The 138,134-nt window shown below is 35.4% G+C and overlaps 6 protein-coding genes across 14 annotated transcripts in view; 3 read left to right on the forward strand and 3 right to left on the reverse strand.

Annotated features, from left to right (window-relative positions):
- The first annotated feature begins 9,725 nt into the window (after positions 1-9,725).
- Positions 9,726-17,313, forward strand: LOC121372159 (mitochondrial chaperone BCS1-like). Its single transcript, XM_041498433.1, has 5 exons — positions 9,726-9,828; positions 11,765-12,593; positions 15,008-15,163; positions 15,771-15,888; positions 17,002-17,313. The coding sequence occupies exons 2-5, from the start codon at positions 11,855-11,857 to the stop codon at positions 17,255-17,257; spliced, it is 1,269 nt and encodes a 422-aa protein (XP_041354367.1). The 5' UTR covers positions 9,726-9,828; positions 11,765-11,854; the 3' UTR covers positions 17,258-17,313.
- Positions 17,314-18,854: 1,541 nt separating this feature from the next.
- Positions 18,855-40,685, reverse strand: LOC121370868 (serine/threonine-protein kinase VRK1-like). 5 transcript variants are annotated; one of them, XM_041496380.1, is made up of 13 exons: positions 40,635-40,685; positions 35,276-35,334; positions 34,064-34,201; positions 33,082-33,137; positions 32,684-32,753; positions 31,559-31,752; positions 29,853-29,957; positions 29,191-29,323; positions 27,828-27,948; positions 25,947-26,005; positions 24,601-24,776; positions 23,334-23,487; positions 18,855-21,604 (listed from the first exon to the last, which is right to left on the reverse strand). In XM_041496380.1, the coding sequence occupies exons 2-13, from the start codon at positions 35,328-35,330 to the stop codon at positions 21,504-21,506; spliced, it is 1,362 nt and encodes a 453-aa protein (XP_041352314.1). In that variant the 5' UTR covers positions 35,331-35,334; positions 40,635-40,685; the 3' UTR covers positions 18,855-21,503. The 5 variants fall into 5 exon arrangements, with proteins under 5 accessions (XP_041352314.1, XP_041352310.1, XP_041352311.1 ...); XM_041496376.1 differs by having other exon boundaries at positions 23,223-23,487; XM_041496377.1 differs by having other exon boundaries at positions 23,223-23,487; positions 40,608-40,665.
- Positions 40,686-40,775: 90 nt separating this feature from the next.
- LOC121370870 (protein phosphatase 1 regulatory subunit 37-like) lies at positions 40,776-73,323 on the forward strand. Of its 3 annotated transcripts, XR_005957739.1 has the most exons (14): positions 40,776-41,178; positions 42,912-43,009; positions 51,507-51,552; positions 52,945-53,045; positions 55,362-55,481; positions 55,922-56,072; positions 56,608-56,753; positions 58,048-58,173; positions 58,624-58,765; positions 59,361-59,527; positions 61,962-63,444; positions 64,421-64,510; positions 67,361-67,493; positions 71,623-73,323. XR_005957739.1 is itself a non-coding variant. In XM_041496381.1 (13 exons), the coding sequence occupies exons 1-13, from the start codon at positions 40,881-40,883 to the stop codon at positions 67,414-67,416; spliced, it is 3,024 nt and encodes a 1,007-aa protein (XP_041352315.1). In that variant the 5' UTR covers positions 40,776-40,880; the 3' UTR covers positions 67,417-69,537. The 3 variants fall into 3 exon arrangements, 2 of the variants coding, with proteins under 2 accessions (XP_041352315.1, XP_041352316.1); XM_041496381.1 differs by lacking the exon at positions 71,623-73,323 and having other exon boundaries at positions 67,361-69,537; XM_041496382.1 differs by lacking the exons at positions 64,421-64,510; positions 71,623-73,323 and having other exon boundaries at positions 67,361-69,537.
- Positions 73,324-75,479: 2,156 nt separating this feature from the next.
- Positions 75,480-96,580, reverse strand: LOC121370871 (GRIP and coiled-coil domain-containing protein 1-like). 2 transcript variants are annotated; one of them, XM_041496384.1, is made up of 11 exons: positions 96,452-96,546; positions 91,218-91,250; positions 85,915-86,022; positions 85,270-85,442; positions 84,774-84,908; positions 84,366-84,455; positions 83,308-83,436; positions 82,072-82,263; positions 81,125-81,497; positions 78,685-78,830; positions 75,480-77,492 (listed from the first exon to the last, which is right to left on the reverse strand). In XM_041496384.1, exons 3-11 carry the CDS (start codon positions 85,997-85,999, stop codon positions 76,689-76,691), a joined length of 2,127 nt encoding a protein of 708 aa, XP_041352318.1. In that variant the 5' UTR covers positions 86,000-86,022; positions 91,218-91,250; positions 96,452-96,546; the 3' UTR covers positions 75,480-76,688. The 2 variants fall into 2 exon arrangements, with proteins under 2 accessions (XP_041352318.1, XP_041352317.1); XM_041496383.1 differs by lacking the exon at positions 91,218-91,250 and having other exon boundaries at positions 96,452-96,580.
- A 188-nt stretch (positions 96,581-96,768) lies between these two features.
- On the forward strand, positions 96,769-120,561 carry LOC121370872 (ESF1 homolog). Of its 2 annotated transcripts, none has more exons than XM_041496387.1 (15): positions 96,769-96,862; positions 100,160-100,751; positions 101,299-101,421; positions 102,272-102,355; positions 102,720-102,892; positions 104,369-104,480; positions 104,782-104,941; positions 109,171-109,285; positions 109,878-110,001; positions 111,825-111,986; positions 112,794-112,942; positions 117,062-117,185; positions 118,523-118,590; positions 119,212-119,355; positions 120,130-120,561. In XM_041496387.1, the coding sequence occupies exons 2-15, from the start codon at positions 100,175-100,177 to the stop codon at positions 120,460-120,462; spliced, it is 2,448 nt and encodes an 815-aa protein (XP_041352321.1). In that variant the 5' UTR covers positions 96,769-96,862; positions 100,160-100,174; the 3' UTR covers positions 120,463-120,561. The 2 variants fall into 2 exon arrangements, with proteins under 2 accessions (XP_041352321.1, XP_041352319.1); XM_041496385.1 differs by lacking the exon at positions 96,769-96,862 and adding an exon at positions 96,897-97,851.
- A 15,776-nt stretch (positions 120,562-136,337) lies between these two features.
- The window catches only part of LOC121370278 (glutamate receptor ionotropic, kainate 4-like), an 11,398-nt gene continuing 9,601 nt past the window's right edge, over positions 136,338-138,134 (reverse strand). Inside the window, exon 4 of the mRNA XM_041495412.1 lies at positions 136,338-137,220. Coding sequence (XP_041351346.1) covers positions 136,971-137,220 — 250 coding nt within the window. The 3' untranslated portion in view covers positions 136,338-136,970. The remainder of the gene's footprint in view (positions 137,221-138,134) is intronic.

Consider the following 138,134-nt stretch of genomic DNA (forward strand, 5'->3'; position numbering starts at 1 on the left):
CCCAGATAACTGAGGTTTGTGCCCGGGACAGCGTGCTTGAACCTTAATTGGATATAAGCATGAAATAAGTTGAAATGAAATGGAAAATGACTTTTCAACAGAAAATGTGAATTGTCAAATTTTAAAAACTTTTGTAATTTGCTTGTATTCATTAACTTTAAATCAATGCACCATGAAAAGAGTACACATTCCAACTTTGTAATTAATGTATGATTTTAATGCTTTATCCTTTTTCTATTTCAGGAAAGCCATTCAGGCCGTTTATCATGGTTGAGAAGCGATCTCAAAGTACACGTGATAACTCGTTGGTTAATATGTGATTTGTGTAGTTGAGTTACCAAGAATATTTTACAACTTCTCTAGCTGCACACTGTGATAGTGATCTGAAATTAGAAATCGTGCTATACAAATAACGTATGCATCACTGTGACATGAAAAACGTGGGCATGCATTCAGGAAATGCATTGCAGCAGATTACCGTTAAATATGAAGAATGCAGTTTAATGGTGAAACCTTAGTGTGTAATGATTACCTGCAGTATTCCTTTCTGAAGACAAGTTTACAAACATGATGGTCAAAAGTTGATATATACATGTATGTATATAACAACCATGGATGTTTTAGTTATAATTTGTGCAAGCCAAGGACAAAATGAATTGTATTCGGAATGCAATTAAATAGGGATCTAACGTTCTTCCATAAATACATGTTATTTGTTAATGAAAACTCTTTGTTGCCTTATTGTGTGACGATCTTGCTTACAAATAATTGAGGTTGGAAAATACTAATGGTGATATGATATATTAAATTTTATTATTTAATTTTCTTTGAAAAGATGGTGGGATGGTGCATATAAAAGATCCCTTTCTACTAATAAAAAAAATGTAAAAAATGTAACAGGTTTCCTCTCTACACTATATGTCAAAATTACCAAATGTTTGACATCTAACGAATAGTCGTTGATTAATCAATCAATATGGTCTAGTGGTGTTGTTAAACAAAACAAATTAAAAATATACATATTACACCCATTAATGATCAGGTGTGTATGCAAGGGACATCACTTTCAACTCTTTCCACCACCCCAACCCCCCCATCCCCTTAATTGTCTTTCTCACAAGAGGCCGTATTCCTTTTGATGTGTTTGGCCAAAAGTACCACGCAAGCAACATCCAGTACTTAGTGCAGTAAACATTACACTTCCCCCTTTTACTAAGAAACTCCTGTACCCTGAACATGGTTCAACTTTGGACTTTTCTTTGCTATAGATGTAATTTCATTAGTGGACAATATAAATTTTCTCTCAAGTTTAAACATTTAAGTAATCTCTGTTCATCATCTGATGGTAGATAAATGTGACAAACATTTGGGTAAGATCAAGCAAAGTGCTACATTTGAAAAAATAAATTATTTGTGAATTCAGTAACTTGTGTGGTATGATCAAAAAGCTATTTATGTCAAGTTTCCAAAACTATTTACAGTTCTTAGATACACCTAGCCATTCAAAAGTTGTGCCTTTTTAGCAAATCGCATTTTAGATAAGAGTAACCTTTTGTAAAAACAATTATACCTTTTTTAAACAGTGCTAGACAGTAAAAGCTCATCCAGAAGACATATTAAACAACTTTAACTTGTAAAACATACTTTTACATATTTAGCTAAATGTTTTCATTTTTAAATATAAGTAAATAGTATTAATTAATTAAAATATACTTGTTGTGTCCCTCCGTTACCGAAAAACATTATTTTTCTAAATAAAATTATGTCAAAGCTGATTTTTTAGTATTTTTAATCCATATAATCAACTAATAGCTTGGAAGTATTAATAAGTGATATATATCTTCAAATTTTAATTATATAATTTTAGTTATTGTGACCAATTAAAAACCTGTCCCTCTGTTAACAGTGTTCTACAGTCAAACTACCTATTGTTTGTTCAGAAAAATAAAGATGCTACAGAGAACACCAAAAGAAAAAACTATGGTCATATTTTTTTGCAAAATATACTTGTAAATAAAATGGATGTAGTATTGGTAGTTCATGATACTGAACAAATCAGTGCAACTGATGTGTTTAATCATAATTCAGGTTAATCATTCAGCTTTAATATCCACAACATGCACATACAAATATGTGGAACTTTGCCATTTGTATTATGGAAACATAATCAGTCGAATCCTAAAAAATTATTAACAGTTACATATACTAGCATGATTTTGTCACTAGACCCCTAAAAAGTGACACACTGTTACTGGTGTATGTGATCCAGTAAATACTAAACCAGAACATTAAAAATAATATATATTATAGGTGTTCAAAATATTTTTGCATATGTCCACTTTATTATATTTAAACATACATACTGTGTTAAAACTTCATTACAGGCAGTTGACAATTTTGTTATGTACAAATTTGGATATAATGTGTTCAAGTTCCAAAACAATATAACAATGAACAGTAAATTTACTTTTATTAAAAATCTAATTAATGAGTGATGTATTTCAGATTTATTTTATTGTTTTATACATACGTTAGCTTGATATCTGTTATACTAGTTCCAATATTGGATGCTTAGCACAGCATACTAAAAAAACAAAAACAACCAGCAATTCATTTTATGTTTTGTATTTTATGTCCCTCCATTACCAAATATTAAAAACCCCATTTATGACTTTTAAAATAGAGTTACATTAAATATTTTTATTCAGCAGTGTAACATAATCAATCCAAAAGTAACTTGTGCTAAAACTTAATTTAGGATAAACAATTTTATGTGTAAAAGTAATTAAAATATCCCTCTGTTACTGCTTGATCTTGCCGATTTTTAAATAAAAAAAACAAAAACATTTACGATCTGTAATCTAATTTTGCACACACCAAATATCTTCATGAGTTTATAATGTAATTAGTAAAACCCCATGGGATATTTCTTATAGAATATGGAAAAAAAGCAGGATAGGCTTGGTAGTTCTGTTAAGAGAGTGAAAAGCCATTGTTAATGGAGAAAAAATATTACTGGCCTGGGTAATGCTAAAAATGTGTGTGTTTTTGGGAACATGCTAACATTTTTTAGGTAGAATAGGTTGGCTGAGTGAAACCATGGGATACTTTACCTACCTAACTTTATAGAGAGGGGAGATGATGTCCAATGTTTCCAATTGTGTCATATTAAATTTTATTCATAAATTAAAGATAACGGGATGCATTCGTCAACTTTTCACATTTTCAACTTAAGCTGAATTTCCACTGGGCAGGTTTCAGCCAAAATTGGTCCAAAATGATCCTCGTATGGCCCTAGCCACTGATTGACGGAGGTATTTTCAACTTTTTCTCAAGTTTTATATTGTAGAGTTCAACTAAAGCTGATACAAATAATCCTCTGATAAATCGGACCATCACCAATTTGCATTTTAATTTTTCCCAGTTCCAACCAAATTGTGTGGGAAGCTTCCCTGGCATATATGAGAAACGAATTTGTTAATTTGGTCATTCTGACCCACCCATAGCAAGGGGTGTGGCCAATTATTATTATTATTTCAAACTGACCATTTCCAACCACATTTTGTTTGATAATTCTCTGGCACATGAAGAAACACATTTGTGAATGTAGTCATTCTGACACACACACACCCCACTCCCAATCACCTGTAGCAAGAAGAGGAAAATTATGCCAATTTAAATTGATATGTTCTCTACTTGCATAAATGGTATGATCTAAAATTCTTCATGTTAGCTACTTGACAAATTTTGTGGGAACCTTCCTTGGTACATGGAGAAACAAATTGTGAATTTGGTCATTCTGGCCACAAGGGGTTTGAGGAGTGGAGTCCAAAAGGGGAAAATAAATCGGTGAAAAAAATCATCTTGAACTACTTTACCAATTCCAATCAAATTGTCTTGTGCAGCAGATTGAATCAGTGTTTGGTGATATTGTAAGCAGGATTAACGACTACATGCAGTAGTATTATTATTATTGTGTGTGTGCGTGTCCAAAATATTGGATTCGAGTACTCAGGGGTCAAACTTTTACACGAGATCATAATGAGACTAAGGAATAAAGTAAAATAGCACTATGCATCTTAATTCAAGTGCTGAACATGGATGCCAAATCATGCCAAATGTTTTATTGAATTCCACACATTCGACATCTGATTTCCCTATAATGTAACCGGCGGCAAGCATATTGCAAAATGACATAATATATATATATATGAGTGCTGTTCCTTTCATGGGTACTCTTAGTCCTGTGAACGGACTCGAGTCTTGCTACTCATCCAATGAATTTTTTTTTTTTTTAATTCAAAATTGATCTTTGACTTTGGATTAGCTTGAAACTGATTAGTCTGTGACACGTAAGTTAGTTACAAGCGCAATAGCTGTAAATAAGTTTCAGTTGGAACGCCTATAAATAATTAACAACAAAAACAAAACCCACCTCAATCAATCAGAATGGGCCCAATGACATGGTTCGATCCTACGACGCAAGCACCTCGGGCGAGTAGGCTGTAATATTTGAGGTTTTCATAAAAGATAAGTGCAGTTCACCACCCATAGTTAAAATTACCATGTCGTGTGCCTGGGGGTGGGGAGCAGGCGCAGATACCCCTTCCCTTCCCTTCCTTTTAAAAAGGGCACTTTAAACTAGCGTGGGTGGAGGGTCAATTAACTGCTATGCATCCGCCAATGCGCCCGAGGACAACGTATATTTGTTGTCCTACTGTGTATAAATGCAGATTTAAAACGTGACTTGTACACACACGCGAGACTGCACCCTCCACTAAAAGTTGTGCCCAACCCCCACACTCCAGATTGTTCCTATACGGGCCTGAAATTTGCTAAACACTGGATGTTTTGGGGTGCTTAATAAATCGGGGTGGGGGTGGGCGGATCTGTTACAAGGGCTGAAAAACAGGCGCTGGGGCTGTGATACTTTGAGGAAATAACAGTGTGTTTTGTTTAACGACCCCCACTGGATAACATGATTTATTAACCGTCGACTATTGAATGTCAAACATTAAATTTTGGTAACCCAATACAATGTTCCATTACCAGCAAGGCTTTGTTATAAGCACTTTCAACAGAAAAAGAGTCAAAAGACCGCATGTATACCATTACCTTTTAAACTCTCTGATGCACGCCATATCACATTTAATTTATCGTTGAAATATCTAGTTCCGAATGACAACCTTTAACGTTGGGTTCTGTCAGCCTGTAATAAAGAATGTGTGAATGGCCGACAGTGGGGGCGGCGGAGGTGGTGTGTGTCTGAAACAAATCTTCATTAATTTTTAACCTGACGTGCGCAAGTTCTAATCAAAAGTATTCTAAATAAACACGGCATACGCACATGATCAAAGTAATGTTTACAGCCATATAGTTTACGTTTCCTACATTTCATTTCCCTTCAGATATGTATTAATGATCAAGTTTTGCACGATATACATGAATATTTATGTATTATTATTAGTTGGGGGGGATTTTTATTAGGCTAGTTTAGTTGGGGGGGGGGGGGGGGTAAAACAAACTGACGGAAATGAAAATTCTTTTTTATTTTAATAATAAAAAAGGAGTTAAAATTTGTTTTGTCCAACACCAGTACAGCACGTTGATTTATTAATCATCAAACATTTTGTAATTTTCAGAATTAGTCTTAGAGAGGAAACCCGTTACAGTTTTTATATGCATCATCCCACAGACAGGATAGCACACACCACGGCCTTTTATATACCAGTCGTGGTACATTGGCTGGAACAAGAAATAGTTCAATGGGCATACCGACGGGGATAGATCCCAGACAGACCACGTATCAAGCGAGGGCTGGACCACTGAGCTACATCCCGCCCTTCATTTTAACTAAAACACGTAATAATTATTATATGGTTAAGTGGTATGACATAAGAAATGGCCTACTTGGTTATAAATTTTAAACATTCTTACAGCTATGTAGATAATCTTGCATCCAGTATATTAGACTGCAAGATGGTTACATACTTTTCATACTGGTACATTTCATAAACGGATACTTGCAATGATCAACTGTACGATCCAGTCAAATAATTCGTTACAGTTACAGTCGCAAATATTGAGAATAACAAACAGTCGAATTACTATGAAGGACCTTGTGTTAAAATGTAGCGTTGATAGCACGAGGCGGGATGTGGCCCAGTGGTAACGCGCTCGCCGATGCGCGGTTGTTCTAGCATCGATCCTCGTCGGTTGACCCATTGGGCTATTTCTCGTTCCAGCCAGTGCACCACAACTGATCTAACAAAGGCCGTGCTATTTACTGTCTTATCTGTAGGGTGCATACAGAAGAGCTCTTGCTGCTTTTCCAGTAGTAGCAAGGGATCTTTTATATGCACCATTCCACATGCAGGATAGCACATATGACGGTCTTTGGTCTACCAGTCGTGGTGCACTGGCTGGAACGAGAAATAGCCCAATGGAGATCGATCCCAAACCGACCTCGCATCATGCGAGCGCTTTACCACTGGGCTACGTCCCGCTCCAATTCATAATGGCAAATGTTGATAAATGCTAAATATTTTAAATACATAAAGCTAGCATATAGTTTAACTGACGAATAGAAGTAAACAAAATCAGGTCTAAATCTAGGAAGGGTCAAGTGTCACCTCCACCTCTGCGGCCGCCCTTGATGGGGGTAGGTGAGTGGTGCGGGTGATCATATACATGTGTGTATATGGGAACATTTAGGGATATGCGGATGAACATGAGCGAGATGGGGAGGACGGATGGTGTGTAAAAACAAAAACGAAACAAAAAAATTTGGAATAGTTTGCAGCCCCCTAAAATTTGGCGCCATAGGGATGGGCCTTGTCGAACTGTACACGAATACAGAACACTATAGTGAAACCTTTCTGAACGGACACACACGGGACCAATGAATGAATTAATGAATGAATGTTTAACGACACCCCAGCACGAAAAATACATCGGCTATTGGGTGTCAAACTATGGTAATGCAAATAAATAAAGTGATGATCAACATCAACATAAAAATTCAAAGTTTAAACAAAAACAGTGTAAAGAACTGTGCAAAAATACAAATACAAATATCACAGAATTTTACGGACACCGAATTTTACTTCAATTTGTGCTGTATTGGCCATTCTCAAAGAGAATGTTACACCCCTGCACCACGGTGAGGTTACAGCACACGCAGGGGCACACGGGACCAAGTAAAATGTCCGGTTCTAAGAATTATCCGGTTTAGAGAAGTTCTGTTTTGTACTGATGTTATAAACGGACCTTTAAAAACGTCCAGTTTTGATGGAATTCTGGTGTATATATGATCTCACATTTAATAACTGCCCCCCCCCCCCCCCCCCCCCCCCCCCCCAGGTTGCCACAACGTCACCCCAGTTGCAAGCATGTACTTCCAATATTTTAACAAATAGTTCCAACTTGTTGTACGCCACTAATAGCTTAATTCTAAGAGTGCTACATGAGTGGCCGTTAGATACCATTTATCTTACAACGAGGTTTTTTTAAAACGTATCTAAATATATAACGCAAGGGTTGTAACTAAGTTTACGGTAGTTAGAAAAGACGTTTAAATTGTGTTTAAAACGAGGGGGGAGGGGAGATTATCCATTACTAAAATGTAATACACGTGGAGTTTTCATTATATATACGGCATGCATATATTATGTTTATTTTGTTTGAAAGCTAGTTAATTTATATTTGGGAGGGTAAAAGTTTGAATTTTGATTTCAAACAAAATAGTAATAATATGTGCTACATCTAAAATGTATTTGTCTTTATATGTATTTTGTAAACTGCTAGATACTTTGAATCACGTTCAATGTTGGCATAAAATGTTTGGTTATTTTCTTGCTTTATTGCGTTATTTTAGTCAGTAATATGATACGAGAGGACGTGCGTGTATATATGAATGCAATTGTTCATGAAACCATTTTACTCTTTTTGTTTGTTTATTTGTTTGTTTGATTGTTGTTAATGATATCAGATTCTGTTAGCGATTGAGATAAATTTCTTTGTATGCATATTATGCTTTCTTGTGTATATTAGTAAATAAATTGTTTCGGGATATGAAATCGTGGTGTTTTCGTTTTGCTTGGTTAAACAGGTACTCACAACAACATACACGTACAGTTGTGTGTGTGCGTGTCCGTACGCGCGCGTGCGTTTATGTGTTTTATCCCACTGCATTCTTAATTTACTTTCTCACCATTGGTTTCCATCTCATTTCTCCTCCTGATCTGACAGCTCCTATGTTTCAATCTCTATTGCTATTCACATCCACATCCCAGTACTTGTCTCTCCAACCGCGACAGGTGGCTGTCGCGACCAACCGTGTTACACTGTACATGTGCTGGCTTGTCTGTGGGGAAAATGCCTATATAATTAAAGAACCTCTATCAGTCCTTGCTGCTAATGGAAAAACAAAATGTAGCAATTTTCCTCTAAATTTAAAGTGCGTTTTGTATAACGACATCACTAGAGCACTATTAGATGTCAAACATATAGCAATTCTGACATACAGTCTTGAGATTCCCTCTACATTTTCCATTGGTAGCAAGAGATCTTTTATATGCACAATGCTATAGACAGAATATCACATATTTTATATGCCAGTCGTGGTGCAGTCGCTTGAAAAAGAAATAGCCAAATGGACCTTTTGGTGGGGATCGATCCTAGACCGACAGCGCATCACGCGAACACTTTACCACTGGGCTACGTCCCGCTCCTTGGGTTTTCTCTAAGACTATATTGTTTATTATGTCAGAATTACCAAATGTTTGACATCCGTGGACAATAGCTGATGATAATTAATGTGTTCTAGTCCAGTAACTATAATGTCTCAGTGGCATAGTGGTTAAACCATCGGACACAAGACTGGTAAGTACCGATTCGCACCCAATTTTTTGGTAGGGTTAAGGACACTATACGAATTTCTCTCTCATTCAACACTACCCCACTGTCCTGGACAGACAGGGGCGGGACGTTGCCCAGTGGTACAGCGCTCTCTCGATGCGCGGTCGGTGTGGAATCGATCCCCGTTAGTGGACCCATTGTGCTATTTCTCGTTCCAGCCAGTGCACCACGACTGGTATATCAAAGGCCGTGGCATGTATTACCTTGTCTGTGGGATGGTGCATCTAAAAGATCCCTTGCTGCTATTCGAAAAGAGTAGCCCATGAAGTGGCGACAGCGGGTTTCCTCTCTCAATATCTGTGTGGTCCATAACCATATGTCTGACGCCATATAACTGTAAATAAAATGTGTTGAGTGCGTCGTTAAATAAAACATTTCGTTCTTTCTTTGGACAGACAGCCCTGAGTAACTGTTGTGTGCCTAGGACTGCAGGCTTGAGCCGTAACTGGATATAAACTCGAAACTAGGTACATAAACGAAGTTTCATTAAACAGAACAAACATTAACAGCAGATGAAGTTAAGACGGGTAGTATAAACACAGAGATAGAGAGAGGGGGAAGAGACACAGAGATAAAGAGAGCCCAAGACAGACAAAAATTATACGAGGCAATCTCAAGTACCGGTATATTTTTATTTATTACAGGCGGCCCAAAGTAACCTTTAGTATAGATCGAATATTTCCATCGTTGTATGTATCTTCAATAATTTAATTTAACTTTCGTATTTTGTATACCCTTTCGGGCCTTTGCTATCAAAAATACGTACTGGTATTACGTGACGTTAATCAATGGACAAAAACACGTAAAGAAGATAAAGAATGGCTGCGCCCATGGACCATTTCATGCTGTCAATGTCGAGTTAAATATTTTGTTGATCCAGTGACTGACCAGTATGAAATGAAATACTAAGTATAAAATGATATTAGATATATTCGTTATATTTTGGGAAGGTTGTCTTTATAGTTGCTAAGTTTTATTTGGAGACACTGGAAATGTGACGCAACCAAAACTCGTGGTAGTTCTCCAACAAATATACGCCATAATACGGTGTCTAGACTGACGAGTGACGTTACTAATGGTTTTCGAGTCGTGATCCCCCGAAAAATATTTTTTAAAAGAAAAAATGTACTTTGAGCAAGAAGGGCAGGCACATATTCAGAGGTCGAAACCATCTCCCAGGTCAAGTACCTTTTTAAAAAACATAGATATATTTTACAGGGTAGCATTACTCAACCCTGACACCATAAACTTTGCTCGGCAGTCTACCCCTCCACTAAAATTCCAGCATATATGCGTCTCTTAAAAGGGGTTTTGATCCCAAAAAGAAATGACCCCGTGGGACTGCGCTGTCTGAAGGTTCAATGGTCTGAAACACTGCATGTACTCTGTAAACATACATGTAGGCTAATCTTTTACTACATGTAATATTTGTATGGTATAAATAGGGTGTTGTATGTATTATACTACTGGCCTATCCAGGTGTTGCTTGTCTTAAATGAGGCATTCTTTTTGTTATATTATTTATTTAATTATAGATTAATAGCATCACCAAGCGTTTAAATCGTGACCACTGTAGAATGTTCAAAGATAAACAGAGAATACTACATGAATGATTGTTACATACCTTTTAGCTTCCGAGTTGCTTCAAATCATACCTAAGGAGCCAACATTGACGTTGCCTGGGGAAGGGGGACTATGCTGTCCCCAAGCACACCTCTTTTTTTTTCCTAACCACATTGTTTATGTTTGTCTGTCGCTCTATTAATATGGGGCCGGATCATAGCTCAGTGATACAGCACTCGCCCGATGCATTATTTTTCATTCCAGCCAGTGCTCCACAACTGGTGTAACAAAGGCTGTGGTATGTAATATCCGGTCTGTGGGATGGTGCATATAAAAATGAGTAGCCCATAAAGTTGCGTCAGCAGTTTTCCTGTCTCAGTATCTGTGTGGTCCTTATAACCATATGCTCAATATCATATAACCGTAAATAAAATGTGTTGAGTGCATCGTTAAATTAACAGTCTCAAAAATAATTTGGTTGACCCTGTATGATATTGTGGTTCCCCACCAATATAGCGAATGTGAGGCGAATACAATTTTAAAGAACTGCAAGATAAAGGTTTAAGAGAAATTAAAACATATTTTGATACGGCGCTCACGTTTTCGTAATAATCTACTAATATATACTGTTGACTTGTACGTCATCTGACAGTAGAAATCGATGTGTGTAGCCTTAATATCAGTGGTTGGTTGGATTGATATTTAAGAAGCCTATCAGATGTCTTTAAATTGATATACAACAAGTATCATATCATCGTGTGATAACATATATTATCTTACTCTGTTGCCTAAAACGTTTTACACAGAGGTACGCTTAGTGATTACTGTAAAGAATTTACATTTGTTTAGTGCATTTGACACTGTACTTTTGCCATTTTTGATTACAAACCTTTGGACTATTGAACCTTCAGGCTATTGAACTTTCGGACCATTGAACCTTCGGACTATATAGCAGTAACCCACCTTGCATATTCACAGGTCTGCATTATGGTTAAAAATCAATGAGGGTGAACTAGCAAAACTTTTCTTGAAACTCTGCGGACAATTTAGACAAATGCAAAGTCACACCTACTCACAAGGTCACCTCCATTAAAACAACAACTTTTTTTTAATAAAACCATATACGGTAAAGAGCTCATATTCACCATTGGTGAAGTAGCTGCTTAACAGATTTAAATGTATAATCTGTTGTCGATTATTTAATTAAAATTATAAAATATTAAGTCTACCACACATAATTATATGAAATATTTAAAAAGTTTTCTTTTTTCTTTTTTTTTAGTGACAAATTTACAGAATTATATGAATGCAGTGGAGAATGAAAAACATGTTTTGTTGTTTTTATGAGTAAAACTTACAGAAGCATACAAAAATGCCAATTTCCGACATTTTGACAACCCTGAACTTGAAGGATAACCCTTATTTTGGTGCTGGGTTTGGTTTGTTTGGACTTGGTGCAGCAGCGGCCATTATGCGTAAAGGTGTTCAGGTTGGAATGGTATTCTTTCGCCGACACTGCATGATAACAATGGAGGTTTCGAGTCGAGACAAGAGCTACTATTGGTTACTGCAGTGGATTTCCACACATGGGACTAGAACCCAGCACCTGAGTGTTCAAACAACCTTTAGTCAGTCTGAAACTGGCAGAATAACCACACAGTTTGACTTTGTGCCAAGTCCTGGCAGTCATTTCTTCAGTTACGGGGGGTCTTGGATACGTGTGGAAAGAAATCGTGAACAATCAATGATGGACCTGCAGACAGGCACACCTTTTGAAACTGTGACACTGACGGCTCTCGGGAGAAATCGGGATATGTTTTTCAAGATACTTGATAAATCTCGAAGCTTGGCTTTGCAACGACAGGAAGGAAAGACGGTCATGTACACAGCAATGGGAGCCGAATGGCGTCCATTTGGTTATCCTCGGAGAAAGAGACCAATCAATTCAGTGGTTCTAGACAGGGGCATTTCAGAAAGGGTTTTAGCAGACATTAAGGAGTTTATCAATAATCCTCAGTGGTACATGAAGCGGGGCATTCCATACCGCCGAGGTTATCTCCTCCATGGTCCACCAGGTTGTGGAAAGAGCAGCTATATTGTGTCATTGGCAGGTAAAGTTTTATATTCCTTATGAAATAATGTTTTTATTGTCGTTAATCTCGAGACAGTCGAAAATTATTTATTTCACTTAAGACACAAATATATGAAATGGAAGCTCGTTTGATAATAATAATAATCTACAAACATGTAACACATCAGGATAAACTTAAAGTAGTGTGAAACGAAAGTCTGTGATGTTGAAACAGGTAAATACCTTCTAAAAATAGTCTCCATAATGGTTACTTGTCAAAGGTATGTGCGTTTTTAGAATTATTATAAATGCAATTTGTGGTATTACATGAGTACTTAGGCACGGGCCGAGTCTAGCAAGACTCAAGTCCATTCACAGGACTCTAGAACCTGTGCAAGTGAGACAATGTATGGCATTAATTTCAGCAGTAACTAATCAGTAATACAAGTTACACAATAGTTATATGATCATGTACTAGTTTCTCTTTTTAAAGGGACATTTAATTCCCGAGTTTGCTGCAATGGTTAAGATGCTATCGACTAACAGAGACTTTTTAATGACTGTAACTACATATGAAATATATTTTTCTGCATAAAATATTACTGGCATGTTTCTGATCGTTCTAGTATTTGTACTAAGTTAAATTTTATTTTATTTCCTAAAAAAAGATTTTTTCATACATACAAAATTATTTGAAAACATAATCCAGTTTGGGCTTCTTATAAATATTAAGACAACCAGAAACACATTGAATATACAGACACTGATATTATAAACAAGAAAATATATTTAATATGTAAGTTTGATCGTAGAAATATTTTATTAGTAGGAAACATCTTACAATGCAGCAAACTCGGAAATGTCCCTTTAATCTGGCCATCCATCCATCACAATACTGAATGTATCAACCGGTTTCTAAATGCAATACAATGACATAATTTGGCATCTATATTCAATGTTGCAATTAAGATGCATGATGCTATTTTACTTTATTTCTTAGTCTCATTGTCATCTAGTCTGGGTCGAGTTTGACCCGCGAGCTAGTACTCAAGTCCAATATTTTGGACTCGTGGAGGCCCTACCAGAAACACTTCTAGATGTAAAAAAATTTGATTTCAATTATCGAACACAGCAGCTATAATTTAGTATAAAGTTAGAAATATGCGGTAGTGTTTAAAAACTAGGGTCTGACACTGAAACCAGTTAAATCATTAGGCCTACTACTACACAGGCATAATTCTGACAGTAATCATAATGCATTTGGAACGACTGTTCTTACAGGCATCTGAAGGTCATCTGCTGGATACCAGATTGTGTTGGCACATGTCAAATCTAAATTCTAATAATAGACTAGAATGGAATGGTAGTAATTAATTCAGGGCTTCTAGATTATGGTAGCCCCATTCACGTGGCTAGTGATACTCAGTGTTGGGCCAGTAAATAACTACTATTACCATGCCCGACAGCTGGTAAAAAAAAGTAGTTGTGAAATGCTGCATTTAAGTCTATTTTGTAAATATGAATATTCTGGCCCCACTCCTACTTTCCCAATGTTATTGTTTTTAAACTCTATCTCCCTCTTTGACATATCTGAATATAACTATTAATAAAATTGTATTTACTTTAAAGTAAAGTGGGGCTAGTGGATTTTTAATTGTGGCTAGTAATTTTTTTTAAATTACTGATCCCATGGCTAGTAGATTTTATACAAAATTCCAGAAGCCCTGTAATCTGAATAAGTTTTATATATGTATGAACTGTTTGGACATAATTTTCACAGCACAAATGTATATACCACATATTCATTCAATTCTTTATCTTGCATTCAGTTTAAAATTCATTTTGTGGAGTAGGAAGCAATCTTGTTTCTCAGATTTCAGTATGGAATCAAATGTTAGAAATTGAGAATCAGTTGTTGAAATTAGTCTCAAATTTAGAGTAAGTCTTGTAATATAAGTTCTTAACAGCAGTGTGGAAGACTTTAGACAAACAAGAATAAAATATAAGATTTACAATTAATGATCATCAAAATCAAGAATTCTAGATGTTTTTGAAATACTGTTGAAAAGAAGATGGAAAGCAAAAGCTTCTTGTGAAGTTGATCCTCAAAAAGGATAATGTTCGTTATTGGCAGCATTTTCCATCTGCCCCATTTATTTTTAGTTTTGTATCAGTATACTCATGCATCTATAAACATATATGTGCATTTATCTACTTTTTTTTTTATCAAAGGCCATGGTATGTACTACATTGTCTGTGGGATAGTGCATGTATATAAAAGATCCCTTGCTGCTAATCGAAAAAGAGTAGCCCGTGAAGTGGCGACAGCAGGTTTTCTCTCTCAATATCTGTGTGGTCCTTGAGCATATGTCTGACGCCATTTAACCGTAAATAAAATGTGTTGAGTGCGTCGTTAAATAAAATATTTCTTTCTTTATATACTTTTTTCTACAGGTGAGCTCGATTACAGCATCTGTGTGCTGAATCTGAGTGAACGAGGGCTTTCCGATGATCGACTGAACCACCTTTTGACGGTTGCTCCAGAACAAAGCATCATTCTCTTAGAAGATGTGGATGCTGCTTTCGTTAGTAGAGATTTGGCTAAGGAGAGTAAGTAATTTTCTAAATGAGGGAGCAGGATTTGGCTCAGTCGGTTGAGTGCTCATTTGAGGTTCTTGCGTCACAGGATCGAACCACCTCGGTGGATCCATTCAAGTGATTGTTTTTTTCCTCGTTCTAACCAATGCACCACAATTGGTCAAAGGCAGTGGCGTGTCCTTTCCTGTCTGTGGGAAAGTGCATATAAAAGATCCCTTGCTGCTAATGGGAAAATGTAGCAGGTTTCCTCTGATGACTAAGTGTCAGAATTACCAAATGTTTGACATGATTAATCAGTCAATGTGCTCTAATGGTGTCATTAAACAAAACAAACTTTTAACTTTTTTCAAATAAAAAGGTTACAATCACTAAGTGTTATTTGGATTTATGCTTACAAAATTTTTACAGCTGGTTTGGGACATGAAACTTAAATTGTACAGCATTTAATTTCTGTAGCATCATAAAATGAAGGAATTTTAAATAGAATACATTTCTGATTACTTGTTCTTAGAGTTATGACATTGTTTTAGGTAAAATTATTGATGTAATGAAGTATATTATGTACGACACAGTGAAATAGTTGGGTACTATAACTTTTGGTGGGGGTTTTCTCCACCAGGTCCATCTGCATACCAGGGAATTGGGAGACTAACATTCAGTGGACTATTGAATGCCCTTGATGGAGTAGCATCAGCAGAGGCCAGGATCATTTTCATGACAACAAATTATCTAGATCGGTATGTATATATAGATGAATACGAGATATAGCAATGCTTCCTTACTGTATCAGGGCTTCTAGATTATGGTAGCCCCACTCCCATGGCTAGTGATATTCAATGTTGGCCTAGTAAATAATTACTATTGCCATGCCCGATGGCTAGTGAATGTTTTTGTCAAATGTTGCAGATAAGTCTATTTTGTAAATATGAATATCCTGTCCCCGCACCAACCCACCAATGTTAGTGTATTTAAGCTCCATCTCCATGTTTAGGTGACATATCTGATTATTAGTATTATTTAGTAAAATTTTATTAACTTAAAGTAAAGTAGGGTTAATGAATTTTTAATCGTGGCTAGTAAATTTTTTAAATCACTGATCCCATGGCTAGTGGGTTTTATAAAAATTCTAGAAGCCCTGTGTATACCATCAACATGATGATTCAGTCTTTTGGCAACAGTTCAGATGTAAGCTGCAATCTCAGCCTTCCATCTTAAGCATAATTTCATGAAGCAAAATACAAATTAACAAATTTTAGTTTTTGAATTATCGACCATTGCCATAATTCAATTATTTAAAAAAAAAAATCAGTAGTAAATGGAATATGGTGGTTATGAAAATGGTTGAATAAAGTACATTTAGGGACAAATCAAAATATTGTTGTTCAGGTAATACTTTGTTAGACCATTAAATAGGTCAGTGGTCTGTGACAAAATGCCTTTAATAAATTTACAGGTTTTGGTATTTATACATTACATACATGTGATCATCCATAATATTTTTAAATACATTTAATTTATTTGATCACCAAAGGCAAATCACTAAATTTTTATATGACCTACTTGTACATTAGCACTGAAGGATGGCATGTCACCGTTAGTAAAATAATGTGGATGATCTGTAATCAGGCAGTAAATTTGGAGATTTGTTTTTTTTTACCTACCAGAATAAAAAATATGATTTAACATAGATATTTTGGGATTCAGTCTCTTAATCATATCTTACACTTCCGACCCAGAATCTGGGAAACATGGAATCATGCTAAATTCACTGCCTGGCTGTAAAATGATAAAGATACAATATATATCAATAAATCATTTCATCTTATATGTGTTTCTGTTTGCAATTTCAGACTAGACGCAGCACTTATACGACCAGGAAGGGTAGATCTAAAAGAGAAAATAGACTATGCCTCTGAACATCAATTGATAGAAATCTTCCAAAGATTTTACCCCGACGAGGCTGAGAGTTGCGCACATGACTTTGCTAGGAGAGTGTCGTCTCAGGGAAAGCCAATCAGCATAGCTCAAGTACAGGGATTTTTCATGATGCACAAGTCTGACCCTCAGAGCGTTTTGAATCAAACAGAACAAATATGGAATGTGTGATGAGAGTGTTGTGTTGTGTTGTGTTATATATAATATTAAAGTTCTTACTCATTCCATTACAAAGTTAAGGTTTATTTTGTTTAATGACACCACTTGAACACATTGATTAATGATCGGCTGTTGGATGTTAAATATTCGAGTATTCCGACATATTATAGTCCTCGAGGTAGCCTGGTACATTTTTCTAGTTAGCAGAAAAGCATCTTTTATATATACATACATTTCCTAAAGACAGGACAACTAATTCCATGGTCTCTGACATACCAGTTGTGAGGCACTTGATTGGGATGGGGAAAACCTCAGAGAATGTGTCCACTGAAGGGTTTGATCCAATGACCAAAGCACCTCGGACGAGCACTTGCGAGATCCCGCCCCCACCCCCCCATTCCATTACAAAGTAGAGGCGGGACTAGCCCAGTGGTAAAGTGCCTGCTCAATGCACGGTTGGTCCGAGATTGATCCCCGTCGGTGGGCCCATTAGGCTATTTCTTGTTCCAGCCAGTGCACCACGACTGGTATATCAAAGGCCGTGGTATGTACTACCCTGTCTGTGGGATGGTGCATATAAAAGATCCCTTGCTGCTAATCGGAAAGAGTAGCCCATGAAGTAGCGACAGCGGGTTTCCACTCTCAATATCTGTGTGGTCCTTGACCATATAACCATAAATAAAATGTGTTGAGTGCGTCGTTAAATAAAACATATCTTTTTTTCTTTCCATTACAAAGTTTTTGTTCAAATTTCATACTGTTTTTCATCTCTGAAATATTAATCATGGTAGGTCTTGTCTGAGGGAAAACCAATATTAGAATATTGCCTTTGGCCAACTGAACAATGCAACCTAGGTGGTACAGCATTGTTGGGAGTGCATAACAAATTGTTTTAATATAATATGGCTATTTGATATCAAACATTTGTAACATTTCGTCCAGATGGTGTGAAAACATACTGCCCTTACCAAAACAGCAGAAATGGATCCTGTACAGGACAACACATACCACAACCTTTGATATACTAGTTTTGGGGCAATGATTAGGATAGGGATAAAACAAAAAACATGACCACCGGTGGCGACTGGTCCTACAAGAAATTACTTCATGTGAGCACTTTAGTTATAACATACATAAAATCCCAATTCATTGGATTTTCATTAAACAGTTTGTGATGTTTTTGGGTTCATAGTGTGCATAAACGTATGGGGCAGGGGGGCAACTGTATTCTAGTGCTGGGGCAAAACTTCAGATTTGGGCAAAAATTATAGATCTATTCGGGCAAAATGTGTTAACCTTTTTTTTTGCGATGTATTTCCATCACTCTACCCTCAAAATTAGTTGTAATCCATGTAAAAATGCATAGTGATTCCTTTGCAACCCTATATAGCTGTTTGGCAGTAATGCTAATATGAATAAATTTTGTTATCCAGATTCGGGCATTTTCGTTTAATTCGGACAAAAGCCTGTCTGCCCCACCACCCCTCCTACAAAAATGGGAACCTGTATTTGTCTGTAGTTTGTAATTTAGCACATTTTTAACATTAAAACCTGAACAAATTATACAACATATCATTATCTAAATGAAAAATAAAAACGCCAACATTTCTTTTTACAAAACATTTTATTGCACCTGGGTGAAATGAGTCGTGCTTCAGAGCAGTTTCTAAAACAATGCTGTTATCCTCATATGTAAATGGATTAGACTAAGCATACATGATTTAATACATACAAGTAAAATAATATTTACTGACAACAGCCAAGCATATCTATAAAGAGTCAGCTATGAGATACTTGCCATTACATATATAAAGGTAGGTGGCCATTTGTATATGTTCTGGATTTATTTGAAATGCCTTCTATAAACAGACAGACAGACAGGTGCTTGTTAACTTGTTACACATGTACAGGTTCTGCTTACAGCAGGTCTGAACGAACATGATGTGAAACTAATGATGGTAACAAAGGACAGTAAAAGCTATTTTTATTCAGTTTTTTTAATAGTAGCACTAAATTTGTTAACTGAGATTCTCTACGTTGGTAACAATGTTAACAACAAAACACAGACTTAGAACATAAGTTAACACATTCTTCCCAGTCTTAATCATTGTTTTCTGTTGTTCTTCGTATTAAGTAATATTTGTTCAACAGTATGTCAGCTTACTGCAGTTATTGAATTATCCTTTCATTATTCATTATCAACATTTGTGAGGCGACTTTTTATATAACTGAATCACTTGGTTTAGAGAAATGCACAACTCCGACTACCCATGTGTCACAGCACCAAATTAGTTTTTTATATACATTTACATAAGACAGGACAACAAATACCATGATTATGACCTTTGGAGTACTGGTTGAAAATGAAAATGGATCTGATGATGGGCACTGACTCACCAGGTGACGGGCAAATCACTGACATACGTCTATCTGTCTATTTTAATAAGATGCCATTACACATCCAACTCAACAACATATTACTTACTGAGGTAGGATTTTCTGTCTCAGTCTGCACAATTCGTGGAAAAAATGGCACAACAAACAAATCATTCGCACAATTGTCAGTTGGGGTGTGTGAGATTGGAGTGGCAGTGCAATCTATAAATCACCTGCGCTCTCCATTTGATGAAGACTTGTTTACAATTTGGAACATTTGAATTCATGATATTCATGAGCACCATATGAATGCAGCATAACTGGAATGTACATAGTGATGGCACAGTCTCAAGAGTGACAAGTTAGATATTAAATGATAAATAACTGTCTGGTGATATGTATGCGATTTAAAAAACAAAATTTTTTTTTTTTTAATATTCTAATGTAGATATCATACCTGCCTTTGTACTTGCCCATATAAAATATGCTTTTGGTGTTTTCACAAGCATGAATAAAGACCTTAAAGTAATGTAGTCAAAGTAAAAATGAAAACAAATACAATGAATTCCACAAACGTTAGAGTTTTAGAATCAATACTAGAAAACACCAAACGAAACTATTTACATCTAATCTATTTACACAGTTGATGAATTGAATGTGTATTATACAAGTATGATAAAATAACAAGTTACTAGCACATTGCAAAAACATTAATCATCTCTAAATTTATATTTTACAAACATAGTTTATTTATAAGTATCTTGAATAATAATGAGGTTTATAATGTACAGTACATGAAAACGGTATTATTGTTTAAATTTAAAACAAGCATATTTGTTTTGCTTATAATACATTCCATGTTGGGGTTTCACACATGCACTTGTTACAACAAGCATTTTGAGAGTACTGCTAAAGCAATACACCTGACCCAATACTTTTTTGTATCTCCTAAATTCAAGGGCCAAACATCAGTGAAAAGTGGGTAAATCACCATGAAAGTTAAACTTGATCAGTAACAGTATATGATAAAGCTATATGCAAAATTTCACCGTAATATTTTCAAGTATTGCAACACAAACGTGCAGGAAACAAATTTTCATATCTCCAATGTTCAAGGACCATAACTGTGTCAAAAATGGGTAAATTGAAAGTTAAACTTCATCTGTAACAGTACATGATAAAGCTATACACAAAATTCCAGGTTAATATCTAAAGGCCTTCTGCAAAAAAGTCTGGAAACCAAAATTTCATATCTTTTAAGTTCAAGGGCCATAATTCTGTCAAAAATGGATAAATCGCAATGAAAGTCAAACTTAATCTGTAACAGTACATGATAAAGTTATACACAAAATTTTAGCTCAATATCTCAAAGCCTTCTGCAAAAAACATCCAGAAACATATGTCGGACAGACGGACAGACAGAAGGATGGAGATGAAACCTGTAGTCCCATCCGGTTGAACCGGTATGGGACTAATAAGCAACACCGGGAACACATTAAAGCACTAGTTCTGAAAGGAATAATGCATCAAATATACACAAAACAAACATTTTAATTCATAACTGTTTATCACATTAGATAGTTGCCAGTATAGTAACAAAAAAAAAGAAGGTGAAAAGCTAATTGTTTAAACTACAATTAACAAAAAACCCCAATACTTTGATTAGAAATATAAATTACCTGGTGTACCTTTCTTTGAAATACATTTAAAAAAATGTTTACTGTTTGGTTCTCATGTAATGAGGGAAAATATTAAACTAGTAGCTATAAACACATGTGCAAAATGTCATAGTGGGAAGTATAATTTCAAGCTCTGATGTTTCTAGTGATTCTCTTTCTGTCTTTTTACACGCAATTCTGTTACTGATGAGCATCTTCCGGTGTCATCGGTTGCGTTTCAAACCAGGAGTCGTTTGAATTGCTGCATCCATTTCTGGCTTCCTTGATCGCTTCACTCGACGTTTTGTTGGTGTTCTCTTTGGGCCTATATAATATCAAGAATGTTGTTATTCATGTTTGTGTGTGTGTGTGTGTGTTCTCTCTTTGGGCCTATATAATATCAAGAATGTTGTTATTCGTGTTTGTGTGTGTGTTCTCTTTGGGCCTATATAATATCAAGAATGTTGTTATTCATGTTTGTGTGTGTGTGTTCTCTTTGGGCCTATATAATATCAAGAATGTTGTTATTCATGTTTGTGTGTGTGTGTTCTCTTTGGGCCTATATAATATCAAGAATGTTGTTATTCATGTTTGTGTGTTCTCTTTGGGCCTATATAATATCAAGAATGTTGTTATTCATGTTTGTGTGTGTGTGTTCTCTTTGGGCCTATATAATATCAAGAATGTTGTTATTCATGTTTGTGTGTTCTCTTTGGGCCTATATAATATCAAGAATGTTGTTATTCATGTTTGTGTGTGTGTGTGTGTTCTTTCTCGCACACAGTAGTCTTAGGAACAGACGGCAAAAGGGTTTACTTTAGCATGGGTCATTATTTTTGTAATGATGGTATGGAACCATTTCTGTATGGTGTTGAAAGCAAATTTCCGATATGTGACAGTCTTGTAATCATTATGTACAAGGACCGTGTCAAAAGATTGACGTCAGTATGCTATAATATAATATGCAGATGTTACATTTAATTTTATGTTGTATGGCTGTTTATCGCTAATTACCACGGGTAGTCTGGTCAATACACATAATTTTCTTCTTGTTAGTTTAAATTAAATGTAAATAGGTGCTTTAGATGGTGTGTTTTTTTTTCATACTCTTCTTCAGTTAAGGATTGTCTGTTATTTCTTTTTATGTTCATAGGGGTATGAAAAAGAAAAATCATCTGCAAACTGTGCAAATCGATGAAACCATTCTCACACAAGTTTGCGGATAATTAAATTTGAATCATACATGCTAATAATAACACTAAAAGTTCATATTTTATTGTGAATTATTTTTTGCTTCTTAAACAATAACACTCAGTAAGACAAAAGTCCCAATATGAAGTGACGTTATTTTTATGTTCAACAAGAAATTGGAGAAAACTTGGAGTGTTTTCTCTTTTATAGATACATTATCTGTCCTCAAAACAAATCCTTGAGGACAGGTAATGTTATTTTAATGAATATAACAGAAATTTAATTATAAATATTTAAACCCAATATAAATTTCGAGCTGAAAGTCTTCAAATGGTGATCACGGTACACATTATGGTCATTTTACCAAACAATGTCTCAATGTAAAGCATTACTGTACCAACAGTGCATAGGACAATCAGGGATGATATTAAGTAGAATGAAGTGAAATTTCCCTCACCTACTTATTATTCTGTTATATACTTACCAGGTATTCAATTTTAACCAGATGTTGATTTTTAATTTATTACAATCTGATTTACTCATGTTGTAAACAACCAATATTAACCACTTTTATAATGCCAATATATGTGACCAACCAACAAAATTGTCTCTTTCTTTATCTTTAATATAAACCATTTCACTTGGCCTTCATAGCAGATGACAACAGCCAGCTATTAGTTTATTTTCACCTACTATTTGGAAAAAACACGAAACAAAAAACTGATGTCATAAGACAGAGCAGTTTAGCCAACCTGTTGCACTTTTTGTCTTTTTCACGTCTGCACTTGGTGACCGAGCTGCCCATGAAACAGAACTTAGGTCAATTTGTCCATTACTCAATGTCTTTGGCGGTTTTGTTTTACCTGGAGAAGCAACCTTTCTCCTCCTGGGAGATGTCATGACAGCAGGTACCGGAGACCGCACAACTTTACTTGTGGTCTTCCTTTGTTTTGGTGGAACAAAACTTGGTTCTCCTGAGTCATCTTGTGGAAGTGGAGATTTTCTCTTTCTTTGCACCTGAAACATACAGGGAAAGAAATAGTATCTTGTTTTAAAATCAGCTATTATTAGTTTAATATTTAAGGTAACTGTGACCCTTGGTCCAAGTGGAAAGAATTCAAATAAATGTAAAATGAATGCATTATTTAAAAAATAAAAATAAAAATAAAAACCAGAGTGCACACAGAGAATAATGTAACAAGTGCAAACCATCAGAGCATGGAACTTAATTCAATCAGCTGACATAAACAAGAATTCTGTGGAACTTGATGATTTGCCTTCCATAAACCAGGGGTGGGAATTGGTGAAATGTAAAAAAGAGGAAATCTAGAGGGGTTTCAGAAATTCTTGAAATCCTAGGTTAAAATCTGTGCCATCCGACACATTTTGGAGGAAAGGATGATTAAAATGCGAGGAAACGAAATGTTCCATGAGAGGAAAACAGCTGATCCGAGGAGAATTCCCACCCCTGATAAACATATTTGATGTCGTTCTTAGTTGTATCCATAAATGTTCATCTTAATACATGTTCTTTTTTTTTCTTTTTCTTTTTTAAAACAAGTGAAAAAATATAAAGTTTTTATTTAATAAATTTCATTTAAGTACGCACTGAGATGAACATTCATAGATGCAACTATAAAGCAAGTTTCACTGACATATGACATAGTTTGTGAGAAATGGTACTAACTGATAAAACAAGAAGTTTGATTCAAAAGTTGAAGCTGTCACCAAATAGATGTAAAAATCACTATACCACTAAAATGCAACACTCTTAAATATTACTGAACAAGCAGTTGAAGTCATTTAACAAGGACCTTAATATAGGCAAATACCACACATTACTGCCTTCAGATACAATAATTACAATGAAAGAAAAAGAGCATATGTCGTAGATATATGATGTGTATTTGCTACAGATTAATCTAAACCTGCTGTTGAATTTAATGTTTTAAAGGCATTTTGGTTTACAATCTCCATAAAATATGTATTTCTGCCACTACTATGTGACACACATATTGCAATTCCACAACCACTAATTTACATGTGATATTCCATGTGTTGCTCAACCTAAAATATGATGTGAGTAAAATATGCAGTTTTTAAGATAATGACTAACGAAAGACGGACAACCTTTGTTATGATGGGTGTGGTCGATATGGTCCCTGAAGGTGGTAAATGCAACTTCCACTCATCTTTACAGCCCATCTTATGCAAACCATCAAGCAGGATCTTTCTTAACTGTTTGTAGTCAGGCTTCTCATCATAGTCTAGTTTAACAACCAAACTCAGGTACGAGCTGATGGCATCTAAATACAAAATAAAAATAAAATCGCTATTAGAATTGTTTTGGCAAACTGTACTCATTCTTTAATATAAATGTTACTGTTACAGTAGTTTTTCCAAACTTTTCTCACACCAGCACCCACCTTTATGTCCAACAAGAAGAAAGGAATGTTGAATTATTGACACAACTACACATTTTAAAATTTTTAATATTTGATGTTTAACATAGGAGAAAAGCAGTAATGTCTACATAATTGGCAAACACAGTCTAACTATGTTATTGAGGAAGGAAATGGTTTATTTAACAATGCATTCAACACATTGTATTTACGGTTATATGGCGTCAGACATATTGTTATGGACCACACAGATATTGAGAGAGGAAACCCGCTGTCGCCACTTCATGGGCTACTCTTTTCGATTAGCAGCAAGGGATCTTTTATATGTACCATCCCACAGACAGGGTGGTACATACCACAGCCTTTGATATACCAGTTGTGGCGCACTGACTGGAACAAGAAATAACCCAATGGCTCACCGACTGCGATCGATCCCACACCGACCGCGCGTTGTACCTCTGGGCTACGTCTCACCCCTACAAGCTAATTAACAATTGTAAGCTGATGGCGAGTGTGTTAATTACATTCTTTTTCCGGGATCAAATGAAAGTAACACCCGGAAAGCTAATGACGTCATTAACAATTGTAAGCTGATGGCGAGTGTGTTAATTACATTCTTTTTCCGGGATCAAATGAAAATAACACCCGGAAAGCTAATGACGTCATTAGCAATTGGAACAGGCGAAGTTGACGATTCAAGGGTCTACAGTTCGATTGTAGCCAGGTCTTTTTTTTCAAGAAATACAAAATATACAGTTAGTTCCATAAAAAAACTATTCAGTTTACAATGGACATAACCATATTGAGTTTTAGATTTGCTGGTGTTATTATCTATCTGATGCCCGCAAATGTTTCATTTTTGATCTCAGGCTAAAGCCAATTTGGCTAATGACATTTGCAGGATCAAATAGACAATAACACCCACAAATCTAAAAATTCCATATGGTTATCTCCTAAGTAGAAAAATTCAAATCTTAACAAGCATTAGAAGTGTAAATTCTGAAATATCTTAATGTACTAGTGGAATTGATAAACCTTTTAGTTTTTTTTCTAAAATGTTAATACCAAACAAACCTGGATGATCTCTTCCGGGAAAACAAGCTTTTAACAGTGATGGAATGTTTCGCATATATCTGGAACAGACAAAAAATTCATTAACAACCGAGATAAATATTCTAAAACATCTAACAATTAATATTGCAAGACAGACATCAAATTCTTACTGCTAGTAAAGACAAACCCGTATTATTAAAGGTGTGGCATTGTTTGTGTACTGTGGTACAAATTTAAAGCAAAAGTACTATAACATACCAAGGGAGAGAACTAACACAAAAAGCTATTAAAAGGATAAATTTAAAGTTTGTTTTGTTTAACAACACCACTAGAGCACATTGATTAATTAATCATCAGCTATTGAATGTCAAACATTAGGTAATTTTGACACATAGTAATGAATCGGAGGAAACCCGCTACATTTTTCCTAATGCAGCAAGGAATCTTTTATACGGATTCTAAAATATGGTCATTGGTTTTTGGATTCGGGCTAGTAAAAGTTACTTTGTGCGATCCTGATGGCAAGTTGTCCAAAAAAAATCTACAAGGCTAGAATCGTATAAAAACAAGAAACAACTACAAGTCACTTCTTACGATTTACTATCTCATGCAATATTTCACTAACAAATAGTTGGCCACCAGTAATATGAAAAATGGTAACCAGTCTTTTATTAGTTTTAAAGGTTGCATGTCACAATTTACATTTGTAAAACTTTAAATGTGTAAATTATGAATTTAATTTATAAAGTATCACATAAATTGCAAAAAATAAATAAAAAATACAAATAATTAAGTACACAATGTCATGAAATAGATAAATTTAATAAAGTACCTACAATGAAAAATTACTAATTTTGTGTGTGTGCTGGGGTGGGGGTTGTAAGCCTTAAACAGTATACATGTATATTTTATGCTCGTAAAGGTTCTCAATTCTTTTGGGTGGGTTTTTTTTAATTAAATAAGAAAATAAATATAATACTCATTCGTAAGCGATAAAATATTCCTTTGTTTTTAATACTGTTAATTGTTGTAATACGTAACATGGACTATTGTTTATAACTTAGGTGGTTTTAGTGGAAACAATTATTTTTAAATCTTAATAAGTAACTTTATTCTAAACTGATGAAAATCGTTTGCATGTTTTTCTAAACACCATAAAGCATGCCTAATGAGCCTATCTGTTGTGTAAATTGACAAACTGATTAAACATGATTTCAGTATGCAAAATGGACATTAAAAAGTCAATTATTTTAATTTACTGGGTTTTTTTTGTTTTATCCAGTTAAAACTGAGTGAGTGAATTTTTCACCATGGCCAGTGAATTTTCAAATCCACTGGCCCCATGGCAAAGGAATTAAACAAAAATTCTAGAACCTGTTTTATATGCATTTTCCCACAGCCTTTGACCAGTTGTGGTGCACTGGTTGGACTGAGAAAAAACCAATCAGTTGAATGGATACACTGAGGTAATTTGATCATGTGACGCAAGCACTCAACCGACTGAGCTAAATCCTGCCACTCAAAAAGATAAAATCATTTAGTTAAGGTGTCGGGTTCAAGTAATAGAGGTTTGGATCACACAGAGTAAATCATGACAATAAATAGGAGCAGAAGTTTTCAAGAAATAAGCAAATGAACTATCTGATGGAATATTAAAGAAATAATAATTCTAACAATTACAATAGGTTGTTGCCTTCTAAAAACTTTGGATCCCTAATAATAACAATAATATGTTATTGTGCTTAGTTATAAAATAATTTGTTTTAAAAAAAACACTTAGTGAAAAAAAAATTAAAAAAAATTACGGTATTAAATAATAAAATGAAAAAGATAGTCCCCCCAAAATATATACACTGTACTGAATAAACATCCATGCATAATACTTAAAATATAACAACTTGCTTTATTTTGGAATCTCTGACATAGTCTGGATCTGACAGGTTATCTTCCCATGGCAAGCGGCCACAAAGCCACTGCAACATGCAGTATCCGAGGATCTCAAAATCCCCACGGCGAGAGGGACCTACAACAGATACATAGAGGATTCATCATGGAAAATATCAACCGAGTCTATGTTAATTGGTATTTGTCGAGGTTCTGCTGAGACAAATACCGATTAACTAGATGAGGTTGATATTTTTCAAATTAAAAAATACTACTAATGAATTCTATTTATCCTATAACACTTCTAAAATAACATTTTAATTCAACTTTTTAGTAAATCACAGTACTAAAGTTGCCGCCATTGGTAATATGACGTCATCACGATTAGCACAAATTAGTATGACATTACACATTTTGACTAAATCTTTGAAAACATTATGCTCAGGTATACAGGTCTTGCTAGCTTGTAAGCAAATGACCCATCCAAAGCAACACATTATTTAGAGATGTTGCAAATTTGCATACCATTATTAACTGCGTTAATACACTACATTATCGCATGGGTATATGACATGGGTAAGTCAGTGAAAACTTTACAGAAAGTGGCCTTGGTGCCCTACCCTTGAAAGAAATGTTGCCCTTGGTGCCCTACCCACTGGCCTTGGAGCCCCAAAAATTTCCCCAAACCCAAAGCCAAAATGGCCGTGCTGTGATTTTTTGTTTTAATTCTACCCCTGTAACATATATTTCAACTTTCTCTTCACAAGGACCAAGACATATTAATAAGATTTGACAATATTCATTGGCACCTATCACAGCTTTTTCATACCAAACAACTTGTTTGTTTAATAACCTTTACGAAATCCCAAACCAAATGCAAAATGTCCACACAAAAAGAAAAAAAAAGAGAACAAAACCCAACACAATTCTGCTTCAGTAATCTCGTAATACACAGAACATGAATTTAAATGATCAATAAAATTGTAGCCTAGTTAGGAATTTAATGATTATTTCTTTTTAATAGAGTATTCTTTTGAAAAAAGTGAAGAAGTTAATAAATCTAGTTACAACAAAGAGTTTATTCAGCATGCTTTAAAGACCATGCATTGTATTCTCATCCTTTGACATAAATGTCTTAAGTAAAGTTTAAAGTGCATTTGTGATGGTGGTGGGTTGGGGCTCCAAAATCACACTTTAAAATATCCAATAAATAGTTATGCAAAATATAAAAGAAAATGTCATGGCAATGCCTCAAAACTGTAATCGCTATCAACCTGTGATACCCAAATGCATTTTAAATTACGCACAAATAAACTAAATAAAACGTGGACACTGATAAACATTTATCTATTTTGACAAGATAAACTGAAGCTCATCTTACAGACTCCTTTGTGTGCGTCTCGGCTGGTGAATTCAATCGTTCCATCATGAGCCTTCCGAGGATCTTCCTTGTATTCTTTGTGTTTTCCATCCACCGAGTAACGAAATGCCAGGCCATAGTCAACAAGGTAAACCTGGAAATATTAAAATCAGAAGCATTCCAAAATACATAACAAACATACCCAACATGCATATTACAGGTTTGCACATACTCGATGAGGCCACATATGTTATAGAATAATTAATGTGTGCACTAATTTAGACAGTATTTCATAAACTTAAAAAATCACATGCAAAGTTCCATTCTCATGGACATCTATCTCCTCAAAACGTTTTTTTTTTTTTTTTTTTTTAATAAACGTAAGTGGGGGGGGGGGGGGGAGGGTCTTTAAAGATGATATTTAATGTTTCTTTTAACATGTACTTTCAGATTCACAGAATCTCAATAAATGATTATCTCTTCCCTGTTTCAAGGTTTCTAGGTAATTAATTCATTCAGTACAAGCTACTATTCTTAAACATTATTCAAGAAAAGTCCTTCATGAAACACATGGCAATATATTCATATATAACTATTGTAGTAAGACTTCAGAAAGGGTTTATTCTGCCGAGAATATAAAAATGCAGGACAATTAACTGTGATATTAATCATGTTAATAATACCTCGTCTTGAGCTATCTTTGCTCCCTTGTATCCAAGCAACATGTTGGCAGCTTTGATATCAGCATGGATGTATTCATTCTCATGAAGATATTCCAAAGCATCAATCTAAAAACAAAATGTCAATGTCATGGTTCATTTCAGGTTGATATTGTACTAGGTAAAGTTACAGTTTGTTTTGTTTAACGACACCACTAGACATTTGTACTAGGTAAAGTTAAAGTTTGTTTTGTTTAACGACACCACTAGACATTTGTACTAGGTAAAGTTACAGTTCGTATTGCTGTAACGACACCACTAGACATTTGTACTAGGTAAAGTTACAGTTTGTTTTGTTTAACGACACCACTAGACATTTGTACTAGGTAAAGTTACAGTTTGTTTTGTTTAACGACACCACTAGACATTTGTACTAGGTAAAGTTAAAGTTTGTTTTGTTTAACGACACCACCAGACATTTGTACTAGGTAAAGTTACAGTTTGTTTTGTTTAACGACACCACTAGACATTTGCACTAGGTAAAGTTAAAGTTTGTTTTGTTTAACGACACCACCAGACATTTGCACTAGGTAAAGTTAAAGTTTGTTTTGTTTAACGACACCACCAGACATTTGTACTAGGTAAAGTTACAGTTTGTTTTGTTTAACGACACCACTAGACATTTGTACTAGGTAAAGTTACAGTTTGTTTTGTTTAACGACACCACTAGACATTTGCACTAGGTAAAGTTACAGTTTGTTTTGTTTAACGACACCACTAGACATTTGTACTAGGTAAAGTTACAGTTTGTTTTGTTTAACGACACCACCAGACATTTGTACTAGGTAAAGTTACAGTTTGTTTTGTTTAACGACACCACCAGACATTTGTACTAGGTAAAGTTACAGTTTGTTTTGTTTAACGACACCACCAGACATTTGTACTAGGTAAAGTTACAGTTTGTTTTGTTTAACGACACCACCAGACATTTGTACTAGGTAAAGTTACAGTTTGTTTTGTTTAACGACACCACCAGACATTTGTACTAGGTAAAGTTACAGTTTGTTTTGTTTAACGACACCACCAGACATTTGCACTAGGTAAAGTTACAGTTTGTTTTGTTTAACGACACCACTAGACATTTGTACTAGGTAAAGTTAAAGTTTGTTTTGTTTAACGACACCACCAGACATTTGCACTAGGTAAAGTTACAGTTTGTTTTGTTTAACGACACCACTAGACATTTGTACTAGGTAAAGTTAAAGTTTGTTTTGTTTAACGACACCACCAGACATTTGTACTAGGTAAAGTTAAAGTTTGTTTTGTTTAATGACACCACCAGACATTTGCACTAGGTAAAGTTACAGTTTGTTTTGTTTAACGACACCACTAGACATTTGCACTAGGTAAAGTTACAGTTTGTTTTGTTTAACGACACCACCAGACATTTGCACTAGGTAAAGTTAAAGTTTGTTTTGTTTAACGACACCACTAGACATTTGTACTAGGTAAAGTTACAGTTTGTTTTGTTTAACGACACCACTAGACATTTGTACTAGGATGCAGAAGTTATAAGCAGCCTCCTAGTCCAACTTTAGCCACAATGAAAACCTTGCAACTTGACACTATTACGTTCCCATTAAGTAACAACTAAAGTTGGTACTAGACAGCAGAAACCCTAAACAGAAATACAAACAATTCAGAGTGGTACAACACTAAAACCTAGTTACCATTCTTAAACCAAGAGCCATGACGGTGCGAGGAAGGAACGTCTGTGACTTGACAAACAACTTCTGCAGGTCTGTACTGAATCTCTGTATTACCATGAAGCGGTATGTCCGCCCATTCTTTTCATGTCTTCCTGTACCAATGTACTTGGGTACACCCAGGTACCTCAGTCTCCTCTCTTGAACCCACGAGTCAACTGCAGAATTAGATCAAACTTTATACATTTATAAATATACATATTAAAAAAACATACCAAAAGACACAAAACTGACGTAATATGAATATAATAGTTACCAATAAAAATTTATATTATTTTTAAGGGGTTGTTTTTCAATATTTTTATGATCATACAAACCTAAAATAGAAAGGGGAAAGGTGTTAATGCCAGTGTATGGTTTAAAAACAAACAAAAATGCAAATAATAATAATAATAATAAATAATAATAATACATTTTTACAAAACATTTTTAGAAGAGGGTACAAAAATAAAGTGTGATTGATTTGTATGAAATAAAGAAATGTTTTATTTAACGATACACTCAACACATTTTATTTACGGTTACATGGCGTCAGACATATGGTTAAGGACCACACAGATATTGAGAGAGGAAATCCGCTGTCGCCACTTCATGGGCTACCCTTTTCGATTAGCAGCAAGGGATCTTTTATAAGCACCATCCCATAGACAGGGTGGTACATATCCACAGCCTTTAATATACCAGTCATGGTGCACTGGCTGGAACAAGAAATAGCCCAATGGGCCCACCGATGGGGATCGATCCCAGACTGACCACGCATCAAGCGAGCGCTTTACCACTGGCTATATCCCGCCCTCTAGTTTGTATGAGACCAAAAAAGAAGGATTAAAAAATCTGTCCACTGGCACGTTAAACAATTAGGTCCAAACACCTACGCACCTAATTTAATCACAGCTATTATGTGTCTAATATACTCACATGAAAATTGTGATGCTATGGCTAAATATTGCGAAGTAAAAAAAACCCCAAAAACGTGACTTAATGACATGGTCCATCAAATATCAGTAAATATGTGATCCATGACATAGGAAACCAAAGAAGATACAACTGATGTAAAAGGTAATTACAATGAAACCTTTAAGTACTCACTCATTTCAATTTTTGCAGCCCTCTGATAAAAATGTAGTTCGCAAAACAAGGGACCATTGTCAATCGGTTCCTGGCGAGTAAAAGAAAAACACAACACAAGAATGTTCATGTTTACATATAAGAAAAAACAAAACACAACACAACAAAAACAACTAATCCACTGAAGTACATGTATGATGATTACTTACACATTAACACTGTTATCATGGAATAAGGTTTTAACAGAAATGTGCAATTCAAAAATATTTGAACAATAAAAATTAGAAACAAATTTAAAGTACATGTACATTGTGTATGTATGTTCATGTTCATATCGCAGAATACACTGCAAAATATGAAAGACTGGATTAATTTAGATGGTCATGACAAATCCAATAAAAAATGCAAAAGATACTTACTATTTTAACAACATATTGGGCATGTTTGTCTACTGGTGCTCGCAAGTCATCAGTTGCTTAAAAAGACAAAAACGTTCAAAATATACTGACCAAGATAAAAACAAGTACTGTATGTACACAAAAATATTCTATGGATGACCAAAATATACAAGCAAGCCTCAAGACAAAAAAGAAGAAAAAAGTTATGGGTTCTGGCCGGCCATCTACAATTCACTCGTAAGTGTTTTCGCTGGTTTGCTTTAGGGGGTGCACTGCCTCCTTTTGACATTTTGCCACCGCCACTTATTTTTCTGCCTCCTCCAACATCATTTCATCCTCTTCTTCTAGTTGTGGTTAAAACATTTTGAGACGGCCCTTGTTATTCATACAAAATTTTACAATAATAATATGGATAATAAAAAAGGATGGAAATGTTTTATTTAATGACGCACTCAACACATTTTATTTACAGTTATATGGCGTCAGACATATGGTTAAGGACCACACAGATATTGAGAGAGGAAACCCGCTGTTGCCACTTTATGGGCTACTCTTTTCGATTAGCAGCAAGGGATCTTTTATATGCACCATCCCATACAGGATAGCACATACCACGGCCTTTGATGTACCCGTCGTGGTGCACTGGCTGTAGCGAGAAATAGCGCAGTGGGCCCACTGACAGGGATCGATCCCAAACCAACCACGCATCAAGCGAGCACTGTACCACTGGGCTACGCCTCGCCCCGGATAATAAAGAAATTTTTACACTCGCGTGTATGTCGTACTGATTTTACAAAACCCATGTCAAGATTTATGTATTATCCTCGCTCTCGCTCGGGCAATACAAAACTCCTGACACTTGTTTCGTAAAATCAGCATGACACACAAGCTCATATAATAATCTCTATTTATTATACGGTCAGAGTTGTCTTTAATACTATAGTAAGATAAAATGGGTATGTAATAAAACCTGATTCACACCACAGTATACATTTATACACACCAAGATAAATGAGTCCAAATCCTCCTTTCCCAATAACAGGTCCCAGTTTCCATTGACCTTTAGCAACGTCAAAAAGAATTTCACCTGATGGGAATTCCTCTGCCAACTTGTGTTTTGCAGGAGCTTTTCGCTTGACAGCTGAATACAAAAATGAAAAATACGAAATTTGTAACTAGTAATACACAAATGGAGGGAAGAGCTCTTCATTAATCAGGACAGTGTCCAAAATAAGTTTATTATGAAGTGACTCCTTCGTGAGTTGTCTCCTTGAAGTTATGCATGGCCAAATAAAATACATGTAGTTCTCAATGTTTAATTGCTGATAACAGACAATAGGATGTATATTGTTCAGTGTTAATTGAGATCCAGGAAACAATGACATAACTGCAACTGTTTGTCACATAACTGCAACTGTTTGTATCCAAATGTTTGTATTATACAGCCTTTATCACAGGAAATACATGTACATCAGTAAATTAAACATCAAAATCCTCAAATTTTATTATTATTCTTTAACTGTGTATTTTCTAAACTCTTTATTGACAGACAGCCAATTTAAGAAAGGTTTTATTAATTAAATATTATAGAATATTATATTTATCAGCTGAAAAATTACTTTGCAAATGACAAGGAGAGTTGTGCAAACCAGTTACTTTATACTCTAAATGCATGTACATGCGAGTTTCTACAACATTAAATTCTAGAAATGCTCATTTGAGATGACAAAATATTCAGGCTGCAAACTTAACAGGATTGTGAGCAAATTACAGATTTTAAGTTGGAAGCTTAAGATAACGAGATGGAATCCCAAAATATTCAGATTACATAATTACAAATGCTTCTAAAAAAATTAAATCCCCAAATTAAATGCATATGTTAACATTTCTGAAAGTATACTTACATGTATATACAATGTGTACAATAGAGCTGGGCGGTATACCATTTGGAATCGGTATTATGTCAATACCAATTTACTGTACCAAGCAAATTTAAGATACCAAATATTTTATATTGAAAAATGTTTCCCACAATTTAGTAAAGCACTAACAATATATCTGATGAACGTAAAATGGGTTGGAATAAATCAGACGTATTGGTATTGGTATTGTGTCAATACCAAATACTGTACCACGGTAAATCACCCCCAAAATACTGATATCGATACCGAGCCTCAAATTTCAATACCGCCCAGCTCTAGTGTGCAATATATACCTGCAGTAACCACTTTGGCTAATGCTGCCTTAGACACCCTTGGCATTTTAGGCATTCAGCTGGAATGGAAAAAAGAAAGAAAACAAATTGAAATCCAATGTACATAATCATTTTGTATTATATTCTGGGCCTGAAATTGCCAATTGCCAGGTCGCTAAACGACACCAAAGTCTCATTTGGGCAACTTTAAATAATAAAAAAATAAAATCTTAGAGCTAAATGAATGAATGAATGTTTAACGAATGAATGAATGTTTAACAACACCCCAGCACGACAAATACATCGGCTATTGGGTGTCAAACTAAGGTAATGCAAACAAATAAGGTGAACGAATGAATGAATGAATGAATGAATGAATGTTTAACGACACCCCAGCACGAAAAATACATCGGCTATTGGGTGTCAAACTATGGTAAATGCAAAAACAGTAAGTGATGAGCAAGATCAATATAAAAATTCAAGATTCAAATAAAAACACAGTGTAAAGAACTGTACAAAAATACAAATATCATAGATAGATACTGACTTTTACTCAAAATTTCAATTTTGTGCTGTATTGGCCATTCTCAAAGAGAATGTTACACCCCTGCACCACAGTGAGGTTACAGCACGCCCAGGGGTCTAGTGCATAAGGTGGCGATGCACTTATGGTGATCTTAGTGCTAAGAATAAGATCGCTTCATAAAACTGGGCCCAGAAAAGTTTCTAATCACGGGGGTGGGACGTAGCTCGGTGGTAAAGTGTTCGCTTGATGTGCGGTCGGTCTAGGATCGATCCCCGTTGGTGGACCTATTGGGCTATTTCTCGTTCCAGCCAGTGCTCTACAACTGGTGTAACAAAGGCCTTGTTATGTACTAGCCTGTCTGTGGGATGGTGCATATCGAAAAAGAGTAGCCCATGAAGTGGCGACAGCGGGTTTAACCACTCTCAATATCTGTGTGGTCCTTAACCATATGCCTGACGCCATATAACCCGTTTCTAATCAAAATTTTAAAAATACAATGTTTCCTAAAGTACAGTGTAGCAGAGTGCTCATTCACATACATGTACCAAGTTCCTGTATCAATCATGGAACATTGGTTGTGACGTGACACCGGGGAGGGGGGAATGATTCTGTGACCCACCACAAAATTACATCCTAGTATTTCCTACCCTACACGTAAACATGTATGCCACAGAACATGCAGGGCTTTTAGATAGAATTTTTACAAAATCCACTAGCCATGGGATCAGCGATTTAATTTTTTTACTAGCCACGATTAAAAATTCACTAGCCCTACTTTACTTAATACAATTTTACTAATAGTAATAATCGGATATGTTACCTAAAGAGGGAGATGGAGATTAAAAATGCTAAGATGGGGGTGGGTGGAGGTGGGGTCAGGATATTCATATTTACCAAATAGACTTAAGTGGAGCATTTAACAACTTTTTTTCACTAGCCGTTGGGCATGGCAATAGTAGTTATGTACTAGCCCAACACTGAATATCACTAGCCATGGGAGTGGGGCTACCATAATCTAGAAGCCATGACATAAATCAGCTGACCCAAATGTTTAACAAGTTTATGGATCTACAATATATAGACTTTAAAAATTTGCATATTTTCCCGAAATATTTGGGAATTTTCATAACAGCTCAGAGAACATTTTGTTCAGTATCGCGTTGCAATTCACAACACAAGTTTTAGAAATCGCTACACAATTTTTAAACATTAAACAGTAGTTGCTAATCAATTTTCAATTGACTAGAAATATCGCTAATCAAGATTTTTAAAACAAAATGTTCCCTGCAGCTACAGTATTTTTTAAAGACAATACTTCATCCACTTAACACAGCAAGTTGGACGCACATTCTCTTATAATTTACAATAGTTTTTAAAATATACTCTTCAAAAAAAGTAGGGGAACACTAATAAGAATTTACAATTGCCAAAATTGTAAGATATATTAGCTGTGGGGAATGGTTATATGATAATAGTGAATTAACTGGGCAAACATTACAACAGGTACTTCAGTATTACAGTAAGTTTTATGACCACCAAAGATCTTGAAGGACGATTGGGGTCATAAGTTAAATTTGAAAGTTGATGGTTGTTTATCCGTAAATCACAAATTCAAACAATAAAAATTACTAAAAACAAAACAATAACAACTATATGATCAACAGAATGAAAAAGACTGACAGAAATAATGTTGCAGTGATTAATGGACCTTCCTGAAAATTGTCAAAATCGAGAATGACACCCCACGCACGTGTACGGGGCAACTGCATGATGCATGTGCAAACTATGGAATGTGTTTCGGTGTGATGATAAACAGACCTGAACGTTCTTTACTAGAATGTCTGTAGTTAAAACGTATGTTCAGGCTAATAGTTGCTATTAACATTAATATTTTAGGTTCCCCTACTTTTTTTGAAGAGTATATATAAAATTTGGTGAACAGGGAACATTTTATTCATTATCACGTCGCGATTCGCTACACAAGTTTCAGAAATCGGTACACAAATTTAAAACATTAAACAGACGTTGCTAATCAAATTTTAGTTGACTAGAAATATCGCTAATCAAGATTTTGAAAACAAATATTCCCTGATAAATTTATTGCAGTTAATAGCTTTACCATGTATCTGTATCTCATAAAAAAACATGTATTAGTGGGCAAATTAGCTGTAATCTAATGTGTATGATTATTAGATGAAATGAGTGTCATGGTTGATTAATGAACAATGTCTGTGATTTCATGTGCTGCATAAAGAAATAAAACCCCAACAACCAACCAAGAATATCACCAGACTAAAATGCTTGACATCATAAATATATCGGCAATAAGGCTCCTCCGTAGTGCTAAATCATTCTTTAGAGCATCAAAAGTCTGTGACATGTCAGGGTTGTAGAAATGGAACATATTTAACTAGCCAACATATTTAACTAGCAACCGGACCAGAACCAACTAAAATTGACTAGCCTAACAGTATTTCTACTAGCTAGTCCACCAGCCTATAGAATATACATGTATTATTGTTTAACAATATAATTATAACATACACTTCAAATGATAGATATAAATTTGACAAAAACATTATTAAAGGGACATTCCTGAGTTTGCTGCATTGTATGTTTCCGACTAATAAAATATTTTTACGAATAAACTTACATGTTAAATATATTTTCTTGTTTAGAATATCAGTGTCTGTATATTCAATGTGTTTCTGGTCATTTTAATATTAGTAAGAAGCCCAAACTGGATTTTGTCTTCAAATAATTTCGTACGTACGAAAAAATGATATTTTAGGAAATAAAATGAAATTTAACCTACATGTATAGTTAATATACAGCCACTAATATTTTATGCAGAAAAATATATTTGATATGTAATTACAATCGTTTAAAAGTCCCTGTTAGTCGATAACATCTTAAAAATTGCTGCAAACTCAGGAATGTCCCTTTAAGGACACTTGGGTGGCCAAGTGATAACGAAATCAGCCCCAAATCTGGATTGACAAAACAATAAATTTTGAAATATTTTGGTAAAGACAAAGTTTTTCACATTTCTTTCATATAGATTTATAAAATGCAAGTTACATCCAGAAAATATTTAACAGAATGATCTATTCAAAACATACGGGCAACATACTTCCAACTAAACAAGCCGTTGACTGACTTTGTTTTCGGAATGTCGCACTTGCAGTTCAGAACTCCAAATCGTATTGTTGTGTATTTTGTCATAATTCTGTACAGTTTGTTTCAATTGTTTGGATTCTGACACGGAGTCGTGGATTTGATGGGGAAAAAAAAATGTTTACAATCGTCAAAATCAAAATAGACCGTCCGCCAGACGAGTAGTTGCATTTTTTAACTTGTCCGTCCGAATTTTACTCACATTTGGCAAGCGGGCGAGTACTTTCTGCACCCCTGCATGTATATCTAATATTAAACAAAAATACCAGGGAACATCGGGGTTTTCAAATTTTTTTATTAGCGACTAATAAGCGATTATTTCTGGTTGATTGAAATTGATTAGCTAGTGTTTTCCCTAGCTTGTTTTAGCATGGTGCAGCACCATGCCTCAATAGTCTAGTTATTATGCTTTAAAATAGTGCAGCATACTTAAAAAGTTGCATAGTGATATTGAACAAAACATTCCCTGAATATAGGGAACAGAATTGTGTCCCTTCCCTCAGCTACCAGAGCTTTTACTGGAACATTTTAGTTTACGAAATTTTCTAAAACATTATTAAAATGTGGATAATTTAAGGAATATTTCATCAGCTAAAGACAAAATGTTGTAGCCACTTTGCACTTTACCACAGACAGAACAGCACATATATGTACCACAGCATTTGATATACCAGTCGTGGGGCAATGGTTCAGGCGGGGAAACCCAATCAGAGAATAGGTCCACTGAGGTAATTTGATCCTACGATGCAAGCACAAGGTGAGCGCTTTACCAGCTTTAAGCTAAATCCCACCCCAGATGACAAGTGTTTCAACTTGTAAACACTCATATTAGTAATTATTACTATTATTGTTATTTCCTGTTAACATGTAGTCAGGTTAGGTAGAAGCCATTTGGTATATATAAGCAATTGCTTTGTAAGCAATGGTCCAGGATCAGTCCCTGTTGGTGGACCTATTGTGCTCTGTGGAAGGATGAATATAATTTATAGCATCATAGCTTATGACGGTTTTATAATATCATAGTGCTAACATAGCTGTGGCCAGTTTAGTAAACTGTTACTTTATTAGGGTTTTTTTCATTCCAATGACGAATGGAGGAGTACTGAGAGGTCTTTTTCATGATGTCTGATAGTTCATAAAAATAAACTCGAATGTAAATGCACATTACTGAGTTTATAGGGCCGATCAAATTTTCCATAATTAGCAAACACACAGCCGTTCCGAGCAATGTTCTCGGAACAGAATTGCGGTCGAAATAGCGACTACCACCACCTTTTCCCACCCTAATTGTGAGTGTTTGCTAATGCCATTTAATGGAAAATTTTATCGGCCCTATAAACTCAATATGTGCATTTACATTCAAGTTTATTTTTATGAACTAGATGTCTGAATGACAATGATTGTGGAGAAAGCTGTGAAAATGCTATGGCCAATACTGGAAATACAGACATAATAATCACATGCAATGCGTTGGTACCACGCTTTTTGACATAGCTTAAACTTTAAAGTTAAAATGCAAACACTAAACTATTTTAGCTTTTTAATTTTTACAGATCTATACCTAATCTAATGTCTTTCAGAGTTATGTGAGCTATATTAAATAAACAACATGCCACTCTTTGTTTACAAAGCAAATAAATATCTAATCACCAAATCCTACTAATATACTCAGACCACCTAATATTCGGATTTCTCAAATTCTTTAAACCATCCGCCACACGAACGAAAATAATACGCACACTGTCATTGGCTAAACAATACATTCAACCAATCAAAATGCACATTGCAACAATAAACGGATGTGGTGTGACGCAAATGTGAAAAATGGCTGCTAAACAAGAGTGAACAGATGATAACTTGATATTTTGTTAAGGAATACCCTTTAAATAGTTTTACGCGTCGGCAGTTATAAAAAATGTAGAAATGACAATGACGGAACCGTCTTGTCAATCAACGGACTGCAAAGTTGAAGACAAATCGTCCAACGAAGAACAACTGAACGTAAACCAATCCGAAACTAGTGACGTCCATAAACAGGAAGTAGCAAACACAAATTCTGGAGGGGGTGGGGCCGGAGAAGGCGCCCAATATATATTCAACGGCGAACTGTCAGATTATAGCAATGGTGCAAAAACTCTGAGGAAAGAAGATAGTCGAGGAGTTTACTTTTATGACTCATTAGTGACTAGTTACCTTGATCCCCCAGATCCTTGGAAATATGGTGATATATTATTATTATTGGAAATAATTCCTTAATTTCCCCTCTTTGGGGGGTATTTTTACAGTATACATTTTATTCTCAATAATGAGTAAAAAGAGTTTTTTTTTAACCTTTGCTTTCACATAAGTGCTGCATGCACAAAATATCTATACAGCTGTGTCTGGTGTATCGGTGTGTCTGGTGATTCGGCGCACTTGGGCCTGGGGTTTTGCTTAAGTATCTACTATGGTTAGGAAGTTGTCTTATTGTCATTGTTTTTAACAAATTAAAGTTCAATTCCTTGTTCAATGTTTAATCAAGTATCCACACATTTATTGTTAAGGGTACAATGATTTGAGTTTTTTTAGAATTATCAATAATTATATCATAATTTCAAAATAAATCATTCACCTGCTTTCGTGTATATAAACGTGAAGTAGGTCAGCCTTATTGATATTAAGAATGTTAAAACCAGTTTAAAAACACCTTTCCTGCATTTTTAAAATTATAGTAAACGAATAAAAAAATGTTTGGTTATTTTTATTTAAACTGAAAAGGAAAACTGACAAATGCAAACAAAACAAAAGTTTTACACCTTAATTGACAGTCATTCCAGTTCACAATTGTCACATTGTTACAAAAAAGAAAAGAAAAGCGAAATAAGATCCAAGTGTGTGCACAATCTACCCGAGAAAAAAATCCATGTAGGGATCTTAGCCATACATGACAATGAACACGTATGCATCTGCAGTACTGTGCCACTCAAGAAAACGGTTCCGAAATGATCATGAGATGGGTCATGTGTGATCGTTAATTTTCATAGTAATATTTTCAACAAGACAAAACAAAAAAGTGCTAAAATAATCCTGGGACAATACTGTAGGGTTTATGGGCTACAAAGTGAGGTCATGGGCGGTCTATAAATAGCGGGGTCACCGATCCACATCTACTGCGCCGAACCATCGGACATGCAAATCGTTTTGGATACAAGGGGGTGTCTACATTTATGCACAATTTTAAAATGTTTATTTAGTACAGACATAAAACAATTTGTAGTTTACTTCAGATTATACACTGCTTCATTGCTGAGAGACATATTTTATTAAGTATTTCACAGTGTTCACATAGAAAATGGTCTTTGAATGCTTAGGTGCACCAATACACCGGACAGTACTGTATGCTAAACATTCCAAACTTTATAATCCGAAAACAAAGATGAATAAGTTTTACATGTATGTGACATCATTCTACATTATATTCAGAAGATGCAGTGTTTGACCAATTCAATAGCCCTCGGTACCAACTAGTGAATTTTGGGTCTGGACTTGTGAACATTATCTATATGACACTAGCCAAAGCTTTTGTGAGGGTTACATATGTTCTCAAACATTTGTCAAACACTGGCAGATGGGGAACATCATATGATTCTGTCCCTATTCAAGAGTTAACTCCTGGTCCTTTTTCTTTTTAGCCAAAAAGCTATTTTTAATGGAGGATTTTCAATAATTTTTATAAAATTGAAGTAGCCTTTATTGGAAATGAAATGTCATCTCCTGATAATATATATATATATATATATATATATATATATATATATATATTATATATATATATTATTGTTAAATATAACGGAGCTCAAACATTTTTGACAAACAAAATCCTTATATTGTATTTTATTTATTTATTGTTCAAAATTGTTGTTTATTAAAGAACTGTGTTTGCAAACCAGACTAATGCTATGTTTTGTGTTATAGTCGATGGATGGAACAATGACCAGATTGCTTACAGATACAGGAAAAGCTGTGAGAAACATGGCACCAAGCCTTTGGCAAAGCTTTTGCCACAAATCCAGGTACAATACAGCTATCATTAACTATAAAGTTGTATTTGATGTTTTTCTCTCATCTTAACTTTGATTTTGTTAGTGTTGCTAAACTTACTGTATTGAAAGATCAAATTGCCTGAAAATGAGTAGTATTAAATTGAAGTTAAATTGATCACAGTCACACTTGTAATTAAACTACATGCATACATGTATGGACACTGAAATGTTCTATAATTTCTTTTAAAATAAATAATATTATACTCGGGGGGGCCCTAATTTTGAATTGTTAACAGCACTTTCATTTGCCCTTGGGTTTTTTCACTTGCCCAAGGGTTTTTTCACTTGCCCAACTTAAACTTTTTCATTGTAAAGCAAAAACATTTATCAATATCCAGATAACATATACTGTGAGAAAACATTTATTTTGGACATAGAACAATATTTTAGTGTCAGTTAATAAAATGTAATACCATTCACTTAAAACATAGTTAGCCATGCAGATTACAATTCTTCTTTCTACCCAGAATGTCAATATAAGATTATTTTCATATACATGTACGGTACATTGTGTTTTAACATCTAGTCATTCGACTGTGACTGCCAATGAAATTCATTATGTTCCAGGCTTGTAGGTCTATTAAAAAAATAAAAAAAATACTGTTCAGCCGGGTTAGTAAATATAAAAATACATTAGCCTACAGATATTATCACTAGCCCGAGATTCTTTCCATCAAATGTTTTGATAATATTTTTTTTCATACATAGAATAAACTATTTGTCAGCATGGTTTTATTTTGCAACTAAAACGAACAAGTAGTGGGGGAAAAAAAACAAAAAACATTCAAAACAAACTCACTCGGAACACATTGGCCGAAGTGTAACCAAGAATCAAATGGCCGAGTTGTTTCAAATGGGTCAATATTGGAAGTCCTCGGGTAATGTTACACAATACGATAAGATCAGCTGACATCATGTTGTAATCTGGATTAACTTTAACAAAAATTTATCTTAATTATCTTTTTGATGCAAAGAAACGTTTTTTAACAGTATTAACAGTAAATCTATCATTTGTCTTGGAATTTAACGAAAATAGCCAATATTATGTTCACAAAATAGCATTTTGTTTACAGACAAACAGGGTTTACAGGGATGTACAAATTGAAATTCTGCGTAACCCAAAAATATTTGCATAACCCTTTTTTGAAAATAAGGAAATTATATTTCTGATTTTTGTATATTTGTAATAATACATGTACACGTGTATATAATAAGGATTATGACTGAAATAAAGAAGTAACAACTTATTCTATTGGCTGCCTGTCGACTCGCACGATAACATAAAAAGTAGGATCTCCAAATTAAACAAACACATTTCGTAGCTATTCGTCATGTTTCGCGATTATGTGGTTCCTGGAAAATTCTGAATATTTTTTCGTAATAAAATTTAAGTAATTTATAACTATTAAAGCAACTTTTCATTTCTTCTAAAAACAAAAAACTAAAAAAACTAAAAACCTCAGTGGTCTTCCTAAGCAATTCAAATAATGTTGATCTGCATCCATTTCCAGTATGAAAAGTACTCCCAAAATTACAGCTTCTTAGTTATCAAGGTCAAGGTCTGTTTGTTTTACTATAGTACGCGTCATGGCAATCGGCACCTACGTTTTCAGCAATAACTTTACTTCTAAAGAGTTAAGGCCTAATTACACTGGAGAGCGGTAACAGAAAACGGCACGTTATAGAACTAATGCTTTTTCAATGGATCCAATTACACTGAACGCAGAACGGCCCAGTGGTACAGCGTTAAACCGTTTCCGATAGAACTCGAAGCTATTTTTCTAAAATGCCGCGCAGCAAAATTATGATTTCAGCCAATCGGGGCGAGTGTTGTATATAGTGCTTCGAAAAATCTAGTATATATCAGAGGAATACCACAAATATATTTATTATTAATGTTAATGGTGGTTGGTGGCGTGTAATATCTTGGTCGACTTGATGTTTCTGAAACGATGTGCCTTATTTTGTTTATCAATATGATTATATAGGCCTATATAGGTTACCTTAAAGCCTTTGAGTATCGCTTATTGGTTTTCTCCAAGTTGCTCTAAAACCTGTGCAAACTAACCACGGGATATTCGGAAGCAGGCGAAGAAGCGATCTTCATGAACTCAGTTCACGTACTATTTTATGGAATTCACCTAGTTCATTCCTTTTTTGCAAGATCTTCGCGCCAACAATAGCAGAAGTATCATCTTCCCATCTTTACATTTTCTAGCCTTCACCATGATAGTTTATGCGCTAAAATTATCAAGTTGCTATTATTTATGTAAAAAACAACAATAAAAAAAATAAAATAAAATAAAACACTGCATGGTTTTCTGCGTTGTATGTTTATTGCTTTCTGGTTGCCACTCTCCGTTACTGCTCTCCAGTGTAATTAGGCCTTTAGGATAAAAATGTAAACGGTTTTGGAAATAGATAGGAAGGTACTTTTTTGTACCAATTTTGGGGCAAAATTTTTAATTAATTAATTTTGTATGAGCAAAAAAACATTTTCATCATTTTTGCTAATTTTCATTTGCCATTCCGTTACCATAGCAACACCATATTACAAGAAAAGTAATGAAGTTAAATACCTTTGTATATTATGTACACTGCAGTGTTTCTGCCAGAAAGAAATTTTCGAGTATGGTGCTATGGAATTGAATGCAATATTTTAACAATGAATATGTATGGGAGCCTCCCCTAGAAAGAAAATGAGTTACGGTTAGGGTTAAGAAAATCATACATTAATGATAAGAGTAATTAATTTTGTTAAAAGGTTAACTTTAAAAAAAACATCTATAAAAGAAATCTGGGTAGTGCGCTATACCCGTTTTACCCTCTGGCAGAAACCCTGCACTGTGTATAAAGACTAAAAGTCAGTTATTCTGATTTTGTGTCGAATTATTCAATTCAAAACCATGGTCTTTTGATGTTCCGATTGTCGTGACGTGTACTATAGGATAAAAAATTTGCACGGACGGAAAATGGGTTATGCAAGGAGGGTTTTGCGTGACCCTCACGCGAACGAAACGGTCGTTTACGCAAACTGTGCAGGCCTAGTTTACCGAATTCTACCTCATTTTCGTCACGTTAAAATGGCAATGTTCAAAACATGTACAGAATTCGCAGATCAACATCACAAAATGGTAGGTTATTGCCAGAAGTGGATTTTGGTATTGACTCGCCTAGGTTTTTTTTTTTCCATTTTGGATGAGCTTGGATAAGAATGGCTAATTTGGAAAACCAAAAGTATGTTTTTTTCTATCTCCATGCGGTTACGGTTTTAGTTTTTTCTTCTACAACCAAAACTGAACTGATTCCACTGTTAACTGTACATCACTATGATGAATTTAAATATGAACATTCAGTTATTCCACTGTGACTGTCAATAAATATTTTTGTTGCCATGCGGGCAACCTGGGACAGGGGTTTGTCTTGCCTGTCATTATTTTCACTCGCCAGGCATTATCGGGCTACTATTAAGATTGAACCCTGTAATGGGCCATTCCGTGGTATTTGGTCCATGGGTGTGGAAATTTCAAAATGATCTGTTAAACTAAGTTTTTAGTATAGCTTAAAGATAACACCCTTAAGCACATACAAATATACTTTTATTGCCAATTTACTTATGTTTTATGGGTTTTAACGACAGTTTTATTTGAAAAAATAATTTTTGTACGCCAGGACGTGACATTTGTTTTTTGGTAATATTTCATGACTGTTATGTCAAATTTAAAAATTAGGTATCAGGACATCATATCTAAAATATACTGCAGATGAAAATACTACTTTGCCTTCTTTCATATCATAATTAGTATATTAAATTATTTTTCAAAATATATAATGTCACGTCCTGGCTGATTTGACATATAAAAGTTAGTTTTATTTAAAAACTATTTTTTTGAAATAAAAATCATTTTTAATTTTCCTTCTTCTTAGTGTTCCAAGTACAAATAAAAGGTATAATGATGACTGGTTGTATTAAATGATTAAAATAACAAACTCAAACTTTGAGCCAGGACGAGACATTCAAGATGGCATGTTAAATTGAGTAAAGATTAAAAAATGTATTAATTTCTCTATATAGATAAATTGGCAAAAATTACTAGATAATGCACATGTACCTTAAAGAAATTACTTTTATTTTCAATATTTTTGCTCTCACCATCGAGAATCGGAAACATGGATTTATGTAGATACAAAAATACTATTATCAATTAATTCTATGTTTTGACCAAACAATGACTAATTGATAATCCACCAATTTAAAGAATATTGTATTTATACCAAATGTTCCATTTTGTGAATCCAAACTGGTGTACAAATACAATAAATATTGTATCAAAGAATTGTTCAAATACAATGTGCTGCTAAAATATTAACTAAAAGTTATTCCTTGGCAAATACAGGTATCCAAACATGAATTGGAATATATAAACCAACATTTCTCCAGTGAAGGATGTAATTGATAAAGATACATGTTGAAGATAAAACTTGGGTTGGGGGAATTCAAATCATTTGTGTCGTTGAGATTTTTGCTATTGTCATCCATCAACAGTTATATTAATATACATTGTTGATAGTTTGGCCTATCAGATAATGATGAACAGAAAGAAGAAACTGTCCAAAAACTATAATTTCTGTACTGACTGGGTATTCATATTTTGAATTCCAATTAAATCAGATGATCATAAAAATACCAACAAAAAGCAAAATATAATAATATATTAATTGTAAAATATATTGTAAATTCAAAACAAGAATTCTACAGAATTAAATGTCTGGCCTTCCATAATCTTATTCAGTGTCATTGATAGTGTATTTGTAGAATCTATCTCAATGTATGTTAAAAATGTTTTTAAAACATTAAAATATAAATTAAATTTCAAAAAATTAAATTAAAATTTTAAAATAATAAAGTTGAAAAACTAAATTTTGACGTGCACTGAGGTAAACATTCATAGATAGAACTATAAATGAAGCTTTACTGATGCAGGACATGTAATTTATGTGAAATGTAGCTACATTTGTACAATGAATGTGAGCTAATTTATGCAAAAGTTAATGCCACAGCCAACAAAAAAGATATACCTATACTTCATCTTTTTAGTTTATACATGTATTGTAATGTAAAGGTAAGACAAAAATCACCAGACTTAGCAACATCAGGATAAACAATGTTGACAATATGATCACTGGTTATAAAAATATATTATATGAATATTGTATGAGAACCTCTTCTTTTTTTTGCACGACAATTCAATTAATTAGGATTTTATGCACTTATTTTGATGATAAAAACACTTAAAACAAGTAAATATCATTGATTTCATAAATTAACAGTGTTTCATTAGTAGTATTTGATATACATATCATTTATTAGTTGTATAAGTGAACTGGACAAAATGTCATGTCCTGGCTTGTCACGTGCTGGCTCGTACTGAAATGTTTAAAAGTAAATGTTACATCATAATTTTTTTTTTTTTAGTAAATTGCTATACGGCATTTAGAAATAGACTGGATATTGTGTTGAACAGTGTATTTCAATAAGCAAACATTCTATCAGGAGAGCAGAGTTTTGGAATTTACTGCAGTGTTAAAAATGTGATGTCCATTTTCGTCACGTCCTGACACATTTTACTTTTCACTTTATAAGTCTTTTTTTTTCATAAAAACTAAATTAGACCTGACATGCTTATACTACTATATGTAATGAGTCTATAAATGATAAATGCTTTTCCATTTAAAAAGGATTTTTAGTGAAGGAGATCATAAGAGTCAGAATGTCACGTCCTGGCTTAAATCATTACCATGGAATGGCCCTAATCTAGAATTAAATAATTAGGAAAAGTGACTTCTCCTTTCCCAGGAAAAATGACAGAAGTTCGATAAAATTTGGCGAAGTGAACATTCGTATTGTTTTGCCATGTTTCACGTTCATTAGGAAAAATTCTGAATTCTGCGCTGTTCAAAACATAATATTTCTATATGAAATATAACTACATGTATTTACGTTACTAAAATTTAAGCAAACTACTTATGTTTTCTTTAAAAATGTGATATTATTAAGTAGATAATTATTGTGTCATTGTTATATTAAAATTAAAGTAATAGTTACTGTCGATAGCCAAAGTAGCCATTGGCTAATTTGTACAAAACGGTGTCTAATGAATTTTGCAAGTGCCTAAAATTTGGCATAGCCATTTTCTATCCATTTCAATACACATTAAACTCTTATGCTAGTTCAGAGCCAAAAGACAAGTATCCCAGCTGTCAGTGTGAATATAGGTCACGCTTCATAGTCAGCTGAAACTGCAAGTCAAGAGACATGGTTGTGCACATTAAACAGTACGATTACACACAAGTAAATATAGATATAAATTTTTAGAAAAAAGTAGTTGTTCGCATCAATGGTTACTTAACTGCAGTTTCCTTTATTTCCTTTCTCTTTGTTAATTTCACACTTATGGTTGAGAGCATGCTGCATCGTATGCAGGTCATGATTGCAGAAACGAACATGCAATATTTATACACTGAGTAAAATTAGTTTACAATAATCATGACATTTGTTAGATAAAAATAATATATTTGTAAGACTGAGGTGACATCACAAAAGTTAGCTGGAATTTAAATATAATATGTAAATTCAATTACATCATAATTGTTTTATCAAAAATAGTTATTATAACATATGAGGTCAGCAGTCTTAACCTCTAGAGGTATTTTACAAGCTGAAATCAACAGCCAGCATTGAGTTAACATGATGCTGAAATCAAAACCAGTAATAACATGGTGCAAATTATAAAATTGTTGGGGGGCAGTGTTCTCGCTGGACGAAAATTAAAGGAGGGCGGCCGCGCAGCACCACACCCTTTAAAAAAAAAAAAAAAAAAAAAAAAAAAAAAAGGTGGGGTAGGGGTGGGGGGAGCTTGGTGGTTACCATGTTGTTGTGTGTTGATAGACTTTGTGGAAAGACTTACTCCTTATTTTGATTACAAAAAGTTTATACGAAATATAAGCAGACTCGTCTTTTAATTAAACCGAAGATGTTATTGGTCTGATATTCACTGGTAGTTCCAGTTTTGCTGGACCGATCAAAGTTTTAATATTATTATTTTAATAAAGATTTCAAGATACACAAAAAACAAAAAAGACATTTGTGTGATCCCCTAATGTCGAAAACATTTTTTGTTATTCCCATCTTCATCGCTGTGATAAAATATTATCGCCAACTGATAAAAAGTAGTTTTGTTTTTGTAGTGGCGGTGTATATAATATTTGGCACCCAAGATGAATGATTTTAATGCCAAACACTACCACTTCCGTTGATTTTATAAGCGGTGATATCCCCCCCTCCCCAAAACAAAAAAAATGAAGTTTACAGTATGTTATAAGAACTGCTGAATAAACAGAATGACATACATGTAAATGACAGAAAGTAAAAATCGTCAGTTACAATCAATTGTATCTGTAACTGAGGACAAAATATCAGACGACAGTTTTTGGAAACAAAAGAAAGATTGGTGGGTTACTGTAAAAAAAAAAAATCAATTCAAATCAAATCAATATAATGAGATAAAAAGCTCTATTTGAGAAAACTATCAGTATCAGCTCTTAATTTTTTTTGGGGGAAAAAGGTCCATCCACCCCATATGTTTGTATACATCTTTGTTGATTTAATGACATAGGCTTTAGAAAGTGGGCAGCAGCTGCCAACTCTGTCTGAAGATAGTGGATCATGGAAGCAATCACAATATTGCCTAATTCCTTTAGACTCTGCCTTGTGCAGACATACAATTTTTATTAGGGAAAATTTGGTTTTGACATTTATTCCAGTTTGTAAATAATTAGCTGAAAAAGATGTATTTTTATATTCATATATACCGGTACATGTATACAGTATATTGCAACACAATTTTGGCTAAAACACAATGTTTCCCCTAGGGGCCGTTTGGACCCTGCATCGACCCCGTGAATTTCTTTACTTGGACCGTAAAAATTGTAGTCATATATAAAAAAAAAGAGAGACTCAACCGTGTGTTCAATTCGCTGATATTATTAAAAAAAAAAAAAAGCAAATCAGGGGCGGATCCAGGAATTTTAGCAAGGGGGGGGGTCCAGTCTTGAGCCTTTGAAGTGCCTCCCCTCGATAGGAAATTTTCATATTTGAAGATAGCTTTAGATGGATTTGAAGTATATATTCCCGTTGTCAAGATCAACTCACTGGTCCCTCCCCTGGATCCGCGTCTGGCAAATGCTGGTAGTCATAAATATATTCCCGAAATATGTACATTGCCAGAGGGGGAAAAAACCCCATCCTGATGATTTAATGACAAAAATGTGTTCATTATGGTCAATAAAATTCCCATTTTGCTAATGTTTTGGCTACAGGTATTTTTGATCCATGGTTAGTCCTGAATTACTCGGGAGTCCAAGTTATGTGTATCAGATATTTCATGTTTTCTTTTATCTGTTTCAGGACATGGTTAACAATGGAAAAAGGATAGAAGGTCTTAATTTAAAAGGTAAGTGGACAATCTAAGCTTCATTAAGTAACAATTATTCAACCATTTTAAATTTGTTCTTAATACTTATTAATTAGAAATTGAATGTGATCATTCTTCATGTTCAGAGGAGGATCTGGGGGGGGGGGGGGGCAGGGGCCTGGGCCCCCCTAAATTTTGTGAGTTATAATTTTATTATATATTATTTAAAAAAAAAAATTTTATGATCCTTCTCCAAACCTCCCCCAAAGTTCCCATGGCATTCCGCCTCATGTCATTGGGGACCCCTAAATGGATTTTCTGGATCTGTCTCTCATGTTCATGCAAGTGTGAACCACACATGTATGAATATCGTAGACGTATGTAAAGTGGTTCTGTAGTTCATACTTCCATCATATATTAAAGATTAATTTTTCGATTTTTATAATTCCAGGTGTATTACTATATGATCAATAGAAAATCTATGAAATAACAATCTAATTCTTTCTTTAGGAAATTAATGTGTGGAATAAGGGGACTCCCTATTTTATGGTCTGACTTTTCCCGTCGGGAGCCAAATGAAGGAATTCTCACATTCTTTCAATACACTAATGCAAACAATTAATAACATTTACTGATTCAACATTAACAAATAATATAAACAGTTATTTTATTAACTTGAAGTAAAGAAAAGAGCTGAACTTATCTATTTTGGTTTTCAAGCATTTTCATGAAACTCCATATATAGAATATAATAATGATATCTTGAACAAGTTCGTGTTTCACATCTCTGTGTTGAACACATTATTTTATAATTTACTATAGTTTGACATCCAATAGCCGACGTATTTTTCATTCTGGAGTGTAGTTAAATACCTATTTTATTCTGTTCTCTGTATTGAATTATAAAGCAACCCCTGCAGTTGCCCACAGCAATCTGCATTGCTGTGAAGATTGCTGTGGAATTTTTAGTTCTCCACGGCACTTTTTTGCCTTGGACTATTCAGGTTGTTTTTTCCAATGGCATGTTTTTTCCAATGGCATGTTTTTTCCAATGGCATGTTTTTTGCCGGGGACATTTTCTTAATTGCATGGATTACAAGGTCATGCTTCAAACCAAAAATAGAAATATATGTACTACCTCACCACTCTAGCTTCATTTCTCATGCAATCTTCATGAAATTTGAGCAAGTTCACATTTCCCATCAGTAGATAATGTCATTAAAGATCAAGGTCACTATTACTAGAAATAGAAATATGAAGTCACCACTCCAGCTATTTCATTTCTCATCCAATTTTCATGAAACTTGACACGCATGTAATAGAAATAACATGATTCAATTGCAAGGGGATTTGCACCATTTCTGGTGCCTTGTTTGATATTTGTATTTTATTTCCTACCTGTTTATATACTTTGCTTTTATTTGAATGTAGGTGAAAAACTCGATCACAAGCAATGTGAATGTCTTGAAGAGATTCTCAAATGTGTTCAGTTTCAAACCATTGACCTTGAAGGAAGTCATCTGGATGATGAGGTACAAATGAATGTCATTTGTTCTGGTTATAAGATTTAAGTAACAATATGTTTCCTTTAAATCTTTATAAATATTGGCAGTTAGTGAATCTTCAATTTGATCTGCATTTTGTTTGTAAAATATTAGTAATATGTACATGGATAAACTAATTTTAAATAAGGTCGACGACAGTCACTTTTCTCACCCTAAGGTGTATTATAAAATATTGTTTGTTTTTGGTTACCCGACCGACCCTAATTTGAACCTGCCGACCCTAAAACTTTTTTTGTATATCCAATTTTTTTTTTTTTTAATATAACAACGATTTCCACGAAAACATTCCAAAACTATCACAAGCACTAATTTTGTGTCATTGAGGGGATAACCCTACTGTGTTTTCCGATTTGTGGACGTATATCGGTGCTTTTTCTGTCGCAAATTTAGTTTTATTGGCGACCCGTTAGCCACGAAATGTTTTCTTCTAACAATTAATTGATGGATTTACTTCCTGTCAAATTGAAGTTCGGTAACTTTCGTGAGATATCGGGCGAAGAGTCGGAAAATAGTTTTCATGAATATATACGATCTTTTCCGATTTACTCTACATCTAGCGTAGTGAGGTGTTCCGATTAATAATAATAATAATAATAATAATAACTATATTTAATGATTTACTCCAGCGACAAACTGGCCTTGTAGAAATTTAGTGACCTTCTGATAAATTAGGGGAGGGAATGTTTACCGATACTGATGGAGTTTACTGCCAAATCAAATGATTAAATATGTCAGTAAGATCTCGATGCGTTTCGTTATTTTTTGTAAGTGGTCACTGGGAACTTTGCGGGTTTCCGCTAAAATCAGTGTCAGAATGACCATGTGTTTGACGTCCACTGGGGCAGATCTAGGGGGGGGGGGGGGGGGGGTCCAAGGTGTCTGGATCCCCCCTCAAATTAGAGAAGGTGCCCCTTTTATTTAGGATTTTTTGGTTTTTTACAAATTTAGTTATTCTGTCAATGTATAGAACACTGTAGAATACGTCTGCCAGCGTCCCTGTTGTAGCACTATTATATTATGGTCCATGTCAACCATGTGTAATTTTTCAATAGTGCCTTTTCATAATGTTATGGTGCCCTTTTTGTCTTGGACCCCCCCCTCATCAGAAAAGCTGGATCTGTCACAGGTCCAATAGCCGATGATATTAAAGATAAAAATCAGTGTGCTCTAGTGGCGTCGTTAAATAAAACAAACTTTACTTTTCAACATTCGTTTGAGCTCCTGAGCATTTGTACTGCATTTCTATTCATTGGACCAATTGATTGCTTCAAACCAAGTGTGTACTTTAATACTGGATGCATACAGAATAAAACTAGCATTGCAAATTATAAAATTGGTACGTCTACCATTTCTTAGATACACTAGGAAAGATAATATTCATAACATTTTTTTAAATGTTATTGTTGGACAGATAAATATAGAACCCTTCTTTTCAGTTTTCATTAAAAGAAATTGTTATAACTTATTTACTGGTTTCTATCCAATTAAGGTTCAACCAAGTCTGTCCTGGACCAGTACAGAAGTTAAGTGTTAGTATGAGAGTAAACCTTCTGCCTATTATTAAACACAAGGGGTCTTTTGTATGTACTCTCCCACAGATAGGTTAGCACCATGTTGCCCTCAAAATCAAAATGCCTTGCCTTTTATAAATTTATAAGTCGCCCATGTAGAAAAAAGCCTTTAAACACACCTATGTGGATAGTACTACATATTTCCATTTTTTAATTAAGTTATGAAATAGATATAGAAAATAAAATGGCCATAAGGTTTTTGTCCTTTTGAAAATTGTATAATGGAAAAAAAACAGCCCTTATATTTAAAACTGCACATAAAATATGCCCCCAAAATGTCACTTTACCATGCCTTACTTCACTTCTAGGTAAAACACTGTGATGAATGATATTGTTGGTTTGCATAATGCATTTCTATACATGCAGAGGTTATTTTGGATTCCGGTAGTCAACACCTTTATTTAATATCCATAAATAAAATTATTTTCCAAAATAAAATGTTTTTCCTACCTACCTACCCTATATTTTTCCAGCATGTAATAGGAAACATGTATTTTTTTTCCCCAGCCTAATTGGAAAATATTTAAGCCATTCCTTTGCTGTTGAATATTTAGACCAGTCTACTACAGTAATGGTGGGGGGGGGGGGGGGGGGGCCATTAGGTTATGGTCATGTTAAGTGTTCATGAAAGGAGAAAAAGATCCACATTCTCTTCCTTTTACATATGTGTTGTACATATACACTGTTACAGATGGAAAGTTTTATTTTGCAGTGTGCTGTTGCTCTGTTTGATATGATAGAATATTATGACTCAGCGTGTCAGCTAAACATATCATTTAACAAGAACATTGGAGTGAGAGGTTGGCAGGCCTGTGCTAGACTAATCCGAAGGGTAAGAACTATTCCTGAATATGTTAAATTATCACGCTTAAATGAACATAGAAGCCACATCTCCAGAACATCTGTGAATGTTCCTTCAGAATGAAAGAGAAATACATGTAGTCTTTTAATGCTAATTTCTACAAGCAGCTATTAGTTGTTAAACATAATTGTAATAATTATTGACACAGATATCTTAAAAGAAAATGGATGGATATTTTTGGCCTGTTATCATAATGGTCAGTGACTTTTCAGAAATTATTTCAATCATTAAATTAATTCATATAATTTAAAAAAATATATTATTTCTCGAAATGTTTAATTTAGTTCAGGTTTTTTTCCCACTTGGTTATAAAAACCCAACTGTAACAAAACATTTATTTTGTGAAGAACTATAAGACATGAATCTGTGCTAAACTCTTATATTTTCCTTTTTTTTCTTCTCTTTTTCAGACACCACATCTAACATATCTTGACATGAGAAACTGTGATTTAAATGAAAGATCCGTTCCAATTGTTGGGCGTGCACTAAAGTTGGGAAGTACTCTGACCGTGCTACATCTTGAGAATACATACCTGTCCGGGCGGTCTCTTATGATAATGGGTAATATATTGCTGAGCCATTGCAAGTGTTAAAACATATTGATAAACACCAGCCAAAGCACTTTTGTTTCTCTTTTTCTTTTTAAACAATTGGCTTTGATGTAGAATTTAAATAAATATATGTTTTGGAGAAGGATATCTAAAGGTGGAAGTTATATTAAGGTATCCTCCATAGTAATTTGAAATCTTCATGTACATAATGTATAATTATATGCTAGGCTCAATTCAGAGTGGTAATGCAGACGTTTTGTTGCTGCACCAGACACTTCTCAATTGCAAAAGATACGATGGTAGTTTATATTCAGGTGTTTCTAACTAATGGAATTAAAGTACGATAAAATCCTTATTAAGAGAATTCTGTTGTAGCCAAGTTCAGCTGTTTAAAAAAGTAAATAATAACTTTCAAAATATTATTTGTCATACAAAAACCCCAAAATAAAGTAACGTCATAAATCCATTATTTCCTACATTTACCTATCTATTAACCCTTAATAATTCCTCAAAATGATGTTATTTTATTTTTATTACTGTAACAGTTGCGGCTTTAAAGATGAATGAAATTCTGGAGGAGCTGTTTCTGGCTGACAACAAGTTGATGCCTAGTGATGGCATTCAGCTGGGGACACTCTTGAAGTTCAACCATCACCTGCAGCTGCTGGATGTGCGAAACAACCATCTCCAGGTCAGACTTGGTTTTACCTGGCTATTGTGATTCGTTTCATTTTTATTTATTTTTTCGTGCTTATATCCAATTAAGATTGAAGTGATGTCTTCTGTACGTGGGAGGCGGTATTACACTATGGACACAGCTCTAAGTCCAGAGACCTAACTCAGAGCTTCTAGAATTTTTGTTAAATCCATTAGCCATGGGATCACTGATTTAAAAATTTACTAACCATGATTAAAAACTCGTTAGCCTTCCTTTACTTTAAGTTAATACAATTTTACTAAATAATAGTTATAATCAGATATGTGACCTAGAGAGGGAGATAGAGGTTAAAAACACTAGCATTGGGGTTGGGTCAGGATATTCATATTTACAAAATAGACTTAACTACAATATTTGACCTTTTTTCACTAGCCGTCTGGCATGGCAATAGTAGCTATTTACTAGCCCAACATTGAATATGACTAGCCATGGGAGTGGGGATACCAGAATTTAGAAGGCCTGCTAATCAATACATCACTAGGGCCAGTATGACAGTGATCTGGGTTGTGAGCATTTTAATGACCACTGGCCAAGGTTTCACTAGAAATATGTCTATCAGAGGCTAAAGTTGCCATTGTACGTATAGGACAGACAAGAACAGATAAAAAGTGCTGTAATCTGGATGCAAACAATGACACATCATATTATGTGCTGCTGTTTTAGATGCTTTGCAAATGGTTTTAGCATGGAATAATACATCATTATTTGTGTTTTAAGCGAATCATCATAGATTTATATTTTAAATTATAGATGTCCTCTGTCACTAGCCAAATTATCAGTTTATGTCGTTACTTTATTTTGGGTTTTTTGTACGGCAAATAATATTTTAAAAGTTAATATTATTTACTTTTTTAAACAGCTGAACTTGGCTACAACATCATAAGGATTTATCGTAATTTGATTCCATTTCAAAATGTTGGATGCTTGTGATAATAAATACTTCTGTCCATGAAAGCATGTCATGGAACATTTTGTTCAGTATTGCGTTGTGATTGGCTATGCAAGTTTCAGAGATTGCTACACAATTTTATAATATTAAATAGTTGCTAATCTATTTTCAGTTGACTAGAAATATCGCTAATCAAGATTTTGAAAACAAAATGTTCCCTGCATGTCATTCTTTCCTGAATAGAACCATAGAGAAATCAAATATATTTATGTGTTTAGCTAATTTTGTCAGGATTCTTTACCAGCATTGTTTTCTGAGTGGGTATTACTACATAAGAATGCTAAATGAGAATATTACTATATGAGAATACTGTTACAGGATGTGGGGACGAGTCATCTCAGTGATGGATTGTATGAACAGAACCTGTCTATTGGACTGAAGACTCTCGTTCTGTGGAACAACGGAATTACCTACCAGTCCATGGCACCACTTGGCAGAGCACTGGTATTTTGTCATTTTACGTTCTCAGTACAACAAAAGACAAAAAATTTGTAAAGACCGTTTATTTGATTTCACCAACATTTAAACATCATCTTAGATTTATTTAATATTTATTTTTTTAATAAATTACATGTAGTATAGTCTATAGTCCATGAACATTGTTTTTTATAAATAATTTCAGTTTGATTTGATGTAAGATGAAAAATAAAAGTGTTCTGGAAATAAAAATTAAAAAAACAGAAAGAAAAAACTCACACTATTTTTGTGTTCAATTTAGAAAATAATTGACTCAGAAATAAATAAGTTGTAATACATACCACACCACAGTACAAATATTTCCTTTAATTTTTTTTTTGTGCCTTTGTGTATGTGTGTATTTTATTAAATAATTAGATGTTATTACTATAACAATTAATAACTAGATGTAATGTAATGCTTTGGTGTTTTTTGCAGTCATCTACAGAGACTTTAGTGACCTTAAACCTGGGTCACAACAACATTACCAATGAAGGAATTCACAGAATTAAAGATGGCCTGTTAAAAAATAAATCTGTGCTTCGTCTTGGACTTCAAGGGATTAAAATAACCTGTGAAGGTATGTTTTGGAAGGATTCATTTATTTAGCAACATACATGTACAGCTATAGTTGAAATGTTCAATTAACGTAAATTTTAATAGAGGTCATTATGTATATTTTTGATATATGACTCTAAGAAATATGTCCTTTTTTTTCCTTTTTAGTCCACTATGGGTCAACCATCTGTCTATATGTCTTTCTATTTGTCTGTCTGTCCCACATATAGTTTTCCGGATGTTTTTTTGACAATGTCTGAAGATACTGAAATGAAATTTTATACATAGAGCAATATCATGTACTGTTACAGATCAAGTTTAACTTTCATGGCAGTTTACCCGTTTTTTATAAACTCATGACCCTTGAACTTAGCGGATAGGAAAAATGTTAGGGCCTTGTAGGGTAATTAAAAAGTTACTGTAGTACTCTCAGAATGTTTGTTGTTAGTAGCATCCAAAATTTATGTCTGGAATATTGACTTTAAGTTGAGAAAAACCTGCCCAAGTGGCCTGAAAACACGTAGTTCATGACTTGTTATTTTTATGTAACTGATTATTTACTTACGACAAGGTTGTTAAAACTTAGTCATCTTTGATATTAATTTTTGACCAACCAGGAGCTGTTGCACTTGCTGAATTTATCGCTGACAGTCCACGACTCTTGCGACTGGATTTGCGTGAAAATGAAATAAAGACAGCTGGTCTAATGGCATTGTCACTAGCAATGAGAGTGAATGAGACTGTCACAAGGATGGACCTAGACCGAGATACAAAGAAGGAGTCGGTGAGTTTTTCGGATGATTGGAAAACATTTCATGCTTCATATACTGGGATGAGGATCTTCCTTGGATGCAGGAATTCCATCAGGAGTGGGAATTCTCCTCAGATCAGCTGTTTTTCTTTATGGAACATTGCGTTTCCTCGCATTTTAATTGTCCTTTCCTCCAAAATGTGTCAGATGGCACAGATTTTAACCTAGGATTTCAAGAATTTCTGGGTACCCCTCTAGATTTCCTCTTTTTTACAGTTCACCAATTCCCACCCCTGATTCCATTGATATAGTTTTGGTTTAGGAAGATCTTGTGAATGGTCTAAATTTGATGAGAAGCTATTTTTTATTTTGAGGTGAGTGGGGGACAATTGCATTTTCTAGATGATCATAACTGATGTACAAAGCTGTGAACATCTACGGTCGATGACAGGACTCTGCTTTGTATGCAGTTCAAGGGAAGCTGTCACTCTGGCTACCCATCACTCAACTGACACTTAGTTCAAGGAGAGTGATTTTTAACTCACCTTAACATGTAAACTTTTGTTTTTAATTGTACCACAAAAGGATTATAAATCAATGCTCCATATACATGGAAAATACAGTAATATCTTGAATAGATCTTCATAATCTCAGTTATGGGAGCAATTAACCTATCCACAGTTTTGTTTCACTGACAAAGTTGAAAGGTGAGACCTCAGTGTTACTATTCTAGTAACGACAATGGCAGCGATAGCATCAATTGTGCATTTAGTTCTGAATCAATATTAGTTTTTGCATTTGTTTGTTTTCTCACAAACAGTACATCTTAATACAAATAAAAGTTATTACACCTTTAGATGCTCATTTTAATGCATGTTTAAAAGTTTTAAAATCAAAATAAATATTTTCATTGATCTGTGAAACATTTATAGAGTATATATACTGAACAAAATAAGAAACTTCCGCTAACTTTGCTTGAACATAACATGATGAAAACAAACTGGGGGAATAATTGTTATATATGCGTTTAAAGAGTGTTCCATGATGCATCGTTTAGTGCAAAAATCATGGCCATAGGTTAACAGAAACTGGGAGAAATTTTGCCCAAGTGTGGTAGGGGTTACAAAAAAACAAAAACACTTAATAACGGGTATGACCACCTCTTGAATTGACCATTACAGTGCATCGCAGGCGCATAGAATTGACTAAAGTGTTGATTTCTGCCTGTGGAATAGTGTTCCATTCCTCAATGAGCGCTTGACGAAGTTCGTTGACGTTAGCGGGTGGGTTGGGACGACGCCTCAATCGTCTGTCCAGACTATGAAATCAATGTTATTTGTCCTAAGAAAATTTACAGTGTCTCTAGCTGTATGAGAGGTGGCATTATCATGCTGAAAAATTGAGATGTTGGCGTTGTTATGGAACAGAGGAATGACGTGATGAGCGAGAATGTCATCGCGGTAACGTTGAGCATTTAAATTGCCATCAATGACGACTAGTGGTGAACGATAACCATGGGCAATGGCTGCCCAGACCATGACAGAACCCCCACCCCCAAAACGATCTCGTTCAAGAACACAACAGTCAGCATAGCGTTCATTTCTCCTACGGTAGACGTGCACCCTGCCATCACCACATTGTAAAGAAAATCTGGATTCATCCGAAAAAAGAACGGTATTCCAACGTTAAAACGCATCAGACGTAAGGACGTCGTGCATGTAAACCGTTCTCTCGCAGACGATTACGAACAGTTTGCCCACTGATTTGGTTATTATGAAGCCCAGGTGTGTTAGCAGCAGTAGTAGTGGCAGTTCGGAATTGATTGCGCAAATGCGTGTTCGTGATATAGCAGTCTTGACCATGCGTCGTAACACGCGGACGTCCACGACGTGGCAAGTCGTTGGTGCTTCCGGTCGTTCGAAATCTTACGTGAAGATTTCGTATCGCTCGACTAGAACTCATAACATGCCTTGCAACGTCTTCTGTCGACATGCCAGCATCAAGCATGCCAATCGCCCGTTCGCGTAAATTATTGGGTATTCTTGGCATACTAAAAATGCTACAATGTAAAAAAAACTTTAATTTTTTTTTTTTTTTTGAAGAGTTTTCGTTCACTTGACAACAATGTCAGTAAGACAAGTAAAACAAATTGACCAAATACTACACAGGACATGTCGAACCATGCATGCACGTGCAAATTGAATTTCACGTTGTCGACGATTAACAGTGCAAAAATAATCGATAAAATTCATGAATCCTGATAATACAGCTCAAGGCTAATACTACCTATATAATTTCATTACACAATGAATTCTTTAACACAACAAATAATATATGTACAAATCGGAAGTTTCTTTTTTTTGTTCAGTATAGCTGCACATATTGATGTGCATCTCAATATGTTAGACAGCTAAAAAAAAACTTAACTGTTTATTATTTTTGATTTAACATTTTTCTACTGTTGCAGGCAATGAAAGACTATGCAGTGCAGCAAAGACGACTTCACCACGAAATCATTACATACATGGACCGCAACCAGAGGCATGCTCTTCAGCTAGAGGCAGAAAACAAGGCTGTACAAGAATCCAAACCGGAGCCTCCCAGCATGTCAGTGGAACAAACGGAATCACCAGCTGCAGACGAACTGGACGAGGAAGCGGTGACCTACATTCCTTCTGCGGAGAAGATACAGAGGCCCAAACTGTTGTTCTCTCACGATGCCACTCCACAGCAGACGTTGGAGTCACCACACGACTTCCACCAGTTTTCACACGAAGACATTCCAACCAGCTCGAGTGCCGACCAGAGTCTGAGTCTACACCTGAACGCTCCCCACGTGTCGAAACCTTTAGTAACCACCCCGCCGACAGAGCTGCTGCTCAGTCCTCAGTACGTTCCACAGCTCACAGCTAAGAAAATCTTTTCCGTCAGTAAGGTCTCTGAGGCCTCTGTGTCGCAGGGTGTCGTTTCGTCGCCCCTGGACAGCGTGAATTCAGCAGGAGTCAGTGCCAGCGCGCTGTGTCAGAAGATGGCTGACGAGACCATCAATGAATACATTGATCAGATAGTGACTGCTGATGACAGTGGTGCTGGTGGTCAAAGGAAGGGGCAGACTGCAGACAGTGACACTAAACGTGATAATGTAGATTTGCTCACAGCGGCTTGTAGTCATACTAGTCGTGATGATTCAGAGTGCAAGACAGAATTACTTTCAGATAGTTTGAAGGAATATAATGATAATGCTGAAGATGTAAATCAGCTTTCAAATAATGTTTCAGATCCGGTTCCCCTTGAAGCCAATAGTACAACTACTGTGCAATTTGGAGATGGCACAGATCCCTTGAAACTGTTACACACAGGTGTAGAAACAGGTATAGCACATGGAAATGACACTGGAGAAATGTCATCTTTATCAGACATTTCTTCCATCTTATGTACCACATCAGAGGATGAAGCTAATAGTCTGTGTGTAGTGGGTGTTGATAGTGTTAGTAACCATGATTCTAAGGAGGACATGAAGAATAATGGTACTACGGAAATGAATACTGATGTACTTTCGGTGATTGGTGAAAAGAAACACGGTGAAGCCACCAGTGTAGAAGTTGTGGGTGTTAGCAAAACATTTCTTTCAGTGAGTAATGCAGACACATACTCTAAAGAAAATGGTACAGGTGTAGTTTCCTTAGCAAATAATACAACAAAAAGCACAGATTCCACAAAAAGCAACTCCAAGATGGATTCCGGAATTGGCAGCTACGAGAATGAGCAGTGGCTGAAAGTGGACTCTTCCGATTTGAGCCACCAGTTGTGTAGTGGCCTGGAATCGATGGAAAACCAGACGACGGAAAAACCCAACTTCCACACCAACCTGTCAGTAAATGGGCTTGCCCGTGAACTAGCCAGTGTTCTGGATGCTCTTGATGAACAAGTGGACCCGTCATTTGCTGGTGGTAAGTTAGAAGAGTGCATGTGGTGATTTCTACATTTTGTCACATACAATGTATGTTGTCTTGGGCAGGATCGTAACTTATGTCACAGTGACCAACAGTTCCTGAATCACTGATGACAACACGGTGCGGTTGACATACACTTTGTTGCAGGGTCATTGGTAATGTATTCTGAGAGGCTGGTTGTTTGTGCCATAATTAGGTCACTGTGGCTTCTTTTTTATATATATTATATGTGCTGTGGCCTAATCTTGTAGAATTAAATAATCATTTTGGTACAAAATAATGAGAAGGACATGTATATTATTATGGTTTTCAATAAATGGCTAAACAGAATTTATACTAAACTGGGTACAGGTTAATAAACTTAATCATGTGTTCTTTTGTTCCCGCTATTAATTCATCACATGAAGTTGTGCTTTTGGAGTTTACCCCTTCCTGCATAGGTCTTTCCAGACTGACCCCCAACACCACTAACTATCTTAACTAATAAATATTGCTTGATGTATAGGCCTTTGTATGTTGTGTATTCCAAAACCCCTTTTTATTTCCCACCTTTGAAATTGACATGCTTTTTCTTACCTACATGTATATTCTGAGAGGATCTTTTAATTGTCATTACTCATTGGTTTTTCTTAAATGTGGCAGGGATTAGAGTTAATTTTATAGCTATGCCCTTCCAACTAGTGCCCCGTAACTGGTATATCAATCGCTGTGGTATGTACCATCTTGAGTACAGATCTAGGAAAGTGCATATATAGAAGATCCTTTTCTGTTTTTCATTAGGAGTTGTCTCACTCACTATCTGTAGACATAGTGTTGTAAACCTTTGCCTGTATGTTAGACACAAAAATGTTAAAATGTGCTGAGGTGTCCTTACATGATTCCCTTTCCTGTTGATGGTCTGTCTTTCGTCCAGAACTGTTAAATTGGCGTGCAATGTTTCAGTGTTTGCTTCTTATATTTTTTTTACAACCAGTTGAGTTAAGTTCACCTGATGAATTTGAAAAAGAACTAGATGCTATGTTGGCCAATGTTTATCAAAGTCGGGATACATGGCCATTTCTTGGTGAGTATGTTTATTGGTAATGACAAACAATAGGATCATTTCTTTCTATCTTAACGTTTCTATTTTAGGTAATCCAAGAGGTGTTTGGTGGTTTCACATAGATCTTCACTTATTTATTTATTTATTTTCATTTTAATTTATAAATATTATTTATTTATTTATTGCATGTTTTAATGGGAAAAACTCACCAATACATGTCAATTTGCAGTGTATGGTGGTGTATTAAGAAATTTGGTTGGGTTGGGGAAACCATTTTAAATTTTGTGTTATACATGAATTTATAAAATTAAAGTAAAGTATGTGAACTGAGAATGTTTCTTGAAGCATTTCTTTATAGTCCTATGAACTTACATGTACTACATGAATATGTATACAATTATTCATATTTCGGGTGATTTTTGTGTGTTTAATACATACATTTTTGATCTGAAAACACAAATATCTGTCTTGCATGACACATCCTATCCTGCACACTGATATACTTATATTTAAATTCCATAACATGCATGTATTACCATCATTAATGGGTGTCTTGGCTTTTTTAATCATATATATATTTTTTTTAAAGGTTAAAAACATTGTATGCTGCAGCTGCTTCTCATTTTTTGTTTTCTCTTTGTGTTTTATTATAGGCCTACCTCGCTAACATTGTCATCTTCAAACATGTATATACATGTAAAGTTTTTCTGTAAAATTTATTATTAATGAATTAATTTATGGTAATGACATTACCAAGTATCATTTTCAGATTGATTCACAAACAATGATGATTATCATCATGTCTCATGGACAAGATGGTTTAATTTCATGTACATGTACATGTATTGAGAACATCCATGCATGGGCTTGACAACAAATACATGTGTGTATATGTATAAAACTGAAAAAATCACAGATGTATGTTATATATATACAAGTATGTGATAAAGTTAAAAAAAAAGGGGAGTCAGAATGATGATGTTTTGTAAGAAGGTATTTTATACATGTACATGTACCCTATGTGAAATAAAAACAGCACATTTTTCAAATTACATTTTCTACTCAGTCTGATATATATACATCTATGTAAATAGCAGGGCGGGACGTAGCTCAGTGGTACAGCGCTCGCCTGATGCACGATCATCTAGGATCGATCCCTGTCGGTGGACTCATTGGGTTATTTCTCGTTCCAGCCAGTGCTCTACAACTGTTGTAACAAAGGCTGTGGTATGTACTATCCTGTCTGTGGGATGGTGGATATAAAAGATCCCTTGCTGCTAATCGAAAAGAGTAGCCCATGAAGTGGTGACCGCGTGTTTCCTCTCTCAATATCTCTGTGGTCCTTAACCATATGTCTGACGTTGTATAACCATAAATAAAATGTGTTGAGTGCATCGTTAAATAAAACATTTTCTTCCTTCCTTCTATGTAAATAATTGTTTTCTACATGTACATACAGTTGCTCTTTGAAAGTTCCTGAATTTTGATTGTAGTCATCTTTGGTATTGTTCATATTTTACATGTACTGTCAGATCCTGTTAAACGACCGTGGTTACTATGACATTTACACCATCCGACCACAAATTGTCAGGAACAAACGTACATCAATGTCAATGAATGTTATTCTGTTCATGACACTGGAAGTCACCAACAGAGCAAATTAAGAAAAAAACATGCGTCCGATGTCTGAAAACACCTCTTTACAACATTACATAATCACAGATACCGTTGCACACTGGCAGTACACACAGCTGTTTGGCATCCTTGATTTCTTTGCCAGCCGACAGTGTCACTGATTTCTGAGTTACCGATGTCAGCTAAAACAGTAGTAATTCAATTAAAGGATTAACGTTGAACAATCAAGTCTACTAGTTTTTTAAACGAAGTAGGTCTTTAACAATGGAATGATTAGCTGGACAATGAATGTGCCTTGATCAATAATAATATATTTAATAATGACTTGTATATCAAATGCCATGGTATGTGCTATCCTGTCTGTGATGGTGTATATAAAAGATCCCTTGCTACTAATGGCAAAATGTAGCAGGTTTCCTCTAAGACTTCATGTGAAAATTACAAAATGTTTGACACCCAATAGCCGATTATTAATAAATCAATGTGCTCTAGTGGTGGTGTTAAACAAAACAAATATTTATAAGGACAGTTTCGATGTACATAACGACACTTTCGATATAACAACAAAGTGACGAGGTCTGACTGTATACCTGTTTAGCTTTAATATTACTACATTTTAAATGCCATCTTCTTTTTACAATATTATTATTAGTCCCCTACCGGTCCAACCAAAGGATACTGTAGGTTTCATCTCCGTCCTTTTGTCTGTCTGTCTGTTCCACATACACATGTATAGTTTTTCAGATTTTCTTTTTGTTTTTACAATGTCTTGAGATATGGAGCTGAAATATTGTGTATAGCTTTATCATATACTGTACTTTTGCAGATCAAGTTTGACTTTCGTTGCAATTTACATATTTTTCACAGAGATATCGCTGCGATGTTGAACTTCGGAGATATGAAATTTTGTTGAGCCTGGTAGGGGACATGTATTGCTTTAGCAGTAGTTAGAATGCCTGTTATTTTAGTTATAATTTTGCTATTTATTGTGTTCAATATTATTAATTTACATTTAATATTATGTTTCTGATATCACAGGAGTATTACTAACATTGTAGCCTGTGGACTGGAGAGAACTGATCCTACGTACCTCACTTTGAATGCCAGTTCAAATTAGGCATGTCTTTTTAACATTAAGTGCTGTACATATTATTTTATAATAAATATGATTTCACAGCAAGATCATTGTATAACAAATGGAGCATGTATTGCATTATGTTTGTTTTGTCTTTCCAGAACCTCCGAAGCCAGTGTCCGAGAAGACCACTGAACCCCCAGAAGAGCAGTCCTGACAGACGTCGTTCTGTTAGACCAACACTGTTGTACATGTACCTTGTTCATGTAGATCTTTTTTTGTCTTTGCTAACTGGTGATTTGTTTACTCTTCTCAGATATCCTCCATATCTTCGAACTGTCTTTTTTAAAAAGACTGTATCACTAATTTCCACAGAATGTTCTGAATTGGGTTACAGACTACATGTATATATACATTGTAGATATAGCTTGATTCCATTTTAGGAATGGGGTGTCTGTTTGCAGTGTAAGTTGATGGGCTTTTCATCGGATAATAATTGAACACCAAGAGAATTTCCATAGCTATATTTTGCAAGAAATTAATGTGTTGAAAAAATAACTGTTATACAATAATGTATATATATTTATACATGTATATTAATATAATTAATGGATAAAGTAATTGTAGGAATATTCTTTTAGTATTGAATTGTAAATTACATGACATTGTATGAATAGGTTATGAATTTCTAAAGGTTGTTCTGTTTGGCATTGTCGGTTAACTATTAGGGTTGACTAAATTAAAGTTCCTTTTTGTCTTTTCCCCATGCAGGCATAGTTCATAAATTAAGAATCAAGCAATAACTGGTAAAAGTAATGAACTGATGGAGATAATTTTTATACTGTCTTTAGAAATGGTCTTCTTGCTTGTAAAATTGCGAACAAGATAATTGAGTTTGCATTGTCAAAATAATCTAAATGGAACAGGTCATGAAATCAGAGTGTAGTGTCAATAATATATTTGTAGGCCCTGTTGTGTATGTTATGTTCCATGACAACCGTAAGGGGGGGGAGGGAGAGAGGGGGGGAATTGATAAAGCATTTTTATTACTGTACTTGTTTTTGTATATCTGCAAAAAATATGACATATTGACAGTTTCATTCCATGAAATTTGCAACAAAAGTCAATACTGTGAAATCTTTTATTTTAGTGGGCTTAAATGTTTGTGGTTTTGTTAAAAGAAACCACAAGAAAAGGCAGTATCATAAATTTGCATTATATGTATTCATGTATCATAATTGCTTTCTTAAATTCATTGAAAGCACTAGTCCACAAATTAAATGAAAAACATATCACTACAAACAGAATTTCACACTGTCTTAAAAGATTGAACTTAAACAGTATAAAAACTCAAGATTTTGTGTGTATAATGTAATACAGGTGTAACATAATCAGTATGCATAACATATGTGGAATTGCATGTATGTTATTGATTCTCTTATAAATTCTCATAAATATGTCACCACATTAGTGAACTTATACTGAATAAGCTACAAGTGGCAGATAGATTTCACGAGGGATCCAGAAATAAAATATTTCATGACCATTTGTATCTTTAGTTTACTCAACTTTGGTGAGTGTGTTGAATGAATTCATGATTAGGTCAATAGGTCAAGGTCAGTTGCATGTACATGTGTGGTTATTAAGACTATAAAAGTATTATGATTTTGAAAATTTTCACCTCTGTGATAAGATTAATATTTTGTTTTACTGGAACACAGGCATGTAACGTGTCATATTATGATTCTCTATCCCTACAGACTTTTAAAACAGTCTTAAATGATTGATTTTAAACATGATTTTTACTTTGGTCATAAATAAGAAATTCAGATAATTTCTTCAGGTTCCACTAAGTTATTCTATACAGTGATTATCAGAATAAAAGAAAAGTGAAAAATCAACAAATATCTTCTGTTTTAGGGTCTATTAAGGAATATTTGTATTGCATTTTATTCCAGTTAATTATCTAAAATAATATCTTTTAGGTTCTGTCAGACCTATTTATAGATGGCAGATGCAGGTGCAGGAATTTAATGATGGGTGTGTGTGTGTCTTGACTGGCGAGCAACGTTTGTAGGAAAATCTATTGAAAAACAACAACTTTTGCTTGAGTCGGGGTGGAGGTGAGGTTGACCACAGAAACCCACTCCTACACACATGCTTGTATAGTTTATAGGGTTAAGTAAGAGAAATTTGATCAGAAAGATGTGCTTGCATCTTTTAGTAGTGTTCTTAATTCACCAACTTTGACATTTATTCGTCTTAAATTGTCTGCTTGATATATTTATCATGTATTTACTGGAAATTATGTTTAGTTCATTAAAATAAACATTCCTGATGTCTTCAGTGTTGTTACTATTGAAATTTAGAGCTTGTCAATATGCATTTAAGATACGATTTGGAAAAATTAATATTTTCGTGTGTTTTTTTGTCATAGTTTTTATTTAATGTACCATTTTAATGATACCAGAATAAGCTACATGTATCTATTGTGGATGCACATTTAGTTTAACCCAGTCAATTTTAATCCTCTTCTTTTTTGTGTGGTATTTAATTGTTATATAATTATTTAGCAATCTCTAAATATGAAAGTTAAATTGTTGTTTTTTTAATATGCATAATGTAATTGTAATCATTCTTGTGTTCAGTCACATTCCAGATCACAGCAACTTCCATTTATTTATTTCACCTGTAACAATTAAATGGGATAAACATTGACCTATGTGGCAAAGTGCTTATGGTAACCTATTGGCTATAAGGTTAAGAGGTGCTGGGTCCATATACCCTAGTACTGGCTGTAGTGTATCATCACTACAAAACATCTCACGGAACAAACCATTAAAGGTGCAATATCATAGTTATGAATGACATATTTCACTATTTTTACTTTTTTTCTCTTTTTTTTTTATAAATAACTATAAATTAATCCATCCTATACAAAATCTTTTCATAAATAACTGGGAATATCAAAATTGTAGTGTGCATCTGTTCCATGTAAAAGTTACAGGGGTGGCACAAGGTTGCCTAATTCTCCATTCAAATTCACCTGTGAAGAAAATTTTCACAGATACAACTACACCCCTCTCCCCCCCCCAAAAAAAGAAGAAAAAAAGTGGTACGGCCATGCAATACCTCTTTGAAAAGTCTGTGCCGCACCTGAATTAAATTCAGTATGATTAGATTCCAGTCTTTATCACATCATAACAAATCTTATGTGAATTGCAAATACAAAATTTAGCAAGCTGACCATCAGTAGCTAGATAGGGCAGCTGTCATACATGTATATAGACCAATGAGGTGCACAAAGACCATAATATCCACTGGGCATGATGTTGAGCAGTGTTTGCCTTCAGTGAACATTCCAATTCCATCGGTCATCTCTTTTAACAGTTCTCCAATAGGAATATTTTTCTATGAAGAAATTATTTGTTGTAATTTTTATGAACATGGAGTTGAAGGAAAAGTAAAGTAAAGTTTGTTTTATTTAACGACGCCACTAGAGCACATTGATTTTTTATCTTATCGGCTATTGGACATCAAACATATGGTCATTCTAACACTGTTAATTTTAGAGAAAACCCGCTGTTGCCACATAGGCTACTCTTTTATGACAGGCAGAAAGGGATCTTTTATTAGCACAAACCATGGCCTTTGTTGAACCAGTTATGGATCACTGGTCGGTGCAAGTGGTTTTACACCTACCCATTGAGCCTTGCAGAGCACTCGCTCAGGGTTTGGAGTCGGTATCTAGATTAAAAATCCCATGCCTCGACTGGCATCCAAAGCCAGAACCTACCAGCCTGTAGACTGATGGCCTAACCACGATGCCACCGAGGCCAGTGGAGGAGTTTAAGGAATACTGTTGACATTTCAAAGTAATAGTTAATAAATAATTTTGATAGTAAGCTGCCATTATGTAACTTTTGAGATTGCGCCTTTAACCTTTGTGCTGCACAGCCGAGGTTTGTTTGTGTGTGTGTGTGTGTCCAGGACATTGTGCTTGAACCTTAGATACAAGCATTGAAAAATTGAAATTGAGGAACAAAAGAAAAAAATAATTGGAAGTAGGCCTTTTTCTGTTACAGAGTATGTACACAGAAATGAAAAAAAAAGAATTATGCAGTATTACAGGCATCCAAATAAGTAGAGAAGAGTCGTTCAGGTTACCAGGAAGTTACCACAAGTCAAGAAAGTCAAGAGCAGCACGCCACAAAATTTTATCAAACTGAAAGCTACATACATCACCTAAAATTTGATCACATGTGTGTTACTTCGATACATACAGTATCAGTACAGCATCATGAATAAAAAACGAAGTATGGGGTATTTTATATTAATAATAATGGAAATACAAAATGTGCCATAACCTATAGATTACCATAAGTCTAATTCACAAACATTTTGCACCTTTGTGATCTTGCAGTGCAATGCAAAAAGACTTTCAAAGATTGTGCGATGTTTCTTAAGAGAGAGCTTTGTGAATAAAGCCCGAGGGGTCTGTTCCATGAAGTGACCTTAAGGTAATTATGCACTTATGGTGATCTTAGCGCTAAGAATGGGACCCAGTTCTGTATGTTGTGGTAACCTGTACAAGGGTTGCCACAAACATTGCTTATTTCGATGCCTGGTATTATAAATGCACTAGCCACTGGTTTTAGTTATGCATAGTAATAGTCTTTCAAAATCATCTATTTTTCTGAAAGATGCAAATACTAGGTGCAGTTCAAGAATTGGAATTCAGGAAAAGGATGTCATTACAATTTTGTGGTGTGGTGTTAAAATATCTGCGATTTGCATTAGTATTTTTTTAAAGAATTCAACAAAGTTTCCGTTGGATTTGTGGGGAAAAAATATGTACTATACCGTATTGACTATCGACTGAAAGTGTACTCGCCCAGAACTCATTTTCCTTGAAAACAAATCCAGCATGTAAAATGTATAGTATAAAAATACACCAGTGTACTCAAAAGAAACATGTATACTATGTCATCTGAAGCAAAGTTCCTTCTACAAGTACATGTATGTAGTGTATTATTAAACAAGTAAAAATATTTGGTCATTTAAGCATTAAAAGATTGTCTGAAAAAAAATCCAGATACCCTGCAATCTTAGTCTTCCTAATGAGGAGGTTCTGCCTTAATGCTGACAGTTAAAGATATAAGATACATATGTAGTCTGTCTGTGTACATCGTTTACAAGTTCTCTTGCCTCTTCAACATCTATAGCAATGGATTGTGGTTCTTCCTTTGCTGAATAGGTTTAACATCAGAATATTGACACTCTTTGTTCATTTGTATTGTATCATTTTGGTTGTGGTCATTTTACATTAAAAGCTATTGCAATAATGCTAAATTGTGCAAACCATTACATTGCCCTGCATACAAAGACACCCTCCCCCCCCCCCCCCCCCCCTCGAAATTTCAAGTTATTTTAATGATGAAAAGTTATTGTTGGGTTAATTTAAAAAATAAACAATGGTCACCAACTAGATTTGGCAGTAGAAAGACATGAATTTTAGAACTAGATGGATTAATCGTACTTGTATGATTTAAACCTTTTTTTCTTTTTTCTTTTTTAGAAACTTGCATGTATGTTGAAAATGGCCAGTTCATGTTGCTAGAATTGAATAATTATGTTAATTAGTGTTGCACACAAGACCAGCATATTAATCAACCACAATGCCTATGCTTGATGTGTTATAGAAAGGTTTACTTGTGCACAAAAGCAAATATTTATAAAATGTACTCGTTTTATCAGTACCACTATTTGTAATCAGAGTGTACAATGTATAGACTCCTGTTTGTTAAGTCATATTCAGGGCAATCATTTGTGTACTTGGATGTATTTAAATGCAGATTTTGTTTACAATTCACAGCCTAGCCATCCATATATACTACATATATTTACACAATATTATAATGTTTTGTTTTTGTTGAAATGACACAGCTTAATGTAAATGTCATGTACATAGCTAATTACTGAATTCATGCATCAGAATACTGTGATCTTATTGCCTTTGTTCATTACTTGCATATACATGTATCTATGAAATCAAATCTTAGGCAAATCTAGATACTTACATGTACGTAGTATGCCTAAAGGAAATAAAATGATTCTCACAATTCATCAGAGTTTGTCATCATTTTATTTCATTTATATGTAAATTTTATTGAGTCTTCTGTACATGAAAATTAGATGCTTGAAAACCAAAATATTAAGTATCATTTCCGTGACCTTGGAGAGTTAAGTGTTATTAAATGACGTTTCTTTCTTCTTTGGATTGTCAACTGTTATCGAGAGGCTAATGAAATCAACTGCTAGATATCAATGGTACCAAATAAATAAGGTTATTTTTGGTAATGTGACATTTAATGTTCTCATGGTTAACTCTGATTTATTATAAAATTCCTTATATTTTAACCACCATCATGGTATATTTTTCATTATTCAAATTTATAGTTTAGATTATCTATTTCCACAAGTCTGAGGCATTTCTGGTCATTTCAGTGTTTCTGTTACAAATGTACCATGAAATGCATTTTTCGTGGCACATGTACGTAAACTGTATATACCTCTAAGAACTAACGGTTATTGAGATGAGCTCATCTTATTTGTATGGGGTTTTGTCAATTTTAACTTTATTCAGATGTCTTACTGGTTTGTGGATCCACTAAATGACTACAAGTTGATTTATTTAATGTCATTTAAAAAACAAAAAAATGGATTGGGAAAAAGTTTTCCAACTTTCATTCCAATGTATTATAGTGCTTATATCCAATTTAGGTTCAAGCATGCTGTCTTGGGCACACACGTCGGCTATCTGGGCTGTCTGTCCATAACAGTGGGTTTGTGGTTCGTGAGAGAGAAAAAGGTATAGTGGTCTTTAACGTATCCACCTAGTCGTTAAAGCTCGCTCTGGGTGAGAGCTGGTACCGGGCTGCGAACCCTGTACCTACCAGCCTTATGTTCGATGGCTTAACCAGGACACTACACAGACCTTTTCCAATTTACTAGGCCCTCTGAGTAATACAATATCAGTGGTATCTGGAAAATTAGCATTCAGTGACTACTGATCATAGGTTTCTTTCCTCTTTCCCCACCTCTTTCCAGCCAGTGCACCACAACTGGTATATTAAAGTATGGTATGTGCTATCCTGTCTGAGATGGTGCATATAAAAGATCTCTAGTTACTAATGGAAAAAATGTAGTGGGTTTCACCTCTTAAGACGGGCCAAATTTACAATGCTTAAACACCTGAATTTAAGAAAAACAGGCTTCGTAAATATGGCCCTACATGTCTAAATTACCAAATGTTTGACATCCAGCTGATGATTAATAAACCAATGTGCTTTAGTGGTTTAGTTAAACACACTTTTTAGGGGTTTTTTCTTTTTTTTCTTCAAGCTTGACAAGTTAAGTTTATTTGGTCTGCTCTTGAAAAATCTAGTGGTCAGTAGAGCGCTCACCTGAGGTCCTTTGATCACAGGATTGAACCACCTTAGTGTACCCATTCTCCGATTTTTGTTTTTTCTCCTCCCCCCCCCCCCCCCCCCCACCAACCAGTACCTCATGATTTGTATATCAAATATTGTGGTATGTGCTGTCCTGTGCGAAAAAGTGCATATAAAAGATTCCCAAGCTAATGAAAAAATTGGCCAATGATTGATAATGTAGGCTACTCTAGTGATGTCTTTAAACAAAAACGTTTAAACTCAGTGGTAGGGTTCTCCTAAAATGCAATGGGTCAGATGAATAACTTTTAAAAGTTACAAGCTCAGCATTTTATGTTTTAGGTTTCACCCAATGTCCTTATGACCAGTGTATCAAAGACTGGTACGGTGTGTATTGTCCTGGGTAGTGCATTATTTAAAAAAAAAAAAAAAATCAGGTTTTGCCATTTATTTGGATCATGTGGTAGGGCCAAATAGCATTAGATTTAAAATGTGTTGAAGGTTGTAAAGTAAATATTTAATTCTTTTCAATCGGCATGTTTCATCATTCTACAAAACCATGCTACTTAAAAAGTGTTCATTTGGTATAGTCTGCTGGGGCATCATGGCACTGATGTTGGACATTTGTTCTATGCTAATTTTCATTGAAATGGTGAGTAGAATGGTAGAAAACCCTTTGTTAAAGAGCAACACAAACAAATGGTGCACATCACATACATGCTAAAGGGTAACTGCTTAGTTGGTTTTACGAACTTCACATATTATATAATATGTATTCATGGAGGCATTTCTCAGGACAAATATTTAAATTAAACAAATTCTCACAACATTCACTTGATTTCTATTTATTAGAGGACGATGTGTACATATATAATGTAACTACCCTGTACATAGCATATTGTAAAACCGATAACAAGAGTCCCGTTGAGGTACATGATACGCCTGCCAAATGTAAGTCATGATGACCTAGTTATGGTATGCAACACTTCTGCCATCCCAAATTGTATTTACATGCAAGGTTTGATGGTCCTATGTGCATTGATAAGAAAGATCTGCTCTGGAAACAAAAGGTTTACATATGTATGGACAACACCATACCGTAATACTGGCTCATAAATTGGTTTGAAACTGTATTGTTATGTTTCCATAAACATCTTCCGCAGAGACATCTTGAAGGTTCATGTAAGAAAACAGCATCAATAGCCCAAAAACATCCAATGAAAGAACCAAAACCATACATGTTGTGCTCCAATCATGAAAATTACACTAATGATGAGAGAGTATTTGAGTGAGCTTTGGGTATATACTTTGAATAGTAGTAACATGTAAATGAATCTATCCAAAAACCATGTCTGTAATATCATATGATCCCAGCACCAAAAGACTAACATTTTCTAAAATAAGCAACCCAAACCAGTTGAATAATGTCGATGATTTAACCTGACAAGTAATATATTCACTAGGTTTAAATAAAGGCCTGTAAATAATGTGGAAAGAAGATGGTACATGAACAAACTTCGAGAAATTGAAGATATGAAATATCTGACCCGCAAGACAAGTAAACAAAGCTGCTTTGATAGAATAGGATAATGTAGTCGTAGGGGCTGATAAACTGACACTTAATTCAAATATATATATTATGTGTCAGAAGTGGGGGTATAACTCTGAATATAATGCATTGGCTCCATCCCGTTTTGTGGGATGGTATACATATATAAAAAAAAACCTTTGCTACTAATGGGAAATTGTAGCAGGTTACCTCTATAAGACTAAATGATATAGTCCAAATTACCAAATGTTTGACATCCAATACCTGTAGCTGATTATTAATTAATGTGCTCTAGTAGTGTTGTTAAACAAAAACAAACTAACCATCCCGTTCTTAACTGTCCACCCCCCTCCACCCCCACCCCCCATCCCTGCTTTCACCTTCTGATGCCATACTACCAGGTCATATTCATCCTGTGCATTTCTTTAGTACCACACACCATGATGTAGAGTATCACTATCACATATATGTGTCAAACATATTCTCAGTTCATCTCATCCACCCCCTACCAACACAAACTTTTTCCTTCTCTTTGGGACTAAACTGAAGAATAGTCGTAATTGCATTTAACATCTGCTGTTTGCCCTGCACGTCCGTGCTCATTAAAAATTGGAACACCACATTTTTTAAATATTCGAGGTTGGCCCCTTCTCTCGATTTGTCCCGTTCAAGTTTCCTAACTTCTTCCCTTAGTCGTTCACAGTCGTCCGTCAATCTTTCCTCCTTCATGCTGGATGTGTGCTGAAGCTCTCTAAGATCGCTTTCCATCTGTCGCTTCTGCTTACGGAGTCCATTTATTTCCACATTTTTTCTCGCCTGCTCTTGAGCAAAATACAATATCGTTGATTCCCCCTGAATACTTGATGGCATATCCAGCAACTTGGAGACTGCTTCTTCTTCCTGTGAATGCTGATTCACATATTCGGGATTCTCTCGATCATGGAATGAACTGGTATACCCATCCAGGTAATCTGGATTAAGCTTTTGGCCACAAGAGGGTCGTAGTGACTGAATTTCTTGATCTTTCTCTGCGAGCATGGACACGGTTCTCTCCCTCTGTTTTCTCACTTCAAGCTGTAGCTCATTAATATTCTTCTGGTGCCCAGCGTCGAGGGAGGCCAATTCCTGCTTGTGTTTCTCCTGTAGAGAGATGATCGTCTTGGTGAGTTGTTCCACCTTCAGCTTGCTCTGTTCCATTTCCTCCTCGTGGTTCAAGCACGTCAACTTCAGTCTCTCCCGCAGGTCGGCAATCTGGTCCTTCAGAAAGTCAACTTCCCTTGAAGAAGTGCTGTCCTGTAACACACAGTATCAAGTAAGGTACAGAAATGTTATGATGATGTTAAATCATCCTGTATCTAGATCATGTTTTTAACTAATTAAGCAAACAATTTTTTTTTAAATGGACAAATTCAGGGATCTAATCATAACAAAGAAAGAAAGAAGTGTTTTATTTAACGACGCACTCAACACATTTTATTTATGGTTATATGGCGTCAGACATATGGTTAAGGACCACACAGATTTTGACAGGAAACCCGCTGTCACCACTACATGGGCTACTCTTCCAATTGGCAGCAAGGGATCTTTTATTTGCGCTTCCCACAGGCAGGATAGCACAAACCATGGCCTTTGTTGAACCAGTTATGGATCACTGGTCGGTGCAAGTGGTTTACACCTACCCATTGAGCCTTGCGGAGCACTCACTCAGGGTTTGGAGTCGGTATCTGGATTAAAAATCCCATGCCTCGACTGGGATCCGAACCCAGTACCTACCAGCCTGTAGACCGATGGCCTGCCACGACGCCACCGAGGCCGGTTCTAATCATAACAAACAAAATCTTGTAGAATTCTAGAAAAGAAATGCCACCGAATTCACGATTGTATAATCTTTATACAATAGAACATTTTAGTCAATGGTTGACCATTGGAATATTTGGACCAGTTAATCGTAATAGGGGGAAGTGCACAAGTTGAGAGGTTAGGTTACAGTATGGGGGAAAAAAAGGATATTGGGGCCCAAAACACACCAAAGCTGGGTCTGGATCTGGGTCTGGTAAGTATGGCATGTGTATTTTGACATCTGGATCTGTAACTGCTACATGTTATCAAATTGCCAATATATATTGACTGCATTCATATTTTTAGATATATTTTCTTCTATAATTCTATAACACCAACAATAATTAAGATAATTTTCCAGTTTGGCAGTAATATATATATATATATATTTTTTTTAACCTCTGGAGGGTGGCTGTATCCCCATCTTGCAGTCCAAAATATTTACTTTTCCTCGTACTATATACATCAACCAAATAAATTTATATGGATCCTCATTATAGTGAGTGCCTCCACAAGCTGATTAAACAAAATTAATTTTACTTCAAATATTGGTCCAGAAGTTTTTCTAGTACGGTAATTTAAAATAAAATGGATCTGAAATTTTTCAATTAGATATCTTGCCCAAGAAACAAAAAAAGAGCCTTACCTTGTTGTTTTTGTTTTTCAACACAGACTGTGCGCGCAGCTTGTACCTCTCAAACTCCTCACGCACGTGCTCCAGTTCCTGTTTGTACTTCTTACACAGAGGATTCTCCTCGTCTGCCTTGTCATCGTCTTCATCTCGGAGAATGTCTGTTAGAAAGTTCAAAGACTAATTATAATTAAATATCAGAGTATTCAGTTTTGATTTTAAATATGCTTCATTGTTCATAAACAAGGAAAGAAATTGATTTAGTTTTTGACAATTTTTCAGCACATTGTTTAACCTGTGTTTAATTAGTGGCTATTGGGCATCATCCATAGCAGCAAGGGATCTTTTATATGCATATACTACAGGCAGTACAGCACAACCTTTGATACAGGGCTTGCGCTGTCGGTAGCCAAATTAGCCATTGGGTAATTAAAAAAAAAAATGGCTAATAAAATTTGCAAGTGGCTAAAATTTTGGCTAAGCCATTTTCTGTCTTCTGATGTGAACAAACGGTTACATAATCTATCCGACACCTCAAACATAATAATACTACCAAATATTCAATTAGGCCTAGCGTAACAGCCATCTCACTACCGGTAACGAGAAACGGTGTCATGCAGAATACAGCGTAGGCCTTATAATGTTTGCTTATTTTAATAATCACGGTTATTAATTTTAACGGCATGCATTCAACATGTATGACAGCAATGTCTGGAACATCTGTAACTTGTTATTTTTACTTTGTAAAATCTTCGAACCAAAGTAATAAAAACAGACCGACAATGCGTGTCAATTTGAATACACATGCCAGTTCAGGGCCGAAAGTCATGTAGGCCGTCTCAAGGGCTGAGTTCAGCCAGACGGAACGAAAACAAAACGTTCGCTAGACTGGTTTGTGCGCTTCACGTTAAACCAAATGGACATGACGAATACCAATCAAATAGTTCGCGAACATTATGAAGAACATTCGTTGGCTGAACTGAGGACAGCTCTTGGTGCGAATATACGTCACGCTTCAGTGTCAGCCGACACCCGCGTGTCAAGAGACATCGTTAATTGCGTACCCATGGTCGAGAGCACCCATGAAGATCGCGATCGCCGGAAATGAAAATGCAGTATTTAAATTGTACAAATTTCAGTTAAATGTACACTGAATAAAATTAGTTTACAATAATCATATTCATATTTGATTTTAGATACAAATTTGTAAGACTGTGAGGTGACATTTAATAAGTTAGCTGGATTTTAAAAAGACCGTAAATTTTAATTTTATTAAAGGTTGGGGTTTTTTTTGGGGGGGGGGGGGGTTATTTAATAAATGGAGTATACTGTGAAGTCGGCATTCTTAGCCGAGGTATTTTGTAAGCATAAATCACAACAAGCATTTAACACGACACTGAAATCAACAGAAACAACATGGCACAAATTATGAAATTGTTTGGGGTGGGGAATTGATTGATGGGTCACTTAAAAGAAAAGAAGAAGAAAAAAAGCAATTCAAACTAACATAAAGATTGCTATTTAAAGAAATAATGAGCTCCATAAAAAAAAAATAAAAAAAATAAAAAAAGCTCTCAAATTTTTATTTGGGAAAAAAGGAAGAAAGAAAAAACAACACCCTCCATAAACATCCACCCACCCCCATATTTCTGTATGTTTGTTACCCCCATTGAGGTTTTGTTATTCCTATTTATTCCGGGACCGGCCTCGGTGGCATCATGGTTAGGCCATCGGTCAACAGGTTGGTAGGTACTGGGTTCGGATCCCAGTCGAGGCATGGGATTTTTAATCCAGATACCGACTCCAAACCCTGAGTGAGTGCTCCGCAAGGTTCAATGGGTAGGTGTAAACCACTTGCACCGACCAGTGATCCATAACTGGTTCAACAAAGGCCATGGTTTGTGCTATTCTGCCTGTGGGAAGCGCAAATAAAAGATCCCTTGCTGCTAATCAGAAAGAGTAGCCCATGAAGTGGCGACAGCGGGTTTCCTCTCAAAATCTGTGTGGTCCGTAACCATATGTCCGACGCCATATAACCATAAATAAAATGTGTTGAGTGCGTTGCTAAATAAAACATTTCTTTCTATCTTTTCCTATTTATTCCAGTTTGTACACAATTAGCTGAAAAAGATACATTTTCATATTCTTATATAAATACTCTATACAGTACTGCGTAAAACAAATTTGGCTAAAGCATTTTCAATATGGCTAATAAAAATTCCATTTGGCTAATATTTTGGCTACAGGTATTTTTGATCCAGGGTTAGCCCTGTTGATATACCAGTGGTTTTATTGATTGACATAAAGACTATACTATAAACAAACATTCTTAGACTAATAGTATGTTAGTTTTTGGGGTTTTGTTTTTAAACTGTTGCTGGTTGGTATTCTTCATTTATCTAATACTTTGATTAAAATATTTTAAAATACATTTAATGCTATACTATCAGCAAACCTTCAATGCTAATTGGTTTCTCTGATCTCTGGTTGGCTTTCCTCAAGAAAGCCTTCAGCTGTAGGATCTGATCGGCCAACCCTTGAGCATCCAGATTACTGTATTCCACCTTGGAATGGGTCGGCGAGTTTGCAGCTCGCGCGAGTGCTGTGTTCTCCATGTCGAGCTGTGTGACACGTTCTCGGAGTTGGTGGATAGCCTGCTGGTCCTGGAAGCGGAGTCGCTCGTAATTGCCAACAACGTCGGACAGTTCTGACAGCTTCGACTCCAGGCTTGAAATCCTGTCCTCGGCACTCTGGGAACAAGACTGAAGTTTATCCTCAGCTTCTCGGGCCCGTTTCTGTTCGTGTTGCACTTGTGTCCGGTGTTGAGCCTAAATGTTAGCAAGACATGATGTGGATATATTAAAACCTGGCAATGTGGGATGACTGATTTCAATAACTAAAGTTTTACAATACACCAGAGGTTGCAGATGTAGTTATACAAATGAATAAACTTTGACAAATATAATGAAATTGTAACGAGACCAGGAATGATAAAAATATACAATATAATGAAATTGCAGCAAGAAAATGAAAGAATATAATGATACAAAATAATGAAATTGTAGCATGTACTTAAAGGAATAAAAAGGTACAAAAATAATGAAGCTGTAATGAGTATACAAAGGAATATAGACATACAAATTAATTTAACTGTCAGAGTATTATTATCATGTAAATAAAAAACTGAATATTTTACAGATTTCTCTCCCCCACAAAAAAATCTACATAGCTTTTTGTGTTTATATATTCAACACTATATCAATTATATCAATTTCAGATAAAAGGTTTATTTAATATTCCAGCTATACATGTATACAGAGTAAATACATCACCCATAGAAGACAATATAATGTTCATACAAATGTGCAATTATAGCTATGAGTGCCTTGTAATTTAGCATACTTTTATTTGTGCCATTTCGTTTTGTAATTCTAACAGTAGAGGAGATGGCTGGTTCGACTTCTGGTCAGCTGCTTTCATTTTGTCTCGTAGTACAGTCAGTTCATTTGACAAGTTCCGTATCTTCCTCTGATACTCTTCAGAAATATCAGGGACACTGTCTTTCTCCTTAAGGGTAGCCTGAGCTTCATCCAGCTGAAACAAGTAAACAATAAAAATAAATGAAATCAGGTCTGAGGAATGAAAAATGTTTTCAAAATTTGCTGTCTTATAGTATGTTATTTTAAAGATAGTTAGGTATTAACCACACATTTATTTTATTTTATCCTGCAACCACTGTTTCTACTGGTCGATTATGATGACCGATTAAATTTAAAACAAAATCATAAATGTATCCTAGCAGATTATGACTTTTGATGTTGACCTCCAGGTCATCGTATAATGTAGGTAAAATAGCAGAAATAATAGGGGTTTTTTTTCCCGTTAATGATTTCCCATTCTTACCTTCAAAGGATAAAGCTGATATCAACATCATTAACTAGTTAGTCTATATATAGAGGATTCGTCACAACTATTTTTTAATATGAAAAATATCAACAGAGTCTATGTTAATTGGTATTTGTCGAGGCTCTGCCAAGACAAATACCGATTAACTAGATGAGGTTGATATTTTACATATTAAAAAACACGAGTAGCGAATTCTATTTATCCTATAATATTTCTAAAATAACATTTTAATTAATTTTATAGTAAATCACAGTACTAAAGTCGCCGCCAATGATAATATGACGTCATCACGATTATCACAGATTAGTTTTATGTCACGCATTTTAATAAAATCTTTGAAAACGTTATGCCCAGGTACACAGGTCTTGTTGGCTTGTAAGCAAATGACCCATCCACAGCAACACATTACCTAAAGACCTTGCAAATTTGCATACCATTATTAACTAGGTTAATAAAGTAAATTATCACATTGTTTTATGACATGGATAGCATGGGTAAGTCATAGGATAAAATATTATAATACATGAGATGCTACAAACTAAGCTTTTATGTTTTGATATTCTGACCCCTTGTACTCCACCCTAAATTAAAGGGACTATCCCGAGTTTAATGCTGCTGTAACACGTTTCCCAGCAATAGATCCTCTTTAACAACTAAATTTACATATTAAATGCACTTTAAAAATTTCAAAATCATCTTTAAAATATTTCGAGCCTAAGCACATTAGCCAACCTGTTGCTCAAGCTGTTCCTTTGCTGACCTCTCCATGGCAACCAGTTTTTGCAACTCCCTCAACATGACCACATGATCTGTCTGTTCCTTCTCTCGTTCCAGCTGCTGACATCGGATTTTATTTTTAAGCTGTCATAAAGACAAAACACATAAGAAATTACCTATCTACATGTATTTCTGCAGTTAATAAACTCAGCTACTAGACTACGTTTATTTTTGGGTGGAAAAACATGTCAATTAAGGACTACTAGAGGAGTAAGTGTGTGGCTTCATTTAGTACATGTACAAAAAAGACCTGTAGTATGTTTAACAACACCTCAAAACACTTTAAACTACACCTGTTTGGTGTTTGCATGTAATACGGTTATTTCCAAATCGACACTTGATCCAGAGTATAATACAGGACACCAAATAGGTTATTACCAATAAAAGCAAAGGATCTTTTGTGCTGTGGCTTCAAATCACATGAAACTTGTCGGTTAAACCTTGGTTTACAATAATGAATTTATAAAGTAACTTTTCCAAGTGCTACAATGTGGCATTAAATAAATATGCCCAGCCACAATGGTGTGAAATGCCTTGTATGAAAAAATTAGCATTCTAAATCACGTTACGTGACATATTTTTTTTCAACTAATGATCATCATTACTGATGAACAGTGAACACCATCTGCCTGCCTTTATTGCCAAGATAGAAACAGTTGACCAGTGTGTTGTAAATTCATTACATGGAAACAACTTTAAATGAAGCAGGGCTAGATCTGGGTGAGCAAACAATTTCGCCAAATTTCAGAAACTAACTCATTTTCTAACAAAATATCCAATATTATATTATCACATGCAATTTTTTCGCCAATTTAAAATAAAATTTCCTAATTATGTTTTAAATTTTGCAATTGATGAATTTGGTGAGTGCCAGAGCTAGCCTTGTGAAGTAATGAAGCACTTGTTATAAGAGAAAGGTCTGCAACATCAGGCAATATAATTTAATTCTGTATTTCCACATGTAAATAATAGGTATGCATAACTAGGACGTCTTCACAGAGTGCACATCTCACCTCTTGAATCTGACAATTTAGTTCCTGAACATGCTTCTCCGCTCTCTCCTTCTGATCTGCAATTGCTTTTTGGAGCTCCTCATTTTCTTGCTAAAACAATTTTTAACGTAACATTTCAAGCAGTCACAATACATTTAAATCATTAACACAATACTCAAACTGAAGAGTATATCAATTCCTATTTTAGATATTACAAAATGTATTTACAATTATTATTGTGATTTGATTAGAAAACGTTTGTATAAAAATATCAAAACCAAATGATTTAAATTTGTTTCAGCCAACCAAAATGCATCACAATAAATGCTCAATGAACATGTTAAGTCCCTGATTAGTTTATTATAATTATTTATAACACACAGTGTCATGTTCTTTAATGTGGTGTATCATGTCACATAACGTTCTCACCCGTAGCTTTTTGTGATCTGCCACAAAGTTGGCTTCCAGTCTGGACTTTTCCTGGGTCAAAATTGACAGTGATTCAGACAGAGTCTGTAGCTGGTTTCTCAGTGTTTCCACTTCATTCTCATTCTCTACTGTACTCTAAAACAAAATATTAAAATGAAGAAAACTTAGATACACAACCAAACCAATCATCAAACACAAAATGGATTGGATAAGCAGACGCAAAAAAAACCTCAAACCCATCAGAACTGTGAAAACAAAGGAGAAAAAAAAGGAAGGACATGTAGCTGCATTGTATTGCATGACCAGAACAGGTCACCAAGGACTCGGTGGAAGATTTTAGCCATTTGATTGACTGGTGGGATGTTCAGGCAAGTCTATGGGACATTATTATCTGTAGGTGATTATTCTACATACAGCCAAAACATTTCAATATTTCAATATAGGTAACACATTCTTAAGTTTTACAAACTGAACACAAACTGGTTACTGTACTCACATTAGCATTAAGTGGGTCTGCAAATTCCTCTTTTTGGCTTTCTTCAGAACCTTCGGCACTGTCCACTTTCTTTTCATCAGGTTTACAGGCATTTCCCTTGGAAGACAGGACTTTGATACTGGCCTCTAATGCTTCCTTTTCTTTCACCAAGCCTTTGTAAGCTCTTACTACATCTGTAAAACAATCAGTCCTTCATGTTAATGTCACACACTCGGGCCAAACAGATTTTGATTATTGTTAATAAAATTTAATTTTTTAAACAAAATACAGAAATATAAAATGTCAAGCAATTACATAAATATGATAGAGCATCAGTTAAGTTTTCATTATTAATATTATTGCCCAAGAAAAAGAAGTCACTATAATTTAGCATCTAAATGCAAGTTATCGTGTACCATTGCTGCCAATTTAATAAAATGCAGCATACCTTCACGTAGCAGTTAATGTTGGGAATGTAATAAAATTTCAATGTTAATCTTTATTGATTATAATCAGTTTGCCACAAAGGATCAACTTTTGAATGGCTAGAATATATACTCAGGAAAGGTTTCAATTATAAGAACTAACATGGTTACTTTGCACAAACAGTCATCTACTATGAAACATTTAAGGAATACAGCGTTACATAATAAACATGCACTGTACCTCGAAGTCTTCCTTCATATCTTTGAATCTGCTCCTTTTGACTTTCAATTGTTTTGAGAAGTTCATTTCTAGTAGCACGATCCATCACAAATGGTCCATATTAGAGCACTGCAAAAACATTGTACAAAATTACACACAGGTACAATGTGAGATAAAACTAAAATAAATTTGATGACAACAACTAAGTATTTTTCATTTCCCATGTGCACTTTGGTAGATATATTTTAAACAAAAGACACATTTTACTATTTTTAGTCAAACTATCCCAATGCAATAAAATCATGATGTATTATATTTCTGTTTTACAGTACTTAGCAGGCATGGTGGAAGCAAGTAGATATTGTGAGGCTGATCAAGACCGAGGGTGCCAAGCAAAGTTTCTAGGGAGTTCAGGGATATGTTCCCCTCCCCCCACAACATTTTGACAATTAGATGTCCTGAAATGCCTGCATTCTACATGTTTGTACAAGTAAAATTCATCTCTGCCTTAAGATTTACTGGCAATACTATTTTTGATTCACAATTATTGGGGATGCTAGAGCCCTCCAGCCCCTCCAGCCCCTACCCCATGCTCCGCTGTGCCTACTTTAGTTGCTTTTAACCAAAAGCTCTTATTTTCTCCCAATAATAAGAATTTAAACCGACCTTGAATGTTGAAAAGGTTTTTCTTTCTTAAAACACAAAAAGCAAAACAAAGTAAGTTTTAAAAAAACCCAATTAATTGGTTAACGTACAGTTTACGTCAGGTAAAAAAGTGATAAAACTATACTATAAGAAAGTTTGTCTGTTTAGCAACACCACTAGAGCACATTGCTTTATTAATCATCAGCTATTGGATGTCAAACATTTGGTAATTTTGACATATAGTCTTTACTCTTAGAGAGGAAACCAGCATAATTTTTCTATTAGTAGCATGGGATCTTTTATATGTGCCATCCCATAAACAGAATACAGCACCACGGCCTTTGATATACCAGTCGTGGTGCACTGGCTAGAACGAAAATTAGCCCAATGGGCCCACTGACAGGGATCGATCCCAGAATGACCGCGCATCAGGCGAGCACTTTACCACTGGGCTACATCCCGTCCCTGGCTTGTAAATATGCTGACACCCAGCCTCTAATCGAAGCAGGCTTCTATTCAAGACAGTAAGTCTCTATTCAAGGATTTATTGTATGTTTTAAGATCTAGTCCGAGCTCGCAGAGAGTAGTTTGAAAGAGAGGCTAGCTAAGACACTGTCAGTGTGATTGCCCGGGGGATGGAAATTTGAGGGCCCGAATCTGTTAGGGATTGAGGGTATGCTTCCCCAAAAATAAAGTTAATTTCAAGTCTTCACAATAACAGAGAAAACTTGGGGGTACATATCCCCTGTGACACCTGTTTTGCAGGATTTCTTAATATTCATAACATTCACAATTTGTTTTTTTCCATTTTATACATGCAATATTAATATATATTGGTTGTTGTCATTTTAGTAAATACATTGTACACAGACTAACAAATCAGAGTGAACAAGCTATACATGTGTCCTATTGGGCGAAAAAAAAATCATATCTCCTAAATTTAAGGAAGGAAGGAAATGTTTTATTTAACGACGCACTCAACCCATTTCCCAATTAAATTTAAGAAAGAAAGAAAGAAGTGTTTTATTTAACGACGCACTCAACACATTTTATTTACGGTTATATGGCGTCAGACATATGGTTAAGGACCACACAGATTTTTTTAGAGGAAACCCGCTGTCGCCACATAGGCTACTCTTTTTACGACAGGCAGCAAGGGATCTTTTATTTGCGCTTCCCACAGGCAGGATAGCACAAACCATGGCCTTTATTGAACCAGTTATGGATCACTGGTCGGTGCAAGTGGTTTACACCTACCCATTGAGCCTTGCGGAGCACTCACTCAGGGTTTGGAGTCGGTATCTGGATTTAAAAAATCCCATGCCTCGACTGGGATCCGAACCCAGTACCTACCAGCCTGTAGACCGATGGCCTGCCACGACGCCACCGAGGCCGGTAAATTAAATTTAAGAGTCACTCAGTGAAAATTTAGTAAATTGCCATGAAAGTCAAATATGATCTGTAACAGTACATGATAAAGCTATAAACAAAGTTTCAGATCCATATCTCAAGGTATTGTGAAAAAACCCCACCCACAAAACACATTTTCATATCTCCTAAGTTCAAGGGCCATAACTCTGTGAAAAATAAGTAAATCACCATGAAAATCAAACTTGGTATGTAACAGTACATGATAAAGCTGTACACGCAATGTCAGCTGAATATCTTAAGGCATTGTAAGAAAAAAGAATCTGGAAAAATATATGTGGGACAGACAGGTGGACGGACATAAATGAAACGTAGTACGTACCTCCGGTTGGACCGGTAAGAGACTAATAGGAGACTACAATTTTAGTGACATGAATTTAATATGTACATGTAGTAAGCAAAGAATAAATAATGAATGTCAACGGACATCAGTCTACGTAGATACGCTATTAAACGAGACATATATATATATACCCCATACATTATGTATTAAATGAATTGTTGTTGCAAATTTATATACCGGTAATGAATAAATTGTAAATGAGCAATTATCAATCTGACTAAAAAAATTCTTCAACAGACATGACATACATGTACATGTATAATCAGTGATAGAAATAAGCAGAATTTTTCATTAGTCCACCGGACAAATACATCAAGAAATCTACTTGTCCAGCAATATTTTCATTAGTTCAAATAAATGTTATGTTTTAATATTCAAATACAAGGACCGCATTTTTGTTTGCTCAAAATAAAACTACATTAAACCGTTATACTTGTCAACCACAGAGGTACATTTTACTTGTCCGAGCAGATTATTACTTGTCAGGACAAACGGACAAGTGCTTATTTTGAACACTGATAATGATCAGAAAAAAAGTCTTACAATCCATAATAATTATATGGTTTGTTTTTGTGGGTTTTTTTTTGGGGGGGGGTGTTGAGGGGTATGTGATTAAACTTACTTTCGAGGTGAAACACCTTGGTATGAACAGGATTTATGGTGAAACGACCCTGGGTGAACAGGACTACTACTACTAGGGTCAGTGACAGTCATTCTTAGCACCCTTGTTTTGGCTTTGTACACAATAAATATAACATATCCAACAGTATTTTTTTATATGATATATCTGACAAAAGGCATTTTTATTTCTTTCATCTTTTTAACCTTAAACGTAATATTTTATCCAAAATTAAGAAAACTAAAAACATACAGACCTGTAAAGAGTGGTATCTGCTTGTTATAGAATTTTGACAGGGGTCAAAGTTAGTAGACCAGTTTTTATATCAATGTGGCGAAGCATTGTAATAATACAGCTAACTTTGAATTTGAATGATGTCAGTATTCCAAGGATGTCACTTTGCATCTTACAATAACAATAAACTGGGTACGTTTCTGTTTTAAGAACGCTGGAAAAAATCCAATGCAAAATTGCTATTGAGTTGTTGTTTTTTTAACATTACTAATGCACTTGAATGTGTTTCAAGAAAATATTGTACTTAAAAAATTGTACCATTTACAAAATATGGATTTGAAGTGAAACTACGGTGAGAAATGTTATATTGATTGTGTATGAAGCCAAAACAAGGGTGTGAAGAGTGTCGTTGATTAAATAGGAAGCACAAGTAGGGTCTCCACGAGTACTCGGACACGGACACAGACCGAGTCCAGCAAGACTCAAGTCTGTTCACAGGACTCAAGTATCCGTGCAAGGAAGAGCACTCTCATTTAATTATATTTTTTACGTCATTTTGCCATATTTGCTTGCCACTGGTTACATTATAGGGTATGAGACATGGAGGGAAAACAAAAGTCGAAAGTATGGAATGCAATACAATGGCATGATCTGGCATCGATATTCATGGATGGAATTAAGATGCATAATAATATTTTACTGTATTCCTTAATCTCATTATCATCTAGCATAAGTGCCTGGTACTCATGTCTGGGTTGAGTTTGACCCTCGAGTATCATGGGTAAACCAGTTTTGGTGAGCATAAGCATTTGGTTCTAAAGCATATCAGTATTTATAAATGGACAGTTGTTATCGAAATAGCTACCTTTTTATTAGTATTAGCACTAAACTGGCCTCTATGTAGTAAAATCTATCATACATGCATCAAACACTTTAAATAGCATGCATTAGCAGTAAATATTGTTAACTATGTAACCTGTTTTGGTGAGTGAAACATTTTGTGGTATGGTTTACAGCAAAAACATTCCAATACAAAACTCTTCAGTGTTTTATCAAAACATGTATGTTGTTCAACAAAACATAAGCATATAATAATTCATACAAATTATTTAAAATATTGTAAGGCAAATTACAAAATGGATCCTAGACCACAGACAACATTTTAGGGAAACGAATATAACAATTCTGTCTTGCAATCATTTTACAAGTTGATCAAATGAATGTTTATAATGGTAAAATTGTTTGGTTAAAAAATATAATCTGCATTCTGAGTTTTAATAAATATACCAACATCCAAAAAGAGATTTGTGTTACAATATATAAGGACCATATATTTTTGGCAAGTATCTGTAGAGTTTTACCAGCAGACACTGTGACAATCATGTGAATTCAATAACCAGATAGCAGTACAGATGTGAACAGACACAAATAGTTTTTAAAATTAAGTTTTCTTTCAAATTACATGTAGTCTTTGAAAATAATTTTTAAAAAGGTATTAAGAAATGTCTCGTGCTAATAAAAGCTGGGCTAGCTCTGGGTGAGCAAAACAATTCACCAAATTGTCTATTAAACTTTAAAAAATTGCAGAAATTGTCAGTTTTTTTTTTTTTTAAAGTCAATTATTACATGAAATTATTTCGCCAAACTAAAATAAAGTTTGCAAACTAGTTTCAAACTTCGCAAATTTGGCGAGTGCCAGAGCTAGCCCTGAAGTGGGTTAAGTTCAATCTTGCTTTCTTTGCTCATTTTAACCTGATCTTTACGAACATTTCTGTGAATGTGACAGACGTTTGTTTACTTTCCCTATGCAAAAGTCAACAATGTCAGAAATCTTCAAATGCACATACTGTTGCGCACAAACGACGCAACAACCCAAACCAGGTCCCTCACCGAAACAGGTCAACGGACAAGGGAGCAGGTCAACTCGCTCCTCGCCCCAGCTGTTCGTCAACTCGACCCACACTGTTTAGTCAACTCATACCATTATATTTTATTAATCAAATATACTAATATTTTAAGCAATAATGTGCATTAAATATTTTTGAATATGCATACCAACAGCAGTCCAAAAGCCGTGCCTGATCATTCCTTTAAGGATATAATGGGAAAAACTGACAAACATTGTTAAAATAGGCTTGACAGTTCATTGTAATTGATTATTTGATCTTCTCAATATAAAACCATTTTAACAAGTGTTTGTAACAGATGAGTTTCACTGTAATATTATTAAATAAAATGACACCAAAGTCATCCATTTTTAATTTCGTCACAATTATTTATGGACAGTAAAGTTTTGGGAGAGTTGTCCAAACACTAGCCCGAGTACTCTGACTGTAAGAGAGCTAGACGGACATAAATAAGCTCTCATTACAGTCAGAGACCAAGCTATGTATTTTTTTGGCAATTCCCGACAACCAAAAGTTGGCAAAGATTTCCGCTCTAATACCACAACAATCCTATGTTTGACGTCAAATACCTTTACATGATCATTTTCGAGTTAACTGATTAAAAAAAATCCACATATTAATCACTAATACACATAGTACAGAAAGAAATCCGACAGCACCCACATTCAGCTATGCTTCGTGACACTCCGTCGCAAGAATTACAAAGCTCGGTGACCTATTTCGTGATGTAGATCATGTGATCACCCATTGGGCGATTCCGCCTAGTAGACGGAATGGCTGAGTGGGCGATCATGTGACACAACGTCACGATATAGGTCGGCGAACTTAGAATTCTGCTGTCTGGAGTTTGCCCAAGCTTAGCTGAATGTGGGTGCTGTCGGGTTTCTTTCTGTAGTGTGTGTATTAGTGATTAATATGTGGATTTTTTTAAATCAATTAACTTGAAAATTATTGATGTAAAAGTATTTAATGTCAAACATAGGATTGTTGTGGTATTAAAGCAGAAATCTTTGCCAACTTTTTGGTTGTCGGGAATTGCCAAAAAAATACATAGCTTGGTCTCTAACTGTAATGAGAGCATATTTATGTCCAAATGTCCGTCTAGCTCTCTTACAGTCAGAGTACTCGGGCTATCCAAACACTAGGCCCGTAGACGGGTTATAGCTAAAACGGAACCGTGCCAAAACGGCACCAAGTGAAAACGGAACCAAATTGGACAAAACGGAACCTGCGTTGGCTAAAACAGCACCAAAATTTATAGCTAAATCAGAACCTACGATGGCTAAAACGGCACCATAATTGAATTTTATTTGAAGAATAGTAAATAAGACAAAAAAACCCCAACAAAACAACTTAACTCAAATGAAAAGTTATTTATTAAAAGAAAAATTTATTTACGTGCTTCCATCAGATAACTGTTCAAGCACGCTCCCATTGGGAGTCGCCTCTGACAAGAGCCAGACACCAATCTTGCTGAGGAGAGCTCTTGTGAACTTTTATTTTTCTCAATAAAATAAGTAATGCACTTGGCGCTCTTAATTTACGTATTTACATCACGTTATAATCTATTAATACGTAATATTAGTAGTAACATTACATAAACAGTGTGGCCAGTCTACGTCATCAAAATTGAAAGACTTCCGAAATCACACACACCCCCCCCCCCCCCCCCCACACCCCACCCCCCTCCCAACCCCTATTCTCGGAACCGGCGTGACGTCACACGGCCTAGTTACCGATCATCCGGGTCTTTGGGGGTGAAGCAAAGCCTTAGTGATTACTGTTTTACATAGAATAAAGTTATCATATTAACTATTTGCATGCCTTGCATATTGTCATTTATTTTCTGTAGCTAACACATAGTTGCCGCATGTCTTATGAGTATTATAGCAGCTTGGGTTGTCATATAAGAGAAACGAACAACGGGAATATGAATTAGTACAGTCTATATTTTTTACCGACATGTTTCCGTATAGCTTATATTGTCGAGGGGACTTTACTAGAGGCAGGTTGGGCAGAACAATTTTTGTTGATGCAATTTTCAAGTAATATTAATTATAAATTTTAACAACTTTGAAATGATATAATAATAATAATAATAATAATAATAAATTCTTTATTTAGTGAGGGTAACACAGTTAGCAAAAGCTAATCTTCCCTGAGGCCCTCAGGTACAAACAATACAGAATTACAATGCATACATTTATGAACAAATAGAAAATACATATATGGCAATAAACATATGTACAAATGATATTATTTTAGAAAATATTTCTTGAGTCTATATTTAAAAACAGCAGTATTTGGCGATGATCGTATAGCTTTAGGCAATTTATTCCAAAGTACTGGTCCAGAGTAACTGAAAGCATGTTTAAATAAAGACATTTTAGGTTTTGGAATTAATAGATTTCTATCCTCTACATTTCGAAGGTTGTAGGGATTGTTTTCTCCAACATATATTAATAAGTTTGAAAGATAGTTTGGGGCTTCATTGTATAGACATTTATAAATTTGTAAACATTTGTGATAGTGGATTCGTGTTTCCATTGTCATCCATTTTAACTGTTTAAATAGTGATAAGATAATTATTAATATTATAATAATTATGATGTGGGCTACAAAATATATAATTTGTATGTATAATAATAACATTTATATGCAGATTCAAGATAATTCTTTTTAGGATTTAACATAATTATTATATTTCCAAATAGAATGTAATAATTAAACAATTGCAAAGTTGTTACTTTACAACTTTAAATTACAGTATTATTATTGTCATTCTTATTATATAGATGTATTGGCAACAATGAAAATGTTCCACTGAATACATTCTTTTATTCTTTAAAAAACCCACCAGTTTCTTGAAATAATGAAATGATTTTGTTTTTACAGATTGTGAAATTATCTCATGATGTTGGCCTTCCTTACCGGTTGAATGCAGGCGAAAAGAAAATAGCAATAATAAAATATAGCCAACCTCAGACCTTGTCATCTAAGGGGAGTTATATCTCTTTCTAGCTATCCATCACTCCCCTGAGATTAGTTCAAGGAGAATAATATATAGCTCCCTTTAGTATGTGAATATTAATATTTTAAACTGCCCCCCATAATCTAAGTTAGGGTAACAATTAATAACTCCCATATTATTTTCATGTCACGGTCTACAACCTACTAAAACATAGTGTTACCTCATCGAATATAACTGTTTTAATAATAGGGTTTAACATGGTATATTTATTAATAAAACACAAAAACTTACCTGAGTAAATGTATATATATGTATATATATATATATATATATATATTAGTTTGTTTTATACCTAGTCAGTGGATATTGCAGATTTTGTCTTGGGCTGTATTGGAATTGTTATTGCAATTAAAATTTAAGTAATATGTACAAAACTAATGTTTCATAAGATACAGGTGGAGAAAGGAGATGGGGCAATTATCATGACTGTCAGTAAACTGATCTGTATCAATATGCCTTTTGCTAGACTACACATATTTAACCTAAGTTGCTTTTAACCAGGGTTAAATTACCTCTTGTATAGATGCACTTATGTAGCATATTCAAGGAAAATGTATGAATGAGATGGTTAAATGCCATATTATTCTCCATGTGAAATAGTGTTTTTAGAAAGGAAAACAAATATCAAATATGGCGATGACCATTCATTTTATTGCAGATAATGGCTGAAGTAGATTGTGTGCACACATGCATGCACACACACACACACACAATCCGAAGAACTGCAGAATACTATAAAACAACATGTAGATGCAAAAAGGTAAGTCCTTTAACTTGAACAGAAGCAAAATCTACAAATGTGCCACAACCACCAAATTACATTGATTCATAACGGAGTAAATTAAAAAACCCCAGAAACCCAGAAACATGTATACATGTATGTGTGTGTGTATATATATATATATATATATATATATATATATATATATATATATATATATATATATATATATATTTATTTATATATATATATATATATATATTATACACATGTATGCATATGTATATATGTATGTATGTATCCAAGATACAAGTATACCTTTATTGTTTAATACATTATACATTTGGGCTATTACACGTCCGCAGGTACAATATCTGGAGGGGTAGGGGGCAAAATCTTGAGTAGTAGGGACAATCTTGGTAGGGGAAGAAGCCATATTTATATAAAAAGTAGTAGAAAACCTATATTTTCGTACTGCAGGCCTGCTACAGACACATTTGCACACACACAAAATAAAAATAAAGTTTAAAAAAGAACTTTTATAATAAATTATTATTATTGTGTGTGTGTGTGTAATTTAACTGCATATACTTTTTATTTTAAAAATAAAAATAAATAAATAGATGTAGTAGCCGAAGATGGCAAAATAAATACAAGTATAGAGAATGTCTTGATTGAACTCTAAAATTAGATTAAATGAAAAATGAAGACCACACAAATTTGATGATAAAAAGAGTATACTCTTTATTCAAGAACTGGATGCATCCGGGTTGTTTTTTTTTCTTCATGAAAGTAGATGGAATTGTGTATTTTATTTACAGTATAATGTGGAAATGTTATCAATGCACATGCATTAACCATTTTCGTTGCTATTAACGTCGGTTATTGTTGACATGCAACAACATTAAACTCAACGTAGTCGCATTCTGTCAATGTGTCCGACACTGTGCATCAGGTTTGTCACGTTTTAGTGCCTCTACCCAGAAGCGGCGTCTGGGCTCTTCTTTTCGAAATTTGTAAAACGATATTTTTTTTAACATCAAGTTATGGTTTATGCAGTCAACTGCACAACATGTTTTAGGCATCTTCGCCGTTAACTGATGTAAATGATCGACTGAAATTGACTAAATTCACTATCAAACCATACGTAACTAAGAAGAAGCTTCACCGCGTCACGTGATAAACAATGGCGGATAGGGCCGAAGTACCCGTATGTTCGGTTCCGAGAATTCATCGCTCTGAACCCTAACCCTAATCCTGAATTTAAAAATAAGATAAGTTATATATATTTATATATGGTGCCGTTTTAGCCATGATATGTTCCGTTTTTCGCCAACAAAAATGGTTCCGTTTTAGCCTGTACCCCCGTAGACTAGGGTGAGTTGGTAGGGGGAGAGTTGACCAGCATTCACGGACGTACTTCACCAATGTAAACATGTACGGTCCGATTTTTTTTAACATTTTGACATTTGTTGGACCTCCGATTACGGTACAGCAATAAACATCACAATAATAAATATCGTGTCGGATATGTTTATCTTGATGAACTATCACGATTTACGGTCGATACTTATCATACTAGAGAGTAGAGTCCAATAATTTGAACTCGTCTCGTGAATGATAAACTCACAAATAGTTCGTCTTTTTTAGTTTAGAGGTAAACAAAATATATTACAATCATGTAAACATTTGATAAAAGTTAACAAAATATGTTTGTAAAACAAAAAACTGTCAAAAATAGTCATCAACACCGGAAGCATTAAAACGGAAGCAGGTATTATAAAAGCAACGCACAAATATATTAACAATGAAATTCAATTGTACATTATATATTTATATGTTATGTAGCAGTGAAAAGATATGTATTATTTTGTTCACACGTTTGATAAAAAACGGAAGATTTTTGTGTTAGCGTTTTAGACATTTATTTTCTGCGGTACTATTTTCTAAAGAGGAAGTTAGGACAACGTGATTTATTTTTACATCGTGTATGTGACATAAACACTCACATTTTGGTGTTTTTGTTTTCATTGTCGGCGAGGTGAGGTGGGACAGGGATGCAGATTATTCGCCCTCTGGACTTTTCGTCCACTAAAAATTCGTCCACTGTGACTGTTGAACTCGAGACGATTCGTCCACAACCAAAAATTGTTCTTGGACAATTCGTCCACTATAATTTTTTTCTATTAGTTATTTACCGTATATTTCGTCCACGGACTAAATAAATGTATGGACACTTTTTCATTTGAGTGGAATATCGACACAGAGTATTGCCTGAGAAGCGCAGATTGTAACCTAACCTAACAGCTTTGCCATGCCTATAAGGCTATATATATCTCTGACATTGCCAGTGGTTTTGCCCACAGCAGAAGGGGGGTTACCAAGTATGATGGGGGGAAATTTGATAGACATACTCTATTATTGTTATAATATTGTAATTATAATAGGGTATGGTATTTTCACATAAATGACAACATTTTCATCCGATGCGCATTGACGCAAACTTCCCAGTAGAAACAACAAAAACCATGTCGACGAAATGAGTACGGTAATACAGCAATCGCAATGTAGAAATGGTATTTTAGCAAGAGTTGTTACTAGCTTTGTTTTCTAAATAGTATGTCAGAATTATAGGTGTAATTGAAGAGCAATTTGAATAATAACATATCAATAAAGTACTATAAACAATGGACACAGACAGACCACAACAAGTTGATAGTGCCACTAAACTTTACTTTGTTTCATATACTAGTTCTAGTAGTTTACCACAAAACGAAAATAATTAACCATTTCAATGGCTAAGAAATAACATTTTAGATTTATTTGTCTTAATGTTGTAATCGAGTGCACGAATTGTCCGAGGTAGGTGGACGAATTGTACGGTGGACGAAACGTCCAAAGGACGAACCGTCTGGAAAGCGTGGAACAACACATTATTTTGTGTTACATATGGTTTATCATTAAATGTATAAATATACTAGCTTACGGTATCATCTTCAGACCTCGACGTGGGAAAAAAAGGCTAAATCAGTAAATGTTGGGATAAATTTGTTAGGCTACACTCATCCCCAAATTCATCAGGAGTTTTTTGTTTGTTTTCCCCCAGTTAATAAATAAGCTAAATAAATCTTTATATGTGTTTGCTTTCTGTCTTTGGCAATCCAGCTGTTTACCTTCTGTCACCTGGAACTGGGCGAAATCAGACGGCCCACTCGCCATTTAAACTAACCTATTTATATATTTTCACCTATTTTATGTGTACGTTGTGAGTGCATATTAAAAAAGATGGAACAAATAAAAACAAAAAAAGGAAATGTTTTATTTTCAGCGGATGTTTCAACCTGAAAGAAAAGAAGATTTGCTCGAATTTTAGTATAAACCACCCGCGGTTATTGACGGCAGTGTGTAACCCCCCCCCCCCCCCATAAAACCCCGATGCATGTATGATAAAGCAATGAATAAATGTTTTTATTAACAAAATTAAAAAAAGGGCGAAAGGACCCTATATGGGGGTTAACAGTACGAATGGACCAGGGTTAGAAATGACGCGGGCGATCTAGTAACAGGGGCGAAACGACCTGTTACCGTAGGTACTGGGTTCACAGCCCAATCCGGGGCCAATACACTGCACAGACTGTCACAGTTGAACACTGGTTCTCACCCAGAGCAAGCTTTCATGGCTCAGTGGGTAGTAGCTCAAGTCATCTCCAGCCCTCCCCTTATTGATATGTAGTAGAAGGCTAGAGGAAACTATCATTACTATGTAATGCTTTGGCAATCATCGACAATCAAATGGTTGCAAGCTACTGTGTCTAAAATAGAAATTTGTTCCTACATCTGACATTAAACTTATGTTGCTAACCTATACAAACACTACACAAAGAAACCTGATGCCCCTAAGCAAAACAAACCTACGCTGTACCTTTTTGTGGTGACGTTTAGGGGGTGTCGGCTTTCTTCATACAATAAATCTTGTTATTGAAAGATATATTGTTTATTAAACTAAAGGTAGCTTTAGCCTTACATGTATGTAGTTGTAAGCCATACATAATCCAATCAGTCAAGATATACATCTATGTATGTACATGTTAGTGATTTCCCTAGACATTTGGCAAGGCATGGTAGACCAAACACTCTTGGGGCATTTTTCACCATTTTCAGGGCACTTGTTTTTCATTAAAAATACACACAAATTAATTGAAATAAACATTAATGTAATTTTTGTGCTTGCTTTAATAAATGAATGGCAAAAGATATAAAATATATATATATAATAATACTTTTTTGGGTGTTTTATAAAGGCAATTTTAGAATTAATTACTGAAAAAGGTTTGTTTTAATCTCGGGGCAGCATGGTGCTAGACTATTGAGGCATGGTGCTGCACCATGCTAAAACAGGCTACGGAAAACACTACATGTACATGTAGTTATGTAAAATATTTTTGTTCTTCTTCTTATTGAAATGCATATGAATCATGATATATATTCATTCTCTATTTTGTAGTGTAAATAACTTCAAATGACAAAACTTAGCAGTCATTTGTAGAAAATAGTATTCAAAATACTAAGCAGTTACTCAAACCAAGAATTTAGAACTCTGCATTTCGTTATACTTATAGATTTTAGTTGAAAGTAAATTAAACTAAGGGGCCGTCCATAATTTTCAACATTTTCTCAAGTGTACAGACTGTACACTTTTGACCACCCCCCTCCCTCCCCCCCCCCAAAAAGTATACATCCCCAAATGAAAAATGTTGATGTGGCGAAGTAATCCAGGTCCATATTCCCCAAAACTAGACCAGGGCACTAGCTAGGAGTTTCCATGGATTGTACCTAGAACACACAATGGTTGTAAGAATAAAGATAAATTTCGAGGTAATCTTAAAAAAACGGCAGTAAATACACTAGAAGGAAACATGGCGGAAAAAACCTTAATATATCTAACGCATTGTAGGCTTTATTTCATCTCATTTGAGAAAGTATTTGGTGAGATATTAACACAGTAGTAATTATAAAAATACAACCGATTTCAGTTGAAACAATGATGTCACTATGTCATTTTGTGACGTAGATTGGCCACATTGTTACTGTGAAATGAGGAGAGCAGAGCTAGCAGCGTGTGCAAAATTTGAATGTTTCTGCCGATTCGCACATCAATTGATCAACATTTTTTTTTTTTTTTTAAAGTGTACGCTGGCCCCTTAACCCCCTCCCCCCCTGCGTATGGTTTGTACGCTCGTGAAAATGTTGAAAATTATGGATGGCCCTAAGAGAGCCAGGTACAATGTGTATGCATAATGTTTTCTTACTGTCATTTGTTTATTTTTGTGTATTTCAGATTAATTTTTCCACAATGGATGACATCCAGAGTGATCCTCGCTTTAGTCATGTTACTAAAGATCCTCGATTCAGACAGGTGCCCAGGAAGGAAAGGAAAGTAAAAATTGACAAACGGTTTCAATCTATGTTCAGTGATAAAAGATTTAAGCTGAAATATTCTGTTGATAAAAGAGGAAGACCCGTTGACACATCAACAGATGAGAATCTCAAGAAGTACTATGAACTTTCAAGTGAGAGTAGTAGTAGTGAGGATGATGAAGATGTTGATGATGATATAGAGAAGGATCATGGAAAAGAAGACTTACATGAAAAAGATGACAGTGGTGTTGATGATGAGTCAGTTAAATCTAGTATGTCTGAGGACTTGGAGAGAGAAGAAATGGAACTGGCGTCAAAGAAAATTGCCAAGATGCAGAAAAGTGCTAGTGGCAAGAGCGTCAGTAAACTTTCTTCAGAACAGAAACACAGAGAGACTGGTAGACATAGATTTAATGTGCAGTCACATAATGAAGAGGATAGTGACACTTCCAGCTCAAATGATCACACGAAGAACTCTTCAAATAGGCAGCAAAAGAATACTATTAAATCAGGTATCATTTTGTAATAAATTATAAATTATAAACGTAACTTAGATATATACATGTATATGTGTAGCCTATGTAGCTGGAACTGACTTTTAAACTGACTATTTAAGTAAATATTAATTAGAAATGGTTACTTTTATTCTCTGGCCTGGTTCTTATAAAACTTTTAAGGTCTGTACTCAAGACTAATAGTGTGAGACTTTAACATCATGGCCATGCCATACAGATTGCATGCATTTGAGGTCATTAGACAGTTGCACGGCGGGACATAGCCCAGTGATAAAGTACACACTCGATGCATGGACATCCAATAGCTGATGATTAATAAATCAATGTGCTCTAGTGATGTCATTAAACAAAACACACTTTTACATGAGAGAGTTGAGTTTAAAGTTTTATTAGCACGGAACCTGGATTAGTTGTCACATCTTGTAACTCTGTGTACGTGTATATATATATACACATTTTGTTTTCAAGAATAGAGATTGGAACTAATTGATACTGAAAATTGAAATGTAAATTGTAATACAGTTATTGTATTTTATTTCTTCAGGATCATCTGCATCACATAATAAAGATGAAAAGAGTTCACAAGTGCAAGAAAGTGAAAATCGTCAGAAGAAGACAAAATCCAAACAGAAGAAAACAGTAGGGAAATCTAAGAAAGAGTTAATAGGTAAAATACACAGTGATATATTACATGTATTACTATTTGTACTCAATGTACCTTGGGAATATTATGAACACTGATTTTTCACTCAATTAAGTAGTTAAAACATAACCAGTGAAGATCTAGCCTGAGAGATGGGGCCACGGTGTTCACTAGAATGTGTACAGTTAGACAAATACAGCTGCATTTCTAGTAAACACAGCCATGTATTTACTATTGAGCATTTAGGATTTAGATCATTAAAGGGTCTGTCCTGAGTTTGCTGTCATTATGCAGCCCTCTACATTAACATTTTCATCTAGGAGCCATATGGCGCCTACATGTACTTGTATTTTTTATATAGATAGTATGAAATGTTTTAGTCGCCAAATGAAAAAAATGATTGCATATGTGACCAAATCGGTCACTCACAGTGTAGACATCTGGTATGAAACGTTTTAGAGTTAGATCCTTTTAACAACTAAAATTATAAATTACCTCTATATTTTTTTTTATAGGATATCGGTATCTGTATATTCAGTGTGTTTCTGGTCGTTATAATACTGGTAGTCACTAAAACTTTATTTTACTACCTAATTATATTTTTTGGCATATGTAAAAAAATATTCGGAGGTAAAATATTGTATCAGCTTCTTGAAGGATTCAAGCAGTCGGAAACACCTTGTATATGTATACACAAACAAGAAAATGCATTATTTATATCTAATTTTAATCTTTAAAATTCTAAAACTGTTGATGGTTAATTTCTTGGGGTGTTGTTTTTTAATATTACCATAAGATACAGGTTTTATATTTAGAAGTAATACACTTGTTATACTGTATTTTTGTGATAATATCGATGATTTTGTACTTCCAGACATGGCAACTGCACCTGATCTGGCACGGGGAGCTGTTCTCTTGGAAAGTTCATCTGAAGATGAAGATCTTTCTGATGATGAAGGTTATTTCTGCTTGTAACTAAAAAAAAACCCCTCTACCTACACACCAAGCAGTGTATAAATGAATAAACTGATATCATTATTGGTGTATCTAAAATAAGAAATAATTTTCAATTTCTATTTTTATTTATTTAATACATAATTATTTATTTTTGTAAAATTGTTTTATCGGATTGATGGATGGATGGAAGCATGCATACAATGTATATTGATGTAGCATGCTCTTTGATATGCCCATATCCAGTTACGGTTGAGACATGTCCACTGGGCCCTATGTTGGACTGCCAGACGTATTAGTACACAATCGGCATATTGTTGTTTATACCAAGAAGACTTTTTAAATTATGTTTTGCTACTGTGTTTAAGATGGTGAATTTGATCATGGCTGGGGAGAGCTGGACAAGGACGTCCCAGAGGCAGAGGATCTCGGTCATCGTCTCGCTATCTGTAACATGGACTGGGACCGCGTCAAAGCTCACGACCTTTACCTTCTCTTCAACTCATTTGTACCAACAGGAGGAATTCTACATTCTATTAAGGTTTTCCTCATCACTTTAATGAAATTCAATAACTTCATGCTAAGACTGTTAATTGAAATTTAATAAATATGGGCACACATTATTTCTTGGATCATATCTGTATCAGATGTTGGGTTTCGTCTTAATTTGGGGCGGGATGTAGCCCAGTGGTAAAGTGATCTGAAATCAATTCCACCGGCCTCGGTGGTGTCGTAGTTAGGCCATTGGTCAACAGGCTGGTAGGTACTGGGTTCAGATCCCAGTCGAGGCTGGGATTTTTTATCCAGACACTGACTCCAAACCCTGAGTGAGTGCTCCGCAAGGCTCAGTGGGTAGGTGTAAACCACTTGCACCGACCAGTGATCCATAACTGGTTCAACAAAGGCCATGGTTTGTGCTATCCTGCCTGTGGGAAGCGCAAATAAAAGATCCCTTGCTGCTAATCGGAAGAGTAGTCCATGAAGTGGCGACAGCGGGTTTCCTCTCAAAATCTGTGTGGTCCATAACCATATGTCTGATGCCATATAACCGTAAATAAAAAATGTGTTGAGTGCGTCGTTAAATAAAACATTTCTTTCTTTCTGAAATCAGTTCCCATTAGTGGGCGCATTGGGCTATTTCTTGTTCCAGCCAGTGCACCATGACTTGTATGTCAAAGGCTGTGGTATGTGCTATCCTGTCTATGGGATGGTGCATATAAAAAAAAATCCTTGCTACTAATGGAAAAATGTGGCAGGTTTTCTCTCTAAGACTATATCGGAAGTACCAAATGTTTGCCATCTCATAGCCGATGATTCAGAAATCAGTGTGCTTTAGTGGTGTTGTTAAACAAAACAAAATTTAACTTGTCCTAATCTGGTTATAATCAAAGATACACTTGTCATCATAAGACTCTGATTATAATATTCTTGTAGTAGATATTTGTTTTTGACCAGAAAATTAAGAACAACCCACTAGAGATCCATACGACATAGAGCCAAATCATTGAAGCCTATTTTTCTTAAACAATCAAATTTGGTGTTTATGCATTGCAAATATATTATACAGTTACATGTGTGCAAGGCAAAAGCAGGCTTTGTAAATTCAGCCGTTACATTTTTGTCCCAGCATGTATAATCTATATGATAGTATATATTACATACATAATCTTTAAAACAGCCAAAAATCTTCATCTATATGAGTGCTACCTTGTTCTTCAAATGTTAGGATATTGTATGTGGGCTTATTCAAAGATAAAACAAATTTGGGGTAGTATTCTCCAAACTAGTTGTATTTATCCCATTTGAAATTTTTGAATGATTATCATTGTTTTGTTACAACCGTGCCACTGGATTTGTCAGATGATAATTGAAGTGTAAAGTTAACTTGTTTTTAATAATTTTGTTAGTTTTTTTCAATATTTGAAAATACATACAAATCATGATTTGTTGTATTATTTTTTAACTGCATGATAAAAGTTTAAAATATAGTCAGTGTAGCCTTTGAATAACATTGCAGATCTATCCATCGGAGTATGGTGTGCAGCGCATGGCTGAGGAAGAGCGGAGTGGACCGGTGGAACTCACTAAACAAGTCGAGGAACCAGAGCCTCACGAGGAGTCACAAGATGGTACAAATGATGATTTTTTATCTTAAGTTTTATTTTAATTTTTTTTAACTTTCAACTGAGCATACCTGTCAGAGACATGGTGAACACTTTAATTCTGTGTCTGATTTAAAAACAAAAGACATCATGTACATGCTGTACAGCAGTTGTCCAGGGCATGTCCATCAGCTGTGAATTTCAAACTGACAATTTTTTTTTTTTTTAATTTGCTGAAATATAATCGTGGAAAACGAGGGTTCCTATAATTTTTAAAGTTTAATAGATATTTTGTCGATATTTTCAACACATCTATTTGATTTTTCAGGAAGCCGATACCATCGTGAGAAGTTAAGACGGTACCAGCTCAACAGGCTGAAGTATTATTATGCTGTAGCTGACTTTGACTCTGTTAAAACAGCCAGCCGTGTCTATGATGAATGTGATGGAAGAGAATTTGAAAGTAGTTCATCTAAACTGGATCTTCGGTAATTCTTTACCACTGTTTAACACCAATAAATTCAGCTGAGTAGTAGAATGCTCTTTAGAGGTATAATAAGTCCTAGGAGAAAATGCCCATGGTGGACTTGTCAGTGGGTTTTGAGGTTTTTTTTCGCGCATTCCAACTGATATTTTAAAGTTGAATATGTCAAGATGAAATTTTATTCTAATTTCTAAAATCCATTTTAACATTTGAATTTTTATATTGATTAGATTTTCACTTCATATAATATTTATCTTTCTTTAACAAAAAAATTGCTGATGTTTTTTATTGCTGGATTGTCGTTAAACATTCATTCATTAAGAAAACTTGTGCTGGTATACAGTAAGAATAATCTATCATACTTACCATGTGTTATATTTTAGCAATAATTGAAAATATGTCACAGTGTCATTAATCAAATTGCTAAGTGTTGAGGATTTGTCCAGTGTCCTCAGCTTGTTAGTCCACTACCAATCGGTCTGTCCCACATATAGTTTCCGGATGTTTTTTCCACAATGCCTCAAGATATTGGAACTTGGATAGAAATATTAGTTTTTCATATATACTGAAGGCCAAAAGAAACTTTACCATAGTTTTAAATCAAAATATATTGACTAGATCAATATGTCAACATTAACATAACTAAAAATGAGTGTCATTCAGCATCTGATAATGACGTCACATTTTCCCAAAGCGAGGTGGTGTACACAAATCGAGCTTTCAACTTCATGGATGACATGCAAAGCATACAGACAATCACTCAAGTCCAATAACAAGTCACATTAATAGCGTGTGTGACCACCCTTTGCCCCAATACAAGCAATAATTCTCCAACGCATAGAAAAAATCAGTCGTCTGATGAGGTCACGTGGGAAGCTTTGCCATTCTTCTTGAAGGGCCTGGATCAGTTCCTGTTGGTTGGCTGGAGGGTGTGGTCGATCCAAAACATCCCAGAGGTTCTCTATGGGGGACATGTCTGGGGAGCGTGCAGGCCACGGCATTATGTTTACGTTGTTGGCTCTAACGAAGTTCTGTACGATTCTGGCTGTATGAGGTCTGGCGTTGTCTTGCTGAAAAATGACACCACGTGGCTGCCATTGGAGAAATGGTATTGCAGTTGGACGAAGAATGTCATCCCTGTAACGTTGAGCTGTCAAGTTTCCGTGAACGATGACCAATGGTGTCCTTTCCTGTGCACAGATACCTCCCCACACCATGACACTCCCTCCACCATATGGCACGACCTCCTGAACGCAAGAAGCCGCCACTCGTTCTCCCCTACGGCGGTACACACGCAGTCTTCCATCAACTCTGAACAAACAGAACCGGCTTTCATCAGTGAAAAGAACCCGCAGCCAATCACGTCGCTGCCAACGTCGTACAGTCCTAGCCCATGTCAATCTCAAACGACAATGTTGTGGTGTCAGCAAGTGTCCTCTATATGTCTGTAAGCCCTTATTCCATGAGTCCTGAGTCACCTGGCCACTGTCTGTCTACTACTAACCCTGTGACCTAAGGCATTCATTGCTGATGACGTCACTGTCAGGAAGCGATTTCGTAGATGCAAGGTACGCAAGTACCGGTTATCACAGGGCGAAGTCACCCTGGGTCTGCCTGTTCTTGGCCTGTCTGATGTCTGTCCTGTTTGCCTGTAGCGTTGCATCAAGTTTGTAACAGTAACACGGGAACAACCAAAGGTTCTGGCAATGTGGGCATGAGTGGCTCCCATCTGTATCATACCCAGGGCTCTCTCGCGTTGTTCTGGTGTCAGTTGTGGCATTTCTATGGTGGATTTTTATCTGTGTGGATGTCTGACATGCCGTCTAAACCGTTTTTATACCCTTGCAATTGCTGTTCATAATGCACAAGTTTTTCACTTTTCTGTGTGTTCCACCCAAAACGTGCAGTGGGCGGGTATAATTTTCTGCATACATTATTGTTGTGTTTGGGCTATGTGTTTTGGATTGAGTTACTTTTTAAAAACAATTAATTTTTTCTTAAATTCCAAGTTGAAAATGGTAAAGTTTCTTTTGGCCTTCAGTATATTATATGTTTGAATGCCTCAAGATATTGACCTGGAATTTTGTGTATATCTTCATTATGTACTGTCACAGATCAAGTTTGATATATATATACTGAACAAAAAAAGAAACTTCCGATTTGTACATATAGTATTTGTTGTGTTAAAGAATTCATTGTGTAATGAAATTATATAGGTAGTATTAGCCTTGAGCTGTATTATCAGGATTCATGAATTTTATCGATTATTTTTGCACTGTTTATCGTCGACAACGTGAAATTCAATTTGCACATGCATGCATGGTTCGACATGTCCCGTGTAGTATTCGGTCAATTTGTTTTACTTGTCTTACTGACATTGTTGTCAAGTGAACGAAAACGCTTCAAAATTTGTAAAAAAACTATAATTTTTTAAACATTGTAGCATTTTTAGTATTGCAAGAATACCCAATAATTTACGCGAACGGACAATTGGCATGCTTGATGCTGGCATGTCGACAGAAGACGTTGCAAGGCATGTTGGGAGTTCTAGTCGAGCGATACGAAATCTTCGCGTAAGATTTCAAACGACAGGAAGCACCAACGACTTGCCACCTCGTGGACGTCCGCGTGTTACAACACGTGGTCAAGACCGCTATTTCATGAATACGCATTTGCGCAATCGATTCCAAACTGCCACTGCTACTGCTGCTAACACACCTGGGCTTCACAGTAACCGAATCAGTGGGCAAACTGTTCGTAATCGTCTGCGGGAGAACGGTTTACATGCACGATGTCCTTACGTCGGATGCGTTTTAACGCAACGTCATCGTCTTAATTGGGCACGTGTACACACTCGTTGGATACGGCGACGCTGGAATACCGTTCTTTTTTCGGATGAATCCCGATTTTCTTTACAACGTGGTGATGGCAGGGTGCGCGTCTACCGTTGGAGAAATGAATGCTATGCTGACTTGTGTTCTTGAACGAGATCGTTTCGGGGGTGGGGGTTCTGTCATGGTCTGGGCAGCCATTGCCCATGGTTATCGTTCACCACTAGTCGTCATTGATGGCAATTTAAATGCTCAACGTTACCGCGATGACATTCTCGCTCATCACGTCATTCCTCTGTTCCATAACAACGCCAACATCTCGATTTTTCAGCATGATAATGCCACCTCTCATACAGCTAGAGACACTGTAAATTTTCTTAGGACAAATAACATTGATTTCATTGATGACTGGCCCACCAAAAGTCCTGATCTCAACCCCATCAAGCATGCCTGGGATAGTCTGGACAGACGATTGAGGCGTCGTCCCAACTCACCCGCTAACGTCAACGAACTTCGTCAAGCTGTCATTCAGGAATGGAACAATATTCCACAGGCAGAAATCAACACTTTAGTCAATTCTATGCGCCTGTGATGCACTGCAGTGGTCATACCAGTTATTAAGTGGGTGTTTTTATTTTTAACCCCTACCACACTTGGTCAAAATTTCTCCCAGTTTCTGTTAACCTATGGCCATGATTTTTGCACCAAAATGATGCATCATGGAACACTCTTTAAACACATATATAACAATTATTCCCCCGGTTTGTTTTCATCAAGTTATGTTCAAGCAAAGTTAGCGGAAGTTTCTTATTTTGTTCAGTATATATATATATATATATATATATATTTGTTTTAATTTTGTGTTTTAAATACCCATTTTGCACAGAGTTATGGCCCTTGAACTTAGGAGATATGGACATTTGTTGGGCCCAGTAGGGGACATCTATTGCTTTGACAGTACTGTCGGAATGCTTGTTTGTATTATATATTTTGTGTTCTGGTTTGCCAGACATCTTGGTTAAATCAGTTAACTACATTATATACAGAACTTGAGGATGTGCACTTTATAATATGTTTAATACTAATAGTTTGTGGGAGACGCCTACATGTATCATTATTTGAGTTGTTAGTACTGTGTGGTGTTGATAAATCTTGTATTACATGCAGTTATCAGTGAACTAGAACCAGTGGCATAGCATGGGCGGGACCACTGGGGTTGTTGCCCTGGGCGAAAAATTCTGGACTGGTGGAAGGGACTCGGGGAGTGCTAACGGTCCACTGGTTAGGGGGCTCAATACTTGCCTTGCCCCACCCCGGGTGCTGGCAACCCACACTATGCCAATGTCTAGAATGGGTTGCACTGTAGTAGATAATTTTATATATTAATCTTTTTCTCTTGTAGTTACATTCCAGATGGCATGAAGTTTGAAGACAAACCTAAAAGTGAATGTACCTCAATAGCTGTTGCTAAGTACAAACCTCAAAATTTCTATACCTCTGCCCTTTGTCAGTCCAAGGTAATTTGATTCTTTGTTTCAAACATTAATAAAATTAACACAGTTCTCAGGTTAAGTACTGATATTGATATTTTTATACTCATGTTAGTTTTTCATCCATGAAACCAGTGCACCATGACTGGTATATCAAAGGCCATGGTATGTGCTGTTCTGTCTGTGGGATTGTGCATATAAAAGATCCCTTGCTACTAATGGAAAAACTAGCGGGTTTCCTTTCTTAAGACTATACGTTAGAATTACCAAGTGTTTGACATCCAATAGCTGATAATTAGTAAATCAATGTGTTCTAGTGGTGTCGTTAAACAAATTAAACTTTTAACTTTCATTCCATGATTTCATGTTTACCCTTGATGCTCAGTAGTTGATTTATTTTTTGAGCTGAGGTATCATTAAATATATTCATTCATTCAATCATTTGTTCATTCATTCATATATCCATTATCCATTAATTCAATCATATAGAGAGAAAACATTAAACTGGTTTTCTTTTCCATTATTGTTTGCGGTTGATCAATCTCGTCTATGTATATGATTTTGTAGCAAGGTGGCACATGTCATTTGAATTGTTAAAAATAGTTATGATTTTTGTTAGGTTGATCTCACATGGGATGAAACCGACCGAGATCGGATTAGTGTTACCATGAAGAAATTCCAGAAGGAAGAGATTAACGAAGACGATTTTAAGGCTTTCTTGGCCTCGGACTCGGACGGAGAAGGTAAAAGACATCAGAATAGCAAATTATATGGCACAGAGTAAGCTTTGTGAATCCATGTTGTGGAGGGTGAGATGAAGCTAAAGCAGTAGATTGCTCGTCTTGATGTCTGATGAGTCATAGGATCAATCACTCTCACTGTCAGGATTTTTCCATTCCAAACGATACATTGAAGACAGTGGTATGAGCTGCCTAAGTCTAATGAGGGCTATCTTCACAATGGTTATAGTTTTGGAGGAGAAAGCCCAGTGTGTAATCTCACAGCACTCCATTTTAACTTTCCCATGGTAGGCACGGGTTACATCTAGTATAAGTATAAAAACTGACTCAGTATTATTATATTGTGTGGGTATTCTTGTGCCGTGAGCAAGTTTCCATGGGATATCAGGGATTTATCCAGACAGTTACTAGTCATTTCGTACCATAGTCGTTTCATACCATAGTGCTTTTGTCATTTTGTACCACAGTCATTTCGTATCATGGCCATTTCGTACCATGGGTTCGTATTTCGGACCATAGTCATTTCATACTTGGGTTCTTATTTTTGTCATGGTATGCCACTTCTTATTTTTATTGTTGACGAATAAACGTTTATGTGTAAACATTCCTTGTAAAGTGAGCAAATGAATAAAGGTTTAAATGAATAAAAGAAGTAAATTAATGACGAAATGTGTTTCAGTGGCCATTAACCCTATTGAATTCACTTTTCTGAACATATACATGTACATGTGTATTGCCACATGAAGATGATAGTTTATTTTTAAGACGAACTGACAATTAACCCATGGCACTTTTGATCATTTCAGATGATACGACACACCCCATTTTATATAGGCCTACACCCTTAGCTCACTGTCTTTATTAAGGGGTGGGGCTTCAATACAGTTGCATTAGCCTAATGTTTATTTTTTAAATCAGTAATTCGCCATTTCACTTTCTATCATTCAACTAAGCTGCACAATAAATGATTGAGGTACAAAATGACCAAGGTACGAAATGACCAAACAGACATGGTACGAATTGACTTGGGTACAAAATGACCAAATAACTATGGTACGAAATGACCAGGGTACGAAATGACTTTGGTATGAAATGGTAAAATTGGGTACGAAATGGTAAAATTGAGTATGAAATGACTATAGTATGAATTAACTGGTTACCATCCAGACGATCTGTTGTACCGAACACAGGCCCCTTCCTAAAAATAAATGGCACTAAAAATCCCCAATTATTTTAGCAGTAGTGCATTGCATCATTCAGAGGCCTAAAAAAAACCATCCCTGGTTTAATTCAGTCTCTCTAATTTTCAAAATCCCATCAGACATGGGACGCTGCCAAAAGATCCTGTATAAATCCCTGGATATTTCTGTTACTGTAAATCAGGAAATGTTAGCGAATTGAGCAAGGTCATACAAGATGCTAATATTTGATGACACAAATTTAAAGAGACATACAACAGACTGTTCCTAAAACCTTATGTGCGATTGTTTTGTCTGTGATTAACTGAAGACACAAAAATAGTTACACGATGTTGATCAAACCAAAAGGATAGCAAACAGCAATAGTTAGTTAGCATGCACATTACTGCAATTTTGTATTAAATTCAAGATGTCTGTAAGCTGCATACTGTCAAGATTCATCAAAAACATTATTTCAGCTGATCCTACAACTTAAGCTTATTAATTTTTTAGTTTCTGATATGTTGACCTTGCTAAAGTTCTATGTCGCTAATATGTCACTTATTTGGATTTCGCTAAATTTTAAGATAGCTAATATTTTATGATTTATAGTATTATTAACTGCAGTGTTTTTGTTGCTTTGTTTAGCGGACTATGGTGATCTAGTAGCAGCTTCAGATGACAGTGATTCAGATCAGAGCGATGAGGAGAAGCAGATTGACAAGTACAAACAACTTCTGCAGAGTCTGGATGACGGCAAACAAACATCAAAAGACAATGATATGGACATGGAAATAACGTGGGAACCTGGTAAATATACACTGAGACTGTCAATCACAGTTAGAAAATCAGTTCATTGCATTTATTGTGTTGGGGCAGTTACCACTCTAAATCATTGCCCTATAGCTAATAAATTACGGTATATATGGTTATCTATTCTGTGCAGACATAGGTAATATGTATACGGTGGCCCCCCAAAATTGATAACTCTACTGTATATGAAATTATTTAAAAAGTATGGGAACTGAAAGTTTGTTATTGCAACCCATTTCGATTGGATATTTGCTACTTTCAGTGAAAAGTTTAGGTCTATAGACAGATATTATTAAAGTAGAAACAGGTTCAAAATTGTGAGTCAGAAAATGCGATGCAAGACAGGAGGACAATAATTGCAATGAGTGTCACATATGTTTTACGTAAGAATCTGAATCTGATGCTATTTAACAATATTTGTCCTTTGTGCCTAACATTTTCATTGAAGGTGGCAAATATATAGAGGATTTGTCACAAGTGTTTTTTAATATGGAAAATATCAACCGAGTCTACGTTAATCAGTATTTGTCGAGGCTCTGCCTAGACAAATACCAATTAACTAGACGAAGTTGATATTTTACATTTTAAAAAACACGAGTAGCGAATTCTATTTATTCTATAACACTTCTAAAATAACATTTTCATTCGATATTTTGTAAATTACAGTACTAAAGTCGCCTCCATCGGTAATATGACGCCATCATGATTAGCATAAATTAGTTTGACATCAAGCATGTTAACTAAATCTTATGCAAATGTTAAGCTCGGCTATGAAAATCAGTTGTTTTATTTGCTGTCTGACAGGTCTGAAGGAAACTGCAAAAGACATTGTGAAAAAGAAAGAGAGAGAAAGTGGTCAGACTCCATGGGAAGAATACCTCCATAAGAAAAAACAAAAGAAGAAGCAGTTAAAGGAACAGAAGAAGAGTGCTGCTGAAAAGAGGGAGAGAGAGGTAAATGGTGGTTAATAATTAAAGAGGGATAGAGGTTAATAGTGGTAAATAATTAAAGAGGGAGAGAGAGCTAAATAGTGGTAAATAATTAAAGAGTTAGAGAGAGCTAAATAGTGGTAAATAATTAAAGACTGAGGTAAATGGTGGTTAATAATTAAAGAGGGAGAGAGAGCTAAATAGTGGTAAATAATTAAAGACTGAGGTAAATGGTGGTTAATAATTAAAGAGGGATAGAGGTTAATAGTGGTAAATAATTAAAGAGGGAGAGAGCTAAATAGTGGTAAATAATTAAAGACTGAGGTAAATGGTGGTTAATAATTAAAGAGGGATAGAGGTTAATAGTGGTAAATAATTAAAGAGGGAGAGAGAGCTAAATAGTGGTAAATAATTAAAGAGGGAGAGAGCTAAATAGTGGTAAATAATTAAAGACTGAGGTAAATGGTGGTTAATAATTAAAGAGGGATAGAGGTTAATAGTGGTAAATAATTAAAGAGTTAGAGAGAGCTAAATAGTGGTAAATAATTAAAAACTGAGGTAAATGGTGGTTAATAATTAAAGAGGGAGAGAGAGCTAAATAGTGGTAAATAATTAAAGAGTTAGAGAGAGCTAAATAGTGGTAAATAATTAAAGACTGAGGTAAATGGTGGTTAATAATTAAAGAGGGATAGAGGTTAATAGTGGTAAATAATTAAAGAGGGAGAGAGCTAAATAGTGGTAAATAATTAAAGACTGAGGTAAATGGTGGTTAATAATTAAAGAGGGATAGAGGTTAATAGTGGTAAATAATTAAAGAGGGAGAGAGAGCTAAATAGTGGTAAATAATTAAAGACTGAGGTAAATGGTGGTTAATAATTAAAGAGGGATAGAGGTTAATAGTGGTAAATAATTAAAGAGTTAGAGAGAGCTAAATAGTGGTAAATAATTAAAAACTGAGGTAAATGGTGGTTAATAATTAAAGAGGGAGAGAGAGCTAAATAGTGGTAAATAATTAAAGAGTTAGAGAGAGCTAAATAGTGGTAAATAATTAAAGACTGAGGTAAATGGTGGTTAATAATTAAAGAGGGATAGAGGTTAATAGTGGTAAATAATTAAAGAGGGAGAGAGAGCTAAATAGTGGTAAATAATTAAAGACTGAGGTAAATGGTGGTTAATAATTAAAGAGGGATAGAGGTTAATAGTGGTAAATAATTAAAGAGTTAGAGAGAGCTAAATAGTGGTAAATAATTAAAGACTGAGGTAAATGGTGGTTAATAATTAAAGAGGGAGAGAGAGCTAAATAGTGGTAAATAATTAAAGAGGGAGAGAGAGCTAAATAGTGGTAAATAATTAAAGACTGAGGTAAATGGTGGTTAATAATTAAAGAGGGATAGAGGTTAATAGTGGTAAATAATTAAAGAGGGAGAGAGAGCTAAATAGTGGTAAATAATTAAAGACTGAGGTAAATGGTGGTTAATAATTAAAGAGGGATAGAGGTTAATAGTGGTAAATAATTAAAGAGTTAGAGAGAGCTAAATAGTGGTAAATAATTAAAGACTGAGGTAAATGGTGGTTAATAATTAAAGAGGGAGAGAGAGCTAAATAGTGGTAAATAATTAGAGGGAGAGAGCTAAATAGTGGTAAATAATTAAAGAGTTAGAGAGAGCTAAATAGTGGTAAATAATTAAAGACTGAGGTAAATGGTGTTAAATAGTGGTAAATAATAAAGAGGGTGGTAGAGAGAGAGAGCTAAATAGTGGTAAATAATTAAAGAGGGAGAGAGCTAAATAGTGGTAAATAATTAAAGAGGGAGAGAGCTAAATAGTGGTAAATAATTAAAGAGGGAGAGAGAGCTAAATAGTGGTAAATAATTAAAGAGTTAGAGAGAGCTAAATAGTGGTAAATAATTAAAGACTGAGGTAAATGGTGGTTAATAATTAAAGAGGGAGAGAGAGCTAAATAGTGGTAAATAATTAAAGAGGGAGAGAGAACTAAATAGTGATAAATAATTAAAGACTGAGGTACCGTATATATTCGCCTATAAGTCGAATTTTTTTCACCCAAAAATTATTTTATAACTTGGGGGGTCGACTTATAAGAGGGTAAAAAAAATTCACCAAAAAATATTAGTTTTGGGGATTATTTTACAAGTTTTATTGTTGAAGTATGCCATGTATTTATACTCAAATATGTTAATTTGACACATTTATTTTTTATAACCTTTTTTTTTTGGCATGCCAAGACAACAGTCCACTTAGTTAAATTAACAGTCATCACTAATAGTAAAAATGTAAACAATACTAACTACCTGTTGCCTGAGTTTATTTTGAAATCTGGTCACTGGCATTAATGGTTGTTCAAACAATGTTTTGGCGGTGATTAACTTCATGAATATTACTGAGCTTTCCCTTAAAATAGACTGATCTCTGCAGTTCACTATCTAGAGCAATAGGGACACACATCATTTGGTAAAAAAACCAGTGTACTTTCCAGAGTTATCCTCCTTACATGTATTAATATGGCAGCAAAACGTGATACTTTCAGTTTTATCGTAGTGATCTGTTGTCAGTGTTTATAAATAAAGTTGTTGTCTGTGCACAAAACCATCTGTACAGTACTATACAGTAACAGTCAAACAGCTTTCACTCTCTACTAAGGGAATATTTTGTTTTGATGCTATGTAATAATGATAGTTTGATTGGAATAGTCTGATTATATTGCGATGTACAAAACGTGAAAACCGAAGTTTGTAAAATAATTTTCTTTTGTTCAAATATTATTGTTCTCATGTGCTGAAAATAAGAAATATTTCAATATTTATAAGTAGTTTTTCATGGTTCGACTTATAAACGGGTCAATAAAAAAATAAGTTTTCAGGGCTTGAAATTAGGGACTCGACTTATAGCCGAGATCGACTTACAGGCGAAGATATACGGTAAATGGTGTTAAATAATTTAGGAGGGAGAGAGAGGTTAATAGTGGCAAATAATTGAAGAGGGAGAGTGGTAAATAGCGAGAAATAATTAAAGACTAATGTAAATAGTGGTAAATAATTAAAGAGGGAGAGATAGGTAAATAGTGGTTAATAATAAAAGAGGGAGATACAGGTAAATAGTGGTTAATAATTAAAGAGGGAGAGAGGTAAAGAGTGGTTAATAATAAAAGAGGGAAAGAGAGGTAAATAGTGGTTAATAATTATAGAGGGAGAGAGGTAAAGAGTGGTTAATAATAAAAGGGAGAGAGGTAAAGAGTGGTTAATAATAAAAGAGGGAGAGAGGTAAATAGTGGTTAATAATAAAAGAAGGAGAGATAGGTAAATAGTGGTTAATAATTATAGAAGGAGAGAGGTAAAGAGTGGTTAATAATTATAGAGGGAGAGAGGTAAAGAGTGGTTAATAATTATAGAAGGAGAGAGGTAAAGAGTGGTTTGTAATTAAAGAGGGAGGGAGAGAGAGAGAGGTAAAAAGTATTTAATTAAAGAGGAATATGGAGAGAGGTAAAGAGTGGTTAATAATTAAAGGAGGTAAAATTAGGAATATTAATCAGAATATGAGACAGCATTGTGAATGAAAATATTGCTTGCCATCCATAATTAAAGATTTAGATATTGTCATACATCCTGTTAGAATTACCTTAGATTTTCTGAGAATAACAAATATTTTATCAGTGTGAAGTGTCTCTAAAAGTATTCAGTTTCCAACTGGAAAGCACTGAGAAAAAGTAACCACTGTAAACATTGTTGGTGTAACTGTACTGTAAATATTGTTACTATAACCACTGTAAATATTGTTAATGTAACCACTGTAAACATTGTTAGTGTAACTGTACTGTAAATATTGTTACTATAACCACTGTAAATATTGTTAGTGTAACCACTGTAAATATTGTTAATGTAACCACTGTAAACATTGTTAGTGTAACTGTACTGTAAATATTGTTACTATAACCACTGTAAATATTGTTAATGTAACCACTGTAAATATTGTTAATGTAACCACTGTAAACATTGTTAGTGTAACTGTACTGTAAATATTGTTACTATAACCACTGTAAATATTGTTACTGTAACCACTGTAAATATTGTTAGTGTAACCACTGTAATTTTTTTAGTATAACTGTACTGTAAACATTGTTATTTTGCAGAGTCAGGCTCATGCTACAGAACACGGTGAAGCTTTCAGTGATGATGAGTTGCCACCTGGTGTTGACTTGAATGATCCTTTCTTCACAGATGAGCTGAAGGACTCCGACAAAGTGAAAAAGAAAGGTATCGCTGCATGACCGTACAGATAACTAGACGAGTAGTAGTTACAGGGTATTAAACAAGGCTCCATTTCCAAACCATTACTGACTTACTTCATAGGTGAGCTGAAGGACTCTGACAAAGTAAGGGGTGGAAAGTAGTCCAGTGGTAAAGCACTCGCTTGATGCGCGGTCGGTTTGGGATTGATCCCCGTTAGTGGGCCCATTTGGCTATTTCTCGTTCCAGCCAGTGCAGCACGACTGGTATATCAAAGGCTGTGGTATGTGCAGTCCAGTCTGTGGGATGGTGCATATAAAAGATCCCTTGCTGCTAATCGAAAAGAGTAGCCCATGAAGTGGCGACAGAGGGTTTCCTCTCTCAATAACTGTGTGGTCCTTAACCACATGTCCTACACCATATAACCGTAACATAAAATGTGTTGGGTCTATTGTTAAATAAAACAGTTCCTTCTTGACAAAGTGAAAAATAAACTAAGCTATTATTGATGAAATTACAGATTGCTAAGTAGTGTAATTATTTATAGGATATTAAACAAGTGTTCATTTTGAAAAAGGTACAGACTGAATATAGATTAATGGTAGACTCCCACCTGAGGTGTGATGGGTCATAGAATCAGTCACCTGCAAAGGGTTTTTTTTTTTGTTCCAGTCAGTACGTCATAACTGGTACATTAAGGCCCATAGGTGGTGATGACAGGTTTCTTCTCTTGACCAACTGTTGGGATCGATCCCTGTCAGTGGGCCCATTGGGTTATTTCTCATTCCAGCCAGTGCACCACGACTGGTATATTAAAGGCTATCCTGTCTGTGGGATTGTGCATATAAAAGATCCCTCGTTACTAATGGAAAAAATGTAGCGAGTGTCCTCTCTAAGACTATATAAAAATTACCAAATGTTTGACATCAAATAGCCGATGATTGATAAATCAATGTGCTCTAGTGGTGTCATTAAACAAAAAACAAACTTTTAAACTCTTGACCAACTGTTGAATTAACAATATTTTACGGAGCAAATAGCAGTTTAAAATGGGAGAGATTTTGTAAAATATTCCTTTTTTTTTTTTTCAATGAAAAATTAAAATTTCAATCTGTGAATTGTCATATTCACAACAGTGTTATATATATAGTATGTGATCTGGGTATATTGTTTTACATATATTATTCTGGGTCACAAAAATAAAACAAAAATAATTTTCACTGGTTTGTAAGTTTTTTTGGGGAAATCCTTTTGTTTGTTTCAAGAACCAACTTAAAATATCAAGCACATTTGCTATAGTAAATGTACAATTTACTTTGTTTCAGGGGGGAAAAATCCTATATTATTGATTTGTTTTTATACAGGTCAGAAGAAAAAGAATAAAAGAAAAGACTTAACAGAAGAAGAGCTGGCTAAACAAAAGCAAGAACAAGTAAGACTCATTCTTCTCTCAAACTCTTAGGACATTTGTTTAATGAACTGGAACTGGTCTCAGTGTATTTTTGTTAGTCTCCAACAGGAAGGGACTCTAGATTTCATCTGTCTTTCTGTCTGTCCCACATATAGTTTTTCAGACGTTTTTTTCATAATGTCTTGAGATATTGAGCTGAAAGTATGTTATGGACATTTAATTTAGGTAATATGAAAATTTGTTTGCCAAACATTTAATTGGCAATGAGTTTTTTACAATGCCTCAAGATACTGACCTGAAATTGTTTGTATAACTTGATCATGTTCTGTTACAGATCAAGTTTGACTTTCATGGCAATTTACCCATTTTATACAGAGTTATGGCCCTTGAACTTTGGAGATAAGAAAACAAATTTTGCAAAGCCTGAAGATATTGAGATAAAATTTTGTATATAGCTTTATCATGTACTGTTACAGATTAAGTTTTACTTTCATTGTGATTTACCAATGTTTCACAGAGTTATGGTCCTTGAATATAGGAGATACAAAATGTTTTTGAGCCAGGTAGGGGACATGTATTGATTTAGCAGTACTCTCAGAATGCTTGTTGAGTAATATGTTGAGGTTTTTTTAATTCATCTAGGCAGAACTTGCACTGTTGACGATGGAAGAAAATGAAGAAGGCAAACACCATTTCAATCTGAATGATTTAGTACAAGACAAGAAAAAGAAGAAGAAAAAGAAACACAAAAATCAAGTTAATGTGGAAGTGAATGATAATTTTGAGGTGTGTTATCACAACATATAACAGGACAAAAAATAATTGGTGTCTTCAAAAATAAGGCAGAAAAATATATTTCTAAATGCATGTGCTTCAGTAAATTTAAGACAAAAATTGTTGACCATTGCTGGATACCTAAATATTTGTTAGAAAATTAGAAATATGTTTCTGTTGGCTAGTTAGTTTACAGAAATGTTTCGTTATTTAAGGTTTTCATCCTATTTCTGAGAGTGCTTATAAAAATGTCTTGCTGTGTATTAAAAGTATTGGTTTATATGGCAGCAGTGTAACAATCACCATAGGTGTGATAAATACCTAGTTTTTCCCTAGCTTGTTTTAGCAGAGTGCAGGACCATGCCTCAATAGTCTAGTGCCATCCTGCCTTAATCAGCAACATCCTGCCTTGAAATAAAGTTTTGTTCAATAATTATTTTTAAAATTGTCTTTATAAAACATTCAGAAATGTATTATTAATTAATAAAATAAGCCTGCTCTATATATTATTTACCATTTATTTATTAAAATAAGTACATTAATTACATTTTCTTTTATTTCAGTTAAGTTTAATGAAAACAAATGCCATGAATATACACCAAAAGTTAAAATAAAGTTTGTTTTGTTTAACAACACCACTAGAACACATTGATTAATTAATCATCTTCGTTTTTGGTTCAAGCATTGCAGTGTAATCGACCCTTCCGAGTTCGACCCAACAAGATTCTACTGTATTTTCTTTTTATTTATATTTATGTAATATTTTATTATACTTTTCTTTTTCAGATAAAGGTTGATGATCCTCGGTTTAATGCAATGTACAACTCACATTTGTTCAACATTGATCCTTCGGCACCAGAGTTTAAAAGGACTAAAGGTATTGAAGCAATAATAGAAGAAAAACTGAAGAGAAGAAAGCATCCAGAACAAACAAAATCTGAATTTGATGTTTCTGAGAATGTGACTGCAAAACGAAGAAAACATTCTAGTGAACAGGATGGTGAATCATTTTCTAGAACTGAGCTTGAGACATCAGCAAAGGATGTGTCCTTGACATCTCTTGTGAAGTCGGTCAAGGCTAAAACTCAACAATTTTACAGTAAAAAGAAGTTCAGATGATGAACATGTCAGAGTTTATCAAAGTTGTGATCATTATGTAGATCAAGATTCTTTGGCATTATGTCTAAACTGAATCTGAAATAAAATATAAAGACACTGGAAAGTTTTTTATTTTATAACTAATTTGGGCATTAACATAATATTTTAAGCATTTTAATATTACTGGTACTCTGAAATGGGTCAGTAGGAATGCTTTAACATTCAGGGGTGGGAATTCTCCTTGAATTAGCTGTTTTCCTCTCATGGAACATTGCGTTTCCTCGCATTTTAATCGTCTTTTCCTCCAAAATGTGTCAAAATTTTTCCGGGACCCCTCTAGATTACCTCTTTTTTTTTTTACAGTTCACTAATTCCCACCCCTGAACATTAGATATCGTATGATTTAATACTGCACTAAAAACATTAAAATAAACTAAGGATATCATGCATCATAGGTTGGTTAATACAGGGTTTGGTTTTTTTTTCTTCCAGTTTTATGATGCTGTATTATTGCTTTGTGATAGATTAAAATTTATGCACCTGAATGTCGATTAAAAAACAAACAAAAATAAATAAAAACATTTGCTATCTTATTGTGTATATAAATATTGCAGGCTTTTTTTTAACTTGCTAAGTCTGGTCAAGGTGCCCCAATATTGCAAAGTCAATATTACAGGCATTTATAAATCTTATTTATCTTAAGCTTTAATTTTTATTTTCTATTTTATTCAGTCTATCTGAAGATTAGTTATTATTTAAAAAAAAAATGTATGACTTAGGAAGAGTTATTCAAAACATCATGTTGAAGATTTAGATAGTACTGTCATCCACACATTAGAGGTTACATATTGTTGCAAATTATTGTTCATAAGATTATACATTTCAAGTTCAATAAGATTAGATTACAGACATTTTGATCTTCATATACACATTAGAAATATGCTTGAAAAAGAATGGGAAAGTTCATCACTTGCAAATCCATAATTGCAAAATTACTGTCAGAATCACATATTCTGTCATGTATCTTGTTTGCCTCCCTACAAAACAAAACAAAAATGGAAAAAGTGTAAGTAGTATGTAGTAAGACCGTAGAAACAGTGCAGAATTTGTATACATATATGTTTCATAAATATGCCTTTTTTGTGTACAGAGATGTTCAAATTATGCCTTGTTCATAAATTAATCTACAAAAAAATATATATATATTATTGTCAAACATAATTTTGTCACAGTAGTACATTATGTTTACATGTATTTCATCTATAAGCAATAATTTTCATGATCAACAAAAAATTGAAAGTGAACTGTGTACATACAAAAAAAGTTAAATAAAATAACTATATCTTCATGCTTTATTTAATATCTAGGAAATAGACATTTCTTGGAGCACATTTGCTATTTTTTTTAATCTATTGAGAAGATGATGACATTGTGTTCCAATTAATTATAATTTTGTACTGGTTAATTCCATTTCAAAACGGGTGTGCACCCACCTGACATTTCCTGTAAATTTCACTGACATCCATACAGAATAAGGTATGAAAAATAATCAATGGGAGTCGTAACAGATGAAGAAAAGTGCATTCAGTATCCTGATAATCTACAATTGGCTTTTCAGTTGTAACGTGATCTCGGTAACAGCCTTATTTAACTATGTAGTTAACATGTTTATAAAGGTTGTTTTCTGTTGGTGCTCTTGTGTGACTGAGTATAGAAAATGGACCTATCTGATAATCAAATCTGTGGTTATCGATCAATAGCAGCATTTCCATATATGGCATGGTCTTTGGTAACGACTACTGTGTGGCATTAAAAAACTACTCACTTGAAAAAATGGTGCTATATAACAAACAACCCAGTATACAATAAAGTTGTGATTTGTAATCGGTGTTGCATCTTTGTCTAGATATCGGTTGGATTCGTTTTAATTGTTCTAATGTGTATGCGGACATATTAATATGGTGAACTACACAATGAATATGTAATGTATAGGATTAAACTTACCTGTATTTTCTGCTTTTACCCATTTTTCCAGTTCACATTCTGCAATAATGAATACTTTTACTTTCCTGAGTAAAATAATTGCCTTTTGTGTATACTCATTCAAGCAAGAAAAAAAAAAAAACCCTACCCCCCCCCCCCCCCCCCCCCCCCCCCCCAAAAAAAAAGGCTAAATGATATTGCTAATTTGTTTTTCAGACTAAAATTACGAGCATATTCACACGTGGGTTAACAAAGCCACATAAATGATGCAAATGTTTAATTTATAAAGCAGTACTTTATTCTGCCACAACCATTTTATATTTGTCTGTCGCCCCACGACAGGAATCAGTGTTGTTTGCTCCTTCCCCCATTATGAACACTGGCTATGTTAATCTGTTCCTGAGATAATAGTAATTATAACGTTATGATATAACAAAATCACAGCCAATCAAATAATTATTCTTAAAATTTGTCGAAATAAGTCTTAGCTATACAATTTTGTGACAGTTATAATTTTATTATATATTAATTTTCATTTTTTTACGATCCCTTCTAAAGCTTCACCCAAAGTTCCACTGGCATTCCGCCTCATGTCATTGCCCCCCCCCACCAATGGATTTTCTGGATCCGCCGCTAATGTATTCACATATAGAAAATTTGTGACAAAGCCTGCCTATTCAGTATTGTTAAAAACAAATGAGTGAACTACCTTTCCTGTGTGACCAATCTGTATTTTCTGCAGCTATGACGTCGACACACATTTCTGCTAAAGTCAGCCGGAGGTCATACAGTGTCCGTCGATCAAGACTATGGGATCTACTCCAGATCCACGCCTCGCTGATCACACACGTGCCGTTGTCGCTGGCTTTGTGGCAGCTGTAAGCCGCGACGTAACTTGCATAGTCCACCGACACAACCCAGAAGTCTTGAGTAGGTACATCAAACCCTGGAAAGAAGAAACATCCAAAACCGTTTTCAAAAGGGGTGGGGGGGGGGGGGGGGGGGGGGGGGGGGAGAAAACCCACCCACAAGTGAGGACAGCCATTTCATCCTAGAATAAAAACTACCGTCTGCGATAGAAATTTCGGATCAATCGACCATCGGTGTGAGCATGTACATTAATGTATGTGTATTCAGTAGCTTCTCGATGGTATAGCATGTTTTAACCTTAAAGGAACATTCCTGAATTTGCTGCAATTTTTAAGATGTTATTGACTAACAGAGACTTTTTAACGATTGTAATTACATATCAAATATATTTTTTCTGCATAAAATATTGGTGGCTGATCGTTCTAATATTTGTACTAGGTTAAATTTCATTTTATTTCCTAAAATACTGTTTTTTTCGTACGTCCGAAATTATTTGAAGACAAAATCCAGTTTGGACTTCTTAAAAATATTAAGACGACCAGAAACACATTGAATATACAGACACTGATATTCTGAACAAGAAAATATATTTAATATGTAAGTTTAATCGTAGACATATTTTATTAGTCGGAAACATATTACAATGCAGCAAAGTCAGGAATGTCCCTTTAAAGTAAGCCTTTTATCTTATTCGAGCTAGGTAAATGTAGGCCTATGTATGTTGTAATTTTAATGATGAAAAAGCTATAATGTCCGAAAATATGTTCCTATGGTATATAAATGTATGCATATTCCTTCACAAAAGAATGTTTATGTATAACCTGAAACAGGTTTAATTATAAACGAATATGTATTATAAGCATGCAGATATATGTTTGATGGTTATTCCATTGATTTATCAATACATGTACCTTCTACATCGTATTCAAATTTTGCAGGATGTTGATTGCTTTTGAGTTGGAAATTCACAGACATGCATGGTTCCACGAGTGTCTTGGATCTGAAAAGAAATTAAAACTGATTTGGATGTAATCGATTATAACCAAATCTCGAGAAGTAAAGTTACTTTTTTAAGTATGCATAATCGTTGTATGAAATGACAAATAAATGTTCACTTTTTTAATGCATGTACTAGCTTCTATAGTGTAAACGCTGTTACTGACTGCAGAAACGGAGAGAACTGTTGCGTATTGTCTTTGGGAAAACCTAAGGTAGCTCAGTGGCAGATGGGGTTTTTTTGGTGGTCTGTTAGTATCCACTCTCAATAAAATTTGAAAAAAGCGCCCAATTTTAGATAGCATCCACAGCAACATTGCCAAATTCTAAAACGGATCTGTTGAAAATGTATTAATCCTGCGTTTGCAAAGACGATGACGTCCACAGGAATATATTGGATATATGTAAGGTAGCAGCTGGTCAAAGTTAATTAAACCCGTTTCATTTCACTGGTAAGGTTACCAGTCGTGCAATTGGTGATTAATGTGACTGACTGTTGGTTATAAAATATTGTTTCATCTGGTCAGTAAATTCTTGTAATTGAAGTTGAACTAGTAGTTGTGACTACTATTATATATATATATATATATATATATATATATATATATATATATATATATATACTAAAAGGAAAAAGTTATTGTGACATGGATTGTTTGGAGTAATAAATTTGTGAATGGATTTATGGATATAAACCAGAGAAAATGTGCATGAAACAGCTCGAAGAAATGCAACCAAGCAGTTGTTGCAGCAATTGCATGCTTTGTGCAAGAAACATGGAATATTCGGGAGAAATCTTGTCCAGTGTTCACCATAAAAGGCCAGATATTCAGTCGCAAATCATTGCCACTCTGTGCAGCCTTCAGAAGTCCAGAAGTCAGAAAAACACCATTAGTGAACTGTTTGATGTAATTTCGTCATGCCACGCCTCAGTGGGAAAAAAAGAAAGACGTTTTATTTAACGACACATTCAACACATTTTATTTACGGTTATACGGCGTCAGACATATGGTTAAGGACCACATATTTTGAGAGGAAACCCGCTGTCGCCACTACATGGGCTACTCTTTCCGATTAGCAGCAAGGGATCTTTTATTTGCGCTTCCCACAGGCAGGATAGCACAAACCATGGCCTTTGTTGAACCAGTTATGGACCACTGGTCGGTGCAAGTGGTTTACACATACCCATTGAGCCTTGCGGAGCACTCACTCAGGGTTTGGAGTCGGTAACTGGATTAAAAATCCCATGCCTCGACTGGGATCCGAACCCAGTACCTACCAGCCTGTAGTCCGATGGCCTAACCACGACGCCACCGAGGCCGGTCCTCAATGAAAATGACAGATGGCGAGTCATTGGGATGCTTGAAACTGGGACCTCGTAGCGTGACGTCGCACGTCAATTCAATGTCCACACAAACACCATATGACACTTATGGCAACGATATCAACAAAACAACCAGGTCAGGGACTGTCCCCGTAGCGGCTGACCACCCGTGACAACCCCTTGCCAAGACACATGGATCCGAAACACGCATCTGCGAAACGGGTTCCAACCAGCAACCCTCACAGCCCGTACCATCCCTGGTAACAGAGGTGTATCAGCGAGGACAGTCCGACGACGTCTACGCATCTACGGCATCCGTTCAAGACGCACAGCCAGAAGGCTAATCCTGATGCCAGAACATCGACTTGGACGTCGACGTCTCCAGCGGTGCAGACAGCACGTGACTGGAGACGTGTCCTCTTCACTGATGAATCCCGTTTCCTTCTGCACAGATCTGACAGCAGGACACGTGTCTACAGACGTCAAGGTGAACGTTACGTCACGCCATGTGTTCTTGAAGGGGATCGTTTTGGAGATGGTGGCGTTATGATATGAGGTGGAATTACAGCCACAGGCCGGACCCAGATGGTTGTGATTGAAGGCAATTTGAATGCTGTGAGGTACCGAGATGAAATTTTGCAAACAACTGTGTTACCATTTTTGCAACAGAACGGCCCCGGGATGTAATTACAACACGATACCGCCAGACCACACATTGCTAAATGTGTGTAGCAGTATCTGAATCAGAACAATGTTGATGTGCAACCCTGACCTGTCAGGTCCCCGGATTTGTTTGCAATCGAACATGTCTGGGATGAAATGGAGCTCGTTTCCATATCTTCGGACATTTCTCTTGCCATGTTATAACGTTTCATATACGGCAGTAAAAACGTATCATCAATTATCTTTGTCTTTTGTGTGTCACAATAACTTGCCATTTAGTATGTATATATATATATATATATATATATATATATATATATATATATATATATATATTATTCACTACACTGATACTAGTATAAGGGTGAGGGGTGGTAGTATTTATATCCATGATTTATATGTTGATTGCAACTCTGCTTGCAGCCATTTTAGCCACGTTGTTGTCTATTTGATTTGGTGGTATATACCCGCAAGTACGGATGTTCGTCATATCTTTTGCGGGATGCTGAATTTGCAAATGTATGACAGTTTTGTTGTTGTTTTGTTGATTCTGCTGCTACTAAGGATGCAATCGCTAATGAATCAGTTCCATACCTTGTAGTGAATGTTCCTTTGATTCCATCAACTTCAACGCTTTTCATGTGATAGACAAAATCTGACATTGAAGTTTCCATGGAGAGAAAGAAAGCGGGCGTCATCATATAGCTTAGTTCATACCATTTGCCAAGAAACTAGAATGCAATGATAAAAATGAATATTAAGACAAAAGCACAAGCATGGTATAGCTTTTGTCAAATTACAGATTACATATCGGTTGTAGAACAACTTTTTGAGGGATAGTGCTATTGTGAACTTTGACCAAACAGTGAGAGAAGAAACACAGGCTAATCCCACCGAATAGCAGCGATTGCTTTTATTAACCGGCCTCGGTGGTGTCGTGGTTAAGCCATCGAACATAAGGCTGGTAGGTACAGGTTTCGCAGCCGGGTACCGGCTCCCACCCAGAGGGAGTTTTAACGACTCATTGTGTAGGTGTAAGACCACTGAACCCTCTTCTCTCTCACTAACCACAAACAACTAACCAACTGTTCTGGACAGCCAACCCAGATAGTTTGCCCAGGACAGCGTTCTTGAACCTTACTTGGATATAAGCACGAAAACAAGTTGAAATGAAATGAAAAATGCTTTTATTATTATGCATTTTTTCCCCCATAGATGTATACTAGTCGCGAGGCACTCCTTGGAACATGGGAAACCCATAACCCAACCGGCCTATTTGTGGTGGAAGCCAATTTTGTTTCTCAAACTAGTTAAAGATCCGTTAAACAATGTGCATTTTCATCAAAGCATTATTGAAAATAACATCAGACCATTTTCGGTATTAACAAATTAGACCATATACTAGTATATAAAAACGAAAGACGGTAAACTCTATACGCCATGTCCATCGACAAAGGTATACAACTAGCTTCCCACCTTCAGGAATATTCTAATAAACACAGTATATAATAGGTTAACTCATAAGTGTACGAGACCGGGTGGGTTTTTTGGTGGTTTGTTTTATTTATTTATTTTTATTATTATTATTATTTTTTTATTATTATTATTTTTTTTTTTTTTGGGGGGGGGGGGGGGGTGCAAATCCTCAAATTCGATAGAGACATTCGTGCAAAATGAGCTGGACTGAAACCTTTTCACCATGTTGTTCTATCATTCAACCTACAATATTAGTTTACCCATGAAAAAACCCAGCGTAGTGATTGGTTTGCATCCTTATATTAATCTACTAGCCGGGCGTCCATATGGTGGAGTGGCTATTCTATGGAGGAAGACACTAGCCAGTTTAGTTAATGTGTGTACATATGACGATAGTAGAATAATAGGGTTAGAATTAAATTGTGCATCGTCGAAAGTACTTATCTTGTGTGTTTACTTACCGACTGATTCGCCTGAAAATTGGGAGGATTACGTCTCATACCTTGGAAAATTGCATGCCATATCAGAGGAATCCAACACTCCAAATGTGTACATAATCGGTGATTGGAATGCCAATATTAAGCGGCAGTCAAGGTTTGGTGCTGAATTATATAATATGTGTTCAGAACATGGTTATATATTATCGGATGCTGTTCTTTTAGGTACAGATACGTATACATATATTAGTGAGGCGCATGCGACAACGTCATGGCTAGACCACTGTTTGGCTACTACAGCTGCACACAATGCAATAACTAATATGAATATACTACATTACATTGCGCCATGGGATCATCTGCCATTACAATTCACCATCAGTGTGAACGGTTTGACCAAATGCAATTTACCCAAAAAATCACATACTGCCAAGAACGTCTGTAAACTGGTCAAAAGTTACTGCTGATGATAAAAAAACGTATAGAGCTGAGTCAGATATTTCCTATCTCAAATCTATATTCCTATTGATGCAATTTCTTGTATCCAATGAAATATGGTCATCTACATCATTGATAAAATATAATTGGTATCCCAACATTTGATTAAAGGTAATAGTGACAATCACAAAAATGTGCCTGGGTGGAATAACTACGTAAAAGATCTGCATCTCACTGCTCCAGAGGCCTACTTGTTATGGCGAGACAATGGTAAACCTAGAACAGGACTTACATGTGAAAATATGAACAAAACACGTAGGCAGTTTAAATACGCTCTTAGAATGTGTCAAAAAGAGAACGATAAAATGAAAGAACGAAAGAAATGTTTTATTTAACGACGCACTCAACACATTTTATTTATGGTTATATGGCGTCAGACATATGGTTAAGGACCACACAGATTTTGAGAGGAAACCCGCTGTTGCCATTACATGGGCTACTCTTCCGATTAGCAGCAAGGGATCTTTTATTTGCGCTTCCCACAGACAGGATAGCACAAACCATGGCCTTTGTTGAACCAGTTATGGATCACTGGTCGGTGCAAGTGGTTTACACCTACCCATTGAGCCTTGCGGAGCATTCACTCAGGGTTTGGAGTCGGTATCTGGATTAAAAATCCCATGCCTCGACTGGGATCGGAACCCAGTACCTACCAGCCTGTAGACCGATGACCTGCCACGACGCCACCGGGGCCGGTCGATAGAATGATGGCAGATGCTATAGCACAAAATTTGACCGACATGAACTTTCGTGAATTTTGGAAAAATATTTCTACAGAAAATAATAAACGAACTCTATTGGCAACAACTGTGGATGGTGTGACCGGGGAAGAGAATATTGCAGGTTTGTTTAAAGAACATTATAAAGAACTTCTAAATTCTGTGACGGGTCAGCATCATCGAGCATATGTTGAAGAATATATTGCTAATGATTCAAGTTATGTTGCTGAAATGAACGTAAATCCCAATGAGGTAATGGAGTTTGTTTTTAAACTTAGCAGTGGGAAATCAACAGGGAATGACGGCCTCTCAGCGGAACACCTCCAATATGCGTCCAAGAGATTATTCGTTCTATTGTCAGTTTGTTTCAGTGCCATGCTTGTACACGGGCATGTATCTAGTAGTATGACAGATGTTATTCTTGTTCCTATTGTGAAAAACAAAACCGGAGACATGACAGATAAAGGCAATTACCGTCCAATTGCATTAGCAACTGTGATATCAAAAGTTATGGAACATGTACTGTTATCACGAACAGACCTGAGTACATCGGACTATCAGTTTGGTTTTAAAAGTGGGACATCCACCGATATGTGTTTATTTGCTTTTAAGGAAGTTATTAACTTTTACATTTTACAAGGTAGTCCTGTGTATGTTTGCTTTTTGGATGCAAAAAAAGCCTTTGACCGAGTAAATCACTGGACATTATATACGACACTTTTGAAAAAAGGCGTGCCTACTTTTGTAGTTCGCTTTCTCAAAACATGGTATTTAACCCAATTGTTTAGTGTAAAATGGGGTGCATATATTTCCTGTAAGTTTAATGTAACAAATGGCGTCCGTCAAGGTGGGGTAATGTCACCCTTATTATTTAATATATATATATTGATGACCTTAACCTACAGTTGTCAAAATGTGCAGTTGGGCGTAATGTTGGTGGGGTGTTTCTAAATAACTTCAGTTTTGCTGATGATATGTCACTTCTTTGCCCATCTATTTCTGCATTAAGAAAAATGTTAACGATTTGCGAGAAATTTGCAGAAGATTATGATATTATATATAATACAGTGAAAACTGTTTGTATGTGTATTGAGCCAGAAACTCTGAAGTTGATCTATGTGCCTTCGATATATTTGTGTGGTGATGTACTGAAATGTGTTGACAACTATAAATATCTAGGTCATATTATATGCAAAAACATGAAAGACGATAACGACATTAAACGACAGTATAGAGCCCTTTGTGTACGTACAAACATGTTGTTGCGGCGATTTGCAAAATGTTCAGAATCTGTTAAAACACAATTATTTGTGAGTTATTGTAGTAATTTGTACGCGGGTGCATTATGGGTGAAATTTACACAGGATACCATGAAGGATCTTAACATATGTTATAATAATGCATACCGATGGATGATCGGACAGCGACGACCATACAGTGCCAGCAAGATGTTTTGTCAGTCATCGAGTAAAAAGCTTTGGCGCTTTACTTCGCTCAACAGCATATTCGCTAAAGAGCAGAATCGAAACAACGTCAAACGACCTACTTGCCCACCTGCGGTGTACAACTGTGTACGTCAAATCTGTATGTGTAAATCGCTGGCACAAGCTGCTGTATATTATGTAATCAGTTTTGTATGTGATGTTTATATATACTCTTCAAAAGAAGAAACGCAAAACCACATTGTCGTAACATTTGGAGAATTGATTTAATTATTGAATGGTGAGTCCGATAATTACCAAATGTTTCAGGATTGTTCACAATTCACTCTAGTCCATTGTGAGTAAGTGATAGGACACACCACCAAGGTCAAGGTCATCTGGAGTCAATACCGGGTGTGGCCTCCGCGTGTGTTGACAACTGCCTGGCACCGCCTGCCCATTGAAGCAACCAGAGTACGGATGACGTCCCGGGGGATGGTGGCCCACTCGGCCTGCAAGGCTGCTGCCAGCTCGGGCAGGGTCTGGGGCTGTGGTTGTCGCTGTCGGAGGCGTCGGTCCAACTCGTCCCATAGATGCTCAATTGGGTTCAAATCCGGTGATATCGATGGCCAAGGAAGGACATTAATGTTGTTGTTCTGTAGGAAAGCCGTTGTGAGACGTGCTGTGTGAGGCCTGGCGTTGTCATCATGTGGAACACTGCGTTGGCGTTGGCCATGACTGGAACGATGTGTGGCCGGAGGATCTGGTCAATGTAGCCCTGTGCATTCAGGTTGCCCTGCACGTGGACCAGGTCAGTTCTGCCAGTGTGTGAGATGGCTGCCCACACCATGACACTACCCCCGCCGAATCTGTCCACTTCCTGCACGCAGTTTGCCGCATAACGTTCACCACGACGCCTATACACGCGACATCTTCCATCATGACGTCGGAGCAGAAATCGGGACTCGTCACTGAACCACACCTGTCTCCATCGCAGTTGAGGCCATTGTCGATGAATCTGGCACCACTGCAGTCGGAGTCGACGGTGTTGTGGTGTTAAGATGACACCTCGAACTGGACGTCTGGCACGAATTCCTACCTCACGTAGGCGGTTCCGTACGGTCTGGTCGGATATCCTGCGCAAACCTGGTATTGCTGCGGCTGTGGAGGTGGCAGTAGTCAATCGTTCCCGAAGGTGGCATACCCGGATGTAGCGGTCCTGCCCGGGGGTAGTGACCCGTGGTCGACCGGATCTAGGGAGGTCACGTGTTGATCCATGTTGCTGGTAACGGTCCCACAGTCTGGAGATGGTGCTTGGGGACACATGGAATGCCCTGGCAACGGCCGTTCTGGATTCGCCTGCGTCTAGTCGGCCGATGGCATTGTTTCTCTGCGGTTCACTGAGACGTGGCATGTCCTGGATTGTCAACTGTCGGCCAGATACAGAGGCCAGGCAAGCGAACACCCTGCACTTTTATACTGTCGGTGTTCATGTTGCACGTGCAGACAACGCACGTGCAGTGGTGACATGGTTTGCACGTGGCTGCGTTTTTGCGAATATTCATATTTTGGAACTTTATGGTACAGTAGCTGCGTTTTATCGAATGTAACCGTGGGAATGTGTTTGGGACATGCAATGACCTTATATTCACAAAGCATGAACCGGTAGGAAACGTAAAATCGGAGTTATAACCCATTTGTACCCTTTTGCGTTTCTTTTTTTGAAGAGTATATGTTCTATGGATCTCTGATCTGAAATAAAAATCTATTATTATTATTATTATTATGGCTGTTTGGCGAAAATGCTAATGTGAATAAATGTTGTTATCCAGATTAGGGCATTTTTGTTTAATTCGGACAAAACTCAACCTGCCCTACAAAATTGGGAGCTGGTATGTCTATAGGTCAACTGTCGATTGTATGTAAATTTGTTTTATTTTACTAGAATATGTTTATGTAGGCCTAAGCACTTAGGATCAAATATGCAGCATTCCTTCATGTTAAAACTACAAAATACATTTATTTAAATGTTAATAATTTTAGCACAAGTTACCTCCTTGTTGTTGTTTTGTTTGTTGTCATTGTTGGTGTTGTTTCAGTTACTTTACGAAATAATGTCGCTTAAAAGCTTTGACTCTTCTTCTTCTACTACAAATACCACGGGTTTGCCCAAATTATCACCTTCCGTCACAGTTGTAAGAAATACGCATTTTAATTGTAAACAAGTTATAATAGCGGGAAATATTTTACATTACTTAATAACAAGACTATGTTGCTGTTGTGTTTTGTTTGTTGGGGATTTTTTTTTTTTTTTTTTTTTTTTTTTCGTTTTCGTTAAGTCGGTTGTGGTAGAGCACTCGTTGAGGTGCTCGAGTTCAAGCATCGAATTCCCACGGTTTATTAATTCTCAGATTGCTGTTTTTTTTCTGCCCCTCCCCCCCCCCCCCTCATCGTATAGCAAAGGCTGTGGTATATGCTGTTCTGTCAGTGGGAAAGTGCATTTAAAAGATTCCTTGCTGCTAATGGAGAAAAGAGAGCGGGTTTCCTCGGAAGAAAACGGGTCACAATTACAAATTGACGTTTGACATCCAATAGCTGATGATTAATTAATCAATATACTCTAATGGTATCGTTAAATAAAATAAATTTTACATTTAGGTACATAGCCAATGCCTCTTTCCTTTTCTTGGGGTATTTGGCTACCTAGTAGCCTGGATTAATTTGAAATATACAGAAGAAACGTAAATCCTTAATGAACATTAAATATATTCATTTACCAAACGTGCAAAGTTTAAATACTGAAAACAAAACATCACAATATTTAAAATGTAATATTAAAATTTTACCTTTCTTTGATCAAACCCTGAAGAAAGAGTCACATTATCAACCAAACATTCTTGCTTCTGTATTAACGAGCTCACCGACGATAATACACAAAAGAAAATTAAACACGGGGTCGCCATCTTGAAAAGAACACAACGTTCTGCTAAAGAGCATAGATTATCCTATACACTCGTTATTGTAGGTTAACTGCCGATTGTATGTTAATTTGCTACTTTCTCGAATACGTCTACATCTACAAGACATAAAGCTGATATAGATAGTTGTGGCTAATGTGGATTTTTTTCTTCTTCACAGTATGAGTTTGAGTGAAGGGTGGACAAGTTCTTGAATTGCTACCCACGGATGACGGTATTACCGTAGGCATTTGATGACACGCAGCTGTGCTGTTAGTGGCACATGCCAATTAAATGATGAAATGCACCTTTTGTGGCAGAATATTACAAAGCAGTGTCCAACATGCGACTAGTCCAGTTTGAATACACGAGGGAGTTGTTTACACGGGGAATTAACGATCGCTGCTCGCGAAATAACTATCGCAATTTAGAATTTGTCAAGGAGGCAAATTGGTCGTCAAGATTGTGTATTGGTCTGAATATTTTTATTCCCAATTTATTTACTAGCTGTAATGCAGCAAGGAAATAACTTTGATGCTCATTTTGGTTTCATGAATTAAATTATTTAAGTTGGCAAATGTTTGAATAACTATATATTACTCTAAAATTATAAGACGTTACCGATGTATTGTAGTTCATGGACGTACGGAAGTTATTTAATGCGGGGACGGAGGCGCAAAACATTACCATAAGCGTACGAGACATGGGGGGGGGGGGGGGGGGGGTACCTCAAATTCGGGCAAAAATGATAGAGATATTCGGCTAACCTGAGACATTTTTACCATGTATTTCTATCATTCTACACGCAAAATTAGTTGTAATCCATGTAAAAATGTGTAGTGATTCGTTCGCAACCCTATAGTATATAACAGTTACTGTTTGGTAGTAATGCTAATATGAATAAATGTTGTTATGCAGATTCGGGCATTTTCGTTGAATTCGGATAAAAGCCATCTTGCCCTACTACATAAAATGGGAGCCCGTATGCACCTGAATATTACCTCGGAAGATTTACATGGTTAAACGTTTGCTATCAATTTATTTTAAGGTGCTTTGTCCTTAAAATAATTAGAGTAATATTTATATAAAATTCTTACAGTTTTTCGCTACAAAATGGCAGTCAACCTTCAGACGGCGTTGGAACCATATGTCGTGGTCAAAATCAGCTCCATTTATACGAAAAGCACGCGACAGTGAGTCATGGCTGTATACTCTCACAACGGGAGGGGGGGGGGGGGGGGGAGAGTTAGGACGTATCCCAGTGGTAAAGTGTTCGCTTGATGCGTGGTTGGTCTAGGATCGATCCCCGTCGGTGAGCCCATTGGGCTATTTCTCGCTCTAGCCTGGGCACCAAGACTGGTATATCAAAGGCCGTGGTATGTGCTATCCTGTCTGTGGGATGATGCATATACAATAGCCCTTGCTATTAATGAAACAAATGTAGCGAGTTTCCTCTCTAAGACTATATGTCAAAATTATCACATGTTTGACATCCAATAGACGATGATTAATAAATCGTTAAACAAAATAAACATGTCATAACATATTTTGGATTCAGTCTTATGCAGAGATACAGTACCGACTACGCTAATAGAAGATTCGGAATCGTCTTGTATGTTACGACTTCTTTTACACACTTTTAAAATGTTATATTTTTGTATGTATCGTTAAACAAAAACAAACTTTAACGTGCACACTCCGAGCATGCTGTTTTAGCGCACGCCTTTCATGGGCACATATGCCAAGTTCCTCCGTCCATTACAGGAAATGTTGGGGTGGGTTGGAGAAGGGACCGCCTGCATTGGCAGGTGCAAGAGAGCACCAGTAGCCTGACCGGTGGCGGAAGGTTGGTTTGGATGCTATGGAATGTGGAACGTCTGGTAGGATTAATGCCAAAAGAGAAAAGTGCGCAATTGGAATGAAGGAAATTTGGCGCATTTTTGATCGGTCCGCCGTTTTGGAACTTAGTTTGCCGAGAGTAACTCGTTCTGGCAGACGAAGATGGTGAGCCAGAAAATACTGAGTGGCTTCTGGTATAGCATTTGTAACATGATGTTTTGTATCATATACCGTTTAAATAGTAAATTATGTATCAAGCACAAAATTCTACCACACACATGATGCATTGCAAAATTTAAAGTTACTATGTTGTCTATCTATTCATCTTCAATGAGTTAGACATTTTTGTTGTTTTTATTGTTTCGTTTTATGAATCACCTAACATTGATTTCTCAAATAACTCACATAAATAATGGGATGGTAGTGTACTCTGTTTTCACGGCCTTCGTATCTACTTAAAACTCAAACACGTCCTACGGGAAAAGAGAATATCTTTAATACTCGAGCATTTCTCATTTCACAAGGGGCGGAACGTAGCGCAGTGATAAAGCGCTCACTTGATGCGCGGTCGGTTTGGGATCCCATTGGGCTATTTCTCGTTCCAGCCAGTGCACCACGGCTGGTATATCAAAGACCGTGATATGTGCTATCCTGTATGTGGGATGGTGCATATAAAAGATTCCATGCTACTAATGGAAAAAATGTACCGGCTTTCCTCTCTATGACTGTGTCAAAATTACCATATGTTTGACATCCAATAGCCGATGATTAATAAATCAATGTACCCTAGTGGTGTCGCTAAACAAAACAAACTTCTTCTCTTTTCACCTGTGGCATGTTCAGGAGGTCGAGCGTTCGTGAACAAGTTGACTGGTACACCATCGTCTTCTATCACAGCATGTCTGTCTGACGATCGATGTACAAATCGAGTCTAGAATGCGATCGCTGATCATCTTGAATATATAGTATTATACCAAACAAAATCCGATGGCCGACAATGTTAATGTATGTGGTTAAAAACAGCATATGTAAAATATATCAACCAAATTATGACCCATAAATCTGAATACCACAAATCTTCCGCCAAAGTATTAACTGAAGAAAGTTGACCCATTTCCGAGATATATAAGTGGAAGTTTTTACAACACTCGAAGTTTCGCGCTTGGAAAATTGTAGTACTTAGTTTTACAGGTACCCAATACATGTTTCAAGCACAAGGCTACTTGACACAATGATACGAGATGAAATTACCTCTTTTTTTCCACAACAAACACTGTCACATGTATTACCAATGGCAAGACTGGTAGTATTGACTGTGTTATCAAAAGTCCGGATCACATATAACTTTAATCTAACCGGATGTTATTTTGTTTAGTGCTACCATCATACCTCAGATGTATGCACTTGGATAACAACATTTCCACTATCAAACAGACTAATGCCAAAACAAGACCAATCGCCACAGCATAGAACCCGCCTTGAACGTCGTCCAGATGTGCAGGTTTTGTCGAGTGTTCGTTTATATTGCAATTACTTTTGTTGATGTACTTCAGCTTCAAATTGTCCAACACTCCACTGGCTATCATTCTGCTGATCCTGAAAAAGTATTAACGTTTATATGACAGGTTGTAGGCAAGGTGATTTCAGGATATATAAATAATATGTGACCCATGTCTCTTTGGCAAATATCAGTGTTCGACAGGTTTCTGAAAGTTACTAGCCCTAACATAAGCTTTGGCTAGTAACCCATGTATTATAGTAATACGGTCAATAATTTCCACTAACCCCGACCAGCCAGGACTGAGAGCTAGTGGAATTGTCGAACCCTGCAATACTATTGTCTTTCCCCGATAAATTAATATACTTTTATTTAATATACAGTAGTTATGTTCCCTGCACTAGAGGTAATAATAAACATGAATATATGTAAGCATACAAATTCTATAATATATGGCGAACAGTAAAAACTTTGAAATAAACGAAAAGGAGTTAAAAAATATAAGAAGGGTGTGGGGAGATAGAAATGAAAGAGAGAAATAAAGGACGAAACACAATGACGTTTGTGCATATAGGGTGTATAATACCAAATCAAATCCCACAGACGATAATAGTAACATATGTGGCTAAAACTTCTACCTGCAGCGTATCAATCGACACAAACGCCACGGATATAAATACTACCACCCCTCACCCTTAAAGTGAATCAGAAAAAAATGGGAGTCAATCTGCTCATTTCTGAGATAACGTGTAGCGTCTATGACTACCCTAGTTCCGCACAAAATTCGAGTACTTTTTTTACAGGTACCCCATACATGTTTCAAGCACAAGGCTACTTGATACAGTGGTCTAGATGAAATAAAATTGCATACATGTTTTGCCCATATGAAACTTTTTTTTTTTAAAACCAACACACTCACATTTATCACCAATCACAGGACTGTTATTTGGTTTAGTATTACCTTTTGTGTTGTGATAAAGACATCTAGATATATATTGACATGTTTTGTTTC

Source organism: Gigantopelta aegis, chromosome 4, assembly GCF_016097555.1.
Source record: "Gigantopelta aegis isolate Gae_Host chromosome 4, Gae_host_genome, whole genome shotgun sequence".
Classification (NCBI taxonomy): Eukaryota; Metazoa; Mollusca; class Gastropoda; order Neomphalida; family Peltospiridae; genus Gigantopelta; species Gigantopelta aegis.

Bases quoted from the DNA above. Each gene is read 5' to 3' on its own strand.
- LOC121370870 (XM_041496381.1), top strand. From the start codon at position 40,881: ATGACAATGACGGAACCGTCTTGTCAATCAACGGACTGCAAAGTTGAA. The intron at 51,553-52,944 runs GTAAGTGGACAA...ATTTGAATGTAG, and splicing joins AGAAGGTCTTAATTTAAAAG to GTGAAAAACTCGATCACAAG. The intron at 58,766-59,360 runs GTATGTTTTGGA...TTGACCAACCAG, and splicing joins GATTAAAATAACCTGTGAAG to GAGCTGTTGCACTTGCTGAA.
- LOC121370868 (XM_041496376.1), bottom strand. From the start codon at position 35,330: ATGCCTAAAATGCCAAGGGTGTCTAAGGCAGCATTAGCCAAAGTGGTT. The intron at 31,753-32,683 runs GTGAGTACTTAA...CTAATTCTGCAG, and splicing joins GGCTGCAAAAATTGAAATGA to TTGACTCGTGGGTTCAAGAG. The intron at 21,605-23,222 runs GTTGGCTAAACT...GATATTATATAG, and splicing joins AAAGACAAAAAGTGCAACAG to GCCCAAAGAGAACACCAACA.
- LOC121372159 (XM_041498433.1), top strand. From the start codon at position 11,855: ATGCCAATTTCCGACATTTTGACAACCCTGAACTTGAAGGATAACCCT. The intron at 15,164-15,770 runs GTAAGTAATTTT...TTTCTCCACCAG, and splicing joins TAGAGATTTGGCTAAGGAGA to GTCCATCTGCATACCAGGGA. The intron at 15,889-17,001 runs GTATGTATATAT...TTGCAATTTCAG, and splicing joins ACAACAAATTATCTAGATCG to ACTAGACGCAGCACTTATAC.
- LOC121370872 (XM_041496385.1), top strand. From the start codon at position 97,786: ATGTATAAATATACTAGCTTACGGTATCATCTTCAGACCTCGACGTGG. The intron at 104,942-109,170 runs GTAATTCTTTAC...TTTCTCTTGTAG, and splicing joins TCATCTAAACTGGATCTTCG to TTACATTCCAGATGGCATGA. The intron at 110,002-111,824 runs GTAAAAGACATC...TGCTTTGTTTAG, and splicing joins CTCGGACTCGGACGGAGAAG to CGGACTATGGTGATCTAGTA.
- LOC121370871 (XM_041496383.1), bottom strand. From the start codon at position 85,999: ATGGATCGTGCTACTAGAAATGAACTTCTCAAAACAATTGAAAGTCAA. The intron at 84,456-84,773 runs GTGAGAACGTTA...AAATTGTTTTAG, and splicing joins CAGATCACAAAAAGCTACGG to CAAGAAAATGAGGAGCTCCA. The intron at 81,498-82,071 runs GTATGCTAAATT...GCTAACATTTAG, and splicing joins ACGAAATGGCACAAATAAAA to GCTCAACACCGGACACAAGT.